The sequence below is a fragment of the Thalassophryne amazonica genome, chromosome 5, assembly GCF_902500255.1.
Source record: "Thalassophryne amazonica chromosome 5, fThaAma1.1, whole genome shotgun sequence".
Classification (NCBI taxonomy): Eukaryota; Metazoa; Chordata; class Actinopteri; order Batrachoidiformes; family Batrachoididae; genus Thalassophryne; species Thalassophryne amazonica.
The window spans coordinates 125,009,562-125,133,355 of NC_047107.1; the positions used below are offsets into that span (position 1 = coordinate 125,009,562).

Sequence of the window (123,794 nt, forward strand, 5' to 3'; positions counted from 1 at the left end):
TTAAACAATCTGTCCATCCAATGATTTCTCAAAGTACAGGTGTAACGACAACAGCTCAGTTGAGGGTTAGTCATAGTTTGTATGATGGAATTTTCAGATTCCTCCAACTGCTGCATGAATTTCAATGTTAAATGTCTCAGCAGAGCTTCACAGGTGGGAATATGTGCATCCACGAACAACTGACTGGCACTGTGCCACCTGGGCATCTTCATCAACAGCCCAAAGGTGTCATTATAGGCCACAATCAGTCTACGGATTGTGCACCGCCTATAGTTCCACCACAAAGGGGTCGTGTACAGTGGGGTACAAAAGGCTTTAAACAAGGCACATTTCACCTTAGGAGAGCACATACAGCATGTTTGCCTGAGCATACAGGTTACAGTATTGTCTTTTAATGTCTCTGTTGTCACACCAGTCAGTAGTTAAAAATGTTCAAGGTATTTGACTTCATTTGAGAGCATGAGCGACTTATCACACAGATAAAACTCAGAGAAGATCACATCTTTAGCCTCCTTACTTCTCACAACCATTATTTTACTCTGAATGTGGTTATATAAAATATCATGTTCATTCCCAAACAGAGAGCATGTTTTTAACAAATGTTGCATCCCTGCACTGTATGGGGATATATCACCAGATCATCTGCATTTGGTTAACAATTGTTGTTCCAATGACACAGCCAGCTTTACAACTTTTAGGACAATTCATCACATTAAATAAGAGTGGAGAGAGAAGTCTTCCTTGCTGCACACCATTACTGACATGAAAAGGCTCCTAGAGAGCACTGTCCCACTTTACATGCATAACCTGACTTGTATACCAGGAAGATAGAACACGAATTAATCATACCTCTGTTGATTAATTTCAGAAATAAATTATGGTTTACTCTGCCAAATGCTTTTGTGGCATCAATAAAGCACAAAAAGACGAATTTAAATTTAGATACTTTCCCACACTTTCTTTAAGTGCATAGATGCACATGTCAGTGTCATGTCGCTTTTTGAAGCCAAACTGATTATCATTTGTCAAAACATACATTTCCAGTCTCGTGTAAAGAATATTCTCTAAAACCTTTGAAAGAACAGATGCAAGAGCAATTTTGCAAGCTATTCAGTTTACAGATGTGATAGAACTGGACAAGAGTCCATGGATTAAAAAAACAAACAAAACAGTCAAGCACATGGACAGCAGGGGACATCATCTAAAACTGGAAATTTTAATTCATTAATTAAATGTAATTCATTAATATCTGTATCAAGGCTTCTGCAGCAGCAAACGTTGTTGATTCAAAGCATACGTATCTTTCCAGGATCCCGACACACAACTTCCCATTATTCTTGCCACACCAATGGTTCCAATTTCAAAACTAGAAAAGCTGTCAGAAGTAAATTGACAATTTCACAGTAGGTAACATTTTTGCAATTAAAGATGTAACATTGGCACATTCTACTCCGTCGCTTGAAGGTTAAAGAGAGTTAAGATCACCTTGTTGTGTGTATATGTATTATTTCATGACAACATTCATAAAATTGCTGAAAAATGCCCTATCTGGCAATATTGTTGTAAGCCGGGGGCGGGGTGAGTTCTAATTGTGGCCCCGACCCCTCCTGTTAAGATTAAATTGTTTATTAAAATTGCAGTGATAATTGTGTTTTTGTTTGTCTAATTTTGCAAAAAAAAAAAAAAAAAAAAAAGATCAAAAAGGGTAGTCTGAACATTTCAGCCGACAGATGCGCTGTTTACTTGACGCACAGCTTCGTGTTGCAACACAACGAACTTTGGTCTGATCAGAGTATAGAAAAAGTGACGGAAGAGGAGCTGTTAAAAAGGGTGTGACGTGAGAATGAGGTGAAAATCAAATCTGCTCCACCGACGAAGGATTTTGGATGAAGGAGAAGCTCCGCGTTTTTCTCTGTTATCCGCATTATTTCAGCCTGTTATCAGTTTTTTTTTGTTGTTTGTTACTGTTTTGCTTATTGAAACCGCATTTTAAAGTGAATCCTCGGTGTTCCCGAAGACAGGGAGGATGTAAATTCCAGCCGTGTAGCTCCACCTCTTCGTGGTGTCGTTGAGGAACCAACAGCAGCAGGAACGCACAGGATCTCCAAAGAGCGCACAGACCGGCAAAGTGCTGTGGGATTTCCTCTGAAGGAGTGAAAACGTTCCAACCCTGGGATCCTGCCGTAAGTTAAGTAAAGGCAACGTATTTGCGAAGCACTTTGTTTTATGTCGTAGTTGCAAAATGAAAGGTGTAAATGAGAGACAGGCTGAGCACTTTTGTGCTCCTGTTGACTGAATGTTGTCCGTCTGAGTGGGAACCATGGTGGAACCGGTGGGATTTATGGATGCGTGGAGAGCCCAGTTCCCTGAGTCCGATCCACCTTGCATGGAGCTGAACTCGCTGGGAGACATTAAGCAGGAGCTGGAGAAAAAATTGCCAAAGCGTCCGTCAGGCACTTGAAAAAGAGGGTCAACAAGGAGCGTTTCCGGATGATCTACCTCCAGACTCTGCTTGCCAAGGAGAGGAAAGTCTTATGATGGGGAGCGATGGGGCTTTAAAACACCAGCTCAGACTGATGATGGGGAATTGATCCCGAGTGGCACAGACCCATCAAAGATCAAGCTCAGGTGAGCACCATTGCCTGAGCAGCAGGAGCGAGGAGCAGGCAGGACGTCCAGTTGGAAACCACATCCCGAAGAAGTTGATGCTGCATCCCCCAAACAGAGGCCGGCGTGATACTGGTCCACCAAGAGGCAGACACATCTGATGTCCCGGTGGGTTTGGGCGTCGTGGCGGCTCTAAGATCAACTTTGAGCGCATCAGGAGGGCCAACTCTCACACAGCTTGGGGATAGCAGAGGGTTACTGGTGACTGGCGCTCCACAGAAACCTTTCTATGGGAACATGGAGTACCATCATGAGCGGGGTTGGTCAAAGTTAATGACAGGGAAGTCTCGGACAAGATCAGCACCCTTGGGTGTCAGGCCATACAGATGGAGCGAAAACGGTCCCTGCACTCCCTGCCGGGGAACCTGTCAGTTGCCACAGGGGACCTCAGCAAGTCTGTGCAGAGAGGACGAGCCACAGAGGGTAACTACAGCCACAATGGGTCATATGAAGACACAGAGGTCATCCCACCCTTCTTGAAAGAGAGCAGTGGGACCCAATCCACTGGGACAAAGTCTGAGCGACAGCTGGTAGAGTGCCAGCCGTACACCAGTGTGTATGTTGGGGGAATGATGGCAGAAGGAGATACCCGAATCATCCACATTAAAGACCACAGCATCGAAGAGGATCCACACCTCACCTGGCCAGGCGCTCCTACTCACCTGGCAGCTTTGATGACATAGGAGGTGGCTACACTCCAGATTGTAGCTCTAATGAGAACCTGACATCCAGCGAAGATGACTTCTCCTCGAGCCAGTCCAGCCATGTGTCTCCCAGTCCCACCACCTGCCAGATGTACAGGGAGAAAAGCCGCTCACCCTCTCAGCATTCCCAGCAGTCCTTTGAGAGCAGCAGCCCTCCCACACCCCTATCCCAAAACACCTGAAGCAGCAGGTGATGGTTTCTGAGGCCTCTGTGATCACGGCCCATAAATCAGGCCAGATTTGCCCAGTGAATGGGGACTCCACCACATCCTGCAGGACCTCTCAGGACAACAGCGTTCAAGGAGATCTGGGTAGGTCTGCAAGACACAGTGCAATTAAAGGAATATTGTTTCACTCACAGCTTCAAAAAGAGAAGAAGGTTTTGATGTATAAAACCATTTAATAGCACTTTAAGGACTCCTACTAATCACGGACTGAAAGATGTGTGAGCAAGAGCCGACCTCAATACACAATTAGGCGCTGACCTGTAAAATGCACTTGCAATCTTTTTAAGCCCCAGTTTTTGTTTTTTTTTTTGACCTGATCTGCTTAATCAATCCAGAAATGGCTTTTGGAGCACTTTATTAGATACATAAAGGAGGTCACATTTTTGCCTCAGACTGACTGTTAGCAGGAGCCAACTTATTTGTTTGTTTTAGTGAAACTTGGTGGAAATCTTTCCTGTTACTCAAGAAAGAATAAAGCATTTTGGTGAGCCTCAGGATGTAGATCCAGCAGTGAAAATTCTGGAGTTCTGTGATCATGTTGCCCATATCTGTCCTTGGAAAGACACTTCATCTACATTGTCCCAGTTCACCCAGTTGTAAATGGGTACCAGCCTCGGCTGGGAAAGTGACATGTGATGGGTTGGCAACCTGTCCAGGGGGGCTCATAGACTCTCATTGGCTTCATGTCTGGTCCCAGTGGTCCCCCTGCCAGTGGGCCTCAGGGCTGGTATAGAACTCACTATTATCATTATTATTATTTTATTATTATTTTCAAAATTAAACCTCAGTTTCTTTTTTTAATAATTATCTTTTTATTTGGAAATACATGTTATAACCCAAGTACAAATACATTCACACTTTTAACTATTATGTTATACAGAACCAAGTATCTTGTAAATGCGATGGAATTTCTTGTTCCAAAGGTTTTTAATGGCCATATGGCTGGTCCATTTCCTTTTTATTTTAGCACCGTAAGACAGGGTGAGAGAGAGAAAGAAGGGAGAAAAGAAAGAAAGAAGAGGCAGAAGAACATATACAGTTGAACTTTTTACATCCAGAGGGTTATGAAACAACAGTCAAAAACACATGAAAATACATTTTAAAGAGTGTTTACAGCATTCTAGTTTCAGTTTCTTCTTTAATAATGTTTGCATGAGTTGATTTGTGATGCTCCATCTTTGAATGAGATACGTTGTCAAAAACTGGTAAAACATTTTGTTTAAATGCACCATCAAGTCTGGGAGCATGCACTCGCTACGTGTAATCAAGAGACCCGTTGAGCCGTCTTTTCAGGAGCTGAAACAAGAAGTCGACGGGTAATTTTCTGCAATGATGCAGCACAGCATCCAACCAGAGTCAATTTTATTGACATAAATGATCACGAGTGTGTGTCAGTCGCACTTTGCTTAATAGGCTCAGTGCAGATGCAGTGATAACAGCCACATCTGTTCTCACTCAGCATCAGTGCTGCACGCAGAATGTTTTAAAAACATATTTTGCTCTCCTTTGCTTCAAATATGTACACAGTGCGTTTCTGATGCAGGGAGCATGTGATATACCCTTCTTTCTGGCCAATCAGGTAGCAATCGCCACATAAATAATCATGTTTTTCTCCTCGTGTCTATTTTTCCTCCTGGTAGCAGAGACAGTATAGATGTGTAGTCAGATGTGCAAGGGGATGAAAGCCCCCCCTTTACAGTAAAGGTCCACTTTTAAGAAGTTTTAAATATATTTTTGCATAATAATAACAAAGTGGCTACTGCCACAGTACTGTGTCAATAGGAAATCCATTTGTCTATTGACACAGTCAATCATATTCCACATTACATCGGGCGTAGACTGTAACCAATCCCAATACGGTTACTCTATTGCCACAGTACTGTGCCAATAAGTAGCGTGTGCCACACTGTGTCAAATCCGAAAATGGATTTATGAATGAATATTAATAAATGGAACCTATTCCCTGTTTTCAACCTATTCTCAAACTTTACATGGGTAAGAAGTCAATAACAGACAGAACAGGCAGAACAATTTATGTAACAGAGTCACTCATTGGCACAGAAGGAATGGCGTCATCTGATTGGTGCTGTGTCAATAGTAGTTTGTGACAAAGTACTGTGGCAGTAGGTACTTCTTAATAATAATAATGATGAGAATTAATGTATTTTTAACAACCTTAACATTCAATAAATGTTACTCCGAGTGTCCTAGTTTTACTATTGCAGTGCTGCACTAAGTGTAATGATTAAATATTAAAAAAATCTGTTTACTGATTAAATATAAAAAAATTTGTTTACTTAAATTTGTAAAAATAAATAAAAGTAATAAAAATATGGATTGCCCAATAGATCCCCAAATTTGCATTAGTAATTCAGGTGCACATTTTGAATCTCTCCCTCGGCTATATGACATCCATTTCTCATGCTCTGGATAGCACCCTAGGTGTCGCACTTCAAGGCATCCACAGCACCACAGAACCGCCTTGAGTCTTGGTTGGCAAACGCTCAGGCAAAAAACCATTCCCGCCTCTCAAAAGTACCCATCTATCTGCCACCGCCATGTGAAGTCTGGACTTCTCATTGGCATTTGCAGCCACGGGGGGCCCTCAACACTCAGGCACTTATGCGCGGGATCATGCAAAGACAAAATACACCGCATGGTGGAAATGTCAAAGCTGATACTCCCTCATAACGCAAAGTGATATTCCTCATCTTAGTCTCCCTAAGTAACTGCTCATTTGATTCAAAGTCATTCCATTGGCATCCAAGAATCCTCCAAAGAGACTCAGTACCAAACACATCCAGTCATCACCTGAGGCCACTGGATGCATCATCCCAAAGAGAAATATTCCTTTTCGTCCCATCTTTGTGTGTTTGATGAAGACATTGTGCCCCAGTGTCAGGCAGGATTTTGTGGGTTTTTGACATCCAGCCAAAATTGGGTATTGAACCCACACATCCTTCTGTTCTTGGACTGTCTACTTTACCATGTCCTGGAAATGATATTTATCTTAACCACCCTCAATGTTTAGTTTTTTTTTTTAATGTTTTTGTTTGTTTTAGTCATGTAGATGCCACCTAACCAGTAATCTGAGGTGATGACTGGGTGCCTTTGGTATTAGGTCTCTTTGGAATGATTTTGTGTGAAACGGTTACTGAGAGAGACTTAGATGAAATGTACTAAGGCTGAATGTATCTGGCGGCGCCAATACCTTTTGCAGATGAATGAAAAATCTAAATGGTAAATGGATTGCATTTATAATCCATTTACCAAAATCTAAGACTTTAGAGTGCTGCTGACCTAATAGTTGTGGGAGTTGGATGCAAACGATAGTCCCAAGGTTATGACTGGATGCGTTTGATACTAGGTTTGTTTGAAGGATCCTTGAGTGCGGCTGGAATGACTTTGTGTTCAACAAAGGGTTACTTAGCAAGACTTTGAGGCATATCAGTTGCGTTGTGAGGGAGTGTTGGCTATGACATTTTGGTCATGTGGAGCATTTCTCTGTGCATGATCCATCATGCAGGTGCTTCAGGGTTGACTACCCCAGCAAGTGGAGAAGGCCAAGGGGAAATGCACCTTTTACATGGGTCCAACCAACAGATGGATTGGTAATCTGCTTGAATGGGTGCCATTCAGAACTCTGGCCGGTTCTGTAGTAGTGTGGTGGAATCAGTGACCTGCAGCATCAGTAAATGCTGACAGACCTGACCTGATCTAGATGTGTATCCTAAAGCCACAGGTGGTCAGGTATGTGCTCCAGTGTGAAAACATTGACCCACTTCAAAATGAGGATGGAAACTGGTACGGTGCTAAGATATCATTGGGATGTGGAAACTTGACTATGCGATCCTGAATGTGATTTGATTTGATAAGATGGATGCAGCAAAAAAAAAAAAAAAGAAAAAAAAAAGTGGCCTACTTGGCAGACTTAGATGTTGTGTTAAGTCATTCCAAGGAAGCGCGGTTGCACGTCGCACAGGTAGGAGGATACTTTCCCTGGGTCATGTTGGACGTCTTTGCCATCTTTAGGTTTTGATGGGCATGGTGCAGCGCTGCAGTTTTCTTCGCTTACCATAAATGCGCCTGACCTCCGGGTTTCACCTCTCTGCTCTTTGACTGTGTGCTGCTCTGACAGCGGCTGCCCCTGGGCTCTGCAGTCACTTGGCGCCATGCATCCTGAGTGTTTCTGTGTCAGCGCAGATGAGCGTTGTTGTCCGTGGTGCACAGTAATTAAGTTAAAGGGGTTTGCCTGTGTGATACATTTAGGGAGGCTCTTTGTTAAAACCCTGACACTCACTCCAAAAAAAAAAAAAGAGGATCGAGGGGCTTAAAGTGTGTCACATGGCTTCCAATCAAAGTGCGGTCCATTAGTGTTTCCTGTTGTTATGCGTGAACACAATGGCAGAATCGCTCATCAAGAACATGTATGGACATGTGAACAATATAACAATGTTAAGTGGATAAGGCAGTTTGGGCAACCTGATAGTGCCAAGGACAGGAGTGAGTGTTTCTGTGCGAGAAATGTTTTCAAAATGAATGATGTGCATTGTTGCTTCTTAAGCAGCGTTTCTGAGGCCAGACGTTGGGAGACACGGCGTGCAGTTAGAGTGGGGCCAGAAATCCACCCAAAATAAATCGTCCCTGTGCTGCAGCAGATGAAGCAGATGAACAGAATAGTGTGGTGATGGTGGTGTTTTGTTAATATAAAGTGATCGAAGCCAGAGGTCTTTGACACACAAAACATGTGACAAACAGAGACAGTCTGTGACGTAATCGGCATGTGCTGGAGATGAGTATGCTGCTCATGTGACTGAAACATAGATTCATTTTGATGTGTTTCCTCCACATTCCTGCTTAGGAGTTGACACTCCGTTATAGACATATTATAGTTGTTGGTTGTCTCATTTTCACGCATTAAGCTGCTTCTTGTATCTATATTATCTTGTATCTATGGCGCCTCTACTGGTGGTTGGCTCTCACTGCAGTATTGTATCACTTCCTGTTCCGGAGCACAGCGGTGTTTTTCTGTATCTGTTAGCTGTTTAATCTGCGTAGTTAGATTGATCTAGATAACTGCAGGATTGTCTTACAGACATAAAGACATGGATGACCTCTAATTTCCTGCTTTTAAACTCAGATAAAACTGAAGTTATTGTACTTGGCCCCACAAATCTTAGAAGCATGGTGTCTAACCAGATCGTTACTCTGGATGGCATTACCCTGATCTCTAGTAATACTGTGAGAAATCTTGGAGTTATTTTTGATCAGGATATGTCATTCAAAGCGCATATTAAACAAATATGTAGGACTGCCTTTTGCATTTACGCAATATCTCTAAAATCAGAAAGGTCTTGTCTCAGAGTGATGCTGAAAAACTAATTCATGCATTTGTTTCCTCTAGGCTGGACTATTGTAATTCATTATTATCAGGTTGTCCTAAAAGTTCCCTAAAAAGCCTTCAGTTGGTTCAGAATGCTGCAGCTAGAGTACTGACGGGGACTAGCAGGAGAGAGCATATCTCACCCGTGTTGGCCTCCCTTCATTGGCTTCCTGTTAATGCTAGAATAGAATTAAAATTCTTCTTCTTACTTATAAGGTTTTGAATAATCAGGTCCCATCTTATCTTAGGGACCTCGTAGTACCATATTACCCCATTAGAGCGCTTCGCTCTCAGACTGCGGGCTTACTTGTAGTTCCTAGGGTTTGTAAGAGTAGAATGGGAGGCAGAGCCTTCAGCTTTCAGGCTCCTCTCCTGTGGAACCAGCTCCCAATTCAGATCAGGGAGACAGATACCCTCTCTACTTTTAAGATTAGGCTTAAAACTTTCCTTTTCGCTAAGGCTTATAGTTAGGGCTGGATCGGGTGACCCTGAACCATCCCTTGGTTATGTTGCTTTAGACGTAGACTGTGTTTCATAATTATTGTATGGCCTTGCCTTGCAATGTGGAGTGCCTTGGGGCAACTGTTTGTTGTGATTTGGCGCTATACAAGAAAAAAGTTGATTGATTGATTGATAACTAGATACCGATTTATTTCACAGTGTAATCTTCACGTGCCTTAATTAAAGCACTCTCTCTGCTGAATCACCTCTAAATTATTCACACATGATTCACATTGTGTGTTTTTAGGAATCTGCTTGCTTAGCACAGCTACTAGCTCTTAGCCGGTTTAGCATGGTGGCTTCTCCTGTCTCTCCTGCACTTTTCTGCGCTGGGTGTGAAATGTTTAGTTATTCCTCGGCCTCCTTTAGCAGTAACGGTACTTGTAATAAGTGTAGCTTGTTTGTAGCTTTGGAGGCCAGGCTGGGCGAATTGGAGACTCGGCTCCGCACCTTGGAAAATCCTACAGCTAGCCAGGCCCCTGTAGTTGGTGCAGACCAAGGTAGCTTAGCTGCCGTTAGCTGTCCCCCAGCAGATCCCGAGCAGCTGGGAAAGCAGGCCGGCTGGGTGACTGTGAGGAAGAAGCATAGTCCTAAACAGAAGCCCCCTGTACACCACCAACCCGTTCACATCTCTAACCATTTTTCCCCACTCGGCGACACACCCGCCGAAGAACAAATTCTGGTTATTGGCGACTCTGTTTTGAAAAATGTGAAGTTAGCGACACCAGCAACCATAGTCAAATGTCTTCCGGGGGCCCAGAGCAGGCGACATTGAAGGAAATTTGAAACTGCTGGCTAAGGCTAAGCAGAAATTTGGTAAGATTCGGCAGTAATGACACCCGGTTACGCCAATCGGAGGTCACTAAAATTAATATTGAATCGGTGTGTAACTTTGCAAAAACAATGTCAGACTCTGTAGTTTTCTCTGGGCCCCTCCCCAATCAGACCGGGAGTGACATGTTTAGCCGCATGTTCTCCTTGAATTGCTGGCTGTCTGAGTGGTGTCCAAAAAAATGAGGTGGGCTTCATAGATAATTGGCAAAGCTTCTGGGGAAAACCTGGTCTTGTTAGGAGAGACGGCATCCATCGAACTTTGGATGGAGCAGCTCTCATTTCTAGAAATCTGGCCAATTTTATTAAAGCCTCCAAATCGTGACTATCCAGGGTTGGGACCAGGAAGCAGAGTTGTAGTTGTCGGCAGGCAGCCGGCGCGCCGCCACAGGAAAAACACCTCCGTTGGAAGCCTTAAGGACAAGTTGGAACATGTCCAGCTGTTAAACAATTTCTCAGATACTCACTCAGCTGAAAGCCATCAAAAGCCTCCTGGTTTTTACAAATGGTTATCAACACGGAGGTGTTTTTCCTGTGGCGGCGCGCCGCTCTGGCTGCCTGCCGACGCGCCAATCCATCCGCACGTCTTTCATTACAAAATCTCCTTTAACAGTGGAATGTCCGGATAAACTGCTGATCCCGACCTCTTCTGAAAGTTCTCTGTTCTCTCACGACATCCTGAGTCAACAGAGGCTTAAATTTGGAGGTTTTCAGCTCGAAACAGGCTGACAGTGGCGCCTCGGAGCGCTGCGCGACGTCCCTCTCCGTGGGAAGTCCTTAAAGCGACAGTAACACTCCATAATCTCTCATTAGCCGTTAAAATTTTCACCGAAAACCAGCTGAATTTCTCGAATGGTGTCCACTTCGATGTGCCTCACAGGTTCTGAAAAAATTTTGATAAAGCAAAGCGCCAGTCTCTCAGGAAGTTTTCAGACAAAGGAATTCCGACGGGAGGGGTGGACCACTCCTCACTCAAAGCCTGCCCACAGGCGAATGACGTAACCGACAGGCGTGAAAAAAGTCATGCATGCGCACGAGGGTTCAAGGTTGGCTGATGTAATTGCACGTGATTCAAATCCATATATTTTTTGAAAAAAATAAAAAGGTCGGATACTTTTCTAATAGACCTTGTATTTATTATCTATCGTCCACCTGGTCGTTACTGTGAGTTTCTCTGTGAATTTTCAGACCATTTGTCTGACTTAGTGCTTAGCTCAGATAAGATAATTATAGTGGGTGATTTTAACATCCACATAGATGCTGAGAATGACGGCCTCAACACTGCATTTAATCTATTGTTAGACTCAATTGGCTTCACTCAAAATGTAAATGAGTCCACCCACCACTTTAATCATACTTTAGATCTTGTTCTGACATATGGCATAGAAATTGAAGACTTAACAGTATTCCCTGAAAACCCCCTGTTGTCTGATCATTTCTTAATAACATTTACATTAATGGACTACCCAGCAGTGGGGAATAAGTTTCATTACAGTAGAAGTCTTTCTGAAAGCGCTGTAGCTAGGTTTAAGGATATGATTCCTTCTTTATGTTCTTCAATGCCATATACCAACACAGTGCAGAGTAGCTACCTAAACTCTGTGAGTGAGATAGATTATCTCGTTAATAGCTTTACATCCTCATTGAGCACAACTTTGGATGCTGTAGCTCCTCTGAAAAAGAGAGCCTTAAATCAGAAGTGCCTGACTCCGTGGTATAACCCACAAACTCGCAGCTTAAAGCAGATAACCCATAAGCTGGAGAGGAAATGGCGTCTCAGTAATTTAGAAGATCTTCATTTAGCCTGGAAAAAGTCTGTTGCTCTATAAAAAAAGTCCTCCGTAAAGCTAGGACATCTTACTACTCATCACTAATTGAAGAAAATAAGAACAACCCCAGGTTTCTTTTCAGCACTGTAGCCAGGCTGACAAAGTCAGAGCTCTGTTGAGCTGAGTATTCCTTTAACTTTAACTAGTAATGACTTCATGACTTTCTTTGCAAATACAATTTTAACTATTAGAGAAAAAGTTATTCATAACCATCCCAAAGACATATCTTTATGTTCGGCTGCCTTCAGTAATGCTGGTATTTGGCTAGACTCTTTCTCTCCGATTGTTCTGAGTTATTTTCATTAGTTACTTCCTCCAAACCATCAACATGTCTATTAGACCCCATTCCTACCAGGCTGCTCAAGGAAGCCCTACCATTAGTTAATGCTTCGATCTTAAATATGATCAATCTATCTTTATTAGTTGGCTATATACCACAGGCTTTTAAGGTGGCAGTAATTAAACCATTACTTAAAAAGCCATTACTTGACCCAGCTATCTTAGCTAATTATAGGCCAATCTCCAACCATCCTTTTCTCTCAAAAATTCTTGAAAGGGTAGTTGTAAAACAGCTAACTGATCATCTGCAGAGGAATGGTGTATTTGAAGAGATTCAGTCAGGTTTCAGAATTCATCATAGTACAGAAACAGCATTAGTGAAGGTTACAAATGATCTTCTTATGGTCTCAGACAATGGACTCATCTCTGTGCTTGTCCTGTTAGACCTCAGTGCAGCTTTTGATACGGTTGACCATAAAACTTTATTACAGAGATTAGAGTATGCCATAGGTATTAAAGGCACTGCTCTGCAGTGGTTTGAATCATATTTATCTAATAGATTACAATTTGTTCATGTAAATGGGGAGTCTTCTTCACAGACTAAGGTTAATTATGGAGGTCCACAAGGTTCTGTGCTAGGACCAATTTTACTCACTTTATACATGCTTCCCTTAGGCAGTGTTATTAGAAAGCATTGCTTAAATTTTCATTGTTACGCAGATGATACCCAGCTTTATCTATCCATGAAGCCAGAGGACACACACCAATTAGTTAAACTGCAGGATTGTCTTTCAGACATAAAGACATGGATGACCTAATTTCCTGCTTTTAAATTCAGATAAAACTGAAGTTATTGTACTTGGCCCCACAAATCTTAGAAACATGGTGTCTAACCAGATCCTCTGGATGGCATTACCCTGACCTCCAGTAATACTGTGAGAAATCTTGGAGTCATTTTTGATCAGGATATGTCCTTCAATGCACATATTAAGCAAATATGTAGGACTGCTTTTTTGCATTTGCGCAATATCTCTAAAATTAGAAAGGTCTTGTCTCAGAGTGATGCTGAAAAAACTAATTCATGCAATTATTTCCTCTAGGCTGGACTATTGTAATTCATTATTATCAGGTTGTCCTAAAAGTTCCCTGAAAAGCCTTCAGTTAATTCAAAATGCTGCAGCTAGAGTGCTGACAGGGACTAGAAGGAGAGAGCATATTTCACCCATATTGGCTTCTCTTCATTGGCTCCCTGTTAATTCCAGATTAGAATTTAAAATTCTTCTTCTTACTTATAAGGTTTTGAATAATCAGGTCCCATCTTATCTTAGGGACCTCTTAGTACCATATCACCCCAATAGAGCGCTTCGCTCTCAGACTGCAGGCTTACTTGTAGTTCCTAGGGTTTGTAAGAGTAGAATGGGAGGCAGAGCCTTCAGCTTTCAGGCTCCTCTCCTGTGGAACCAGCTCCCAATTCAGATCAGGGAGACAGACACCCTCTCTCCTTTTAAGATTAGGCTTAAAACTTTCCTTTTTGAAAAAGCTTATAGTTAGGGCTGGATCGGGTGAGCCTGAACCATCCCTTAGTTATGCTGCTATAGACTTAGACTGCTGGAGGGTTTCCCATGATGCACCCAGTTTTTCTTTTTATTCACCTCTTTTTGCTCTGTATGCACCACTCTGCTTTTAATCATTGGTGATTGATCTCTGCTCTCTTCCACTGCTTGTCTTTTTCCTGATTCTCTTCCCTCAGCCCCAACCAGTCCCAGCAGAAGACTGCCCCTCCCTGAGCCTGGTTCTGCTGGAGGTTTCTTCCTGTTAAAAGGGAGTTTTCCTTCCCTACTGTCGCCAAGTGCTTGCTCATAGGGGTCATTTGACCGTTGGGGTTTTTCTGTAATTATTGTATGGCTTTTGCCTTACAATATAAAGCGCCTTGGGGCAACTGTTTGTTGTGATTTGGCGCTATATAAATAAAATTGATTTGATTTGATATTATAATAGCCAGTTGGCCTCTGTGTGCATGTGTTTGGCTTCGATCACGGAGAAACTGGGGAGAACTGACATTTGCCATTTGGTATGCTTATGTATTTTGGGTGAAGGACGAACACAGCAAAAACTGAAAGTTAATAGGACATAAGCTACACACAAAGCTAGCTTAAACAGGTGGGTTTTGAGTTCTTTCTTGAAGGAGGGAAGGTCGGGGCAAGCACGGAGTGGTTGGGGCAGAGAGTTCCAGAGGGTAGGGGCGGCAATGGAGAAGGCTCTGTCTCCCCAGGTTTGGAGCCTGGTCCTATAGGGAAAGGACAAAAGGTTTGTGTCGGAGGAGCGGAGAGAGCGTGATGGAGTGTGGCAGTGGAGGAGGTCAGTGAGGTATGTGGGGGCTAGGTTATGGAGGGCTTTGAAAGTGATCAGGAGGATTTTGAAGTGGATGCGTTGAGTGATGGGGAGCCAATGGAGGTTTTGTAGGATGGGGGTGATGTGTTCTCGAGTGTGGGTGTGGATGAGGAGACGGGCAGCAGAGTTTTGTATATACTGTAGTTTGAGTATTTTAGAAGGTGAACCATAGAGGATGCTATTGCAGTAGTCGATTCTGGATGTGATAAAAGCATGTATGAGGGTTTCAGCAGCGGAGAAAGTGAGGGATGAACGGAGACGTGCGATATTTTTCAGATGGAAAAATGCAATCCGGGTTATTTGTTTAATGTGTGGATCAAATGAGAGGGTCGAGTCGAGAAGAATTCCAAGATTACGGACAAGGGGGGGATGGGTCGAGCGTAGTGTTGTCAAAACAGAGTGAAAAATGGGTTGATTTTGTGATGTTTTTAGGGCCGATGATGATGATGTCTGTTTTGTCAGTGTTTAATTTCAAGAAATTGTGTTGCATCCAGGTTTTTAAGTCAGACAGGCAGTGGGTGAGGATGGAGTGAATGTTTATGGATGTGGTGGAAATGTAAAGCTGTATGTCATCAGCATAACAGTGGAAGTGGAGACCATGATGACGGATGATACGTCCGAGAGGGAGAATGTAGAGAATGAAGAGGAGAGGACCAAGCACCGAACCTTGGGGAACGCCTTGAGATAGGGGGGCTATGGAGGAAGAGCAATGGTTAACATAGATCAACTATTGCCGGTTTGTGAGGTATGATTGAAGCCAGGAGAAGGCGCAGCCAGTGATGTTGAGGGAGGTCTTGAGGCGAGACAGGAGGATGGAGTGGCTGATGGTGTCAAAGGCAGCGGTGAGATCCAGGAGAATGAGAATGTTGAGATGGCCGGAGTCAGAGGAGAGGAGGAGATCATTGGTGACTTTAAGAAGAGCTGTTTCAGTACTGTGTTTTGGACGGAAGCCGGATTGGAAGGGTTCAAATAGACTGATGGAATTGAGGTAGGTTTGGAGCTGATCAGCAATGACCCGTTCTAGGATTTTAGACAGAAAGGGGAGGTTGGATGTGGCCTACTGTGCGTGCTAAGCTCTATGTGCGTATCTGCCTTTGATCACAGGCAATCTGGGGAGAATTGAAATTTGCTGTTTGGTATACTGCTGTATTTTGGGTCCAGGATGAATGCCGCCAAAATGGAAACTTAATAGGACTTTATTTTTGGAGAAACTACAGATAGTAGCTAGATTCGCATGCTATTCCAGCAGAGGGCAGTAAATCATCTACGTATATATTCAAAGTGTGCATGCGTGCCTGATTTTATTTAGTAAGTACATAATCTAATTGTAAATACGTTAAAAATACATGTATGACACGAGTCACAAGAAAGTGAAAACAGTTATTTCATTGTGGTCCATTTAATGACAACATAGAAGTAATAATAAAATAATGATGATGATAATAATAGGATGTACATAATAACAAGAACCTAAACAATTTATAAATACATTAGGACAGTAAATTAACATTAAAAATTACATAATTAACAGGAAATAGGTTGTGTTCTTCTTCTAAAAACTATTGAGGTCTAAGGTTCTAAAAACATTCTGGACTCACACGTCATTCCAATTTATTATAGAAACTTTGCATCATTTATTACCACCCTTGAAAAATGTCAGCTACCTATTTTATAAAAGCTACCCAATCTAGAGTCCGTGGATCCTTAGGGGCAACGCGCTAGGTTTATATATTTGAGTCGAGAACAAATATGGATCCATGGGATATATTAGTGCCTGTCGTAGGTTTTGCCAAAAACTTAGTGCCACCAGACCAGCACTTCTTGTGCTTGTTTTCCAAAGCCTAGCAGTGGCCACCCGACCTTTTGCTTTGTAAAGGAAAGACACTGGCAAACAAAATCAATTCAAGCTTCATGTAACTTCATGTGACACAGAGTTAAAGAGCTGCAGCTGCATAAATCAGGCTTTACATTAATTAAATAAATCATCATAAATTCTAAATGTATGTAAATTTGATAGCTTAACTATTTTTATATTTATTTTGATAGCACCTGTACCTGGATGTGTTGCTGTCTGTGGTTAAATGAGTTAAAAAAAAAATGTTGAAAACATAAAAGGTTCATTCAGTAGTTCAGCGCAGTTGGAACCAAAATGGCGCCATGTTCTGAGTTGGTGCCACTCTAGTTCCGCCGTGCACAGGTGAAGAATGGTGGCACTTTGAGGATGATTTACGTGAAACATAAAAATGTAAATGTTGACTAGAAGCTTAAATTAGCACAATGAACAAACTGAACAAGTGCGACTCAATTTTTTAGGCTGAACTGTCGCATGGTTTTACAAGAACATCATGTTAATCAGTTTATGAACGGATTAATTCCATCCGATTGTTATCTGAGTGGAATCATGCATTGTGCTGTAAACCTACTACATAATCAGGTTTTATTCATCTTGAAAAAGCCTGAAATTCACCACATTCTTTAATAAAACAGACAAAAATCTGTCATTTATTCATTGACATTAACATATGAATGAATGAATGGGTTAGCAGAGAATCCTTTTTATCACATGAATAATCTGCCTCTCTTGTGCCCTTTGACCTCTGATACCCTCTGTCATGCTGTTGCTGTGTAACCTTTGTTCAGAGGAGGCGGAGCTAAGAGTGCAGCAACTTCATGTGCTTCATGGATTAGCAGAAGTCTGGATTTATTTTCTGAGGTAATAAGGCGGCATGCTGCTGGATTAGGTTTTGGGCAGGGACGTCTTCTAATAAACTCTCTTTGTTGTGGTCGGTGAGTTTAAGGGAGCAGTTGGAGGGTTTTTTGCTTTCTTTCCGGGCTTGTATAAAACACTGCATCATTCAGTGAAATCCATTAAATCAGCCTGGCAAAGCGACCGTAATCCCCCTGTAAAAGAAGCCTTGTGCACCCGTTAGATTAAGCATTCTGTAACAGTGTGTACCGGGAGATTCATTGTACCTAAATGGGACTTTCTGGACTTATTTTCAGCTCTTTGCCACAGAATATGTGACTGCTGAAGCAGACAGAAAAATGACGAGTCCCCGCTGACGTCTCTGAGCATTTTTATCTCGACCAGCGAGGTCACATGAACGTCGATCCACTATGAAGAAGCCTTTATGTGCCTCTCTGTACTTCACATGTGCCAGGTATCAGCCTCTAATGAACCACGACTGACCTGCCATTTGAGACCCATCCAGCCTCAAATGGCTCATGTCGCCGCATATGATCCATGTCAAGCCACATATGATCCACGTAACGCGACGATGGTGTACACTTAGGCATGGGTTTGGTCCAACCCTCCACTCCTCCCACACTTGTTCCCTTTAAAGTGTGGGTTTTCAATTGACAGCATCCATTCAAGATGTTGTCACATTTTTTTAAACACAGTCCAAAAAAAGATGCTCCCGCAGAGCCCCGCCGCTGTGCGCATAAGTGCGTCAGGCTGCAGTTCACGTGTTCCAGAGTCATTAAATGTAGGAGTTCTGTGTGTTCAACCAGCTCTGTGACAAAAAAAAAAAAAACACCACAGTGAGGTGGCTGCTTTAATCAATCAATCAATCAATTTTTTTTATATAGTGCCAAATCACAACAAACAGTTGCCCCAAGGCGCTTTATATTGTAAGGCAAGGCCATACAATAATTATGTAAAACCCCAACGGTCAAAACGACCCCCTGTGAGCAAGCACTTGGCTACAGTGGGAAGGAAAAACTCCCTTTTAACAGGAAGAAACCTCCAGCAGAACCAGGCTCAGGGAGGGGCAGTCTTCTGCTGGGACTGGTTGGGGCTGAGGGAGAGAACCAGGAAAAAGACATGCTGTGGAGGGGAGCAGAGATCGATCACTAATGATTAAATGCAGAGTGGTGCATACAGAGCAAAAAGAAAAAGAAACAGTGCATCATGGGAACCCCCCAGCAGTCTACGTCTATAGCAGCATAACTAAGGGATGGTTCAGGGTCACCTGATCCAGCCCTAACTATAAGCTTTAGCAAAAAGGAAAGTTTTAAGCCTAATCTTAAAAGTAGAGAGGGTGTCTGTCTCCCTGATCTGAATTGGGAGCTGGTTCCACAGGAGAGGAGCCTGAAAGCTGAAGGCTCTGCCTCCCATTCTACTCTTACAAACCCTAGGAACTACAAGTAAGCCTGCAGTCTGAGAGCGAAGCGCTCTATTGGGGTAATATGGTACTACGAGGTCCCTAAGATAAGATGGGACCTGATTATTCAAAACCTTATAAGTAAGAAGAAGAATTTTAAATTCTATTCTAGAATTAACAGGAAGCCAATGAAGAGAGGCCAATATGGGTGAGATATGCTCTCTCCTTCTAGTCCCCGTCAGTACTCTAGCTGCAGCATTTTGAATTAACTGAAGGCTTTTTAGGGAACTTTTAGGACAACCTGATAATAATGAATTACAATAGTCCAGCCTAGAGGAAATAAATGCATGAATTAGTTTTTCAGCATCACTCTGAGACAAGACCTTTCTGATTTTAGAGATATTGCGTAAATGCAAAAAAGCAGTCCTACATATTTGTTTAATATGCACTTTGAATGACATATCCTGATCAAAAATGACTCCAAGATTTCTCACAGTATTACTAGAGGTCAGGGTAATGCCATCCAGAGTAAGGATCTGGTTAGACACCATGTTTCTAAGATTTGTGGGGCCAAGTACAATAACTTCAGTTTTATCTGAGTTTAAAAGCAGGAAATTAGAGGTCATCCATGTCTTTATGTCTGTAAGACAATCCTGCAGTTTAGCTAATTGGTGTGTGTCCTCTGGCTTCATGGATAGATAAAGCTGGGTATCATCTGCGTAACAATGAAAATTTAAGCAATACCGTCTAATAATACTGCCTAAGGGAAGCATGTATAAAGTGAATAAAATTGGTCCTAGCACAGAACCTTGTGGAACTCCATAATTAACTTTAGTCTGTGAAGAAGATTCCCCATTTACATGAACAAATTGTAATCTATTAGACAAATATGATTCAAACCACCGCAGCGCAGTGCCTTTAATACCTATGGCATGCTCTAATCTCTGTAATAAAATTTTATGGTCAACAGTATCAAAAGCAGCACTGAGATCTAACAGAACAAGCACAGAGATGAGTCCACTGTCCGAGGCCATAAGAAGATCATTTGTAACCTTCACTAATGCTGTTTCTGTACTATGATGAATTCTAAAACCTGACTGAAACTCTTCAAATAGACCATTCCTCTGCAGATGATCAGTTAGCTGTTTTACAACTACCCTTTCAAGAATTTTTGAGAGAAAAGGAAGGTTGGAGATTGGCCTATAATTAGCTAAGATAGCTGGGTCAAGTGATGGCTTTTTAAGTAATGGTTTAATTACTGCCACCTTAAAAGCCTGTGGTACATAGCCAACTAACAAAGATAGATTGATCATATTTAAGATCGAAGCATTAAATAATGGTAGGGCTTCCTTGAGCAGCCTGGTAGGAATGGGGTCTAATAAACATGTTGATGGTTTGGATGAAGTAACTAATGAGAATAACTCAGACAGAACAATCGGAGAGAAAGAGTCTAACCAAATACCGGCATCACTGAAAGCAGCCAAAGATAACGATACGTCTTTGGGATGGTTATGAGTAATTTTTTCTCTAATAGTTAAAATTTTGTTAGCAAAGAAAGTCATGAAGTCATTACTAGTTAAAGTTAATGGAATACTCAGCTCAATAGAGCTCTGACTCTTTGTCAGCCTGGCTACAGTGCTGAAAAGAAACCTGGGGTTGTTCTTATTTTCTTCAATTAGTGATGAGTAGAAAGATGTCCTAGCTTTACGAAGGGCTTTTTTATAGAGCAACAGACTCTTTTTCCAGGCTAAGTGAAGATCTTCTAAATTAGTGAGACGCCATTTCCTCTCCAACTTACGGGTTATCTGCTTTAAGCTACGAGTTTGTGAGTTATACCACGGAGTCAGACACTTCTGATTTAAAGCTCTCTTTTTCAGAGGAGCTACAGCATCCAAAGTTGTCTTCAATGAGGATGTAAAACTATTGACGAGATACTCTATCTCCCTTACAGAGTTTAGGTAGCTACTCTGCACTGTGTTGGTATATGGCATTAGAGAACATAAAGAAGGAATCATATCCTTAAACCTAGTTACAGCGCTTTCTGAAAGACTTCTAGTGTAATGAAACTTATTCCCCACTGCTGGGTAGTCCATCAGAGTAAATGTAAATGTTATTAAGAAATGATCAGACAGAAGGGAGTTATCAGGGAATACTGTTAAGTCTTCTATTTCCATACCATAAGTCAGAACAAGATCTAAGATATGATTAAAGTGGTGGGTGGACTCATTTACTTTTTGAGCAAAGCCAATAGAGTCTAATAATAGATTAAATGCAGTGTTGAGGCTGTCATTCTCAACATCTGTGTGGATGTTAAAATCGCCCACTATAATTATCTTATCTGAGCTAAGCACTAAGTCAGACAAAAGGTCTGAAAATTCACAGAGAAACTCACAGTAACGACCAGGTGGACGATAGATAATAACAAATAAAACTGGTTTTTGGGACTTCCAATTTGGATGGACAAGACTAAGAGACAAGCTTTCAAATGAATTAAAGCTCTGTCTGGGTTTTGGATTAATTAATAAGCTGGAATGGAAGATTGCTGCTAATCCTCCACCCCGGCCCGTGCTACGAGCATTCTGACAGTTAGTGTGACTCGGGGGTGTTGACTCATTTAAACTAACATATTCATCCTGCTGTAACCAGGTTTCTGTTAGGCAGAATAAATCAATATGTTGATCAATTATTATATCATTTACCAACAGGGACTTAGAAGAGAGAGACCTAATGTTTAATAGACCACATTTAACTGTTTTAGTCTGTGGTGCAGTTGAAGGTGCTATATTATTTTTTCTTTTTGAATTTTTATGCTTAAATAGATTTTTGCTGGTTAGTGGTAGTCTGGGAGCAGGCACCGTCTCTACGGGGATGGGGTAATGAGGGGATGGCAGGGGGAGAGAAGCTGCAGAGAGGTGTGTAAGACTACAACTCTGCTTCCTGGTCCCAACCCTGGATAGTCACGGTTTGGAGGATTTAAGAAAATTGGCCAGATTTCTAGAAATGAGAGCTGCTCCATCCAAAGTGGGATGGCTGCCGTCTCTCCTAACAAGACCAGGTTTTCCCCAGAAGCTTTGCCAATTATCTATGAAGCCCACCTCATTTTTTGGACACCACTCAGACAGCCAGCAATTCAAGGAGAACATGCGGCTAAACATGTCACTCCCGGTCTGATTGGGGAGGGGCCCAGAGAAAACTACAGAGTCCGACATTGTTTTACACACCCGCAACTGTGTGGATCATATCCCCCCCCCCCCCCAAAAAAAACCCACAACACAAAACACATCCATAACCAGAGGAGCTAGAACCGAACCACATGTTCCTGAACAGTTGCCTCTGCGCTTCTTCTCACCGGTTTTATTTCTTCTGCGGCTTACAGTCATTTTGACACCAAACACAAACTTTGTGTTCATCTATTATTGTCTGCAAAATCACTCTTTTGTGAGCTCGCATTCGCAAATCTATCATAAACATACTTTTACAGCTGCTTATGAAGAAGGAATGAACATGCAACTGTTTTACCAAGCTATTACAAAATAAACTTTACAAATAATTACCTTTTAGGCTCTTCCAAATATGTTCTCCACCTCAGCGCATGAGACAGAGACAGGAAAAAGCTTCAAATGTCCTCTGTGATTCCAGAAGTGATTACAGGTGTTTTCAACATCCAAACTCTGACAGAAAATGATTAATCTGTTACAAAATAATTATTTTATATATACAGCGTCCGGCGCACAAAGCAGGTGGGATTGTAGTGCGCAAGAGGGCGGAGACAAAATAGCCTGTCCAGTCCTCGTAGCTGCCAGGTGCTCAGATAATGGGTTTTTAACAGCCTTGCCCTCACTACATGCCTCTAAAATCCATGTTTGTCCCCGTAGAACCTCAAACACAAACTGCCCCACGCTGCTGTTGCTAAATTTTGAACTTCTTGAAATTGTCGCCACGCTCAGAGATGAGCCTTGTTAGCCAAATATTCTGCCTCTCAGAGCCACTATTCTCCCACGATTGTTGAATCACTGGACTTGTACCAAAATAAAAACATGCTATGTGGCTCATTATTCATCCTTCATTATTTGGTGGGACCAGGGCTTAATGAGGAAGAACCCGTTACAGTTTGGTGGTGATTGGGATCTAATTCTGAACAATTTCTTTACTGTTTTGCACATTGTAGTTTTGATCAGTTTCTTGTCACATTTTCACCTGATCTTAAGGAAACCTTGTGGAATGGGTGATCTTTTCAGGAGGAAGGACCCGATCAATGTAGATTTTTTTTTTTTTTAGGGGTTGATACTGATACTGGGAAGTAAATAAAATCACAATACTGATACGAGGTCTGTCCAAAAAGTATCGGACCTTTTTATTTTTTGCAAAAACCATATGGATTTGAATCACGTGTGATTGCATCAGCCAAGCTTGAACCTTCGTGCGCATGCGTGAGTTTTTTCACACCTGTCGGTTGCGTCACAAAGCCTGTGAGCAGGCTTTGTGTGAGCAGTGGTCCACCCCTCTCGTCGTTTGGATCTTTGCTGCATCAATTTTTTTCCAGAAACTGTGAGAGACCTCCAGGTGGACACCGTTCGGAAAATTAATATGAATAGGAATAGGAATTCCAAACTGGACGCTGTGTTTTATCCGGGATGTCCTCTGACTAGCACAGCAATTGCAGAAGACGTGCACTTTTTCGGCACATTGAGACCGACGTGCGGAGGAATTCCACTTCTGTGTTGGCCCCATCTAGCTGGCAGCATAATGACCTCTCGTCACTGTAAAATGCCAACCTTGACTGAAAATGAATGGCAGCTGCTTGTCACTTTGTCTCTGTCTTTTGTAGCTAATCTGTGGCCAAGGGGTGACGGGGGTCTAAGTCGTGCTCAACAGCATTGTGAACAATGCCACCAGACCACCCTCTACTGGACAAACAATGCAATGACACCATTTTCAACAGCCAAAAAGATTTTTGGCATTGTTTATTTGGTAAAATAAAAGCAATGGGTTTAGTCCCCAAGGACAAGACTTTGGCCCTTAAGGCTCAGGCCAAGACTTTGGCTCAGTCAAGGCTAAGATGTTAAAAAACAAGAAAAAAGGGGGGGGGGGGGGGGGGGGGAATCATACAAAGATGGTAAATCATACAAAATATGGACTTTTTGTTATGTTAGCTGTCACAGTTATGAATTGAACCCAATATTCAGGCAGCCAAGACGGGAAGTATGTGTTGTGAAAGTGTAGTGACACGGACCCACAACAGGGGGCGCAAATGAACGGCCAATAGATGAGCCAAAAGGTAACAATTTAATGTTGTGAAATGTGCACAACGAATATACAGACAATCTCAGAATATAATTACAGTCAATCACAAAGGTGACGTGTGAGCAGGCTCGAGGATAGAAGACGTCCGTCCTGAGAAGAGCCGGAACCACACGATTTCCGCCACCACAGAACCTGGTGAATACTGGAGCCGCCAAGTCCCGAATTCCCAGGTGATCACCGTCCCCGACTGTCGGATCTGGTACTGCTGGCGAGAACAAAGACAGTCAAGTGTGGGTGTGTGTACACCCAGTAACAACAGCGGTGGGAATGCCACCTCCACCTCTCACTCAATAACTTGCAGAGTACTGAAGATTCCTCAGGGGAAAAGAGTGCCTTCTAGCGCTCTCTCAGCTTCCACTGACAGCGGTACCGGTACTCCTGCAAACACTCACAATATACAAACAATATTGTAAAACGGCTGAGGATATTACCTCCAATGAAGTATGATATCTCAGCAACGAGGTGGAGATGACGTCTGGTCTTTATGGAGTGAGATGATGTTGAGTTGATGGGTGACAGCTGTCAAGAGGTAATGAGTGACAGCTGTCACCCCCGGCTGTGTCCGTGGCGGCAGCGCCCTCTCGTGCCTGAAGCCCGCACTTCAGGCAGGGTGCCCACTGGTGGTGGGCCAGCAGTACCTCCTCTTCTGGCGGCCCACACACAACAGTATGATTTAATACCGGTGATTTATTCTCCAAATACCAAAACACCAACCAGCAATAGCATGAATGCAAAAAGTCCAAAATACTTGTAAACAAAGTCCAATAATTGAACAGAGAATCCGGAGGGAAAAAATAGAATCCAGACCTGCAAACTATAATGACTGGTAACATTATAGTTATAAGGAAAAATAAGACGGACTATACAACACAAACAAAGTAACAATCACTGACATATCACAAAACCTGAGTATTTACACAAAGTATGCGACAGGTGCAGAACGTGACATTACCAAAAACTGGAACTAAAGAAAAAAAACGTGAATAAACAGACAGAACTAACACATACAAAGTGATACAGAACTAAACCAAAGTCTGGGGTAGTGGAACCAAAAGACACAAACTAATAATACACACTCAGACATAATTACCAACCAAGAAGGCGAATGCAGAAAACCAATATGGAAACTCAACAGTGAACATAGTACCAAACAGGGAAACAAAACATGATAAACCAAAGAACACATAGTGAAGACAAAAAATGACAAAACACACAAAGACGAGGACAGGTGATGAGGACCAGGACCAAAAAACTACAGAGACTGGCAGAAGACAGACCAGCAGGGTGACAAATACAGAGAACAGACCAGGACAGGGGAGTGAACACAGACAGAAACTAACCACACACAAAGGACACACCACAAAATAGGACCAAGACACCGACCAAGGGACAACCCACAACACGTTTACAGCTAAAACATGTATATATGAAATTAACTTCAAAAATGTTAGTTGCTCCCAGTAGGAGTAGTGTTCTGTCTTGTGCGGTTTTTTAGTTATGTAAATTATACTTAAAATCTACACATTTCCATATGCCTTGAAAATGTCTATTAGTATTCTTGAGATAACAAAGGCTTTGAAGCCTCAAGATGAAAGCATCCAGCAACAAGGCCAAGGCCTGTTTTATTTTTTATTTTTTTATTTTTTTTTTTGGGTAGGGGGCCTTAGGGCCGAGGCTGAGCTTCAAAGCAGTACATACAGCGCTGCTCTTCGCGAACGCATCTTTACACGATATGCGCAGATCCTTTCACTTACCAGAAAACATCTGGCATTCACTGAGCGGCACCGTGCCCGTTTCTAATGAGTTTTTTTCAAGTTCTACCCCAAACATGCCCATGACTAATTGACTAAATACAACCCTTTTGTGTTCTACGTCCTACTTTGCGCTCAGATTACATGCTGTGTAAAAGGAAAAGTGGAGTTTGACACGCCCCGAAGGTAGTCGCACTGTGCGCTGTAGACCGTGAAGACTTTGGTCTTGATTGGGATTTTGAGATGGATTTTCTTTTGTCTTCTTCTTCCTCTCCTATGTGGCAAGATTGGGGCAGTTTCAACTTTTGATCGATTTCTCAAACCTTAATTCCTCCAAAGCCTGTCCGTCATGCATAGCTCCTTACACACAATCCACAAGTGTAATTCTGTGCAGATCCAGACCTGTTGCAGTGAAACTTGACTTTCAGATGGTGAAGAAATCATCACCTGAGTACCTGCCTTGTAGTTTTGCGGCCTGTCTGACTCAGCGTTAGATGCACACTGGCCCAAAGCAGACTTTACTGTGCAAACTTTGCTCTCCAGCTGGATTGTTTTGTGCAAAAACAGTCTAAAATCAACACACCTCAAGGGACTATTAGCCATGAATAGAAAAGTGAGAATAGTCTCAGTATTTGTGGTTATGTGGGTCAGTTGTGGAGCGTGGCTGTGGACGGTGCTGCTGACTCTCTGATGGTCTACTTTGCTATTGTTAATTATCGTCATGTGGCTGGTGTGCCTGTGGCCAGCTGTCTGCTGTGGCTGGAGAAAGGTCTGGGTGTGGACGAGTTCATGCTTTATTTATTATGCTGGGAGCGACCTGGAGGAGCAGGTCAGCCAGAACGGAAGAAATAAATCCCCCGCTACTTTAATCATAATCCTTCTGTAAAAACTGGGGGATTGTCTTTCAGGATGCATTTAGCTGAGCTTGCCATGGCCAGGATGTTGCACAGTAGCACAGTTTTTGTAGGTTGACAGACAAATCTGTCTGGGATGGTTTCAGTAAAGAGTTTTTTAGGTGTGTAAGCTATGAAACTTATGAATCCTTTTGATATTAAAGCGACAGTGTGCAGGATTTACTGTCATCCAGTGGTGAGGTCGCAGAGTGTATTTTTCCGTCGCCTGTTACGATTTTGTTTCCCTTCATGTTTCCACTTCTTTGGCGACAGGGATTCATGCTCTATTGGCTTTTTTATTATAAACAACATGTATGAGCCTCCTTTTCACAAAAAATATGGGTTCTCAAACGTGTTAGCCTGCACTAGCAACTGTAGATGATGTATAACAGGACAGCCAGTGATTCCTCTAGCGGTCAGTAACCCTACATCGTGGTACGGTGTCCGTTGTAGTCATTGGCATCCATTTACTGTGATCTCTCAAGAAATGTCTGATAATCTTTTTCTAATTTGGCAAGGGGCGTAATATGGGTCATTGACATTGTTCCCGTCTAACAAGTCATATTTGTAGATTTTTCTGCTGAAAATAGGCATTTTGAGCAATTAAAGGCAATTTCCTCAATAACTGTCTAACGTTTCTCTAATCTGTCACGGGCATAATATGGGTTGTTGAATATTTCATGTCAAACAATTATAGTCATAGATTCATTTGTTTGGAAATGGTGGCCATCTTTATGCCAAAAATAGCCAATTTGGGTATTTGGGCTTATTTTTCTCAAAAACTGTCCAATAACGTTTCTTTTAATTTAACAAGGGCACAGTATTGGTCATTGACATTTGTTCCCATCCCAAATTATTTGCATAGGTTTGTTCGTTTGGAAATGGCAGCCATCTTTATGCTGAAAATGGCCATTTTGCCTTGGGTAATTGAGCCAGTAACCCACAGGGCCCTTTGCACTGTAGTTTCTTCAGTCATTTTGCTGTGCTGCAAAAATGCCAAAGGAAGAGAAAGTGCGTCCCTTTTAAGCATGGCGGCGCAACATGGCAGCCTCCATGAGGGGCCCGCTCCCACGTAGATATGAAGGGCTCATTCTAAGCTTATGAAAATGCATTGATTCATAGTTGCTGGTAATTATACACTAATGAACAGATGGTTGTTGATGCAAGTTTCCATTTATGCTCAAACACCCCTAAACCCTACACACTGTAGCTTTAAACTAACTTTCTCTCTTTAATCCTTGTATCATGTTTCATTTTTGGGACCCTCTGGTTTCTTTGGGTCAAACTCACCCGGGAGATATTTGGGCTTCATAAACCATTAACATATGTTGTCTTTATCTCAGTTTCAAACAATAGAGACAGCATATATGTTTAATGATTGCAGTTGTCTCTACTAGAACACAATTATCAATGGGCACTAGGTCTCCTATTAATGGCGTACAAGGACTAAACAGGCATGGACCACATGTAAGTGCAGGCACGAGTACAATCCATACCCTCATTTGTGGGTTACTCACATAAAAAGTTGACCTTTTACATGTTTAGCTGTTAATGCTCAGGGTTTATCTTTACTATAAAGAACTCATAGTTCCTTATTGTCCCATTAGACTTTGCTCCCTGATCACCGGTGTACCACACGTGTGCATTGGAACTCCCTCAGTGTTTGGAGCAAAATTCTGTCTAAAGGAGGGGTGGGCAGACGCACAAAGAGAGTGGGCATTCATCAGAACACCCACCTCCCCGAACACTTCAATAAAATGTCTGATTTCATCACAAATAAAAACAAAATCACATATAACTCTGACATTTAGTCCCAGATCTCTTCTGCCTTGTGTGCAACTCTCAAATTGACGGCATTGTCATGTGATTACCACTGATTTAAATAAAAATAAATAAATTCAACATTGCAAAACAAAAGGCTATTGTGGGTCACCCAGAACATTTACGGATCTCTGGGAAAGATCAACATCGCTGATGACAACGTCACAGGTGAGACGAGGAAACAACAAGAAAAAATATCCTGAAAAATCTTGTTTTTTTGTTTTTTTTTGCTTTTGCTTTTTTGTGGGGGGGGGGGGGGGGGTGTCACAAAATTAATTAATTTTACAGTTTTAACCATTTAATCAACGTTAATAGTAAATTAATTAAATGTGTTTCACAAATTTTTCATTAAAAAAAGTGGTGGACGGATATTTGGGGGGGGGGGGGGGGGCACTGTTCCAGCATGTGGATATGGTACTTGTAATTCCTAAAGTTTCCCAAAGTAGAATGAAGAATGAATACCTTCAGATATCAGGATGCTCTGTTGTGGAATAGTATTTCACTTGACGTTTGGCGATGGCAGTCACTTTAACAGAAGTCTTAAAACTGTCCCTTTTGAAGCTTCCAGTTTTGGGCTTCCTGTCCTTTTGTTTTACTGCTGTATGCCGAGATTGGCGCTCGATTTATGATGATTGGCCGGGGAACTTTATCTCACTTCCTTTTTAATAATAATAAATACTGCTGCAAGGTCACACCTCAGGTTCCACAAAGTGTTATATTTGTCCCTCATGTCTGATATATGCCTATTTTCAAAAGCTTTTTTGTTTAGTTTACATTAAGCCCTATTGTTTTGTTGCCAGATAGTGGCACTATACCACACAGTCAGTTGGGCGTGTGCGTGTCACCGTAGTCATCATCACACAGAACCTTTTATGTTTAAACTGTATCGAGCAGAGTGCTGCAAATTGTGACACAAGGTGTGAGGTGTTGTTTCACCGTTTCAACACCTCAAACGGTATCCAAGTGTCTTCATAATTAGGGATGGGTATTGATAAGATTTATTTATCGATACCATTATTGATTCCGCTTATCAATCCGATTCCCTTATTGATACCTCTTGTGAATTTTCTGTGTACTAAAAGTAGCTTTTACAGGTTTTCTATGTCAACAACTTTTTATTGAGTCTTAAAGTAAATAAATGTGAAATTGGTCACTGGAGCCTTAAACTGTGGACATAATAAACTCTACATGGTGGATCCTTGATCTCTGGACACAAATAGAAATAAACAAAATCTGTAGTTTTTGTCAAAAGCATTTCCTTTCAGACATTATTGGCATGAATGTCTTTCTAATACCTCTGAGCTGAGCTCTTGCAGCTGGCTGTGCTGCACATCAGGATGTAATTCATATAGGATGCAGGACGTCTCATTTTGGGAGGAAAAAAAATGTTCGTCGATTGTAGTTTATTGTCTGTATTACAGCATTTGGAAAGAGGTGTCATTTTATTTAAAGCGGCAATTCGTTTTGAAATTATTAATTCTGATCGGACTCTGTCTCAGCAGAGAGCCGCGCAATGTTTGAAGCTGTGTAAACAGAACAGAAGACGATTCTCGTTTCTTGACTGCAACAAGACAAGAGTCCCAGTTAGTGACTTTAATCCACACAAAAGTGACTCACGATTGACATATTTTAATGGCTTTCTGATGGGTTAAGAAGCGGACTTGCCGCTTCTGAAGAGCAGCGAATCAAAGAACCGACGGGCCAGCAGATCAAAGTATTGCTTCATTGGTTCATGTTTCAAAGTGGAGTCGCACTGCAGAAACGGTTGATTAGAGCCGCTGCAGGGTCTGTATTCAAACGTAGAGGAATGATCATTTTCCTGACAAACACCCTCAAAAACAACACCCACTCTGAAGGACCGATAAGGGAATCATTAAGCAAAAAGACTATTGGTGTCTGTGGATCGAATCATTTCTTAACGATACCCGAAAAGAACCGGTTCTCGATACCCAACCGTATTCATAATTAAAAGTTATCAACATGTTGGCACCATACTGAGCAAATCGGACATTAATCTGACATTAGCCAAGTTCAGCCGGCTGTAAACGGGCACCAGCCTTGGAGAAGTAACTGGCGATGGACTGGAGTCCTGTCTGGGAGAGTTGCAGACTCTTATCTGGTGATACCAGCATCAGCTGGCCTAGGGGACTATTTAGGACCACGTATAATTACAACAAGCCTTTAGGGTGTTTGTGGAGTTCTGCACTATCGGACTACTTTTGAAACGTGACACACAGTAGAGTTAACTTGGGACATAGCGTACCCGTGAGAAAGGTGATGAAGGTTTACACTGTTTGCTGGAGTGGTTGAGCTTCCAGCGGGAGTGTAATGGTGTTGTTCCACGTTCATGGGTAACTGCTGACTTGTGACTACTTCAGGTTGGTTCAGGAAGCCCGGTCAGGGCGCCCATTGTACCTGTATATCAACACCTGAGGTTTAGTGTTTGAGGAAGCCAAGGAATGCAACCTCTCCATCTCAGAGTCGGTGTAGGACCACAAGAAAAGGAAGTAGCGGCTCCAAGCGATTGGCGTGCATGTCGGTCCACCTGTTGGCCTGTGCAGTGTGGTGCTGGCACGCCGTCCGTGCCCCAGGCCAGGCACTGCCAGCTGCTTTCATACTAAGAGGCATGAATAGAGTTTTTGTTCTGTAAATGGAATAAAAACACGTGTTTAGCAGTTAAGTGAGGTTTTTCCCCTGCGCTTCGCTCCATTAGCAGAGCTCTCGTCCTCACACAGATGGTCCTATATCTGTCCTTGTCCACAAACTTTAATAGGAATTTAAAAAAACACTCTTTGGCATGTTTGAGTGTGCAGCCCGCCCCGGTCCAGTGATCCTCCCTCGGTCCGCTCCCCGCTTCGCTCAAAGGCCTCTCTGTGCTGATGGCTGGCAGGCTAAGTGTTTGTGGAATGTCTCAGCTGCTGGAGGGGTGTGGAGGGAAACTGCTAATGAAACGTAAGATTTCACCTCCGCTGGAAGCCTGACCGGAGCAGCTCGCCGTGTCACTGCTCAGCAGAATTTGTTTTAGACAAGTGTTCTGTTGGCAAACTCACACGGGCCGTCTGAGGACCTGATGAGAGAAATGGTTTTATTTTTACCTGGACCAAATCATATATATATATGAAAAATTTATGTCAAACACAAATTGGAAGGACTCTTTGACCCCATTCAGACTGGATTTGGCAAACCAGCTTGAGCTGGATGTCTTTCTAGCCAGATAGTGTTCAGACCTGTTTTTCAAATGCGGATCATCTGACACACACATCCAAACTCGATCCTGCTCAGTCCTAATTCAAGCCATGCATGTGTTTGGATCTGGACGTCAGAGTGTGTGTGTGTGTGTGGACGTCGGGGCACACCTGGTGGATTTTCTTGGACAGAAGATGGCGCTGCAGCGTTAAGAGTGCTGTTTGGTGTCCTTGCCGTTGCAGCTGCACTGAGCACCCCCCACAGAGTCGTCGACCCGTGGACGTAGCGAGGACGTTTGACATCATGATCCCCAAGCTAGCCAGATTCTAGCCACATTTGTATTCAGATCTTGGCAGATCCCACTCAAAACGGCCTCTTGGAGGTGGACGGGACAGAAAACGATCCATCTTAAGTCCGATTTGTGATGTTCAGATTAAGTAAACAAAACCTGTCCGGTTTGAGCCTGATTGCTAACTGCATTCTGAACAGGATCTTTGACACCAGTGTGCCTCTGGACAGATTGGATTTATTTTTTCTTTGACACCGATTTCCTCGCTGAGGCTGAACAATCCTGGAATTTTTATTTTGAAAGTAGTAACATTGCTGTTTTCCTTCAGACTTGATGAGAAAATTACTTGGATAGATATCTAGAGGTGATTAGACTTTGGAGTAGTTTGGCCAAAGGTCAAGGAAAAGCATAGTGTGAAAAACGCTGTTTTGTATATCTCAACAAATAAGAAGCCTAGATGGTACCGTATTTTCCAGAGTATAACTCACCCATTTTTCTGTATTATCGGCTCATTAATTTGGGATTTTTAAAATATTTGTTTCAGATATGTTTATTGGGAAACTCGACACACAACAGAGAAATTGACACTCGATAGTCATGTTTCCCTGCAAAATATTTGTGAGTGATTGGTATGAATGACTTCATAATTAAGTCAAAAGACACATTTTTCCTTAAATTCTGGATAAGGGTTTGGGCCACCCCAGATGTAGACCTTCTGCATTGTCTCCATCCTTCTAGCTAGTAGAGAAGCTTGAATCTTCGCCCAGACTGGGTTGCTTGACATGAGGACATTTCGCTTCTAATCGCAAAAGCTTCCTCAGCTAAATTTCTTGCTCTGGTAGTCTGACTTCTGTCTTGACTCTTGTAGACAAGAATAACAGAAGCCAGCAAATGCTGGAGTTTTTAACCAGCCTTAATTGGCTAGGGACTAACAATTGCTCTAATTAGCACCTATTGTGCTCTAGTAAGCAGGGGAGGTGACAGGGCAGCTGTCCCTCCTAACGACGGGACTGACACCTCTCCTGACGACGTGAATGACTCATTACCATGAACAAAAGACTGAAACTGCTTTGACCTGAGTACCCCATTGCAAACAGGGGACAAAGTGTGTCTCAGACCCCCTCCCCGGTTAAGGCTGGGTTTCAACTATTACACATACAATGCTTCCTTCACCCCTCTCTCAAACCATTTCTTTTCTCTGGCTAAGATTTTAATTTCCTTGTCCTCAAACGTGTGGTTAGTGTCTTTAAGATGGCGATGAACTGCAGACGTCCACCGGTGCCCTCTCTCACACACCTATGTAGTGTTCGTTACACCACATTGCTCTGTTTGTAACTAGGGATCCTGTCCTTAGGGTGAACTAATTTCTGTCTCAAGGTGTTAAAAGGTTTAAAGTAAACTGGGATTTTGTACTGTCTGAAGATCCTCTGTAGTTTTCCCCTACTCCTGCTAAATAAGGGAGATACACTCCTCTTCTTCTTGTCTCTGTCTCCTGTCTGTCTGGTCTCTTTGTTCTCTGGGACTTCTGCACTTTGTCCAGGGACCAACGTGGGTACCCACATACTGTGAGGGCTTTCCGGACAAGTTGTTGTTCTTTAGCCCTTCCCTCTGCAGTTGTGGGCACCTGTAGGGCTCTGTGTTGAAGAGTCCTGATCACCCCGAGATTGTGATCAAGGGGGTGGTTTGAGCCAAAGAGCAGATATTGGTTAGTGTGAGTGGGTTTTCTGTAAACCCCTGCCTGGAGCTGCCTGTTCTTTCCCATTCCAGCTGTCACTGGGTACTGGCCTTGGCTGGGGATGTAACCTGTGATGGACTGGCGTCTCATCCACTTCAGGCTGCGGTTTCTGGGGATTTGCACCTGCACCATCGTGCCTCAGGTCCTCTGTTGAATCTGTGTCTTCTCAGAGAAAGTCCCAAAACCATATCATACACAGAAAAACTGATTCCTCTGCGTACAGGTTCGGCAAATTAAAAAAAAAACCTGCAAATGTGATGGTTTAATAGAAACAGACTGCTGCTCTGGTTAATTTTCTTTAATGATCATTAAATATGTGAGCTGCTCTTTGTGTCTGTTTTATGTGTTTATGTCTGTTTATATTCTTTTTATTTTCAGTTGAATACATTTATGTGTATTTTCTTTTCCTTCCAGCAGGTCACAGACTGGAACAGTTATTGAGCTTTTTTTATTCCACTTTCATTCGCCCTCTTGTGCAGCACATTACAGGCCGTCGTCTGACCGCTGTCAGCTATTTAAACGCTCACTGATTAGCGGGTGTGCTTGGCCGAGCCGCTCACTTCTGACCCAAATTGAATGGTACTAATTTTCAAGTACCCCACCAGCACATATCAGAGCTGCTGGGCCTCATGGCGACTGGCAGCTGTGTGTTTTAACGTGCTCTCCAACCAGTTGAGGTCAGTTGTTAAGGGTGACATATTGGGTGGGTGGAGTGGAGAGAGTGTAAAGATGGTTCTAGGGGCCATGGCTAAGAGGGACCCTAAAAGTTAAATATTAAATCTCTCTCTGTCATATATATATATATATATATATATATATCTTCTTCTTCTTTGTCTTTCGGCTGTTCCCGTTAGGGGTCGCAACAGCAGATCAATCGTTTCCATCTCACCCTGTCCTCTGTATCTTCCTCTGTCACACCAACCACCTGCATGTCCTCTCTCAGCACATCCATGAACCTCCTCTTTGGTCTCCCTCTTCGCCTCCTGCCTGGTGGCTCCATCCTCAGCATCCTTCTCCCTATATACCCTGGGTCCCTCCTCTGCACATGTCCAAACCATCTCAATCGCACCTCTCTGACTTTGTCTCCAAACCGTCCCACCTGAGCTGTCCCTCTGATATGTTCATTCCTAATCTTGTCCATTCTTGTCACTCCCAAAGAGAATCTCAACATCTCCAGCTCTGCCTCCTGTCTTTTTGTTAGTGCCACTGTCTCTATACTATACAACATAGCTGGTCTCACTACTGTTTTGTAAACTTTCCCCTTCACTCTTGCTGATATTCTTCGGTCACAAATCACTCCTGCCACCTTTCTCCACCCTGCCTGCACTCTCTTCTTCACCTCTCTACCACACTCTCCATTACTTTGAACAGTTGACCCCAAATATTTAAACTCATCTACTTTCACCACTTCTACTCCTTGTAACTGCACTATTCCACTGGGCTCCCTCTCATTCACACACATGTACTCAGTCTTGCTTCTACTGACTTTCATTCCCCTTCTCTCCAAAGCATATCTCCACTTCACTTTACATAATTATTGTATGGCCTTGCCTTACAATATAAAGCGCCTTGGGGCAACTGTTTGTTGTGATTTGGCGCTATATAAAAAAATTGATTGATTGATTGACTTCTCCAGACTAGACTCAACTTGCTCTCTACTCTCACTACAGATCACAATGTCATCTGCAAACATCATAGTCCATGGGGACTCCTGTCTGATCTCATCTGTCAACCTGTCCATCACCACTGCAAACAAGAAAGGACTCAGAGCTGATCCTTGGTGTAATCCCACCTCCACCTTGAATGAGTCTGTCATTCCGACTGCGCATCTCACCGCTGTCACACTATTCTTGTACATGTCCTGCACTACCCTAACATACTTCTCTGCCACTCCAGACTTCCTCATACAATACCACAGCTCTTCTCTTGGCACCCTATCATATGCTTTTTCTAAGTCCACAGACACACAATGTAACTCTTTCTGTCCTTCTCTGTACTTTTCCAACAGTATTCTCAGAGCAAACATTGCATCTGTAGTGCTCTTTGTCGGCATGAAGCCATATTGCTGCTCACAGATCTTCACCTGTTTTTTAAGCCTAGCTTCTACTACTCTTTCCCATAACTTCATGCTGTGGCTGATCAGCTTTATGCCTCTGTAGTTACTGCAGCTCTGCACATCACCATTGTTCTTGAAAATAGGAACCAGCACACTTCGTCTCCACTCCTCAGGCATCGTCTCACTTTCCAAGATTTTATTAAACAATCTGGTTAGAAACTCTACTGCCATCTCTCCTAGACATTTCCATGCCTCCATTGGAATGTCATCTGGACCAACTGCCTTTCCACTCTTCATCCTCTTCATAGCACCCTCACTTCTTCCTTGCTAATCTCTTTTACTTCCTGATTTACTCTCACCACATCATCCAGCCTTTTCTCTCGCTCATTTTCTTTATTCATCAACTCTTCAAAATATTCCCTCCACCTTCTCAGCACACACTCCTCACTTGTCAGCACATTACCATGTGCATCTTTTACCACCCTAACCTGCTGCACATCCTTTCCAGCTCTGTCCCTTTGTCTGGCCAATTGGTACAAGTCTTTTTCTCCTTCCTTACTATTCAACTTCTTGTACAGCTCGCAATATGCCTTTTCCTTTGCTTTTGCCACTTCTCTTCTCGCCTTACACCGCATCTCCTTGTACTTCTGTCTACTTTCTTCATCTCTCCGACTATCCCAAAACTTTTTTGCCAACCTCTTTCTCCTTATGCTTTCCTGGACCTCTTCATTCCACCACCAAGTCTCCTTGTCTTCCTTCCACTGTCCAGATGTCATACCCAGTACTGCCCTAGCTGTCTCCCTCACCACAGCTGCAGTACTTTTCCAGTTGTCCAAAATTGCTTCCCCTCCAACTAGTGCTACTCTCACCTGCTCGCTAAATTTCACACAACAGTCTTCCTCCTTCAGCTTCCACCATCTGATCCTTTGTTGAGCTCACTCTCTTCTTCTTCTTTACCTCTAAAGTCATCCTAGAAAACAACCATCCTATGCTGTCCAGTGACACTCTCTCCTGCTAACACCTTACAGTCTGTGATTTCTTTTAGCTTGCATCTCCTATAAAGAATGTAGTCCACCTGTGTGCACCTTCCTCCACTCTTATATGTTACCCTGTGCTCCTCCCTTTTCTTAAAGTAGGTATTCACCACAGCCATTTCCATCCTTTTTGCAAAATCAACTACCATCTGTCCTTCCCCATTCCTATCCTTGATACCATATCTACCCATTACTTCCTCATCACCTCTGTTCCCTTCACCAACATGCCCATTGAAGTCTGCTCCTATCACCACTCTTTCATGCTTGGGTTCACTCTCCACCACCTCATCTAACACACTCCAGAAATCTTCTTTCTCCTTCATCTCACAACCTACCTGTGGGGCATATGCACTGATGATATTCATCATCACCCCTTCAATTTCCAACTTCACACTCATCACCCTGTCAGACACTCGCTTAACCTCCAACACACTTTTAACATACTCTTCCTTTAAAATGACCCCAACACCATTTCTCTTCCTGTCCTCACCATGGTACAACAACTTGTACCCATCGCGGATGCTCTTGCTTCCCTTCCATTTGGTCTCTTGCACACACAATGTCTACCTTTCTCCTCTCCATCATATCAGCCAGCTCTCTCCCTTTACCAGTCATACTACCAACATTCAAAGTCCCCACTCTCATTTCCACCCTTCTAGTTTTCTTCTTCTCCCGCTGTTCGTGGCAACGTTTTCCTCCTCTTCTTCGTCGTCTTATATATATATATAACCCCTATTCCAATGACGTTAGGACGTTGTGTGAAATGTAAATAAAAACAGAATACAGTGATTTGCATATCCTCTTCAACCTATATCCAGTTGAATACACCACAAAGACAAGATATTTAATGTTAAAACTGATGGACTTTTTTGTTTTTGTGCAAATATTTGCTCATTTTAAAATGGATGCCTGCAACACATTCAAAAAAGCTGGGACAGGGACAACAAAAGACTGGGAAAGTTGATGAATGCTCAGAGAACATGTGGAACATTCCATAGGTGAACAGGTTAATTGGAAACAGGTGAGTGTCATGATTGGGTATAAAAGGAGCATCCCCAAAAGGCTCAGCCATTCACAAGCAAAGATGGGGCGAGGATCACCACTTTGTGAACAACTGCATGAAAAAATAGTCCAACATTTTAAGAACAATGTTTCTCACTGTTAAATTGCAATAATTTAGGGATTCCATCATCTACAGTCCATAATATAATCAGAAGATTAAGAGAATCTGGAGAACTTTCTACACGTAAACGGCAAGGCCGAAAACCAACATTGAATGCCCGTGACCTTCGATCCCTCACGTGGCACTGCATTAAAAACCAACATCATTGTGTAAAGGATCTTACCGTGTGGGCTCAGGAACACTTCAGAAAACCATTGTAAGTTAACACAGTTCGTCTCTACATCAAGTGCAAGTTAAAACTCTACCATGCAAAGCGAAAGCCGTACATCAACAACATCCAGAAACGCCGCCGCCTTCTCTGGGCCCGAGCTCATTTGGAATGGACAGATGCAAAGTGGAAAAGTGTGCTGTGGTCTGAGTCCATATTTCAAATAGTTTTTGGAAATCATGGACGTCGTGTCCTCCAGCTAAACGAGGATAAAAGACCTCCAAGTTGTTACCAACGCAAAGTTTAAAATCCAGCAACTGTGATGGTATGGGGGTGTGTTAGTGCACATGGCATGGGCAACTTACACATCTGTGATGGCACCATCAATGCTGAAAGGTACATCCAGGTTTTGGAGCAGAGGATTTGCAAATCATTCTATTCTGTTTTTAATTTACATTTTACGCAACGTCCCAGCTTCATTGGAATTGCGGTTTGTGTGTGTGTGTGTGTGTGTGTGTGTGTATATATGTATGTATGTATGTATGTGTGTATATATATATATATATATATATATATATATATATATATAATGATTATTAGTAGAGTATGTCATTTACAAACAACTAAGATGCTTAATTTTTCTCTTGTTCTTGGAAAAACAAACATCTGGATAGCCTCTGCCCTCCTCCATTATTCTTCTTTTGACCATCGTTTCCCCGGCGACCTCAGCCGGCAGGAGAATCCGTTTGCTGGAGTCCTAAAGTCCTGCTTTCTCCAAAGGTGCTGCTTCTGTCCAGATCTGTAGGACCATGAGTGAGGCGATGGGAGGGCTGTCTTTTTTTTAATAATGTATTTATTTTTATTTTTAAACAGTGAAGTGCTCAATTCTGCCTGCTGCAAACTCAATTCAACCTTTTCTCCTGTGGATCAATCCGCACATTTGCTGAGCAGCGTTTATTTTTAGGTCTCTGTGATCTAAATTGTGTTTGGTCGATCCGCTGACAGCTAGGAGCAGTGATTGGGTTTGAATTTTCTCTTTGTCAGAGTATTAACAAGGACCCTGACCACCCATCAGGCACTGCAGCATCGCGCCTATTTCCAGGACTGAAATAATATTAATAATGCGCTGTATTTATACAGAGCACTTTTCATAAATCTGTTTAATGTAGCGGCTCGTCTGTGGACAGGAAAAAAAGGTTCGGCTCTTTTTGAGCCAACCTGATGAACTGCTTCAACTTTGTGACCTTTGGGGGCAAAACTAAATAAATGTTTTTTAAAGGCCAAAACGACAGCTGGGAAAAATGAAAGGCAGCAGTGTCCTCACAGTCTATCAGACCTCTGAAACCGAAAGAAAACGGACAAACACGCTGCACGTAACATCAAACACACCTGCTCCTAATCTCCATGATGCATGTGCTAAGCTTTTTTTTTTCTTCCTGCAACAAGCCCAGACGTGTGGCAGTGTATTCTGTTGTATGTTACATCTGCAAAAATCTTTCCTTTTGTATTAGAAAGGTCTTGTCTCAGAGTGATGCTGAAAAACTAATTCATGCATTTATTTCCTCTAGGCTGGACTATTGTAATTCATTATTATCAGGTTGTCCTAAAAGTTCCCTGAAAAGCCTTCAGTTAATTCAAAATGCTGCAGCTAGAGTACTGACGGGGACTAGAAGGAGAGAGCATATCTCACCCATATTGGCCTCTCTTCATTGGCTTCCTGTTAATTCTAGAATAGAATTTAAAATTCTTCTTCTTGCTTATAAGGTTTTGAATAATCAGGTCCCATCTTATCTTAGGGACCTCATAGTACCATATCACCCCAATAGAGCGCTTCGCTCTGAGACTGCAGGCTTACTTGTAGTTCCTAGGGTTTGTAAGAGTAGAATGGGAGGCAGAGCCTTCAGCTTTCAGGCTCCTCTCCTGTGGAACCAGCTCCCAATTCAGATCAGGGAGACAGACACCCTCTCTACTTTTAAGATTAGGCTTAAAACTTTCCTTTTTGCTAAAGCTTATAGTTAGGGCTGGATCAGGTGACCCTGAACCATCCCTTAGTTATGCTGCTATAGACTTAGACTGCTGGGGGGTTCCCATGATGCACTGAGTGTTTCTTTCTTTTTTGGTTCTGCTGGAGGTTTCTTCCTGTTAAAAGGGAGTTTTTCCTTCCCACTGTAGCCAAGTGCTTGCTCACAGGGGGTCGTTTTGACCGTTGGGGTTTTTCCGTAATTATTGTATGGCCTTGCCTTACAATATAAAGCGCCTTGGGGCAACTGTTTGTTGTGATTTGGCGCTATATAAATAAAATTGATTTGATTTTTGCTCTGTATGCACCACTCTGCATTTAATCATTAGTGATTGATCTCTGCTCCCCTCCACAGCATGTCTTTTTCCTGGTTCTCTCCCTCAGCCCAAACCAGTCCCAGCAGAAGACTGCCCCTCCCTGAGCCTGGTTCTGCTGGAGGTTTCTTCCTGTTAAAAGGGAGTTTTTCCTTCCCACTTTCACCAAGTGCTTGCTCACAGGGGGTCATTTTGACCGTTGGAGTTTTTCCATAATTATTGTATGGCCTTGCCTTACAATATAAAGCGCCTTGGGGCAACTGTTTGTTGTGATTTGGCGCTATATAAATAAAATTGATTTGATTGATCTGGGGCATTTAAACATTTATTATTTTATTCTCATTATATGAACTTTCTATATGGAGACTTGGAAGACGAGAGCATTTATTGTTTTGAATTATCATATGAAACTGGAGAGGTTCTGACTGTGAGTGGTGACCAGATGTCACCCACAGCAGGACTCGGTGCCACCGTGCAATCGTCCACCGGCCGGCTCGAGAGACAAAGAGAGGAAAGTGCAAAGGAAGATGGGGGTGGATAGGATTTAGAGAAGGACATAGGAAGAAAAAACAAAACCTTTAAGTAAAAGGTCTTTAAAAATATAATACTCTCATGGTTAGGAGAGTCCTATGTTTTACAGATAACACTGTAACACTGTGTCTGAATGGACATTAATGCACAACAGCGAATTAAAAGTTAACTAGAATAGATGAGTTTTAAATCCAATTTTCCAGAGCCCAAAGCGGCATCTTCCGTTTACATTAACAGCGACATAAAACTAAAATGAGCAAACTCTCTTACACAAGAAGCTGGATACAGTTTGACCCCCCCCCCCCCCCCCCCCCCGTAGCCATCCCGATTATTAACTTAAATGATTGTCAAAGTTTTTGTCAAAGATTTTTTATTATTTTTTTTATGTTTATCTAATTGATTCCTCAACAGTCTTACAATGGCCATATCTGGCTTATTTTCATTCATTTTCTGCTTCTTGTCCAGGTCCAGTGTCGCAGACCGAACGGTCCCCCTAAAAATTGGTCCACCCTGCCTTCACTGTGCATGTGTCATTTCACAGCGTCAGCAGCAATTCACGGATTATCGCCTCGTTTTGGCTTCAAACTGTAGTCGGTGCGGACCAAGGTAGCTTAGCCGCCGTTAGTTCCCCCCTGGCAGATCCCGTGCAGTCGGGAAAGCAGGCTGACTGGGTGACTGTGAGGAGGACGCGTAGCCCTAAACAGAAGCCCCGTGTACACCGTCAACCCGTTCACATCTCTAACTGTTTTTCCCCACTCGACGATACACTCGCCGAGGATCAAACTCTGGTTATTGGCGACTCTGTTTTGAGAAATGTGAAGTTAGCGACACCAGCAACCATTGTCAATTGTCTTCCGGGGGCCAGAGCAGGCGACATCGAAGGACATTTGAAATTGCTGGCTAAGGCTAAGCGTAAATTTGGTAAGATTGTAATTCACGTCGGCAGTAATGACACTCGGTTACGCCAATCGGAGGTCACTAAAATTAACATTAAATCGGTGTGTAACTTTGCAAAAACAATGTCGGACTCTGTAGTTTTCTCTGGGCCCCTCCCCAATCAGACCGGGAGTGACATGTTTAGCCGCATGTTCTCCTTGAATTGCTGGCTGTCTGAGTGGTGTCCAAAAAATGAGGTGGGCTTCATTGATAATTGGCAAAGCTTCTGGGGAAAACCTGGTCTTGTTAGGAGAGACGGCATCCATCCCACTTTAGAGGGAGCAGCTCTCATTTCTAGAAATCTGGCCAATTTTTTTGGATCCTCCAAACTGTGACTGTCTAGCGTTGGGACCAGGAGGCAGAGCTGTGGTCTTACACACCTCTCTGCAGCTTCTCTCCCCCTGCCATCCCCTCATTACCCCATCCCTGTAGAGACGGTGCCTGCTCCCAGACCACCAATAACCAGCAAAAATCTATTTAAGCATAAAAATTCAAAAAGAAAAAATAATATAGCACCTTCAACTGCACCACAGACTAAAACAGTTAAATGTGGTCTATTAAACATTAGGTCTCTCTCTTCTAAGTCCCTGTTGGTAAATGATATAATAATTGATCAACGTATTGATTTATTCTGCCTAACAGAAACCTGGTTACAGCAGGATGAATATGTTAGTTTAAATGAGTCAACACCCCCGAGTCACACTAACTGTCAGAATGCTCGTAGCACGGGCCGGGGCGGTGGATTAGCAGCAATCTTCCATTCCAGCCTATTAATTAATCAAAAACCTAGACAGAGCTTTAATTCATTTGAAAGCTTGTCTCTTAGTCTTGTCCATCCAAATTGGAAGTCCCAAAAACCAGTTTTATTTGTTATTATCTATCGTCCACCTGGTCGTTACTGTGAGTTTCTCTGTGAATTTTCAGACCTTTTGTCTGACTTAGTGCTTAGCTCAGATAAGATAATTATAGTGGGCGATTTTAACATCCACACAGATGCTGAGAATGACAGCCTCAACACTGCATTTAATCTATTATTAGACTCTATCGGCTTTGCTCAAAAAGTAAATGAGTCCACCCACCACTTTAATCATATTTTAGATCTTGTTCTGACTTATGGTATGGAAATAGAAGACTTAACAGTATTCCCTGAAAACTCCCTTCTGTCTGATCATTTCTTAATAACATTTACATTTACTCTGATGGACTACCCTGCAGTGGGGAATAAGTTTCATTACACTAGAAGTCTTTCAGAAAGTGCTGTAACTAGGTTTAAGGATATGATTCCTTCTTTATGTTCTCCAATGTCATATACCAACACAGAGCAGAGTAGCTACCTAAACTCTGTAAGGGAGTTAGAGTATCTCGTCAATAGTGTTACATCCTCATTGAAGACAACTTTGGATGCTGTAGCTCCTCTGAAAAAGAGAGCTTTAAATCAGAAGTGTCTGACTCCGTGGTATAACTCACAAACTCGTAGCTTAAAGCAGATAACCCGTAAGTTGGAGAGGAAATGGCGTCTCACTAATTTAGAAGATCTTCACTTAGCCTGGAAAAAGAGTTTGTTGCTCTATAAAAAAGCTCTCCGTAAAGCTAGGACATCTTTCTACTCATCACTAATTGAAGAAAATAAGAACAACCCCAGGTTTCTTTTCAGCACTGTAGCCAGGCTGACAAAGAGTCAGAGCTCTATTGAGCTGAGTATTCCATTAACTTTAACTAGTAATGACTTCATGACTTTCTTTGCTAACAAAATTTTGACTATTAGAGAAAAAATTACTCATAACCATCCCAAAGATGTATCGTTATCTTTGGCTGCTTTCAGTGATGCCGGTATTTGGTTAGACTCTTTCTCTCCGATTGTTCTGTCTGAGTTATTTTCATTAGTTACTTCATCCAAACCATCAACATGTTTATTAGACCCCATTCCTGCCAGGCTGCTCAAGGAAGTCCTACCATTATTTAATGCTTCAATCTTAAATATGATCAATCTATCTTTGTTAGTTGGTTATGTACCACAGGCCTTTAAGGTGGCAGTAATTAAACCATTACTTAAAAAGCCATCACTTGACCCAGCTATCTTAGCTAATTATAGGCCAATCTCCAACCTTCCTTTTCTCTCAAAGATTCTTGAGAGGGTAGTTGTAAAACAGCTAACTGATCACCTGCAGAGGAATGGTCTATTTGAAGAGTTTTAGTCAGGTTTTAGAATTCATCATAGTACAGAAACAGCATTAGTGAAGGTTACAAATGATCTTCTTATGGCTTCGGACAGTGGACTTATCTCTGTGCTTGTTCTGTTGGACCTCAGTGCTGCTTTTGATACTGTTGACCATAAAATTTTATTACAGAGATTAGAGCATGTCATAGGTATTAAGGGCACTGCGCTGCGGTGGTTTGAATCATATTTGTCTAATAGATTACAGTTTGTTCATGTAAATGGGGAATCTTCTTCACAGACTGAAGTTAATTATGGAGTTCCACAAGGTTCTGTGCTAGGACCAATTTTGTTCACTTTGTACATGCTTCCCTTAGGCAGTATTATTAGACGGTATTGCTTAAATTTTCATTGTTACGCAGATGATACCCAGCTTTATCTATCCATGAAGCCAGAGGATACACACCAATTAGCTAAACTGCAGGATTGTCTTACAGACATAAAGACATGGATGACCTCTAATTTCCTGCTTTTAAACTCAGATAAAACTGAAGTTATTGTACTTGGCCCCACAAATCTTAGAAGCATGGTGTCTAACCAGATTGTTACTCTGGATGGCATTTCCCTGATCTCTAGTAATACTGTGAGAAATCTTGGAGTCATTTTTGATCAGGATATGTCATTCAAAGCGCATATTAAACAAATATGTAGGACTGCCTTTTTGCATTTACGCAATATCTCTAAAATCAGAAAGGTCTTGTCTCAGAGTGATGCTGAAAAACTAATTCATGCATTTATTTCCTCTAGGCTGGACTATTGTAATTCATTATTATCAGGTTGTCCTAAAAGTTCCCTAAAAAGCCTTCAGTTGGTTCAGAATGCTGCAGCTAGAGTACTGACGGGGACTAGCAGGAGAGAGCATATCTCACCCGTGTTGGCCTCTCTTCATTGGCTTACTGTTAATTCTAGAATAGAATTTAAAATTCTTCTTTTTACTTATAAGGTTTTGAATAATCAGGTCCCATCTTATCTTAGGGACCTCGTAGTACCATATTACCCCATTAGAGCGCTTCGCTCTCAGACTGCAGGCTTACTTGTGGTTCCTAGGGTTAGTAAGAGTAGAATGGGAGGCAGAGCCTTCAGCTTTCAGGCTCCTCTCCTGTGGAACCAGCTTCCAATTCAGATCAGGGAGACAGATACCCTCTCTACTTTTAAGATTAGGCTTAAAACTTTCCTTTTCGCTAAGGCTTATAGTTAGGGCTGGATCGGGTGACCCTGGACCATCCCTTGGTTATGTTGCTTTAGACGTAGACTATGGGGGGGTTCCCATGATGCACTGTTTCTTTCTCTTTTTGCTCCGTATGCATCACTCTGCATTTAATCATTAGTGATCGATCTCTGCCCCCCTTCTCGGCATGTCTTTTTCCTGGTTCTTTCCCTCAGCCCCAACCAGTCTCAGCAGAAGACTGCCCCTCCCTGAGCCTGGTTCTGCTGGAGGTTTCTTCCTGTTAAAAGGGAGTTTTTCCTTCCCACTGTGGCCAAGTGCTTGCTCATAGGGGGTCGTTTTGACCGTTGGGGTTTTTCATAATTATTGTATGGCCTTGCCTTACAATGTGGAGCGCCTTGGGGCAACTGTTTGTTGTGATTTGGCGCTATATAAGAAAAAAGTTGATTGATTGATTGATTGATTGATTGATTGAAACTGCCTCCAGTCATCATCTATCTCAGCGACAGATATCTGAAGCTTTTGTACAACAAAAATTTCCACATAAATTCAGCATTATTTCATAATTAAAGATGTGGAAGCGATCAGAGCGCAACAGCAGCACGTCTGAGTCTGACTCTGAGTCTGAGTCTCTTCACCCAAACCGATCAAAGGGAAAAATGTGATTATTAAAACCTCTTAAATCACTCTAAAGTCAGTTTTAAACAGAAACAAAGCGATAATCTGTGAATCGCTGCTGACACTCCGAAATGACACGTGCATTGAAGACAGGGGAGGGGAAATTTGTAGGGGGGGACTGTTTGGTCTGCGGGTTGCAGTGGCAGAAATCCAAGCAGCTCATATACACTTCCCTATCTTCGACCAAGTCCTGTACATCTTCGCAGGGGATACCGATGCGTTACCGAGCCATCTGGGAAATATAATCCCTCCAGCATATTCTGGGTCTTATATCAGATTTCTTTACCAAAAAAGTTTTTTTTTTTTTTTAATTCTCCCACTTCACGAAGTTTGAGGGTGTTTTGTTTTAACCCCATCAAGTCATCTGTCTGCAAATCTGTCATTTTGTCACAATAACTACAGAACGTGTTGTCTGAGTGAAATCATTTCTTGGTGGTGTATTGGTGAGAGGCGAGAGGACGGATCCTTTCCTAAATGGCTAGATGTCATCGAGATTCTTGGCAGTGACTTGATGGAGGCAAGTTGAAGGATCCTTTCAAAAATTGGAGGCGTCTGTCATCCAGTATTACCACCCCTGGCACTGTCTTGATTTTGGTTTCTGCACAATAACTAAAACTACCTCATCTGATTGAAACCTTTTCTTGGTGGTGTATTGATGGCGACTAGAAGAAGTATCCTAAAAATGTAGGTCAGTACACAAAATACCATGTGTAAAGCAGTAATCTTGCAATGTACAAATGCACCATTTACCATCTTTAAACCACTGCCATCTTTTGCGATGAATGTAATTGCCAGATTGCATCTTCACTTATACTGTAAAACTGTACACCAGTTTAACACACAAGCTGTGATCACTAACGCAGATATTTAACAAATTTGTGAACAAAATTCAAGAAAATAAACTTTTGGCGTAAACGTTTTGTGAGATCACACATCACGACTCTTTCTGTGACTTGTCTCGGATGCACATCTGTCAATCCCTCTGTGCCGGTTTATCTCCCGGGATTAGGATTACAGCGTCACGCTGTGACTTTGCTTTGTCATCAGTAGGATGTGCTGTGTGGTGCACGGCTCTGACGGTCGCCTCAACACGAGGAAGGAAAAGAGTTTCATGATGACGGACTCTGATCCAGCCCTGGTAGAGCTGCTGGTTCTATTTTTAGGATGTGCCTTCATTGTGTCCATGTGGGAAAACAAACACACGGTGTGTTGAATGTTTGAAAATGATGACAATAAATAGTCGTGCTTGGCTGGTGATTGTGGTTTTTCTGATGTGTGGGGAAAACAGTCAAATGGAATTCTTGGAAAAACATGAAATTACAGAGTTGAGAATCTGATGATCCTCGGCTCCTGCCAGCTGTTGGGCTCAACTTATGTAATGTCATTAGAATGTATTTATTACAGTTGTGTTGTCAGATACAGGCAGATATGTGATACGTTTGTGTTTACCACATTCCAACAGTGTGGGAAGGCTGATGCCGTCTCCTCACTTTGAGGTGTAATGTCTGGTGTCAGTATTCAGTGTAACACCTACGCTCAGTTGTCCCAGTGTTACTTTGCTTCCTTCAATTTATTTAATTAATTTCCATTTATATAGCACCAAATCACAATAAAGTTGTCTCAAGGTGCTTCACACACGTCAGGTCTAACCATAACATACCCCCAGAGCAAGAACACAGGTGATGATGGTAAGGGGCAACCCTGTGCTTGGGCCATGATTAACTGATTCCATCTGCTCAAAGTGATATTAATCAGTAAAATCACCTGGTGGAGTCAGTGGCTGCAAAGAAAACCTGCACCCTCATGGCTCTTTCTGGAACAGGTTGCCTACCCCTGCCTTAGGGTGAACTAATTTCTGTCTCAAGGTGTTAATCGATTTAATTTAAACTGGGATTTTGTGCTTTCTGAAGATCCTCTGTAGTTTTTCCCCTACTCCTGCTAAATAAGGGAGAGACACTCCTCTTCTTCTTCTCTCTGTCTCCTGTCTGTCTGGTCTCTTTGTTCTCTGGGACTTCTGCACTTTGTCCAGGGACCATCGTGGGTACCTACATACTGTGATGGCTTTCCGGACACGTTGTTCTTTAGCCCTTCCCTCTGCAGTTGTGGGCACCTGTAGGGCTCTGTGTTGAAGAGTCCTGATCACCCCCAGCTTGTGTTCAAGGGGGTGGTTTGAGCCAAAGAGCAGATATTGATCAGTGTGAGTGGGTTTTCTGTAAACCCCTGTCTGGAGCTGCCTGTTCTCTCCAATCGTAACATCACAGTCCAAGAAGGCTAAATGGTTGTTTCTGGCATCCTCACGTGTGAACTTGATGTTGGAGTCCACCGAGTTGATGTGTTCTGTAAAGTCTTCAACTTCCTGTTGCTTGATTTTAACCCATGTGTCATCATCATATCTGAACCAGTGACTGGGAGGGATGCCTGTGAAAGACGTCAAAGCTGTCTTCTCCACTCGCTCCATGTACAGATTGGCCACAATGGGGGATACCTGGAGACCCCATCGCACAACCATGGATCTGCCTGTAGTAATTCTCCCTAAACAGGAAATACGTGGTGTTAAGACAGCTCTCCAAGAGTTGGCAGATGTGGTCTGGTGTGAGTTTGGTCCTTTCAAGTAGCGACACATCCTCCAGCAGTCTCTGCCTCACAGCTGAGACGGCCTCAGTGGTGGGGATGCAGGTGAACAATGATGTCACATCAAATGACACCATAGTTTCATCTGCCTCCAGCTGCAGGTCCTTGATCTTGTTCACAAAATCTTGTGTGTTCTTCACATGGTGGTCTGAGTTACCCACTAGAGGAGCCAAAATCCACTTGAGGTGCTTGGCCAAATTGTACGTGATGGAATCTGTGCTACATACAATAGGCCTGAGTGGCACATCCTGTTTGTGGATTTTGGGCAGTCCATAGATGCATGGAGTGGCGTCCCCAGGGTACAGTCTGTAGTATGTCTGCCTGTCGATGAGTCCCTCTTTCCCCAGGTTTTGGAGGTAGTTAATGATTTTCTTCTTATAGCCACTTGTGGAGTCTCTCTTCAGACGTTCGTATGTGTTGGAGTCACTGAGCAAGTTGTTGATCTTGGCCTCGTAGTCCGATGTGTTCAGGACCACCGTGCATCTGCCTTTATCTGCTGGCAGGATAAGGATGCTTTGGTCCTTTTGCAGTGGATCTGGATGTGGGAGTTGTGTTAATTTTGTCCACTTTAAAAACTGTCCCTCTCACAATAAGACAAATAATCCAAAATCTACCAAATCGTCTTGTATTAAGCAAAAAAAAAAAAAAAAACAAAAAAAAAAAAAAATCTGCCAAACGGAATAAGAAAATTTACTTGGTTAGAATTCTAAAAGCAAATGTCTGGGCACTGAATAATCAAAATGTGTCTTCAAACTAGACAGAATTCTTATTTTAAGATTAGCCAAGGAAAACAATCTTGTTCCTTTGCTTGGATGATTTGAAATCATTGCCTTTCCTTGTTACTGGTTGAATACAGCTTGAATGAGCTGGAAAAACATATTAAGAAAAAGTGAGATATATTTTCCCAAAATAAGACATTTATTTCTTATGTATAAAATGCTTGACAAGGTTATTTTGCTATTTAGACAGAAAAATTAAGTCAAATTTCGTTAAACAAGTCTTTTTTTTTACTTTCTTCGATATCAGTTTTTGCAGTGTCAGATGAGTCTGTGTCATGGTTCTAAAACACTGACTAAGACAATATTAACATGCATTATTGTTGACGAAATGAGTTCCATTCAGCAGGGTTTCACACTGACGCCGTCCTGATGCAAAATCAGCAAGGCTCAATGTGATATGTAAAATGTAGCGCATTCTCAAATGCGTATGACGCTCCAAGCATTCAGTACTCTCAAAAATTCAGCCCTCTATCCAGAAATTCCAGAATTGGGAGAATAAATGCAATGGGTTAACTTACGTTTTTCTTACAAACTAGGAACCTAAATGCCAAAAATGATCGAACCAGATTTGTTTAATGACTGTGCATTTAAGAAGACCACGACACTTATTACATTACCCGCCGTGCAAATGTTCAAAAACAATAAATTAAATGTGCTGCAGAGTAAATTCATCCAATGCAAATGACAAAAAAAGGGTGGCATTTGCACTCTGTCTCACGGTGTTAAAGTGTCTGATTAGCTCTCTGAGGATCAGATTAAAGATACTGTGTGTAGAATTTTGAACACAGCAGCATCTATTCAATATTAATTTGGTTTTTAACATTATTTATGACTAATATTTAACAAAATAATAATAATGAAATATTAAGTGTGCATCATATTTAAATTAAATTGGCTCAAGTTGTGGCTCTTAAAATAGATAAAAACATTACAAATCTTGAATTATTTATTTAATTCTGCTTTGCTTTTAACAAATTTCCATCCAATTCTGAATGTGCAAACTATAGAATAACTAGATCCAAGAAATGTTTCATTTCAAAGCTTTGTGGATTTAAAATATTGGAGGAAAAACACCACAAACCTTCAATAAGTCAACAAGTGTATTTTGTCAGATAATAACATTCAGTATTTGATATATATACGAACTGAAATGGTAATCAGAAATGTTTTTTTTTTTTCCAAAAAGAGTCAAATGTCTTGACTGAAACAAAAGTAAAATACTTTGTATTCTGTTTGGACTAAAACTAGACTAATATTAACAGACTTTTAGTCGACTAAAACCTGACTAATAAAAATGGTGAATGATTAAATGAATAAAACTTAAAAGGACATTTGAGAAAAAACTAAATGAAAAACAGGTAACAAAATGACATGAGTGTGGCGTGCGGTCTGTGGGGTGAACCCGTTTCTGTCTGATGGTGTTGCTGGGCTTGAAAAATACGCTACAGGATTGTTGTGTTTGTTGAAAACCCTCCTCAGTTCTCAGAAATTCCTGCTACATATGAAATTACAATGTTATTCCTTTTGTTATCAGACCAGATTGAAGTATGGGGGGATATAGCGATCAGCATGTCTGTCCGTCCGTCCGTCCGTCTGTCTGTCCGTTTTTGCTTGTTAGTGAGATATCTCAAGAACCAGTTGACCAACCTCATTCATATTTAGCATAAGCGTGTACTTGAGTGATCCCCTGACACCAGTTGATTATGGTGACGTTTGGGTCAGTTTCAAACACTGACATATTAAAGACAGGTCATTGCTAGCCAAGATATGGTCTTGCTAGCGCCATATCTCAAGAACCACTTGACCAGTATTACTGATTACTGGGAATGGGGGGGAATATGTCATCTCCTGATGACTCTTGTTCACTCAGTGTTGATGTTCCTTCTGGGTCTTGTATCTGTCTTCCTAAAGGTCCAATTAGCATATTTGCAAACTTTAAGTGCCACCTTCAGCTGTTGGTGTTCCTTTTCTTGGGCCTGGGCACTTCATTGGTTGGTAAGGTTAGACCTTACTTGTGTGAAGCACCTTGCGGCAGCTTTGTTGTAATTTGGTGCTATATAAATGAAATAAATTAAAATTAAATGACATTTCTTGGGATGTTTTTAGCCCTGTGTGGCAGGGTTCTCATAACTCCCAGCCTGTGTTCCAGTGGGTGTTGGGAATCAAAAAGATGGTATTACTTTCTGTATGTGGACTTCCTGTAGACCTACATGTGCACTCCTGTCCTCAGCTATGTGAAGATCACAGTCCAGAAAAGGTAAATGGGTATTCTCCACCATACTCTCATGTGAAGGTGACGTTGTTCTCCACCAAGCTGGCGTGTTCAGTGACGCTTGCACATCAAGGTTTTAATTTTTTTTTTTTAACAGTTTTGGAGGCCTCGAGGCCAGTTATTTTATTTTTTTATGCCGAGGTAACAACTCAATATTGGCCTTAGTCTCAGTATCATCTGGAAAAGGTGAGGGCCAATTCAAGGCTGCTCATTTCTACCTATTTTTTTTGTGCTGTTTACTTCCTACCAAACAAAAAACTGCCCTTCACTGTAACTTCATGCATACGATAGTCTACGTTTGTCAATGTTTGAATGCATTGTTTTCTTGTCACCACAGTACTACACGCACACATAGACATGTGCTACGCTACTTGTGCAAGTACTAAGATGAAAAATCTTCCGTAACAGCCTTGTCACTACCCAAGCATTTATTATATTCCTCCAGCCGGGCAACGTACTAAAAGTCTGTAATAGCAACACATTACATCATGACAGTGTGCTAAAGATTATATATGTAAGGCCACGTTTGACTCACTTGGCTGTGTCTTAAGATGACGCACGACTTTATGGAAACAGGCCGCAGCAACTACGTTAGACTTTGTATAATCCTTGGCCTTGGATGCTTTGGTCTTGAGTTGTTGGGTTCGGTGTTGGCCTTGGCCTGGGAAACCTGGGGCTTGAACTCAGCCTTGGCCTCCGGGGAGGTGGACTTGACTACATCTACTTGACTACATTTTTTTTCCCCCACCCATGTGTCGTCCACATTTGTGAACCAGAGTAAATTTAAGTCACTGCAATTTCTGGTTTGCCGTTGTAACTAAATGTAATTGCATTATTAGGAAAACTTATTTAAACCTAACAAATGCATGTATTTTAAATGAAATGAACTGAAAACAACAAGTTGATGTAAAGAGCACAAACCACATAATTCACATTATTGAGCGAGTGCCTCTGCATGACCTGGAACATAATCCCAGAGTCATGCGACTGTTGGTTTTAAAAGCGGTCCAGGTTTGCTGTTGGTAGAAGCGTGACCTTGTGCCCAAAGCCGGGTTCCTTCTGGATGAATCCTGGACGAACGCTTCCTCGGTAGCGGTTCTGCTGACGGGCAGACCGGCTGGCTCAGGGTTCTATTGTGATGGAGCGAGAAATATGTTTATGTATGGAAAATAATTCTCCAGATTCCCGGCTGTGTGCTCTGCTGTGTTTCGGACACTTTGTCTAAGAGGATGTTATTCCAGCAGTGATGTATAATCTCGGCGGAGCACAGCGTGGCCTTTCACACGGACTTCCCCTGTGCTGTGAAGCTGTCTGGCCTCTTCCTCAAACAGCTCACTTTCTCTCTCTTTATACGCCACGTAGCCGGCGGACACAGTGTGTTTGTTCGAACCCTTTGTCGTGTCAGTGTGACCGTCTCTGTCTTTCTCTCTCTCAGGCCACTCCAGCTCCACTCTGCTTCATCTTCCCACAGCTTCTGGAATTCCCTCTTTCCTGTTTTCAGGCACAGTTGAAGCTGTTTCTTAACCGAGCCGAGTTCATGTTACTCCAGAAACATGTTTGCTTTCTTTTCTGTCACTGCTGCATCGAGCAGCTGCTATTTTACTGCCGCAGTAATCACGATGACCACTGATGAGTCAGGGGTGTCTGATGGTAATGACAGGATGTCTGTTCATCCTCACCCACAGGGCGTCCAACCCGTCTGGCGAGTGATAAACGCCAGCCTTCTGCTTGGTAGTTTCACTCTGATTTCAGACTCTTTTGTGCACTGGAATTCTGCAAAGCGCCTCCTGCAGGCAGGTGAAGGAAACACTCTGAAAAACAAAGTTAGCCTGATCGCACGACACGTGTGTTGCCTCGGCAGTTCCTCAGGCTTATCCACGCTGGCTGTGTGGCAGATTTGGGCTGCTCATGGGTTTTTGAAGGTTAAAATGGATTTGATATTACAGCAGCAAAACATCAGCTCATCAGTTGTTTCTATATGACATACAAAGTGTCATTTTTCTTACAACCGGAATCCACCCGAATCACAACTATCATGGGCGCAATTTGGTGGGGGATAGGGGGGACATGTCTCCCCCACCTTTTCAACCATGGGGGACAGAATATGTTATGTCCCCCCACCTTCTGACATATATGTGTGTACTTGAAACATGCTATGCCAGTCTTATGTGCAAACCATGTCAGAATAGTATCCTAGTTTGTATTTTTAGCAGCATTGACTTGTTTCCAACACCTGTTTCTTGTTTGTCACATTCGGAATTTTCTGGGACTGCATTAGCCCAGATTTGAAACCAAAAATAGTTGCCTCTAGGGACTAGTGTCTACACATAAGTATCAATGGACCATATGCTAATTTACTAAATTCTGAAAGTTCAATCAATCAATTCAATCAATCAATTTTTTTATATAGCGCCAAATCACAAGAAACAGTTGCCCCAAGGCGCTTTATATTATAAGGCAAGGCCATACAATAATTACGTAAAAACCCCAACGGTCAAAACGACCCCCTGTGAGCAAGCACTTGGCGACAGTGGGAAGGAAAAATTCCCTTTTAACAGGAAGAAACCTCCAGCAGAACCAGGCCCAGGGAGGGGCAGTCTTCTGCTGGGACTGGTTGGGGCTGAGGGAGAGAACCAGGAAAAAGACATGCTGTGGAGGGGAGCAGAGATCAATCACTAATGATTAAATGCAGAGTGGTGCATACAGAGCAAAAAGAGAAAGAAACACTCATGGGAACCCCCCCAGCAGTCTAAGTCTATAGCAGCATAACTAAGGGATGGTTCAGGGTCACCTGATCCAGCCCTAACTATAAGCTTTAGCAAAAAGGAAAGTTTTAAGCCTAATCTTAAAAGTAGAGAGGGTGTCTGTCTCCCTGATCTGAATTGGGAGCTGGTTCCACAGGAGAGGAGCCTGAAAGCTGAAGGCTCTGCCTCCCATTCTACTCTTACAAACCCTAGGAACTACAAGTAAGCCTGCAGTCTGAGAGCGAAGTGCTCTATTGGGGTGATATGGTACTATGAGGTCCCTAAGATAAGATGGGACCTGATGATTCAAAACCTTATAAGTAAGAAGAAGAATTTTAAATTCTATTCTAGAATTAACAGGAAGCCAATGAAGAGAGGCCAATATGGGTGAGATATGCTCTCTCCTTCTAGTCCCCGTTAGTACTCTAGCTGCAGCATTTTGAATTAACTGAAGGCTTTTCAGGGAACTTTTAGGACAACCTGATAATAATGAATTACAATAGTCCAGCCTAGAGGAAATAAATGCATGAATTAGTTTTTCAGCATCACTCTGAGACAAGACCTTTCTAATTTTAGAGATAATGCGTAAATGCAAAAAAGCAGTCCTACATATTTGTTTAATATGCACTTTAAATGACATATCCTGATCAAAAATGACTCCCAAGATTTCTCACAGTATTACTAGAGGTCAGGGTAATGCCATCCAGAGTAAGGTTCTGGTTAGACACCATGTTTCTAAGATTTGTGGGGCCAAGTACAATAACTTTAGTTTTATCTGAGTTTAAAAGCAGGAAATTAGAGGTCATCCATATCTTTATGTCTGTAAGACAATCCTGCAGTTTAGCTAATTGGTGTGTGTCCTCTGGCTTCATGGATAGATAAAGCTGGGTATCATCTGCGTAACAATGAAAATTTAAGCAATGCCGTCTAATAATACTGCCTAAGGGAAGCATGTATAAAGTGAATAAAATTGGTCCTAGCACAGAACCTTGTGGAACTCCATAATTAACCTTAGTCTGTGAAGAAGATTCCCCATTTACATGAACAAATTGTAATCTATTAGATAAATATGATTCAAACCACCGCAGCGCAGTGCCTTTAATACCTATGGCATGCTCTAATCTCTGTAATAAAATTTTATGGTCAACAGTATCAAAAGCAGCACTGAGGTCTAACAGAACAAGCACAGAGATGAGTCCACTGTCTGAGGCCATAAGAAGATAATTTGTAACCTTCACTAATGCTGTTTCTGTACTATGATGAATTCTAAAACCTGACTGAAACTCTTCAAATAGACCATTCCTCTGCAAATGATCAGTTAGCTGTTTTACAACTACCCTTTCAAGAATTTTTGAGAGAAAAGGAAGGTTGGAGATTGGCCTATAATTAGCTAAGATAGCTGGGTCAAGTGATGGCTTTTTAAGTAATGGTTTAATTACTGCCACCTTAAAAGCCTGTGGTACATAGCCAACTAACAAAGATAGATTGATCATATTTAAGATCGAAGCATTAAATAATGGTAGGGCTTCCTTGAGCAGCCTGGTAGGAATGGGGTCTAATAGACATGTTGATGGTTTGGATGAAGTAACTAATGAAAATAACTCAGAACAATCTGAGAGAAAGAGTCTAACCAAATACTGGCATCACTGAAAGCAGCCAAAGATAACGATATGTCTTTGGGATGGTTATGAGTAATTTTTTCTCTAATAGTTAAAATTTTATTAGCAAAGAAAGTCATGAAGTCATTACTAGTTAAAGTTAAAGTAATACTCGGCTCAATAGAGCTCTGACTCTTTGTCAGCCTGGCTACAGTGCTGAAAAGAAACCTGGGGTTGTTCTTATTTTCTTCAATTAGTGATGAGTAGTAAGATGTCCTAGCTTTACGGAGGGCTTTTTTTATAGAGCAACAGACACTTTTTCCAGGCTAAGTGACGATCTTCTAAATTAGTGAGACGCCATTTCCTCTCCAACTTACGGGTTATCTGCTTTAAGCTGCGAGTTTGTGAGTTATACCACGGAGTCAGGCACTTCTGATTTAAAGCTCTCTTTTTCAGAGGAGCTACAGCATCCAAAGTTGTCTTCAATGAGGATGTAAAACTATTGACGAGATACTCTATCTCACTTACAGAGTTTAGGTAGCTACTCTGCACTGTGTTGGTATATGGCATTAGAGAACATAAAGAAGGAATCATATCCTTAAACCTAGTTACAGCGCTTTCTGAAAGACTTCTACTGTAATGAAACTTATTCCCCACTGCTGGGTAGTCCATCAGAGTAAATGTAAATGTTATTAAGAAATGATCAGACAGAAGGGGGTTTTCAGGGAATACTGTTAAGTCTTCAATTTCCATACCATAAGTCAGAACAAGATCTAAGATATGATTAAAGTGGTGGGTGGACTCATTTACATTTTGAGCAAAGCCAGTTGAGTCTATTAATAGATTAAATGCAGTGTTGAGGCTGTCATTCTCAGCATCTGTGTGGATGTTAAAATCGCCCACTATAATTATCTTATCTGAGCTAAGCACTAAGTCAGACAAAAGGTCTGAAAATTCACAGAGAAACTCACAGTAACGACCAGGTGGACGATAGATAATAACAAATAAAACTGGTTTTTGGGACTTCCAATTTGGATGGACAAGACTAAGAATCAAGCTTTCAAATGAATTAAAGCTCTGTCTGGGTTTTTGATTAATTAATAAGCTGGAATGGAAGATTGCTGCTAATCCTCCGCCCCGGCCCGTGCTACGAGCATTCTGAAGTTAGTGTGACTCGGGGGTGTTGACTCATTTAAACTAACATATTCATCCTGCTGTAACCAGGTTTCTGTAAGGCAGAATAAATCAATATGTTGATCAATTATTATATTATTTACTAACAGGGACTTAGAAGAGAGAGACCTAATGTTTAATAGACCACATTTAACTGTTTTAGTCTGTGGTGCAGTTGAAGGTGCTATATTATTTTTTCTTTTTGAATTTTTATGCTTAAATAGATTTTTGCTGGTTATTGGTAGTCTGGGAGCAGACACCGTCTCTACGGGGATGGGGTAATGAGGGGATGGCAGGGGGAGAGAAGCTGCAAAGAGGTGTGTAAGACTACAACTCTGCTTCCTGGTCCCAACCCTGGATAGTCACGGTTTGGAGGATTTAAGAAAATTGGTCAGATTTCTAGAAATGAGAGCTGCTCCATCCAATGTGGGATGGATGCCGTCTCTCCTAACAAGACCAGGTTTTCCCCAGAAGTAAAGGAAATCAGAAAAGCTATCTGGGACCTCAGAAAGCCCATCTGCAATTATTGCTTGATCTCCAAAATCAGTCCATGCAAGTGAAATTATGTTCAGTATGAGTGTTGTCATTAGTGCCACTTCGAAAATTAAATTCATGATAAGTAATTTATCCTAAACTTATGATTTGTTGTTTTTTCAAACTTATGCAAAAACAAATCTTGAGAAAAGAAATACAGTATGCGATAGTTAATAATTATTAAGAACCTGTTCTTTCATATTTATGAATACATTTTACCACATTGCAGTTTTTTTTAATGAGAACTCAACCTATCATTCTTTTTGAGTTCTACACATGTGGTGATACCTTATTTAACCAGGATGTTAATAAAATCAGTGGTGGCTATTCTCAGAATAAAGTACTTATAGCCACAGTTTCAAATTGTATAAGTCAAATGGTGTCCACTTAATGGTCTTCTCAAAACATTAAAATTACTGTTCTGGATGCTCAGAATGCATCTGAGCTTATCTAGAAACTGTTGGCTTCTGGGGGCCTAAAGCGGCCCCCAGACCCCCGGCCTATGGGCTTCAGCCCTGCAGGCCTTGCACTTTGTCCCCCCCAATTTCTAGTTCTAAATTGTGCCCTTGACAACTATATTGATTTTAAAAGAAACTGTCAGTATTACCTCAGTGGTTTTTGTGATACAGTCCCTAGAAAGTGCAAAGTACAAACTATTTATCATATTACATTTATTAAAAATCACGGTGAGAAACAGGCCTGGATTCTGGAGAACTTCTCTCTCACAGGAGGTCCATCCGTCCAGAACACGGAACAAAGAAACTGAAACAGTTAATATGGGCGTGACAAAAGGCAGACCTTATTTCGTGAACCCTTCTCTTACTGGTCTCCCGTAGGCCTAGAGGGCGGTCCGGACCCCTGCCCAAAACCCACGCAAGGACAAAACCTATGGTATCTTGATTCCCTTTGTTGTAAGCACTAAAACCAGTTAAATCCAGTTCCACATGCACTTTTAAGCAGATAAAAGACTCATAGTAAAAATATATGATCCTTTGAGTAAAGTGATTACTTGCTACCAAAAAATAATAATAAAAAACAAAATAGTATATAAACCCACAGATATACCTAACAAAACTGACAAGTGTGTGTGTCATGATATTTAATTTTTAAAACATATATCACACAATGTCCATGCAAAATTTGGTGCTTTTACCTTAAACGCACAATCATAGTTATGTTTTGCACGTATCTGCCCGACACAAAATCACCTCTTTATGACCTCAGACAAGTTTGACATTGGAGGTATTTGAGTGAATGAATTTTATTCGACATGCACACGCACACATACTTAACAACAAAAAATGTCTCTCATTAAAGAAAAACAAAACAAAAACAAAACTCGTAGCCAGTTTCCAGCTTTGGTTTTTTTTTTTTTCAGGTTTTTTTTTAGTTTGTTTTTTTTAGTTTCCAGCTTTGTGCAGCCAAAATGGTGTAAGGTGAAGCAAAAGCTTATAAACACCTGCCCCTTTTACCATTTGTTATATATGTGTGTGTGTATATATATATATATATATATATATATATATATATATATATATATACACTTATAACAACAAAAGCAAACAAAAAAACAAGCAGAGACGATGTAGAGTAATCGGTGAACTAAAATATAAAAAGCCGAAAAAGATGGCGCCAGTGTGCATGGCATGCCGTCTGTTTCTCTCGCTCTTTTGTGCGTTTTTGGTGTTTCTCAGTTTTAACACTTCACAAATCGACTCTCTGCTGGTATATGATCACCAGTCCTTCTTGGATCTACAACAAATTTGGAGTTTTAAGTGTTTTTAACCATTATGGATCGAAACCTCTACCTCCGCTCCTATCGGAAATACCATCTCACCTGCTCCGGGCCCCAGCTCTGTCTTCCCGGCAGAGGCGTCATCGGCGCTGTGGTAAATGCAGCGGCCAGATGGTAACGCTAAGGATTCTTCTGGCACACTCATTTCATGGATTACATCGCGCTCCCTTACGGTGCCCTGGTGTTTCCTCGACCCTATTGACAGCTGTCTGGTAGCTGTTACCGCCGTGGATGACATCAATTTCATGTTACGCAATTCAGTGTCCCCACGGCTCCGCCGGCGTGGGAGAAATCTCCGTAACCTGAGGATGCCGCTCCGTGTTCAGCGATCCGCCGGGCCACAAGCTCCAGCTCCTACCAGAATTTGCCTTGTGAATGTCAGATCGCTGGCAAACAAAATTTTTATTCTCAGGGACTTCTTTGATACCCGTGATCTGGATTTCCTTTGTGTTACGGAGACGTGGATGAAAGCCGGTGAGTGCAACCCTGTCATGGAACTTTTACCGGCCGATTGCTCCTTTTTTAACTCTCCACGGACACTGGGCCGGGGTAGAGGAACATTGACTGTTTTTAAAAGTTCTTTTACCTGCAAACAGTGTCCCGTCTGCTTACACCTGTCCTGGCCTCCCTCCACTGGCTGCCTGTGTATTTTAGAATTCATTTTAAGATTCTGTTATTTGTTTTTAAATCTTTAAATGGCCTGGCCTCACCCTACCTCTCTGAGCTGCTTCATCTTTACACCCCTGTTCGCCACCTCCAGTCAGTTGATCAGCTCCTCCTGGAGGTACCGAGGTGCAAGTGTATGCTCAGAGGGGACCGAGCTTTTTCTGTTGTGGTTCCAAAGATCAGGCAGGCCGCTTCACTTTCTGTTTTTAAAACCCACTTTTATGCACGGGCTTTTAACCCAAAATGAGATCTCGATCTGTTTTGGTTGTTTTAACTGATTTTACTTGTTTTAGTTTTCATTTTTTTGGGCTTCTTTTTATTTTTACTTGGTGGTTTGTTGCTTTTTATGTCCCATGTACAGCACTTTGTTTCAGCTGCAGCTGTTTTTTTTTTAAGTGCTTTATAAAAAAAGTTGATCTGATTTGAATATCTCACCACAACAGAACAAACAATAGTACAACACACAATAAAAAAGTAACAAACTCAGTTAACCTGATTCATCATACTATAATAAGCAGTTATATTGTTTTTATAAAGTGTTTTCAAGCCATCTAAAGTAATGGATGATTGAATGCTATCAGAACAGTTATTCCAAATTTTGACACCTTTTACAGAAACACAATGACTTTTAAGTTTCAATTTTATCTGTGGCCTCCAGGGTACAGAGTCTGTGAAACATTGAGTACATGATATCTTGACAAAGACTTTGTATATAATGGTGAAACTTGGTACAAAAGATCACCCCAATAAAACCTTTGCAGAGTTTCACATTGGGTGTATTTTGATTTTATCTATGGCCAAAACACATCTCTCTAGCTGCTATATCTTCTGAGATATGGGCATTTAAAATCTCAAGGGTGCGCTAACTAGCTGACACTTAGTTAGCATGTATCTCACTTGTTGAGAGGACATGACCAAAAATAAGAGAGTTCTGGGTGTTACTAACGAATCCCAGTAATCCCACAAAGACTTAGAGATTTATCAGATTCTTTGTTGATTTGACACAGAATAACCAATCTGTAAAACTATGAGCTTTTTTAAAGTAATCTATAAGATGATGTAATGAAGGGAGTTTGTTGTTATAAAAATAAATGGTTTGTTTTTTTGCCCTCCCTAGAATGCCAGTAGATTAGTATTACTGCCAGTTTGCACAGGAATGTACTCACATGAGTACAGCTCAGGTTTTATTGTAGGACTGACATAAAGCAAAGCCAACAAACACTCCAAAACCTAAAATATGTTAAGTCTAGTATGATTTAAAACCCAATAATGAGCAATTCAATACAATTGAAAAGAAGCGAGAAGCAGAGAACATGTCATGTCCCGGCCGTTTCCAGGCTTCAGCCCGTATGGCCCTTCTTCCTTTAGTTCTGTTCCTTTGGCATCAGCCTCGTTTTGTTAATTACCTTTTTCTTCATGTGGGGGTTTTTTTCCATGTTCTGATTTTTGCTTAGTCACTTTCTTCCTTTGTTACTTTTCACCTCAGTTATGTCTTAGTCTTGTTTTGTTATTGCCTCTTTCTTCACGTTTATTCAATGTTCTCATATTGCTTTGTCACTTTCTTTCTTTGTTACTTTACAGCTATGTTTTAGTTCCATTCTAGTTTATCCACAATCTGTTTTTATGTTTCAGCATTTAGTGTTTGTTTGCTTATGTTACTGTTCTCTCTTCTGTTAAGTATTTGGGAATTTCTGGTTTTGGTTTTCAGTTTTGTTTTCTTGTAGTTCTTCTGTCTGTTCTAAGTAGGTTTATTGTATTAATTCCCATGATTCACTTATCACGTTCCTGTATGCTTTTCAGTTTTGTTCAAGTTAGGGTGGTTTTCTTTGTACTATCTCTTATTGTCATGTTTGTATCTGATCACCTTTCTCTTGCTCCTGCTTGTCAGTCTCTCATTGTTTCCACAGTCTTTTCCGGATCAGTGCACTCTCTGTTCCGCACCTGCACTTTGTCCTCTCAGTCAGCCACGCCCCTTCATCTGTCATTCTCTTGCCCATTTGTCACCGCCCGTCTGCATCATTGGCCTCTTAGCTGTCACCTGACCACGCCCCCCTTCCCAGGCCTTTCCTCCTCCACGTGCACCTCATTTCCTGATTAACACCTGTCCCTATTTAACCTGTGTCTGTTCACTTCTTCCCCGCTCGTTCGTTGACTCCCTCACTTACCAGCCTCTTGTTTCGTTCTTGTTTTGCCTAGCCTTGTTTTTGAACTCTGATTTGTGTTCTGGATCCTGTTTTTTGCCTCTGCTCTGACATACCTGTTTGCTCGTGTTTTGACCTTGCTTGTTCTTTGGACCACGTCTTTTGCTTAATCCTTGTCAAGTACTTTTGCTCCGTGGACTGCCTTGCTGTTAACGATCCCTAGCCTGAATAAACCACCCTTTAAGTATATTTCCTTTTGTCGAGCCTGCATTTGTGTCCTGCCCTCGTCCAGTCCTGACAGAACATTTGGCATTTGTTTGATAATTTAATTAAATATTAGTAAATTACTCATTTTACAAAGAGACAGTAGTTTTAAATGTTTCTTAGTTTCCAACTGTTTTTCTCTGTTTAATAATTTGAAGACACCACATGGTCTTTGTCTCTTTTTTTTTGTCACAGATGAGACTCTTCAATCATACGGTTTTGACCTGGAACATTCAGAAGAGCACCAGCAGCGCTGCCGTCCTCTAACCTTCAGCGGATCTCCATCTTCCTCGCCTCAGCTCCGCTCCAAGAGCTGCAGCAGACGGGACACCCAGTCCTCTGGATCTCTGGAGTCCACTCTGTCGGTAATGTCACGAGATCGATTCCTGGCACTGTACACTGGCTCTTCTAAAATGAACTAAACCAAAGACAGAGAGGATCTTCATTTATTTATTTATGTTTTTATTATTATTATTATTGTTGTTGTTGTTGTATTTTGCTTTGTGATGTTGCCAATAGCAGAAAATTCAGTTTTGTTGAAACCTCAGTGATTCTCCAAATATCATAGGCGGCGCCTGTAAATTTGACAAAACGCCTATTTGGTACTAATGTTGAAAAAAAATTTAACTTGCTGAGTGACAGATAAAATACTGCTTTAGCAGTTTTTTTTATTTTATTTTATTTTTATCAGAGGCCATCAAATATGGCCATCAGGTATTGTGAAGGCTTTGCGTTTGTCCGTCCGTCTGTCTGTGCTCAGCATAAGTCCAGTCCTCTTACTGCCGGAGGCTTCAAATTCACAGGGAACATTCTTGGGACACAGACTTGGGGCAAGTTCAAAGATGGCTAACCTTGACCTATTTTAAGAGGTTAAAAAGTCAAATTCTGTTTTTAATTTTGTTTTTGAGTGGTGGGGGTGAGAGCCAATCAGAGTAGAGCAGCACCGTGACATCAGTGGCTGCTCTTTCCCAGACCACTTAATTTTGTGTGTTTATATACATATATCTCACATATTATGTAAAAGCTAGCGAGAAATAAACACTTCTAGAACCCAGTAACACCTCAGAACTTATTTACAAGACATTTAGTGGACACTAGCGTGGTGATGTTACAGGCTGGTAGCTAGGTGCAAAACTCCCATTTCGTTTGTGCATAAATATAACCTCTGTGTCGTCATATATTATGTAAAAGCTAGCAAGTAATAAACACTTCTAAAATTTAAAATGCTGTTTTTGGAAACAGATAACACCTCTGCAGTCATTTGCAAGACATTTTGTGGACATTAACATGCATGCTAACGTCCGCTAACTCAAAGCTAACTTCCTATGGAGTTAAATTTGTCTCATTAAAAACTGCAAATGCAGAGAGGGTGATCTACAAATATTCCTTGATTTCTACAACATGAACAAATGATGATTTGATTTGAACATGTAAGACAATAGAATCTTAATAATTAATTGAACATCTGCAAATCATGAAAAACACAATGCTCATACGGCCAAGGGTATTTTAGCGTTATATTTAAATATTTTATCAACAAAAAAACTTCTGTCTAAACTCCAAATAAATTGTTTAAACTGGATTTAATGGTAAAATGGAATGTGAGTTAACCTGCTTGTAACAATTCTCCACTAAAAAAAAGACTAGTTAAACATTAGAAACCACTTGAAATGACATTTATACGGATTCAAACAAAATATCAGTTTATAACTGATTTTAAATGCTGCTGAGCCAGTGATAAATGGTTTAAACCGCTTGGGATCCTGATGGACCTTTTTTTTTGTTTGTTTTAATTATCTTGTAACGTTGTATAGACCACATGATTAACCCATTAATTCATGAGGTATCACGTAGATCGGAAATAGAACTTTGCTGGTTTGAATCCTCCTGCTGATTCAATTCTAAGCTAACAGGAAAAGTCAACATTTCAGGTCGCTTCCCTCTCGAGCAAGGCATTTGTACATCAGTATCACACGTTCAGCAAACCTGTTATCCTGAGTCCAAACGCACGACTGAAAGAGCTTGTGGTCCGTTTCTCAGCTGGATTGAGTTGAATGATTGATGTCTTTGACCTGCTTGGAATAACAGCTCCTTGGTTAGAAACACATTTGTCTTCTTTACGATGTCAGGAGCCTTTGGATCACGCATCATGGAATCTAAACTCCCACAAAGTTTAATCAGACCGGATCAGCCTGCATTCCCCAGCAATGTCAGTGTCTCCAGGACCCGGGTACAGGATTGCAAACAGAACAGACCCCAGGAGCCGGGTGCAGGGTGCAGGGTGCAGGGCCGTGACCGCAGGCCGTTAACCTAAAGTGTTTCTTCTTCTGTCTCTTATGATGCTTCTGTCAGGTGGAGCTGGATCATGAGAAGGGTCTGGAGATGAGGAAGTGGGTTCTGTCAGGAATCCTGGCCAGTGAGGAGACTTACCTCAGCCACCTGGAGGCCCTTTTGATAGTACGGACTACTTAACACACACACACACACACACTGACGGAGACACAGACGCAGTGCACACAGCCATTTACAACCTTTGTCTTTGGGACAAAATGCAATTAATTGGCAGCTTCGTCAACTCATCCAGTGAAGGCATTCTGCGCCCCACCGCCTTTGACCCTTGACCCTGCTAGCAATTATCTGACACTTGCTGTAATGTAGGCCTTCACCAAGGAGCAAAACTGCCATAACAGTCTTAAATAATAATTGCACAACACGTGTACTGACACGGGCAGCACGGTGACTTAGTGGTTAGCACTGTTGCCTCACAGCGAGAAGGTCATGGGTTCAATTCCCGCCTGTGGCCTTTCTGTGTGGAGTTTGCATGTTCTCCCCGTGTTTGCGTGGGTTTCCTCCGGGTGCTCCGGCTTCCTCCCACATCCAAAGACATGCGGGTTAGGTGGATTGGAATCTTTAAATTGTCCGTAGGTGTGCGAGTGGGTGTGAATGTGTCTGTTTGTCTGTTTGTGGCCCTGTGACAGACTGGTGTCCTGTTCAGGGTGAACCCGCCTCACGCTCTATGACTCCAGCCCCACGTGACCCTTAATTGGACTAAGCGGTTGAAGATGAATGAGTGAGTGAGTGTACTGACACGGAGCCACCCACCTCCACCCCCCGGTGTGTTTTATTGTTTTATTTTTTTGTAGGGTTTATGTTTCTTTAAGCTGGGGGAGGTGATGGTCTAGTAATTAAAGCATTGGGTTTGAGACCAGAAGATCCTTTGTTCAAATCCCAGTCTGACTGGAAAATCACTAAGGGCACTTGTGGATGGTCCTTAATCCCCTACATCTTGTATGGCAGCACCCTGACATCGGGGTGAATGTGAGGCATTATTTGTGAAGCGCTTTGTGCGTCTGATGCAGATGGAAAAAGCACTATATAAATGCAGTCCATTTATTTACCATTTAACCTCCAGTGGAACATTAATTCATTTAGTCGTTCATTCATTCATTTGCTAAAGCCACTTATTGTAATTAAGGGTCACAGCAGGGCCTAGAGCACTTTGTCCAGATTTGAAAAGTTACCATGGTAATGGGCAAAAACAACAAAATGCACCCACTACTAGTTTCTGTTTTATCCAGTCCTGCTTTGACCTTTAACCCCGAAAAAACTGACTCCTCACTGGATTTAAGGAAGAAGTCATCAATGTTCTGCCATTGCCTGTGAGAAATCTTGGAGTCATTTTTGATCAGGATATGTCATTCAAAGCGCATATTAAACAAATATGTAGGACTGCTTTTTTGCATTTACGCAATATCTCTAAAATCAGAAAGGTCTTGTCTCAGAGTGATGCTGAAAAACTAATTCATGCATTTATTTCCTCTAGGCTGGACTATTGTAATTCATTATTATCAGGTTGTCCTAAAAGTTCCCTAAAAAGCCTTCAGTTAATTCAAAATGCTGCAGCTAGAGTACTGACGGGGACTAGAAGGAGAGAGCATATCTCACCCATATTGGCCTCTCTTCATTGGCTTCCTGTTAATTCTAGAATAGAATTTAAAATTCTTCTTCTTACTTATAAGGTTTTGAATAATCAGGTCCCATCTTATCTTAGGGACCTCGTAGTACCATATCACCCCAATAGAGCGCTTCGCTCTCAGACTGCAGGCTTACTTGTAGTTCCTAGGGTTTGTAAGAGTAGAATGGGAGGCAGAGCCTTCAGCTTTCAGGCTCCTCTCCTGTGGAACCAGCTCCCAATTCAGATCAGGGAGACAGACACCCTCTCTACTTTTAAGATTAGGCTTAAAACTTTCCTTTTTGCTAAAGCTTATAGTTAGGGCTGGATCAGGTGACCCTGAACCATCCCTTAGTTATGCTGCTATAGACGTAGACTGCTGGGGGGTTCCCATGATGCACTGTTTCTTTCTCTTTTTGCTCTGTATGCACCACTCTGCATTTAATCATTAGTGATCGATCTCTGCTCCCCTCCACAGCATGTCTTTTTCCTGGTTCTCTCCCTCAGCCCCAACCAGTCCCAGCAGAAGACTGCCCCTCCCTGAGCCTGGTTCTGCTGGAGGTTTCTTCCTGTTAAAAGGGAGTTTTTCCTTCCCACTGTCGCCAAGTGCTTGCTCACAGGGGGTCGTTTTGACCGTTGGGGTTTTACATAATTATTGTATGGCCTTGCCTTACAATATAAAGCGCCTTGGGGCAACTGTTTGTTGTGATTTGGCGCTATATAAAAAAATTGATTGATTGATTGATTGAATACACGATCTTTACATTTGAAGACTGAATGATCAGTTTGTCTTTTTTTTGTGTTTTTGTCTTGATAAAGGATTATTGGCTGAAATGTTGGTTTTATATATCAGCAGAACGGCAAAAAACACACAGCATTTTCCAAACTCTACTATAACCTTTCCAAGTGATCAGTTTTGTTCAACCAACACTGTAAAACTCAAAGTTAATAAAACATTGTTGTCTTGTTCGAGTTTTTTCACAAAATTGTCAAAACTGACAAAATTTGCTTCCTTTTGAAATCTAATTATTACAAAGTACCTTCATAATAACTAAACCCTGGAGCTATAAAGTACCTTCATAGTAACTAAGTGTTGCTAAAACGTACCTTTACAGTACCTAAATACTGTAGCAATATAGTACCTTTATATTAACTCAATGCAATAGTTATAAAGTACCTTTATAATAACTCAACATGATACTCAAACTCTGGATTATACAGTTGATGGAAAAAAAAAAGACAAAATGTGGTGAGACTACTATGAATTTAACCTTCTGGAGCCCAGTGTATAATTGGCCATTTTTAACTACTTTTGGTTTTACCTTCAGTGCGTACAGGTTTTCTTTCATTATGACATACTATATTAACACAATGAACCTAAATTCACACAAAAACATAAAATCCAAATAGAAAAAGTATTTTTTTTGTTACTTTGAAAACCACAAACATGTTTAACAAACCATTTTTATTATTTAGAATGCAAATATAAATTGTAAATTTTGAAAACAAATGTATAAATGTAGCAAACAAAGTTATATACAACTGTTTACATTAAAATGCAGGAAATGCTTCAGGTGTTTTTTGTACAACTATTTACCAAACAATAAGATGCCACATAAATTATTTGTGCTACTCACAGGTACAAGGGACTAAAATGGGTTTTCTCAGGAGGGTGGCTGGTGTCTCCATTAGAGATAGTGTGAGAAGCTCAGTCATCCATGAGGAGCTTGGAGTCGAGCCACTGATCCTTCACATTGAAAGGAGCCAGCTGAGGTGGTTCGGGCATCTAGGGAGGTGTTCCAGGCACATCCAGCTGAGAGGAGACCCCGGGGAAGACCCAGGACTAGGTAGAGAGATTATATCTCCACACTGGCCTGGGAATGAATTGGGATCTCCTAGTCAGAGGTGGTTAATGTGTCCCAGGAAAGAGAAGTTTTGAGTCCCCTGCTGGAGCTGTTGCCCCCCCAACCCAATCCTGGGTAAACGGTTTGAACGTGGGTGAGTGAGTGAGTGTGAAACGTGATAGCTAAAAAGTACCTTTATAATAACTAATAAGGTACATTTATGTCTGTGGTATGTCACAAAATTACAGCTAATTTTATTCCTGGTAAAGTATTTATTTTGAGGGGAAATACAGAGTTTGCTTAAGAGATCTTGCAGACGACATGAAGGGGGAAGTGTGTACACAAGATTCAAAGTTCATGCTGCACTTGATGGAAAATGGGAACTCGGAATTTCCTGCTTACAAATAGTAAAATACTTTTAATAAAGTTATAATAAAAAGTGTTCATGTCCCAAGTAACTTATTTTGGCAAACGACGCAAAAACTTTGTAAGTTGTATTGACAATTGATACATCAGCCTTGTGTGAGTGTTATCTTACCTGTCCAGCAGATGTTCAACAAAACTTTATCTGGACTTCTTTTCAACATCTCAGTGGCGAGATGGAGGGCTTGATTTCTTTCTTTCTTTTTTTTGCACAGCCCATGAAGCCCCTGAGGGCGGCCGCGACCACCTCTCAGCCGATGCTGACTGTTCAACAGATAGAGACGATCTTCTTCAAGGTGCCAGAGCTTCATGAGATCCACAAAGATTTCTTTGACGCTCTGCTGCCGAGAGTCCAGGACTGGAGCCAGCAGCAGTGTGTGGGCGACCTCTTCCAGAAACTGGTACAATGTGGATCATTTAAATTTAAGAAAGTTAATGTAAAACATCCCAGGAAATGAGAAAGCTTACACCTGGCAATTTTAATGATTGAATTTCGGGATAGAAATCATACCGCTGTTTATATTGGACATTGTAGATGTTGTTGTTACTGTTATGGCATGTTTGAGGACTGACAGGTTGTATTTTCACAGATAACCCTGAACCACAGCTAGCATTAGCATGTGAGTCATGTATCATTGTTAGTGTTAACCACAGTTAGCGTGACCGTGGTTAATACTAACCATTAGTATTTAAAGCAGTTAGCATGACCCCCTATGCTAAGACACGAATGCGTATCTCAATACAAGCTGGGGTCAAAATTAGTAGTCAGTTTAAAATTATTGGTTGAGCTGATAAGATTTAAGAAATGGAATAGTTTTGACTGTGTTGGGTACTTGGTCTCCAAAGTACAAACAAGGTCAACGTCCGTTAGATTCTGTGACATCTATAGTGTGATAACTAAGCATGACAGATGGTGTAACCAATAATTTGCATAATATTTTCTTAAAATTGGAGCAACTCTAACGATTGATCCCTGTACAAACTGAAACTGACCTTTGTCACCATTCTTGCTGTTTTTGGCCCCATAACTCCAGAACATTCAGTCACAGATTGTCCAAACTATACCTTTTTGGAATGGTTATGTTCAGGCAAATAATGTGGTGTAGTTTTCAATGATTGGCCCATTGTTCAATTTTTGACACTGTGCAGTTCTACAATGACTATTAGCTGGCTACAGCTACCACCCTGGGAGGCCAGCATACATTTTTGTGTCGGCCGTGGTACACTGAGGCTGGATTGATTAGCCCCCTTAAGTGGTACTGAAAACCTGCTTGGCCCGTGGACTACTGTGGCTGAAATGTGAACTCCCTTTCTGGACCTCTAGGCTTTCTTCTTAAGAAAATCCCCCTCTATACCTCCTCATCGTGAAGCTCTATAACTGGTGATACAAAATGCAAAACATGCACTATAAACAATTTCTCCAATCACCCCCCCCCCCCCCCCCAGAAGCCTATAACATCTTCTGGGTTGTCTGAGTGTCTTGGTGGCTTTCCTCACTCTTCTCCTTCTTGCACAGTCACTCAGGTTTGAGAACTGTCCACTCCACACAGATTTACCATAGAGTGCCATACTGTTTGTATTTCTTCATAATCGATATACTGTAAATAAAGTCCAAGATATATTCAGTGACTTGGAAATGTACATGTATCCATCCCCTGACTTGTCTGAAGAAAACTGGCAATAAAACTGGTTATTTACAGGTATTATATTTTTAATTAATTTAGATCACGTTGTAGAGATTTGCTTTCAGTTTGACTTTAAGGAAGATAATTTTAGAAAATTAATTTTTTTGTGTTTGAAATGGCATAAACAAATTAAAATGTGTGAAATACCAACTGTTCCAATACTTTTGGAGGGCACAAGTGCAAAGACAGTCATACTACAGAATAAGAACATCACACGCATACATGCAAACAGAGAAACACGTTCATGCTTTAATCTGTTAAGCAATTCGATGTGTGGGGTACATGTGTGACGTCACCACGCTAACATTCATAAAATGTCTTGTAAATCACTTCAGAGGTGTTATCGGGTTCCAAACACAGCATTTTCAGTTTTAGAAGTGTTTTTCTCACTGACGTTTACATAATGTATGACAAAGAGGTTATATTTACACAGATTCAATTCGATTTATCTAGTGCCAAATCACAACAAAGTTGCCTCAAGGTGCTTCACACAAGTAAGCCCTAACCTTACCAACCCCAAGGGCAAGCACACAGGTGACAGTAGTAAGGAAAAACTCTTTCTGATGACTTGAGGAAGAAACCTCAAGCAGACCAGACTCAAAGTGGTGACCCTCTGCTTATGCCATTCTAACAGTTACAAGGTTTTGCAAAGTTTTACAGAGCTGAAGAAACAGAAAATACAAAATCAAACAACATAATAATAATAATATGAAGAAGATGAGAAGTCCACACAGGCGTCAGGAGTCGTCCACGCTGTCAGTGGGCCTGTCCCCGCGACAGGGTCACTTTCAAATGACACACAAACGAAACAGTTTGCAGCTAGCTCAACCAGCCACTGATGTCACTGTGCTGCTCTACTCTGATTGGCTGTCACCTCCGCAAAAAACAATCAAACAAAGAAACACTTTTTAACCTCTTAAAATAGGTTAAGGCTAAAAATCTCTGAACTTGTCCAAGGTCTGTGTCCCAAGAATGTTCCCTGTGAATTTGAAGACTCTGGCAGTAAGAGGACTGGACTTATACTGAGCACAGACAAACAGACAGACGGACACAGTCTTCACAATACCTGATGGCCATATTTAATGGCCATCAGGTAAAAACTAAACCTGCCTGTTTCTTCTTCTATATCAAGTATTTTTAAAACGATAAAAAGAACAAGTCAGCGTTGCAACAAGTATTTATGAATTGAAGCCACAAAAACCTGTTCCTCCACGTCTGCTGTCCAGACATGAACAGCGGAACGAGGCAGCAAAGAAAACAAGGAAACCTACAAACCAGAACATATCAGATGGAACTGTTCCAGCTGAAATATGATAATCATCTGTGATGAGTTTATATATATTGTGCGGCTTTACTGGATTTATTTTTTTCTTTCACTTTTAGTCAAACATGTGACGTAACTCTGTTGATCCGCTTTAAGTCCACCGTTGGGTAACAAAACGAAGCATTACAATACGAAGGATTTTTTTTTTTTTGTGAAACAATCTTCCTGACTACAGAGGAATCAGTCAGCAGTTTGTTGTAACGCTGCCCTGCTCAGAGGCGCAGCAGTTAAAAACCACTCATTCTCTGCTGGTTTCACTTCAAACAAACCGCTGTTCGTCAAGTCAGTAACTTTGAGAGAGTAATTTTAGCCCTCCTCAAATACCCTGCCTTGATCATTAATGATGATGAAATGGAGCGGCTTTAAAGACAGAAGGTGGGAGTCTGCAGTCGTTCACTAGCGCGTCATGAAAAGCGCGGCGCACATGTGAGCAGACTGCCTGGAGTCGTATCCTGGCGGGATAAAAGCTTCACTTCACCACATGAGACCTGTAAAGGAGAACAAAAGAGCTACCTCACTACTTCACCGATGAACAGAGATGAAAAACACATGCGTTTAGACATCGTGGACACATGCGCAAACGGCTGCAACAGCACTGACCAGAAAAATAGACACACAAAGTTACAACAAACTGTTTAATAGCTGAAAAAGTATTAAGGAGAATGATCTCCCTGCGTCCAGACGTAAGATGTATTTATTCTCCCTCTTGTATGGCTAGCATACTGGCATAGTGTGGTACTATGCTTCCTATCCTTTTAAATTCATTTTATTTGCAAAGGAGCAGGTCTCGGCCTCAACTTTATCTAAATTCTGGGACTGTTAGTGAAGCTTAGGGCTAGCGGCCGGCGATCACCTTAGTATTTTCTCTATTTTCCTGTTGATTTACTACTGATGAATTATACCTTAGGTGTAGTTTTTTCCGACTGACTGATTCTGCTCTTTTTCTCTCTGTCCGAGGTACAAACGACGGACAGAGAGAAAAAGGGCCGAACTGAAGGGCCCGGATGGACTGTGAGGTGGAAGGCCTGAGGCAGGCTCTGCATGCTGCAGTCTGCATTTGCGTGGATGACTCCTGCCTGTGTGGACTTCTCATCTTCTTTATATTATTATTATGTTGTTTGATTTTGTATTTTCTGTTTCTTCAGCTTTGTAAAACTTTGCAAAATCTTGTAACTGTTAGAATGGCCCAAGCAGAGGGTCACCCCTTTGAGTCTGGTCTGCTTGAGGTTTCTTCAAGTCATCACAGGAGGTTTTTCTTTACCACTGCTCTAGGGGTTGGTAAGGTTAGACCTTACTTGTGTGCGGGGCCTTGAGGCAACTTGTTGTAATTTAAATGAAAGAAAAGAAAGAAAAACCTAACCCTGACTTTCTTTTTAGATTAAAAAATTCGATTTTTTTTGTCAGTAAATAGTTATGTTTAACAATTATTTATGACTCGTTCTTGTTTTTATGTATAGCACAGTAACTATATACGTGAAAGAGCAAAAATATTACAAATCAAAAAAAAAACTTCAATGCAGGTTAATCAACACCTCTAGCAAAATTTAAATTACAATAATAAATTATTACAGATGATAATTAATGGTTGTTATTTCAATGATTTCAGAGACTTTCACTGACTTTAAAATGCAAAAAATAATTTGTCTAAAGAAAGTGATGATTTAGGTGTGTTGTTTAAAAGAGGGTGCATGCTTAATGTGTGCAATTTGATTATTTTTTGATATTTTCATTCAATTCTTGTCAAATTGCAGGGATTTGTAGCAATATGAGATTCAAGTGGATCATTTTATTAAAATTGTTTATTTTAAATGTTTAAATGACACTTAAATGCAGGTTTTTAAACATTTGGCATAAAACTATATATAAATGTGTAAAAACGCTTGAGTTTGTAATAGGGCCTAAAATGTCACAGTATAAATCGTAGCATAGACAGTAATTTATATATAATATATAAATTTATTTTTCCACAAAATAAATGCTTCAGACTGGGTAAAGCATTACTATGGCAGCTACATGACTGTTGGTAGAACGTATTTTACATAGTACAGATTTATGTGCAAGACTGTAATAAATACAAAATAATAATAAAATACTGCAACTGCAAAAAAAATATAAGACACAAAACCTCTTGTCTCAATATAAACTTTTTCCCAACCCACATGCACACTCAATCATAATGCAAAATTACAAATTAAATAGCTACTATGAATAGCAAGTGCTCTGTGAACGGGTGCTGGATGCTGTGGCTACATTTCTTTCCAGGAGTCTTTGAAATGATGATCATCTTCTCTTCCACAGTATAAATCTCAGTACTTCATTCAGTAGCAGGATCACGTTTTCATGCATGTAGATGATGCCATCTTGTGGCAGTAGATGATAATGCAGTGTTTTTTCATATACGTTGCTTTCAAATGTAAGTTGCAGGACCTCCCAATCAGGGTTGGGTAGGATTACTTTGAAATGTAATCAGATTACAAGTAATCCAAATGTATGTACATACATACATGTAATCCACATGTATTCTTTCAAAGTAATCCTACCCAACCTTGCTCCCAATCTAGTTAACATAAAAAAACATGGTTTATGATATGGAAAATACAGCATATTAAAAAGTCAAAGGCATGTTCCTGTCACACATTGATTACCTACAAACACAGAACCAGATTTATTTGATTGTTAAACCTGGCAGGATGAATTCTTCTTTATTTTCCTTCTATGGTGCTGCAGTATGCTGACATTCTGCTGCACGGCTCTGCTAAAATCTCCCGTTTGTCTGACAGAAAGAATCTAATCTGTACTCTAATCTGTGCTCTGTAGGCCAGCCAGCTTGGAGTGTACCGGGCCTTTGTGGATAACTATAAAGTTGCTGTGGCGACGGCGGACAAGTGCTGCCAAGCAAACACACAGTTTGCAGAGATATCTGAGGTATGTGATCGCGCTGCACGCAGCAGGAGTGTTTGATGTTGTCCAGCTGCCCGGGCGCAGTGATGACAGGACATTTTAATCAGGCAAAGAGCCGTCGCTGATAGTTTAACTGCACCCAATCTTCTGATTTAATGACCATAGCTGCTTGCATCTGTCTCTCTTGTTCTTCTGTCAGAATCTCAAGGTCAGAAGCACAAAGGACTGCAAAGATCAGTCAGCTAAAAATTCACTGGAAAGTAAGTGCAGAGTAAAACTATTGTCCAGCCTCCACATTAATCAATATGACTAGATAGTGAGCTGGAACCCTGTGACTCCGCCTCCACAGCTCTTCTGTACAAACCCGTGGACAGAGTGACGCGCAGCACGCTTGTTCTGCATGTAAGTCCGCCTGACCTTTTTTTTGCCTCTTGTCTGAAATTAGTTGATTTGGGAGTGTCTCCATTGTGTAATCTTAATTTGTTAATTGTGGTTTCCTCTGGATTACCGCTACACTGTCATGTCTGTCAGACCGACTTTGTGTCTGTCTCTCCGTCTCTAGTTGTCTTTGTATCTCTGTGTCTCTCTGAGTCTCATAGAGACGGAAATCAAGGACCAGTTCCACTTGAAAACCACTTTGGAAATCGATTCAGTATCAAGGTGTTCAGGCTCAGTCTTGGAATTCCGAATAGGTCAGGACACATGTGGCGTCTTATCTTATCACAGTTTGGAACCACCCTGGGTCCTGGATGTCAACTCCCCCTGGCATTCATCTGGTCTGTCTTCAATGCTTATAAGTAACCATCTATCTCTTCCAGCCAGGTGATGAGTTAGCATCACCTCCGCCTCTTTCTAGTTCTTGGGGTCCTCAACCCTGAGACATCTGCATGCTGGTCATGCCCAGAGAAATGTGCTACACGGCCAAAAAGTAGCTGATGTTCCCTAAAGACTTGGACCCGTTTTCTCCTGCAAAGGTACCAACATCATCAAAGACCTCTGTCCAGCAACCTCGTGACTTCACAGGTTCTTCCCTCTCAGTCTCAAAGGATGAGGACCCAGAGATATGAATGTCACTGCAGAGATAAGAGAATGTCTCCACACGTTCAACACTTTCACCACATACAGATACACTTCTGATGGCTGAGTCCAGGAAACTAGTGAAAGCCTGGATCTTAGTCTTGATCCAGGGCAATTGCAAACCCAGACACTTAAACTCCTCGCTGAGATGTTAAAGTGCTGCAATAAGGGCCTCCATTGATTCTGCAAAGGTCGCTGGAGTTTTGAGCATCTTCAAAACCCCAGAGTGGTCGTGGAGCTCAGGTTTTTTTTTTTTTTCTTTTGTTTTGTTTTTTGTTTTGGTTTGTGTTTTTCACAAGGAAATGGAAGACGTCCAAAATATAATGAAGATCATGTACAACCCCTGGCAAAAATTATGGAATCACCGGCCTCGGAGGATGATCATTCAGTTGTTTAATTTTGTAGAAAAAAAGCAGATCACAGACATGACACAAAACTAAAGTCATTTCAAATGACAACTTTCTGGCTTTAAGAAACACTATAAGAAATCAAGAAAAAAAAATTGTGGCAGTCAGTAACGGTTACTTTTTTAGACCAACCAGAGGAAAAAAATATGGAATCACTCAATTCTGAGGAAAAAATTATGGAATCATGAAAACAAAAGAACGCTCCAACACATCACTAGTATTTTTTTGCACCACCTCTGGCTTTTATAACAGCTTGCAGTCTCTGAGGCATGGACTTAATGAGTGACAAACAGTACTCTTCATCAATCTGGCTCCAACTTTCTCTGATTGCTGTTGCCAGATCAGCTTTGCAGGTTGGAGCCTTGTCATGGACCATTTTCTTCAACTTCCACCAAAGATTTTCAGTTGGATTAAGATCCGGACTATTTGCAGGCCATGACATTGACCCTATGTGTCTTTTTGCAAGGAATGTTTTCACAGTTTTTGCTCTATGGCAAGATGCATTATCATCTTGAAAAATGATTTCATCATCCCCAAACATCCTTTCAATTGATGGGATAAGAAAAGTGTCCAAAATATCAATGTAAACTTGTGCATTTATTGATGATGTAATGACAGCCATCTCCCCAGTGCCTTTACCTGACATGCAGCCCCGTATCATCAATGACTGTGGAAATTTACATGTTCTCTTCAGGCAGTCATCTTTATAAATCTCATTGGAATGGCACCAAACAAAAGTTCCAGCATCATCATCTTGCCCAATGCAGATTCGAGATTCATCACTGAATATGACTTTCATCCAGTCATCCACAGTCCACGATTGCTTTTCCTTAGCCCATTGTAACCTTGTTTTTTTTCTGTTTAGGTGTTAATGATGGCTTTCGTTTAGCTTTTCTGTATGTAAATCCCATTTCCTTTAGGCGGTTTCTTACAGTTCGGTCACAGACGTTGACTCCAGTTTCCTCCCATTCGTTCCTCATTTGTTTTGTTGTGCATTTTCGATTTTTGAGACATATTGCTTTAAGTTTTCTGTCTTGACGCTTTGATGTCTTCCTTGGTCTACCAGTATGTTTGCCTTTAACAACCTTCCCATGTTGTTTGTATTTGGTCCAGAGTTTAGACACAGCTGACTGTGAACAACCAACATCTTTTGCAACATTGCGTGATGATTTACCCTCTTTTAAGAGTTTGATAATCCTCTCCTTTGTTTCAACTGACATCTCTCGTGTTGGAGCCATGATTCATGTCAGTCCACTTGGTGCAACAGCTCTCCAAGGTGTGATCACTCCTTTTTTAGATGCAGACTAACAAGCAGATGTGATGTGATGCAGGTGTTAGTTTTGGGGATGAAAATTTACAGGGTGATTCCATAATTTATTCCTCAGAATTGAGTGAGTCTGTATTTTTTTCCTCTGCTTGGTCTAAAAAAGTAACCTTTACTGATTGCCACAATTATTTTTCCTGATTTCTTATAGTGTTTCTTAAAGCCAGAAAGTTTCCATTTGAAATGACTTTAGTTTTGTGTCATGTCTGTGTTCTGCTTTTTTTTATACAAAATTAAACAACTGAATGAACATCCTCCGAGGCCGGTGATTCCATAATTATTGCCAGGGGTTGTAGCTTGGAAAGGTTTCTGTTATCGATGAGCCTAGGCTCCTAGAAATCCATGGTTGGTCCATATATTTTTTTTGTTTTGTTTTTGCAGTTGTCTATGATGATGAAGGCCAAAAGCTACTATGGATAGTTTCCAAAGCACAAAGCGACCACTAGCTGCATCCATGCCAGTGATCTCCATGTTGTGCGCGTAAAAACCAGACACTTGTAATGTTGTATTAAGCCACCTGTTAGTGCACATTATCGTGTCTGCTGCTGACATGTCCCAGAAATATACGACAGGAAAAGACGCATCCTGATCATGACGTGGCTTTTCCTGTTGGGTTGTCCCATGTGACCCTGGCTTAAGAGATCCAGACATGGAGAGACAGCAATTTGAAAAGTATAAATACTAACAGTTTGGAAGGAAAATGCTAATCGTAGCTAATGGAACCATATGCCATCACACTAACACCCTGAACCGCAGCTAATGCCAACTGTGGTTAACGTTTCCTTTAATAAAATCTGTTATTGGTCAAATTCACCATGTAATAACAGTGTCTGGTTATAAATAGGGTTACATTCCACAACCAGAAAGCTTTAATCATGGGGCAGACACACTGAGATACTGATACAGTGACAAAAAAGAAAAAAAAAAAATGCTGTCAGAATCCTCCATCACCTCCTGTAGGATAGTGCTTGTAGCACTCGGAATATACTTCTAACACTATTTGCCTGATCATAAAGATTCCAAAAAGGTATAGTTTGGAATATTTATGACTTAATGTTAAGGAGTTATGGGGTAAAAACACAACAAATGGTGACAAAAGTAAGTTTAAATTTGTACAGGGGTCAAAATTTAAAAATGCTCCAATCATATTGACAAGTATACCACATTATTTGTCTGATCATAGAGATTCCAAAAAGGTATAGTTTAGAATATTTATGACTTAATGTTAAGGAGTTATGGGGTAAAAACACAACAAATGGTGACAAAAGTAAGTTTAAATTTATACAGGGGTCAAAATTTAAAGGTGCTTCAGTTTTGGTTGAATGAGATGCAGTTATTCTTTGAACTAATAGGATTAATAAATGGAATAGTTTAGATTTGATAGAACTGTATTGATCCCTTGGGAAGACTCCCTCAGGGAAATTGAGGTTCCAGCAGCATTGTATAGTAGCACACAGGGTAAGAAGCACACAGAGTATTAAAATTAAAAGTAAAAAAAAATTGCAAACCTAAATACCAGAAATACTGCTCGCTACTCGTTTAATGGCTACTACTGTTCCTCTCCTTGCCGTCCTTTGTCTTCCTGTTCTTTTGACTATGTTGAATTTTTGTCCCTAAAATAATGGTCAAACAAGGTTGACATCCCTGACAGATTGTGCAAACGATTCCTTTTTAGAGCCAACCAATAATTTGTATCACTTTTTTTTTTTTTTAGCAAAATTGGAGAACTGAAAACCTGCTTGGCCCATGGACTCTGTCTAATAGGCTTAAATGTATGGATATACTAAGACATCAATTACATTAATACAGATGTGGTTGAGATGAACATTTTCCAAACATGGAAGACAGACTCATTTGTGGAGACAGTTCTAGTGTGACTTTTGGAAATCTGCTGTCTAAATTCAGATTTTAAGGGGTTGTGCAAAAAATCATGTTTGTAGTACATGTGCAGATTTTCTCAGTCATAAGTGTGAATTCAAAATAGAAGCATATCTCTTCTACATATATGCATTTATTTTATTTTTTCAATTGTAGGACCTGCTGAAGCACACACCTTCCAGCCACCCAGATTATCTGCTGTTACAGGATGCACTGCGCATCTCTCACAACTTCCTGTCCAGTATCAATGAGGAGATTACCCCCCGCCGACAGTCCATGACTGTGAAGAAGGGAGAGGTCAGTGCAGAAAGCTGAGTCACTGCATTATTTCTTGTTCATTCGGGTGAGTTTGTGACCCCACGCTGATATTTGCGGTATTAGATTAGATTAGACAGAACTTTATTAATCCCTTGGGAAGACTCTCTCAGGGAAATTGAGGTTCCAGCATTGTATAATAGCACACAGGGTAAGAAGCACACAGTGCATCAAAAGTAAAAGTACAAAAAAGATTTTTATTTTTTGCAAATATAAATAAATACTAGACATACTGATCAGTGCTGGTTTACTGGCTACTACTGTTCCTCTCTTTCCTGTCCTCTGTCTTCCTGTTACTCCTCCTCCCCCTGAAGTATTAGTTTTCAACTGGTTTCAACGGAATGCTGCTGCTAGAGTTCTGACCAGAGGAAGAAAATCTGACCGTATTACCCCGTTTTATCCTCCTTGCATTGGTTTTATGTTCATGTACAGCAAGATTTTAAAGCGTTACTGTTAACATGCAAAATTTTTATGGATAAGCACCCACCAATTTGACGTATCTTTTCGTGCCTTATGTACCGGCCCTTGCTGTGTTCTCAAATTGCAGGATTACTATCAATTCCATTCAGTTAATTTATATAGCAACAAATCACAACACATGGGTAAGGTCTAACCTCACCAACCCAGGCACCAAAGTTAAATAAGAGGTTTGCAGGCCTCACTCTTAGTGTCAGTCATTTTTCTATGAGATAGTTTGCCTGCTAGGATATGTCTGATTCTGTTGTCTTTTAATTCCGCACTTAAGACACATCTGTTCTGTGTGATGTATAATGTACGAGTAGTACATGTGTGTATAAAGTATTACTGTATTTTGTAGTTTCGTGCTGTTTCTATTATTGTACTGTTTTTGTTAATTGTAATTCGTATGTGTAGCTGTTGATGTAAAACCACTTTGAAATGTGTGACATGCACCACAAGGCGCTGTACAAACAGTCATTATTATTATTATTATGAGTGTACCGATGAGTGCACGTACTCTTGTTACTTACACAATGTGGCTGCAGGTCGATAAAATGACAACTGCATTAGTCAGAAATTAGTAATAACACTTTTACTATGCAATGTGCCGTGTGCAAGATAGGGCCCTGTAGTCTCTAGGTTCTGTGGCTGTTCTATATGACTGTGTTGGATATTTACTAAGGTCTACAGAGCGATGTGTACTCTGTGCTGAGGTTTTATCCTCTCAGTCAGATGGCAGCGTTTGTCAGGATTACACACACACACACACACACACACGCACACATACGTGTGCCACATTTCCGTCCCGTCTTATCTCCTGACACTAAAATCCTATGCTGAAGGTGTCTGGCAGTGGCGTGTGAATGAGGTTCTTGCTGACTCATCTCTGCCTGTCTGCTTCATGACGGAAGCAGAGCAGAAAGGAAACTTGTGGAAAATCAGTCCAAACACTGCAGGGAACCATGTCCGTGTTGAAATCCAGGAAAACCTGTTGATTGCTGTCCTCTCACTCCCATCCTTCCCTACCGCGGCACTGACTCCACTTCCCAGAAATGACCTCTGTTTAAAGAAAACTCTTCTGTAGCCGGGTGCGGTTTGACAGTGCATCCTGACCTCTTCGTGGCATCTTGGTGCTGTGATTCAGCGAACCTGACCGGCAACTTCCTCTGTGATTACATCACAGAAAAGTCTTTGAAATATTCCCCTGCATAAATGATAGGAAGTCTGAACAAAGAGAGGCAACGGCAAACCAGTGATGGGATCTCTTCTGTATTAACATCGATTGTTGACATTGTCAACTGTCACTGCCAGTAATGAACATGAGCATTTAAAGCTGAATGTTTGTTCAGTTTGGTCTCATTATAGGTGCTAAAAATAAATAAAAAATACCAGAGTCCAGTGTCTGTATGTGAGCATAATTACAGTTCAGTTTTCTTGTATATCACCAATACATATAAAAAATCTAATTGATGTTAATTAAATGGTAAACTATGGCACTTTTCAACCTGATGCAGACACTCAAAGTATTTCACACACAGCAGTGTCAGGGTGCCGCCACGCAACGTGTTCAACTGCACAGTGGGACCTACTTAGGGATTAAGGACCTTGCTCTCAGGCAGCTTAGTCGATCAGAAGATCCTCTGCTCACAAACCCAGTTCTCTAACCTCGAGGCCCTAACTTGTAATCAAATTCCTTATGGTCTGTGAAGTTGCCACTGCTTTGACATTAAAATGCTTTTATTGTGATGCCATTCAGGAAGTTGAGTTACTGGCAGTAGGTGTCTTGACACTTACCATTGACTGCAGTGAAACTGGTCCAACTCCTTAATGCTTTAAAGCTACTGTGTGTAGGAATTAGACCTTTTTAGCAACATAAATGGAATATAGCCTTCATAACATTGGTTTATTAGTGTATAATTACCTGAAACAACTAATCGGTGTGTTTTCATGAGCTTATCATGAGCCCTTCATATGTACATGTGAGCAGGGCCCCTCATGGAGGCCGCCATGTTGGTACTGTAAGGTTAAAATACAAGTTGTGGGGAGCGAACTCAGAAGACTCAAAGATTGACAGGAGACGTACAGTAGTGTTCAGAATAACAGTAGTGCTATGTGTCTAAAAAGATGAATCCAGGTTTTGAGTATATTTCTTATTGTTACCTTGGAAACAAGATACCAGTAGATTCAGTAGATTCTCACAAATCCAACAAGACCAAGCATTCATGATATGCACACTCTTAAGGCTATGAAACTGGGCTATTAGTAAAAAAAAAAGTAGAAAAGGGGGTGTTCACAATAATAGTAGTGTGGCATTCAGTCAGTGAGTTTGTCAATTTTGTGGAACAAACGGGTGTGAATCAGGTGTCTCCTATATAAGGATGAAGCCAGCACCTGTTGAACCTGCTTTTCTCTTTGAAAGCCTGAGGAAAATGGGACGTTCAAGACATTGTTCAGAAGAACAGTGTAGTTTGATTAAAAATTTGATTGGAGAGGGGAAAACTTATACGCAGGTGCAAAAAATTATAGGCTGTTCATCTACAATGATCTCCAATGCTTTAAAATGGACAAAAAAAGAGACGCGTGTAAGAAAACGGAAAACAACCATCAAAATGGATAGAAGAATAACCAGAATGGCAAAGGCTCACCCACTGATCAGCTCCAGGATGATCAAAGACAGACTGGAGTTACCTGTAAGTGCTGTGATTCTGAAATTCTACAGCTAGCCAGGCCCCTGTAGTCAGTGCGGACCAAGGTAGCTTAGCCGCCGTTAGCTTCCCTCTGGCAGATCCCGAGCAGCCGGGAAAGCAGGCCGACTGGGTGACTGTGAGGAGGAAGCGTAGTCCTAAACAGAAGCCCCGTGTACACCGCCAACCCGTTCACATTTCTAACCGTTTTTCCCCACTCGGCGACACACCCGCCGAGGATCAAACTCTGGTTATTGGCGACTCTGTTTTGAGAAATGTGAAGTTAGCGACACCAGCAACCATAGTCAGTTATCTTCCGGGGGCCAGAGCAGGCGACATTGAAGGAAATTTGAAACTGCTGGCTAAGGCTAAGCGTAAATTTGGTAAGATTGTAATTCACGTCGGCAGTAATGACACCCGGTTACGCCAATCGGAGGTCACTAAAATTAACATTGAATCGGTGTGTAACTTTGCAAAAACAATGTCGGACTCTGTAGTTTTCTCTGGGCCCCTCCCCAATCAGACCGGGAGTGACATGTTTAGCCGCATGTTCTCCTTGAATTGCTGTCTGTCTGAGTGGTGTCCAAAAAATGAGGTGGGCTTCACAGATAATTGGCAAAGCTTCTGGGGAAAACCTGGTCTTGTTAGGAGAGACGGCATCCATCCCACTTTGGATGGAGCAGCTCTCATTTCTAGAAATCTGGCCAATTTTCTTAAATCCTCCAAACCGTGACTATCCAGGGTTGGGACCAGGAAGCAGAGTTGTAGTCTTACACACCTCTTTGCAGCTTCTCTCCCCCTGCCATCCCTTCATTACCCCATCCCCGTAGAGACGGTGCCTGCTCCCAGACCACCAATAACCAGCAAAAATCTAAGATAAGATAATTATAGTGGGCGATTTTAACATCCACACAGATGCTGAGAATGACAGCCTCAACACTGCATTTAATCTATTATTAGACTCAATTGGCTTTGCTCAAAATGTAAATGAGTCCACCCACCACTTTAATCATATCTTAGATCTTGTTCTGACTTATGGTATGGAAATTGAAGACTTAACAGTATTCCCTGAAAACTCCCTTCTGTCTGATCATTTCTTAATAACATTTACATTTACTCTGATGGACTACCCAGCAGTGGGGAATAAGTTTCATTACACTAGAAGTCTTTCAGAAAGCGCTGTAACTAGGTTTAAGGATATGATTCCTTCTTTATGTTCTCTAATGCCATATACCAACACAGTGCAGAGTAGCTACCTAAACTCTGTAAGTGAGATAGAGTATCTCTTCAATAGTTTTACATCCTCATTGAAGACAACTTTGGATGCTGTAGCTCCTCTGAAAAAGAGATCTTTAAATCAGAAGTGCCTGACTCCGTGGTATAACTCACAAACTTGCAGCTTAAAGCAGATAACCCGTAAGTTGGAGAGGAAATGGCGTCTCACTAATTTAGAAGATCTTCACTTAGCCTAGAAAAAGAGTCTGTTGCTCTATAAAAAAGCCCTCCGTAAAGCTAGGACATCTTACTACTCATCACTAATTGAAGAAAATAAGAACAACCCCAGGTTTCTTTTCAGCACTGTAGCCAGACTGACAAAGAGTCAGAGCTCTATTGAGCTGAGTATTCCTTTAACTTTAACTAGTAATGACTTCATGACTTTCTTTGCTAATAAAATTTTAACTCTTAGAGAAAAAATTACTCATAACCATCCCAAAGACGTATCGTTACCTTTGGCTGCTTTCAGTGATGCCGGTATTTGGTTAGACTCTTTCTCTGATTGTTCTGTCTGAGTTATTTTCATTAGTTACTTCATCCAAACCATCAACATGTCTATTAGACCCCATTCCTACCAGGCTGCTCAAGGAAGCCCTACCATTATTTAATGCTTCAATCTTAAATATGATCAATCTATCTTTATTAGTTGGCTATGTACCACAGGCTTTTAAGGTGGGAGTAATTATACCATTACTTAAAAAGCCATCACTTGACCCAGCTATCTTAGCTAATTATAGGCCAATCTCCAACCTTCCTTTTCTCTCAAAAATTCTTGAAAGGGTAGTTGTAAAACAGCTAACTGATCATCTGCAGAGGAATGGTCTATTTGAAGAGTTTCAGTCAGGTTTTAGAATTCATCATAGTACAGAAACGGCATTAGTGAAGGTTACAAATGATCTTCTTATGGCCTCAGACAGTGGACTCATCTCTGTGCTTGTTCTGTTAGACCTCAGTGCTGCTTTTGATACTGTTGACCATAAAATTTTATTACAGAGATTAGAGCATGCCATAGGTATTAAAGGCACTGCGCTGCGGTGGTTTGAATCATATTTATCTAATAGATTACAATTTGTTCATGTAAATGGGGAATCTTCTTCACAGACTAAGGTTAATTATGGAGTTCCACAAGGTTCTGTGCTAGGACCAATTTTATTCACTTTATACATGCTTCCCTTAGGCAGTATTATTAGACGGCATTGCTTAAATTTTCGTTGTTACGCAGATGATACCCAGCTTTATCTATCTATGAAGCCAGAGGACACACACCAATTAGCTAAACTGTAGGATTGTCTTACAGACATAAAGACATGGATGACCTCTAATTTCCTGCTTTTAAACTCAGATAAAACTGAAGTTATTGTACTTGGCCCCACAAATCTTAGAAACATGGTGTCTAACCAGATCCTTACTCTGGATGGCATTACCCTGACCTCTAGTAATACTGTGAGAAATCTTGGAGTCATTTTTGATCAGGATATGTCATTCAAAGCGCATATTAAACAAATATGTAGGACTGCTTTTTTGCATTAACGCAATATCTCTAAAATTAGAAAGGTCTTAGAGTGATGCTGAAAAACTAATTCATGCATTTATTTCCTCTAGGCTGGACTATTGTAATTCATTATTATCAGGTTGTCCTAAAAGTTCCCTGAAAAGCCTTCAGTTAATTCAAAATGCTGCAGCTAGAGTACTAACGGGGACTAGAAGGAGAGAGCATATCTCACCCATATTGGCCTCTCTTCATTGGCTTCTTGTTAATTCTAGAATAGAATTTAAAATTCTTCTTCTTACTTATAAGGTTTTGAATAATCAGGTCCCATCTTATCTTAGGGACCTCATAGTACCATATCACCCCAACAGAGCGCTTTGCTCTCAGACTGCAGGCTTACTTGTAGTTCCTAGGGTTTGTAAGAGTAGAATGGGAGGCAGAGCACTTCAGCTTTCAGGCTCCTCTCCTGTGGAACCAGCTCCCAATTCGGATCAGGGAGACAGACACCCTCTCTACTTTTAAGATTAGGCTTAAAACTTTCCTTTTTGCTAAAGCTTATAGTTAGGGCTGGATCAGGTGACCCTGAACCATCCCTTAGTTATGCTGCTATAGACGTAGACTGCTGGGGGGTTCCCATGATGCACTGAGTGTTTCTTTCTGTTTTTGCTTAGTATGCACCACTCTGCATTTAATCATTAGTGACTGATCTCTGCTCCCCTCCACAGCATGTCTTTTTCCTGGTTCTCTCCCTCAGCCCCAACCAGTCCCAGCAGAAGACTGCCCCTCCCTGAGCCTGGTTCTGCTGGAGGTTTCTTCCTGTTAAAAAGGAGTTTTTCCTTTCCACTGTCGCCAAGTGCTTGCTCACAGGGGGTCGTTTTGACCGTTGGGGTTTTTACGTAATTATTGTATGGCCTTGCCTTACAATATAAATGAATGAATGAAAACTGTTTATTTCGAACATTTGATACAACAACAATTACAAGATAGATCAGTAAAGACAACAACAAAAAAGTTCCTACTGTGTACCCAACATGTCCGAAAAGGGGTAGGGTGAAGCATCAGCTTATTTATCCCTACCCCTTCTTCCCCACAACCAGTAATACCCTTTGCCACATATACACATAGATTCCTACACACCTAAACCAATATCAATATATATATATATATACACATACACACATCAACATACATACACATATACACACATATACATATATACACAAACATAAATATACACCTACACATACCTACTTACATACAAAATACTATATATTTACAAGCCGAAGCAAAAAACAAAAACACCCTAACCCTCATTACCCTTCCTCCTCCCTATACCTAGAAAAAAACATATTTTTGTACCGCTGTTTGAACTGGTTCATGCTTGGACATTGCTTGAGCCCCACTCCCAATCTGTTCCACATCCTCACCCCACAGACAGAAATACAGAAACCTTTTAATGTTGTTCGTATAATATAAAGCGCCTTGGGGTAACTGTTTGTTGTGATTTGGCGCTATATAAATAAAATTGATTGATTGATTGACTGTGACAGTTAGAAGATGCCTGTGTGAAGCTAATTTATTTGCAAGAATCCCCTGCAAAGTCTCTCTGTTAAATAAAAGACGTGCAGAAGAGGTTACAATTTGCCAAAGAACACATCAACTGGCCTAAAGAGAAATGGAGGAATATTTTGTGGACTGATGACAGTAAAATTGTTCTTTTTGGGTCCAAGGGCCGCAAACAGTTTGTGAGATGACCCCCAGACTCTGAATTCAAGCCACAGTTCACAGTGAAGACAGTGAAGCATGGTGGTGCAAGCATCATGATATGGGCATGTTTCTCCTACTATGGTGTTGGGCCTATATATTGCATATCAGGTATCATGGATCAGTTTGCATATGTCAAAAAAATTGAAGAGGTCATGCTGCCTTATGCTGAAGAGGACATGCCCTTGAAATGGGTGTTTCAACAAGACAATGACCCCAAGCACACTAGTAAACAAGCAAAATCTTGGTTCCAAACCAACAAAATGAATGCCTCGCAGATGTGAAGAAATCATGAAAAACTGTTGTTATACAACTAAATACTAGTTTAGTGATTCACAGGATTGCTAAAAAAGCAGTTTGAACATAATAGTTTTGAGTTTGTAGCGTCAACAGCAGATGCTACTATTATTGTGAACACCCCCTTTTCTACTTTTTTTTTTACTAATAGCCCAATTTCATAGCCTGAAGAGTGTGCATATCATGAATGCTTGGTCTTGTTGGATTTGTGAGAATCTACTGAATCTACTGGTACCTTGTTTCCCATGTAACAATAAGAAAGACTGGAGAAAAAAGAAGGAATCAGTGGTTGCTCCACTATACGCTGGCTACTGGTTGCGAGTGTAGGCTAACAAGTTTGAAATCCACTTTATCACAAGAAAAGTCAAGAGAGCATGAATCCCCATCGCCAAAGAAGCGAAAATGTGAAGGGAACCAAACGTGACACCCAATGGCATAATTCAGTCTGCAGCCTCACGTCGACATGACACTAAATCCTAAACAGTGTAGCTTTAACTTGTAATAGCCAGGAGTGCATATGTTAGCTCAACTATTAGCTTAGCCTCCGGATAACAGTGGACGGAGCCACCAAATAACTGAATTGAGCTTTAGTAACAAACTAGCAGGGTACCTGAGTGATGGCTGTTGGTGAAAGGCAACTTTAATCCTCCTCACTGAACACTGATCTTGATTTAGCAGTATTTTTATCTATTTAACATTGGGAGCTAATGTTTGCCAAATAGTTGGACATTGCGGGAAGGAAGGAAGTGGGACTTCTAATTTAGAAGGTCCATAATTATTTGGACATCTACTGTCCCATCCCTGTCTTCATAATGAATCCATTGTTGTGGTTACTGTTTCTTTGCAACAGGCCAGTCATCATTTGGATAGGTGGGCATATGTACCCACATACATACATCTGACTTTTTTATGAATATAAGATAAAATGGCAGAGCATCAGCAAATAATTGTAGTCAGGAGCTAATACAAAGTGGGTGCCATCACTGGCCCAGTGTGGTACTATGCACCAGCCAGCACAGGAAACTTGGTGATGGTTCCAGTTTTCATGATTTCGGTGGTGATTTCTTGCTTCTGTTAGAACCGTCAGTTGCTGAGGGATCGATTCATGGTGGAACTGGTCGAAGGTTCCAGGAAACTTCGTCACGTCTTCCTCTTCACTGACCTGCTGCTCTGCACCAAGCTGAAGAAACAGGCTGCTGGGTGAGTCACAGTGGAGACTGCTTTAAAACCCTGGAATCTTATGAAACCAGGTGGACCTCTGACCTTCTCACATAGTCATCTTGTAGCCCGTCTTAAGCAGCACAGAACACAGCAGCCAGAATTCTTCACTGTAAATAAAGTTGATGTTCTCGAGGTTTCCAGGCTGGGGTTAGGGATGGAGGTCATCAGTTTTTCTCAAACGTATTGTTTTACACTCTTAGTATTCTGTTAAACCTGCAGGACGTCAGTTATGAACCTGATATTTGTCCTTTGACAGGAAAGCGCAGCAGTATGACTGTAAGTGGTACATCCCATTGGCTGAACTGACCTTCCAGACCATCGAGGACTCTGAGTCCACGCCCATCCCTCTGGTCCAAGATGAGGAGATAGACGCCATGAAGATCAAAATCTCTCAGATCAAGAATGACATCCAAAGAGAGAAGGTGTGAACACATGTTTGATATGGGCTGTGAATCAGAATCTTACTGTTGTAAATGTATGAGGGCAATGATCAAGTTAAAGGACAATGTCCAGGTTCTGCTCCTTAATTTGGATCCACATCAGAATCTAACCACAACCAAACTCAGCATTTACAAAACTGTGTTTTCTTCCAATCTTTTGAAAGTTTTGCATTTCTGTTTTTGTCTCTCTGAGGATCCGCCCAAAAGGTTAATGGGTTTACTTTCAGATTAGACTATTCAAAATGAATGAAAACTGGATAATTATTGTCAGCAATAATCTAATTGGTACTGATTAGAGTGCATTCTCCAAACTGTTTGCATCATAGATCATTGATAAAAATGGATAATAGCCCAAACTTCTTTACCTCCACCAACCAGAGGAGGCCAGAGCCCTATCAATTTTTTCCACATGAACCCCCAAATTTATGACGTACATTCCAAGGCAGTGTTCACCTCTTCACCAAATTTTACAGCAGTGGGTTCACAGGTTTTGAGTGATCTTTCTAACGAACTAACAGACAGAAGTTTCATTTGCTGTGACAGTTATGTGAACTTGAATCATCATTCTGGTTGTATTTCACTTGGTAATAGCTCTTCTAAGGACTAAGGCAATCAGACATTTGGCCCCAGTGACCTTGACCTTCACCCAAGTGTTTGACCTCTTGCCGGCTTTCAAAGGGCAGGTTTTAAATCCACCCAAGCATGTGTCCCATTTGGACCAAATTGGATTTAAAATCAAATCCCTTGACCTTTTCCAAAGTTAATTCTTTATAAGCAGTGTCAGGACCAACCTTCACTGAAATACCAAGTTTGGTCAAAATCAGCCAAAGGACCTTGGAGGAGTAGGTGAAGAAAGACAAACACTCATGATCATCATAATTTCATACATGTGGAAAGACGATTTTTGTCTTTGTTGACGTCTGGCATTTTGTTTTTTATTTTCCGAGCGGTGTTAATCGCTGTATTTGAAAGCTGTGTGAAAACATTGCAGTATTCAGCGTACAGTTTGATTGTCAGAGTGTCCGTATGAGCTACAGTGTGGAAACATCAGAACGATGACAGTCAGGTGACCAAACATAACTCCGTTACTGCAGAGAACCACCAAAGGATCCAAAGTGATGGAACGACTGAGGAAGAAGTTATCGGAACAGGAATCACTGCTGCTCCTCATGTCACCCAACATGGCCTTTAGAGTCGCCAACAGAAACGGAAAGGTGAGTCAGTGCACGTTTAATGGGATAGGAGCGGGTCACGGGTGGATACAAGGTCACCTAAGTAACAGGAAAAAGAAACAAATGTAAAAACTGTCAAGTTTGCCAGAAAACACGTGGCTGTTTTTTTCCATGTGTCTCGCTGCACGATGACTAGCAAAGCATCAAAACGTTGTTGTGTTGAGTCTCTCCAGTCACAGCCACTGAAGCTTCGACCTCCAGAGTTCTCATGGTGGTTGCTTCCCTACAAACTGTCTACTGATTGCGAATGCAGGCTAACAAGTTTGAGTACTAATTTGTTATGCACCAGCTGAACAAAGTTGGGGGGCGTTATGTTTTCTTGTCTGTCTAGGCGTTTATCTGTAAATATTTCAATAACTTCAAATGCCATGTGTACTGAAAGTATTTCTTGGTGGTGCATTGAGGAGGCTGGAGGAAGATTCCTTTCAAATATGGCCATCGTCTGGTATCCAGTATGGCAGCTACAGATGCTATGTGGATTTTTCTGTCCACACTATAACTAAAAAAACGCCTTGTTTGACATCCATCATCTAGTATGGCCTCTACGGGCACCATCTTGATGTTTGTTTCCATGCAAAATGGAAAAGAGCATCTCTTCTGATTAAGAACATTTCTTGATAGTGTACTGGGAGAGGCTCAAAGAAAGTTATTTTCAAAGGCTGTCGTCCGTTATCCAATACAGCCGCTACAGATGTTATCTTGATTTTTGTTCCTGGAAAAGAACTAAACATTATCTCATCTGCTTGAAACTATTTCTTGGTGGTGAATTGAGGGAGAGGAGTTGAATGTTCCTTTAAAAAAAAATGGGGGATTCTGTCATCCAGTATAACTTCCACGAGTGCCATCTTGATTTTTTTTTTTTTTTTTTTTATGTGCAGTAGCTACAGAATACTTCATCTGATTGAAACCATTTCTTGGTGAAGGTGAGAGAGAGGTTCCTTTTAAAAGGGCCCATTGTCCATTATCCAGTATGGTCACTTTGGGCGCTATCTTGATTTTCGTTGCTGCCCATTGCCTAAAGAACACTTTGTCTGATTGAAAACATTTCTTTGCAGTGTACGGGGGATGCTAGTGGAACTGTTCTTTTTTTAAAATGGGGTCAGTACACCACATGCTAATTGTAAAGCACCAGTCTTTCACTATACAAGTAGATCATATACCATCTTTAAAGGACCAGACTTTCACTGTAGTAGTTTTCCATTCCTGATTGGGGCCCCATACCACTGCATGTTTTGCATTTGTTCATGAACTACTCAGACCAGATCAACTCATCAGGTATGTTCAGCCAGTCAGCAGCTGGTGGACATGTCTGATTTGGCTCATTATGTGCAATTAGACCAGTGAGGAATGCAGTACATGCAGTACTTTGGGTCCTGAGGACTAGGACTGGGCAACAGTGCACTACAGAAATACTTCACTTCTACTGTGAAAACATACACCAACTTGACATACATGTGGGGACATAAGTCACACTTTGTGTTGCTCTTGTTGTCAATTGCAAGGTCATACATATAAATACAAGAGAAGGCGAGGAACGTGAATCTCCGTTGCCAAAGAAGCAAAAACTTGAAGGGAAACAAAATTGTGACCAGTGAAATAGCAGAATGCAAATTCTACCTTCACCACTAGATGGCAGTAATCCTACGCACATTTTTATATTTCTTTTTTTATGACCTGGTGAATGTTTCACATTTAGAAAGTAATGCAGCTCATTTTGGTTTCTGCTGCCATCTATAGGTGTGTTGCTGCATTGCTGTTGACATAAAGCAGTAATGTACAGTAACGTATGTCTTTCAGGGTTTCACATTCCTGATTTCGTCAGATTATGAGCGTGCTGAGTGGAGAGAGATCATCCGGGAGCAGCAGAAGAAATGTAAGAAGGAGAGAGAGAAAAAAACTGCAGTATCAGATGGTAATATTATCCATATATTTAACTGTGATTGTGTACTGCTGCAGGTTTCAAAAGCTTCTCTCTGAGCTCCGTGGAGCTGCAGATGCTCACTAACTCCTGTGTGAAGCTCCAAACGGTCCACAACATTCCAGTGACCATGAATAAAGAAGGTGAGATTCAAGAAGTGTTACCATGGTAACAGCCAGAAATCAGTGTTCTCCCACTACGTATATATATATTTCAGTAAGCACTATGACTAAAGAACAGATTCTGGACTTCAGTCCGGCATCCCGTGTTTCATGTTGATTCAGTTGTAGGTTTTCCTACAACTTTCCTAGATCCTTGTCATTTGATATTTTATTAATTTCTAAAAAACAGAAAAAGGACTTACATTTTGTTGTTCCACTGCTGCTAAAGTCCAACACAAACTTTAAATAGGAGTCCAAATTTTGAGGTGTAGTCTGGTGATGCTGTGCACTGACTTTGTACTTCCATAAAAATAAAAAAAAGACTTTGTGAACTCTAAATTGCACTCTAAATGCAATGCAACATACGAAGCACCAGTCAAATGACAAGTATCCACTCAGCCGTTATATAAAATCTGCTTGGTAGAGGTCATGATTCACATGATTCCTCTGAGACCTTCTGTTGCTCTCTCTGTCCTCTCGGGCTCAGTGGTTCAGTCGGACCTCACAGGCCGAAGCCTCCTCTCCTTAACAGGTTCAGATCTGTCTCAATCAGGACCTCTTTCAGGTCTTGGCCTGTTTGAAAACCCCCACCTGCCACATGTTTGAAAGATCCTGAATAACTGTGTAATTGCTTGGGTGCACATGCTGATTGCACTGCACCACAACTGGGTGTGGTCGAAGCCACGTCCCCTCCACAAATACATATCCTACAACTTGTGAACGTGGCATGCCGTTGTAGCCCTCGTGATTCTCTCACAAGCAGGTTTTGTTTAATTTGAAATTAAATGTCTATAAAGAGCTAATGAGCTGATGTCTTTGTTTTGTAGATGATGAATCTCCTGGTTTGTATGGCTTTCTGCATGTCATTGTTCACTCTGCATCAGGACTCAAGCAGAGTTTAAGTAAGTGGCTTCTGTCTACAAATCATATTTGTGATTGCTCTGGAATCGTACAATCTGATTAGCTGTTCTCACCCCCTTTCTGCAGCTGTCAGCAGGGATTAGTTCTGGACACGGTGCATGAGACGTGTCACTAGTCGATGCAAACTGTGGTCGGCAGTGTTGGCCGCCTCTTTCTGCATGACCATAGTGGTAGCATAGGACAGGAATGACATCGTGATGCTTCAGAACATATTATTTTTATCCAGTAACTGATCTCATCACCCAATAAAACTCTCTGCTTTTGCCTGCTAGATCTTTACTGCTCTTTGGAGGTTGACTCCTTTGGCTATTTCGTCAACAAAGCCAAAACACGTGTTTACAGAGACTCCACTGAGCCCAGCTGGAACGAGGTGACAATCCACATAACACACACACACACACACACACACACACACACACACACACACACACACACACACACACACACACACACACACACACACACACACACACACACACACAACAGAAACCCCCAACCTCATCCCTATTTTAAAATCAAAATTTTTTTGTTTTGTTCCACATCAATGAGATATATGACTCAACAATGACATACAGTGAAGTTGAAAAAGAGAGACATTTTTAGAATACATGATTTATTTATTTATTTTTAATGGGGTGAAACCACTGATCTGTATATATTAATGGATCACTCATTGGCCCACACACACTCCGTACAATCTGCTGAAGCAAACTGACAGCTATCTTACCACTCCCAACTAGACCGCACATAGACAGCTTATTAGAACATTAACAATTTCAAGTCATAACTGCGCTGATTCTGTCATTTACATATTTTAGTTCTTCGGATAATGTAAGATTGATCCCTCCTAATCCATGCCTGTCATGATTAGCTATTTGATTTATTTTCTATTCAATTCTAAAAATTATTATTCTTTAATCAAAGTTTATACAAGTGTTGTGGAATCATCAGCAAGCTTTTAATTATATACTCGTATATGTGTATATATATATCTGTGTGTGTGTGTGTATATATATATCTGTGTGTGTGTGTATATATATATCTGTGTGTGTGTGTATATATATCTGTGTGTGTGTGTGTGTGTATATATATATCATGAACAAAAGTGGATGGATAACAAAAGTCATGATGGATAACACAGACATAGTGTTTTTTTTTTAATAGTTGCACTAAAAGAATAAAACACCACTTAACTAGCTACAGAACAGTTAGTTTTCCCTGCAATGACATTTATTGCACACAACTCTATGAGCTTCAGCCTAATATAAGTAATAAAGCTCGTAGCAACAAAGCCTAAAACTCCAAAATTATGTACAAGTAGACCTAATAAATGTCTTAAAATAGTTCGTCCAACACAAAATGCAACATGTGGCTACACATGTTGAGTTAATAAGCCACTTATTATTATTATTATTATTATCTTTGTCTATATGCTGGAATAAGGGATAGAACACTTCATTACCTCCCATTTCAATCATACTCACAGGTGAAATGTTCATCTACAGCCTTTGATCTGGCGATTTGCGCAGTTTATAGCTGCACATGAAGGTATTTTTTTTAACAAAATTACAAAGAATAAAGTTGCGTGCGCATCATTAAAGATCAATATAAACGAGCATTCAGGAGCGGGACATCAGAGTGGTAATATGGCGGCTGGTTTGCTTCAAAAATATTGGCCAGTGAGCGATCCAGTAATATATAGAGATCAGTGGGCGAAACCCCCAGTGAGTATCTTTATTGTGTCATGGGAGCTTGTAGAGTCTGCTTGTGTCTGCTTGTAGAGTCCTTCTAAGGGTTCTCATGCATCCTGTCTTAGTGTATAGTTGAGTGGTCTGTATGCTAGCCAGTGACCTAAGGCAATGTCCATTTGATACTAGTTCTCTTCAGAGCATCATTTGGGGTACTGCTAGAATAACTTTATTCCAAATGAATGGTTACTTCAAATTGCTGCTCCTCCTCGGGTTCTGATTCTGATCAGGCTGAATTTTCTGCTGTTATTCGGATTTCTCATGTAATTTTGTTATAATTTTATGGAGATTAGTAAAGTTATATGCTTTTGGAAACTACATGCAATACCCAAACAGAAAATGGAGGATTTCATTTTCCTGGAAGCCACCATGAAGGTTATGTTGGATTTGGATCCTGTTAATTCTAGAATAGAATTTAAAATTCTTCTTCTTACTTATAAGGTTTTGAATAATCAGGTCCCATCTTATCTTAGGGACCTCGTAGTACCATATCACCCCAATAGAGCGCTTCGCTCTCAGACTGCAGGCTTACTTGTAGTTCCTAGGGTTTGTAAGAGTAGAATGGGAGGCAGAGCCTTCAGCTTTCAGGCTCCTCTCCTGTGGAACCAGCTCCCAATTCAGATCAGGGAGACAGACACCCTCTCTACTTTTAAGATTAGGCTTAAAACTTTCCTTTTTGCTAAAGCTTATAGTTAGGGCTGGATCAGGTGACCCTGAACCATCCCTTAGTTATGCTGCTATAGACGTAGACTGCTGGGGGGTTCCCATGATGCACTGTTTCTTTCTCTTTTTGCTCTGTATGCACCACTCTGCATTTAATCATTAGTGATTGATCTCTGCTCCCCTCCACAGCATGTCTTTTTCCTGGTTCTCTCCCTCAGCCCCAACCAGTCCCAGCAGAAGACTGCCCCTCTCTGAGCCTGGTTCTGCTGGAGGTTTCTTCCTGTTAAAAGGGAGTTTTTCCTTCCCACTGTAGCCAAGTGCTTGCTCACAGGGGGTCGTTTTGACCGTTGGGGTTTTACATCATTATTGTATGGCCTTGCCTTACAATATAAAGCACCTTGGGGCAACTGTTTGTTGTGATTTGGCGCTATATAAAAAAAAAAATTGAATTGATTGATTGATTTGTGGAAATGACAGCTTAACATGAGAGTTTCTCAATACCTCTGCTTGTAGATGGACTAGGATCCTGATTCCAGTGGTTAAGTACACATTTTTATAGCCAAGGAATCCAAAGAATCCAATGCTGCTAATTTTTAAAAAGACATAATTTTAGACATCCACACTCAAAAATCCAAGATGGCCAGCCATAAATGTGGCATTGCCCCAACCCCCCCCCCCCCCCCCCCCCCCCCCATACACACACACACACGTGCACGGGTGCCATTTTTGTTATTGGCACCATTGGATTCCGCAACATCTTTGAAAATGCGTATTTATCCACTGGAATCGAGATCCTATAGAAGCCAAAGTACTGAAAAAAAAAAAACTATTTTAAGCTGCATTTTTACAAGTCCATGATGGCCACCATGACAGCTTTTGGGAAAATGGAATAATCCATTTTCTGATTGGCCATCGTATGCACTTTTCAAAACTCTATACTTTTGCAAATATCAACAAAATTCCAATGAAAGCCAGTACCTGAACATAGTGAACCTGACGACATGGAAAATGAGCCCATAAAGCCAAAAAACAACGGAGCTGGAATTTTGAATTTCTGTAGGGAGTGAACATTGAGCCAAAAGTGCAAACACTCTTCCTCCTATGGTAACTATACTAGACTGACTTTTTAATCCGTCTTACTCCTCTCACCCCACAGGGCCACAAAGTGATGGAGCCAGAATTTTTAATTTCTATCCACAGTTGTAGAAACTGTCAAAACTTCATATTTCTTTTGGTTTAGGAGAGCTTTCTGGCCAACAGGTCAGCTTGTCATAATTTAACAGATACATATTGTTCTATCTCATCAATAAAGTATTTAGAGAGCAAAAATGACAAATAAAACAAAACATTGTGGGATTTGACTGAAATCATGCCTTTTTGTTGTTTATGTTCAAGGAGTTTGAGATTGAATTAGAAGGTTCTCAGACTCTGAGGCTTCTCTGCTATGACAAGTGTTACAGCAAAACCAAGCAGAACAAAGAGGATGGAGAGATCAGTGACAAGATCATGGCCAAAGGACAGATAAAGGTATGGATGCACAAAGCACATTAGATTAACAGCCTGTAATTGTATGATGCACTTAATGCAAAAAACTCAAGAGTCAGATTCTGTTCAGCTGCCAGTGTGAACGTTTTGATCTCAGTAATAAATGACTCTTATTGCCATTCTAAGGGTCAAAATAATGACTTTTAATAACCCGTCTCGCCCACACTGCTGACCACAGTGTCTTGTTGGACTAATCCTGTCCTGTGGGACGTGTTGCTGTTGGCGAGCCACAAGGTCACTGTGACTCACTTCAGCTTGACCCAGGATGAGGTGCTGTGACAGAAGGCAGGTTAGACTTTGGGCTGACAAAACGTGTCCCTCGACGCTCTTCCAAGCTGAGACGGCGGGCGGCAGAGAGGGAGACAGAGGCGTCTTTGATCAAAGAGTGAAGGGATTTCCCTGCATGACAGGTGGCTGAAAACACTACTGAGCCTTAGAGAAAAGGCTCATGGGGCTTCTGGCCTCCTCACAGCGTCTGAGGGTGGAACACCTGTCGGCTCATTGAGTCACTTTCTTCACCTGTGGTGTCATTTTATCAATGGTTTTGTAGACCCTGAAATGCTGTTAAAGACAAACCAAAGTTTTATAAATTAAACATTTAATTTCCATTATTTTTTTACAGGATATTAAGGATAAAATGAGTTTATTTTAGTAACTAGAGCAGCGTGTAATAAAATCAATGCGTAATTGCTCAAGACAACAGATAAAGAAAAGATAACATAAAATCATTTTTGTGGGAAGTGATGTTATACAGATGGGTGACAAATTAAAGCAAAAAATCAATATGAAGTAAAGTCTTTGGCCTCCATTTGTCACCTGGACAGCTTCAGTGCACCTTGGGATTGGTTCTGAAAGTTTCTGAAATGCTACTGGAGGAATTGACCGCATGACTCCACTCAGATTCCATCCAGTCATGCATTGTTTACTTTTTTAAGGCGATACTCAGGGGTGAAAGTGAGTTAGAACGCAGCAGTACGTGGTGCAGAGAAGTGATATACATTCCTCTACAGCCAGTGTCGCAGACCGAATGGTCCACCCCTAAAAATTGGTCTGCCTTTTGCATCTGCGCATGCATCATTTCGGACCACAGCAGCACGAGACAGAGTCTCTTCACCCAAAGCAATCAAATGGATTAATGGGATTTTTAACCAGCAGATGATGAAGGTTATAAAGTCAGTTTTAAGCAGAAACGAGGCCGTTTTAAGCAGAAACTCTGCGAAATTCCATGATGCACTGAAATGTCCAATGTGCAGTGAATGCATCAGCTAGCAGCTCGTTTAGCCGCAGTGCTCTGGTCACTTCCGCCACCTTTTCTGATGAAATAATGCTGAATTTATGTGGAAATGATTGTTGTACAAAAGCTTCAGATATCTGTCGCTGAGATAGATGATAACTGGAGGCAGTTTGAAGCAGAAACGAGGTGATAATCCGTGAACCGCGTCATCGAGGGGGCTGATTTCTAGGGGGACCGTTCGGCCGACGATACCGGTACAAAGGGGTACACCTCGGAAGAGCAACTTTAACCCCTGCACACAACACGAGCCCTTTCAGTTTTCAAGTGAATTTCTCAGAAATAAATGTAAATTTGATGAATACATGAAAGTCATCAACAGAATGTGGCACTCGTGACCTGCTGAAGAAGTAGATTTTAGTGCGCTGGCTGCAGGACCATAAAAGCAATCAAAAAGCCTGCACTAGCATTACTCTGTGCCACCAGCAGGTGGCAGTGCATTTTCCGTTTCTCTGTTTTTTTTTGTTGTTTTTTTTAAAAAGAACAGATTGTTGCATTGTTAATGATGTTGAAGTTGTTCTGATGTTATTTCCCAAAAAATGTTTGCACTTTACCTGAAAATAAATGTTTTGCCATAAATTACATTATGTGTCTAACATCATACATCATGCACTCAAGGAAGTGCACAGAATTTAAGAATCTCAAAGTCAGAAAAGAGCCGTCTTTAATATCTTTAATATGATGCGAGAGCTCAGTTTGTGAGCAAAACATTTTTTTGAGTAGCACAGTTCCTGCAAGAATCTAATCTTACTTTCACCCCTGACGATACTAAAAACAGCCTAAACTACATTAACTGTATCACCTGGTGGATGGTCAGTGGGTTAAAGCGGTGGACTTGTTACAACTTTAATTCTGTTCATATCATTTTCACACTGGAAAATCACTAAAGGGCCTTTGGCAAGTTTCTTAATCCCAAGTTACTCCTGTTGTGCATTTGGTTGCCATGCAAGGTGAATTTTTTCCTTATGTCATTGGTTTAAGCTATTTTAAGTCGTAAAGTTGTGAATAATTCCAGGTGTGGTCGCACTGAATGGCAGCGTTATGCCACAGTCGACCCCGCTAGCAGAGGCTGCACGCTCTTGAATCGATTGTTTGTCATTTCTAAGCATTTTATTGCAGATATCTGAGATAATATGGCTTACTGTGCAGTTAAATGTACTAACGGATCATCAAAGATATACGTGCACAAATAGTTCCATGAAGTGACATTTAATTTACGTTAGCGGCAGGTTAGCGCTAATTAGCAGGTAGCTTGAGGACACTGGGTCCACTGATAGTGTGACAGTTACGAAGGCAATATTCCGACAATACCTTTTTAATACTAACAATTATGAAAACAACCACCAAATCCACAAAAATATCCCTTAAATAAACACCTGAACCAAAGTTAGCCCGCTGCTGTAGCTTTGTTTGAGTTAAGCAGAGTTGAGCGCTGCCAAGATGGCAACTTCCAGTCCCGCACTATTTAATTTCATTATTACCACAATATGATAATTATGTGGCATCTGAAGAAGACTAATGATGTTCCTGGTGCCTGTCAGTAATCAGCCTCAGAGGATTGTGAGATTGTACCGGTGCAGCGGCAGCACGTTTGGCTGGCGGGGGGGGGGGGGTATTCTCCACAGTTAATCCCCAAATCCATCTGGGAAGTAGAACAACACAGGCACAGTGCAACCAACAGGTTTTCCTCCTCTTCTGGTTCCTCGTAGACTGAAATCATGGATTTGAATTCTCTGAAGATATGCGGCTTAAAGTTAAAGGTTCTCCCGGGCTGCTTTGATGACTCTTCAAGGAAGCGTGACGTGCTGCTCATGTAGATGTTGAGGAAGCAGGTTTATCTGAGAGCTGTGGAGTGGTTTCTTTACCCAGTGAAATATTAGTGACACACGTTGACAAAGGATGATCGAGAGTAATCCCAGTGAGAAAAGTCTAGATCAGACCGGCCAAGTTCTGGAGGACGAGGGGGACGCGGGTCTCAGGAAGCCACTGGCCACAGGGTCGCGTCTGTGGGGACGAGTCCGCAGCGGTCTCCTCAGGTCAAAGGTAAACTTTTGGAGCCTACATAGTAAATCCCTTCGGCTGCTCCCTTGTTTGCACTCGGGGTCGACCACAGCAAATCCAAGGTGGATCTGCAAGTTGATTTGGCACAGGTTTTACGCCGGATGCCCTTCCTGACACAACTCCACCTTACATGGAGAAATGTGGCAGGGGTGGGATTTGAACCCGGAACCTTCTGCACTGAAACCAAGCGCATTAACCACTTGGCCACCACTTTGTTTGCTCAAACACTTTCTGCAGATTTTTAAAATTTTGTTGGAGTGGATTTATCTCTTAAACGTAAGAGCCCACATTGCAGTACCTGTGATTTATTTGTCATATTGATAATTTCACTACAGAAAGGCTTATCTGAATGTCATCCTGTGGGTTTAACATCTGACATGTTGCATAAAGCTCAACACCGGGAACTTATCACGTTAGTCATGCCCAATCACTGCAAATAAAAGCTGGCAGTTGGTTTTAGTCAGCTGACTAAAGCAGATCAACTGCACACGACCATATGGGCTTCACGTTTATGTCAGGTTGACTGAGGCAATGGAGTTCTAATCATCAGCTAACTGGAAGCAGAGGTTTTTAATTCACAAGGAAAACTGTTTTTTTTACTTTCAATAAATTGATTTAAAGGGTTCTCATCAATATTGATGTTGCAATGTAAAGAAAATATAGGGCAAAGTTGTTATGCAGTGCACAACTCTTGATCACAAGTATATATGCGTGTGTGTGTGTATGTATGTATATATATATATATATATATATGTATGTATAAAAAATTTTGTATCATGATTCTGATATTAAATTGTTGCTACAACCCCTGGCAATAATTATGGATTCACCGGCCTCGGCGGATGTTCATTCAGTTGTTTAATTTTGTAGAAAAAAAGCAGATCACAGACATGACACAAAACTAAAGTCATTTCAAATGGCAACTTTCTGGCTTTAAGAAACACTATAAGAAATCAGGAAAAAAAAATTGTGGCAGTCAGTAACGGTTACTTTTTTAGACCAAGCAGAGGGAAAAAATTATGGAATCATGAAAAACAAAAGAACGTTTCAACACATCACTAGTATTTTGTTGTACCACCTCTGGCTTTTATAACAGCTTGCAGTCTCTGAGGCATGGACTTAATGAGTGACAAACAGTACTCTTCATCAATCTGGCTCCAACTTTCTCTGATTGCTGTTGCCAGATCAGCTTTGCAGGTTGGAGCCTTGTCATGGACCATTTTCTTCAACTTCCACCAAAGATTTTCAATTGGATTAAGATCCGGACTATTTGCAGGCCATGACATTGACCCTATATGTCTTTTTGCAAGGAATGTTTTCACAGTTTTTGCTCTATGGCAAGATGCATTATCATCTTGAAAAATGATTTCATCATCCCCAAACATCCTTTCAATTGATGGGATAAGAAAAATGTCCAAAATATCAACAAAAACTTGTGCATTTATTGATGATGTAATGACAGCCATCTCCCCAGTGCCTTTACCTGACATGCAGCCCCATATCATCAATGACTGTGGAAATTTACTTGTTCTCTTCAGGCAGTCATCTTTATAAATCTCATCGGAACAGCACCAAACAAAAGTTCCAGCATCATCACCTTGCCCAATGCAGATTCGAGATTCATCACTGAATATGACTTTCATCCAGTCATCCACAGTCCACAATTGCTTTTCCTTAGCTCAATGTAACCTTGTTTTTTTTCTGTTTAGGTGTTAATGATGGCTTTCATTTAGCTTTTCTGTATGTAAATCCCATTTCCTTTAGGCAGTTTCTTACAGTTCGGTCACAGACGTTGACTCCAGTTTCCTCCCATTCGTTCCTCATTTGTTTTGTTGTGCATTTTCGATTTTTGAGACATATTGCTTTAAGTTTTCTGTCTTGACGGTTTGATGTCTTCCTTGGTCTACCAGTATGTTTGCCTTTAACAACCTTCCCATGTTGTTTGTATTTGGTCCAGAGTTTAGACACAGCTGACTGCTGTGAACAACCAACATCTTTTGCAACATTGCGTGATGATTTATCCTCTTTTAAGAGTTTGATAATCCTCTCCTTTGTTTCAATTGACATCTCTCGTTGTGGAGCCATGATTCATGTCAGTCCACTTGGTGCAACAGCTCTCCAAGGTGTGATCACTCCTTTCTTCCTCCGAGGCCGGTGATTCCATAATTTTTGCCAGGGGTTGTACAACTACTACTCTAAGCAACAGCTTGGTGTCCCAAGGTTCTTGAAATGGAGCAATATTTCCTGGTGGACATTTACTATTAATGCAGGTACAATAGAATTAATGCAAGTACAATAAAATGTTGCCAAGAGCTCCAGTATCAAAATATTTCTCTTCTGCATTAAGAACATCAGAAGATATTAAATTGTGTTCAGTTGTAATTAGTGTTCTTCTTTCGGCTGCTTCTACTATGGGACGTTGTGCAAAGGTTTTGAAATTGGTCCATTAATTGTTGAGTAATATGTCTCATATTAAGGAATTCATTGAGAGTTTCTTTAATTTTTTTTCACAGCTGGATGCACAGACATTACAAAACAAAGACTGGCAAAGAACAGTCATTGCTGTCAATGGGGTAAGAGTTTTGAACATGCAGAAAGATGAAGAAATAAAGTTTAATCCTCCTCTGGTTGTAAATGATGTTCTGAGATTTGGATAAATAAATGCATGAAAAAATTCCAGCTTGCTTTCACTGATATTATGGCTGTTTTAGACTGAAGTGAAGCTTTCCATGAAGTTCACAAGTCGAGAGTTCAGTTTGAAGCGAATGCCTTCACGGAAGCAGTCAGGCGTCTTTGGAGTGAAAATTAACACCGTAACGAAGTGAGTTGATTATACTCATGTGGCATTTCAATGGTACCAGTGAATCAGGGCCCCCTCCCACTGTTGATGTTTGGTACCCAATTGTGTATGTTTTTGGTGCAAAAAAACTCTCATACCTAATCAGGGCCTGAAATTGTGTAAAGGTAGCATAGTAGAATATTGTGAGCAATCAGGACATTAAACATTAAACTTTTAACATTAAAAAACTAGTGATGTCAGGATAAATTGTGATCCACATAAGGTAAATAGTTGGTGCATCTGTAACTGCTATAGATCAGGGGTCCTCTTGTGTAAATGGAGTGGGAAGTGGAATATGTAGTAATCGGAATCTACCATTCTCTAAGCAGAAGGCTCCTTCTGATCCTCTGCAAATGATCCCATGAAAAGCATGTTGCACTGTTAAGCAGAAGACAGTTTTGAGATGTTAGCAGAGACATTTTAGCTTTTTGGAAAAGTGTGGGGAAAACGCAGTAATTTTTTCAGAATTGTGTGGGGCAATTGTATGTACTCTGGTGTATTCTGCAATATTTGGTGACACTTGTATGTAAGTGGGTATAAAACAGTAGGGAATATGAATTTTGCCTACCATTTATATTAAATAATAATAATAATCGGGTCTGATTTTCTCATAAATCAGCAATGGGAGACTGGTGACTTCTCACTGAGATTTAAGTTTGTGCCAAAAAAAATACCACAAGGCCCATTACCAACTAACCCCCCAACCACGTATCCCCACTACCAATGAAAATGGATGAAATTACAAAAGTAAACTGATGACCTTATAAGCCATTTGTTGTGAAATTTGGAAAAACTGACCAAGTCAAACAGCTATTTTTGGTGTGTGGCAAACACACATTATGCGCTAAAAACCAAGTAATAAGCAGAAACACCTATTCACTTTATTTTACATTTTGATTTAAAGTAATATTAAACAATATTTAGCTACATGAAGTCGCTGGTTCCTGGATTTGAGGTGTTATATGTGTTAAAGTAGCATATTTCTCACAGTGTCATATACACACATCACCTGTGATTGGTTTTACACCTGACCTGACCAGTGATACTTAAGTTCTTCATCTCACTTACAAAATGCATACATATTCCATATCAGCTTCCTATGGCAGCCCTCAGCACGATTGGCTAGTTAGACTTTACACTTAAGTCCACTGATATGCACAGTCATCTATTTGTATTAATATTGTGCAGATGTTTGTGTATAAGGCCCCATTTAAAAAAAAAAAGAAAAAAAAAAAAAAGCATTATTTATCATCCCTGCCACACGCCAAAATCAGCCTTCATCAATTTATTTTTAATTTATTATTTTGGCAAATTTCATTGGCTGCGGTACAGCTGGTGCAAGAACCGGCACGTCTGCTAGATGGCGAATATGCTTTGGCCAAAGACAACCACACAGTCAGTTGCTCCGTGTCACTCACACACAGCATGATGTTTATCACACTACTAGTGTGCAGCACACTGAAACAAGATTTATTTTAAAAATATCTGATATTTTCAGTCCTCATTTGATATGCAGGTACTGTATGTGTCATTTTTCAGGTTTGAAATGACGTATGTACCTGTTTCAAATAAAAAATCTCCCCCACCCTCACCACTTTTTCTGACATCAAGGATGATAATTTTTTTATGGGCCCTAATTGATACCTGTCATATACGGTAGGGGATACTTGGTGGCCGTCTAGTTGTTGATGGGTAGAGCTTGTTTGGGACTCGTTGGTGTTGTTGTTGGTGGAACTAGCTGGCAATGGGGCTAGTTGACTGTCAATCTATAGTAGACTGGAACAGACAAATGTATTTAAAAAGAAAATTCATGATGGAAAATTGTGTACTGATGGTAAATGCAGCATTTCTTTGGACAAACTAGCGCTGGCACACTGAGGTTTCACTGTTAATTTGTTTCTGATCTGTGGATTTGTGAGGATGCCCGACCTTTAAGCACCGCTGATGTCAATGTGACCTCCAGGCGCGAGCGTTCCAAAGTTCCCCTCATTGTGAGGCAGTGTGTGGAGGAGATCGAGCGACGAGGGATAGATGAGGTTGGAATCTACAGAGTGTCGGGCGTGGCAACTGACATCCAGGCGCTGAAGGCTGCTTTTGATTCAAGTAAGATTCAGTTTGAAAGTATCGCTCTCTTTTGCTGTTTGATCCCCAGGGTGCACAACTTTGGACTTGTAAAGACTTCTGTCACAATTAGAATGATTTATATGAGGATAATTACACATGACTACAATAACAACAGTTTATACTTTGGTCGAGCAGAAATGTATTTAATTCTATAGTATGGCTTGCTAATATGATAGTCACCTTCATATTGGACATTGCTGCTGTTGTTATCTTCTAGTTTGATGCTAAATTTGTTGTTGTTTGTCAAGTTGTAGCACCAGTAGGAAAGAAATGTAATATGAAATAATGCTGTGTGAAATATGGCAGGCAGGAACATGCAAAAAGCTGTTTATTTTTGTGGGAATGAAGGTAAATTGAGGAAACCTTCAGCCTCCTTTGGAGGCTTCATAATTAAACAGGCTTTTATGGACTTCTGTGGATCAGAAACACACTGGTCAGTCGTCCGTTCTAAAGCCGATTGTTGGTCTTGTCTGTAGTCGTCTTTGGTAATTGCTGTCTATTGTCTGAATCACCCGGCAGACAACAAAGACGTGTCTGTGATGATGAGGGAGATGGACGTCAATGCCATTGCTGGAACACTAAAGCTGTATTTCCGTGAGCTGCCAGAGCCGCTATTCACAGATGAATTGTATCCCAATTTTGCTGGAGGCATCGGTCAGTCACAGTCTCTTCATCTGTAAACGGCTGCCAGTGGACATGAGTAGATTTTAAACACACTCTGGCCTCTTCCTTTTGTTTGGCAGCTCTCTCTGACACTGTGGCCAAGGAGAGCTGTATGCTCAACTTACTGCTGTCTCTCCCAGAACCCAACCTGGTCACCTTCCTTTTTCTTCTCGATCATCTGAAAAGGTAACACGGGTCACAGTTACAGTTAAATCCACCAAGGAGGCTTTCACCTGCATAAATTTGTTGGTTGAATGGATTATTGGAAATCTACAAAACACTTGTTGATATGACAGAGGCATAGTACGTTAATATCACAACATAAATCACCCCAAAGGTAAGGTATAACCTTACCCACCCCCCTGAGGAAGCACATTGGCAATATTAGGAAGGGAAAACTCCCTCAGGTGTTTTTTGATTGTAGGAAAAAATCTCAAGCAGACCAGACTCAGGGGGGACCATCTGCTCTGGCCATACTATCAATAACAAATAAAACAGAGTACAACAAAGAGGTATCAATCATGTAAGAAGATGATCAGTCTGCAAACTGCTACTACTATTACTAATACCATTATTACTACTCCTACTGCCACTACTACTACTACTTTTGAGAGATGTCAATTGGCTGGTTGTCTGTTTCAAAGGTCGCAATCCAGAACCTGGGGCAGTTCTGTGTTGTGGCACATCGGGTGACATGCAGCATTGACACGTGATCGCTGACCTACCTGACCTGCAAGATTAAATAATCTTTAGACTGCATACCATACAAAGGCATAAAAATGTACTGACCCCACCTCTTGTTGCAGATCCACCCCAACATTTATTGTATTTGAAGATCAATCAATCAATCAATCAATTTTTTTATATAGCGCCAAATCACAACAAACAGTTGCCCCAAGGCGCTTTATATTGTAAGGCAAGGCCATACAATAATTATGTAAAACCACCATGCTTCACTGTCTTCACTGTGAACTGTGGCTTGAATTCAGAGTCTGGGGGTCGTCTCACAAACTGTTTGCGGCCCTTGGACCCAAAAAGAACAATTTTACTGTCATCAGTCCACAAAATATTCCTCCATTTCTCTTTAGGCCAGTTGATGTGTTCTTTGGCAAATTGTAACCTCTTCTGCATGTCTTTTATTTAACAGAGACTTTGCAGGGGATTCTTGCAAATAAATTAGCTTCACACAGGCATCTTCTAACTGTCACAGTCAATCAATCAATCAATCAATCAATCAATCAATTTTATTTATATAGCGCCAAATCACAACAAACAGTTACCCCAAGGCGCTTTATATTGTAAGGCAAGGCCATACAATAATTACGTAAAAACCCCAACGGTCAAAACGACCCCCTGTGAGCAAGCACTTGGCTACAGTGGGAAGGAAAAACTCCCTTTTAACAGGAAGAATCCTCCAGCAGAACCAGGCTCAGGGAGGGGCAGTCTTCTGCTGGGACTGGTTGGGGCTGAGGGAGAGAACCAGGAAAAAGACATGCTGTGGAGGGGAGCAGAGATTGATCACTAATGATTAAATGCAGAGTGGTGCATACAGAGCAAAAAGAGAAAGAAACAGTGCATCATGGGAACCCCCCAGCAGTCTACGTCTATAGCAGCATAACTAAGGGATGGTTCAGGGTCACCTGATCCAGCCCTAACTATAAGCTTTAGCAAAAAGGAAAGTTTTAAGCCTAATCTTAAAAGTAGAGAGGGTGTCTGTCTCCCTGATCTGAATTGGGAGCTGGTTCCACAGGAGAGGAGCCTGAAAGCTGAAGGCTCTGCCTCCCATTCTACTCTTACAAACCCTTTGAAGATGAGGTTTATAAAACTTGTTCAAAGATTTGAAGTAATCCTGCTCCCTATCAAAGAGCACAGTTTAAAAGCGGGCATCATTCATCACCAAGATCAAAACAAGAACGGTCTGGAAACTTGTCTTTGCAGACAATCAGGCGATTGAGTTTTATTAATGTGCCAACATTATGTAAAATGCCTTAACTCCTGGATCCACAGTTGGATCAAAATGTAGTCGTGTCTTCCTGTAACATTATAAAAATTCAGAGTATGAAACTGTGAGTCCAAACTGAGGGAATAATGTTGACCTCTCACTGTATGTACAGTAGTGTTCAGAATAATAGTAGTGCTATGTGACTAAAAGATTAATCCAGGTTTTGAGTATATTTCTTATTGTTACATGGGAAACAAGGTACCAGTAGATTCGGTAGATTCTCACAAATCCAACAAGACCAAGCATTCATGATATGCACACTCTTAAGGCTATGAAATTGGGCTATTAGTAAAAATAAAGCAGAAAAGGGGGTGTTCACAATAATAGTAGCATCTGCTGTTGACGCTACAAACTCAAAACTATTATGTTCAAACTGCTTTTTTAGCAATCCTGTGAATCACTAAACTAGTATTTAGTTGTATAACCACAGTTTTTCATGATTTCTTCACATCTGCAAGGCATTAATTTTGTTGGTTTGGAACCACGATTTACTAGTGTGCTTGGGGTCATTGTCTTGTTGAAACACCCATTTCAAGGGCATGTCCTCTTCAGCATAAGGCAACATGACCTCTTCAAGTTTTTTGACATATCCAAACTGATCCATGATACCTGGTATGCGATATATAGGGCCAACACCATAGTAGGAGAAACATGCCCATATCATGATGCTTGCACCACCATGCTTCACTGTCTTCACTGTGAACTGTGGCTTGAGTTTGGGGGTCGTCTCACAAACTGTCTGCGGCCCTTGCACCCAAAAAGAACAATTTTACTCTGATCAGTCCACAAAATATTCCTCCATTTCTCTTTAGGCCAGTTGATGTGTTCTTTGGCAAATTGTAACCTCTTCTGCACATGTCTTTTATTTAACAGAGGGACTTTGCGGGGGATTCTTGCAAATAAATTAGCTTCACACAGGCGTCTTCTAACTGTCACAGCACTTACAGGTAACTCCAGACTGTCTTTGATCATCCTGGAGCTGATCAGTGGGTGAGCCTTTGCCATTCTGGTTATTCTTCTATCCATTTTGATGGTTGTTTTCCATGCGTCTCTGGTTTTCTGTCCATTTTAAAGCATTGGAGATCATTGTAGATAGATAGATAGATAGATAGATAGACCTTTATTGTCCCCAGGGGTAAATTTGTTTTCACAGCAACTGTCACATTAAAAACACATATAGACACAGGACACACATGCAAATGACAAGTGATCAGGACATGTTATAAACTGTTTAGAGCTGCTATGGCAAAAGGGACAAAGCTTTTACTAAAGCGCGCCCGCTTCCACTTCAAAGTTCTGTACCTGCGACCAGAGGGCAGCAGGCAAAAGTGTCAGTGGAGAGGATGATTAGAGTCTGTGCTGGTTGTCCGGGCCATGCGTATGACTGCCTTATTGTTGAGTTGTGAGAGGTCCGTGGTGGGCAAGCTGATGATTCTAGATGCTGTGTGAGTGACCTTAATAAGTTTATTTCTATTAGTGATGGAGAGCATATTGAATAACAGGGTGAGCAGTACAGAAGGATGGGTTGGATGATACTGGAGTATAGCAATAACAGGAGTTTTGGGGTGACAGAAAGGGCACGGAGCTTACGAAGGATATGAAGTCTTTGCTGGGAGCGTTTATGAATGTTAATGACATTTTGATCAAAGGTGAGCTTATTGTCCAATATGAGTCCAAGATATTTGAAATGATTGACACGCTCAACTGTTTTGTTGTGAATGTTAATGAAGGCCAAGTCCGGAGTATGTGATTGAGTATGAATCAGTAGCTCCTTAGTCTTGTCCACATTGAGCTCCAGTAAATTATCCGAGCCCCACTTAGTGAAGTGGGTGACAGACTGATGGAAGGCGGTTATGGAGTTACTGTCCTTGAGAAGAGCGAGAATGGCTGTATCATCAGAGTATTTAAAATATGTAGTTATGGGTGAGGGGCTGGTGCAGTCGTTGGTGTAGAGGGTGTACAAGAAAGGGCTGAGTACACACCCCTGGGGGGTACCGGTATTGGTGATAATGGTTGGTGAAGTGACTGAGCCAAGTCTAATAGACTGTAGTCTGTTGCTGAGGAAGTTATGGATCCAATGAATGAAGAGTGGAGTGTTGTATGGCTGGGGGGGCCTGGCTGCCTTTTTGTTTCTGTTTTTTGTCCTGTCTTTTGTTTTTCCTTCCAGGTGGCTTGCATTTGGGACTGAGTGGCTGTGTAGCTGAGTTTATCAGGACCTCACCCTGATCACCTGAGGCTGATCACCTGCGGCTCGTCAGGACTCACAGCTGTGGTGCATCTACATGGATTGGAACATGGTGGCATTTAAGACTGGAGTACACAGTGTGTATTTGCCAGAGACTCGACCTTGTGACCAGACGGGTGAGATCGTCGTCTCGGGAGCCATCTCATCATCAGTGGATGCAGAGAACGTCCAGGTTTGATGCATGGTCTGTGAAAGAGGAGGGGGTGAGGTCTCACGCTCGTCAGCACACTTCCTGAGGTACGTTAGATTTTGTGACTAACATTTATACAGTCAGTAAATGTGGTGTCCCTCACACCTTATTATATTGAGCTGTATGTTGGTCGTGTAATCAGCTTCCTCTGCAGTGGAGTTTTGTGAACTGGATGTTCCATGCCTGCAGGGTGGGAAGCTGATTAGTAATTAAGCCAGGAAGTGTTTGCTGTTTGTGCACCTTTGAGCGTTCTCTCTGTGTGTTGAGTGTGGACTCACATAATGATTCCTTCTTTCACAGACTCGGTTTGTCGCGGCCACCTGGGGGGTGTCGGCGGGGTCCTTGGGTCCGAATTGGTTCTGGCTCCGGACCGTTAGCGCTGCTGGGAGCGCACCGCAATCCACCACGCCAGACCGCGCACTTTTATATTTTTTCACATCACTGTTATGTTTATTAAACTCTGTTATCCTTTGTACCGTGCTCTGCTTATTTTATACTGGGTCCTTCAAACGCTGGTCGGTTCTCCGGGCTGCGTCCGACACATAACAGTAGTCTCTGGCCAAACATCACGGACCCAGCGGTAGCAGAGAAGGTAACGCGCCGTGAAGGCGGCAGCAGACGTTCAGAAGTTATCCGGATCAGTTGCGGGTGCTCTCCGCCCGGATGGTGCGTGTTGGAGAACCCATTACTGAATACTGATTTGAGCGCTCGTGCAGCCGTGTTCCTGTGTTTGTGCCTTATCTGTGGGTCGTGGTGGAGTGTGACTGGCGACGGCTTCGCGTCACACTTCGACCGGATAAGAGGTTTAAATGGGAGCTGCAGGAGTGGGTCTGTAATGGGTGAACGCGCACGGCGGAGCTCTGTGGCACGGGTTGCGGTGCTTCCTGTGTTACAGTCGTAGCCCCGTTTCCCCGGGTAATGATAGCTACTGCGTCTGTTGTGTCAGCTCCGGTGTTATTTAGTTGAATCACATTTTTGGTTGTGTGTAGCACACAGCTGTGCACAAAAAAGCAGCTCGTTTGTTTTCTGTCACCAAAGGGGGTTTTTCATTTTTAGCACTCTGGCTCCCTCTGTTGGTGACTGAGTCACATTACCATCAAGCTCCTAAGTTGGAACAGGTGTGTTCCATTTGTTTGAGCTTGACGGTATAAATCACTTATTTGTTTTGTGTTAGTTCATTTTGTGTGGGTGTTTTTTGAGTTGGTTTTTGTGTGGGATTTTATTTTTTGTTTTCCACTATTAGGGTCTGGGGTTGTGACCCTGCAGCCTGTTTGGAGCAGCAAAAAAGGACCCAAGCAACTTTATGTTAGTCTTTTAGTCTTTCTTTATATTTCTTTTAGTTTCACCTCCCCAGGGTTTGATGGGATGGTCCCCTGGGGGGTGATGGGGGGTAATTGGGTTGTTTTTTCTTTTTTTTTGTTTTGTTTTTTGTTATGCCCTCTCTTCTCCTCTGACTCCAGCCGGGTGAGCCGTAGAGTCGGCGTTGCTGGAGTGGTGCAGTTTGGTTATGCTGGGCGTTTCCCAGGTAACCTCTGCACCTGGGAGGGGAGGGGGGGGGGTTTGGGGTATTTTCTTTTTGTTCCCTCTCTTCTCCTCTGGCTCCAGCCGTGTGAGCCGTAGTGTCGGCGTTGCTGGAGTGGTGCAGTTTGGTTATGCTGGGCGTTTCCCAGGTAACCTCTGCACCTGGGGGGGGGTTTGTTTGTTGATTCCCTGTTCCACCTCCGGCTTCAGTGCGCCTTTGAGCCGTCTGCCATCGGTGTGGCTGAGGTTTGGGGCAGTGGGATATACCCGTGGCTGGTTTGGAAGTCGGAGGAGTGGCGCCGTTTTGTGCCGTCTGCCATAACCGCTGTTCCACTCCTCCCGGTTGGCTTCTGGGGTATAGTCACGGTTGGTGACGCTGGACGTGCTTCCAGTTTCCACTGCGCCAAGGGGGTGGGGTTGGGGTTGTTTTGTTTGTATGTTTTTTTTTTTTTTCTCTCCTTTTGTTTTTCCCCCCAGTTTCCGCCCTCAGGGTTTGACTGTGGTGTCCTCTGGGGGGGAAAGGGCTGTGGGTCCATTTAGCCATAGACGGCCGGGGCTGGGTCCGTTGGTCATGAGGGGAGGCGTCTCCTGGGGTTGATGGAATGGTCCTCTGGGAGGCGCTGGGAGTCCCCGTGGGTGACATTGGATCCCAGAGGGACCTCGGCTGTGGTTATTACTCCTGGAGCTGGCGGGATGTCCTCTGGGGGATGTTGGTCCCTACATGTCATTGGGGGGGGGGTGTTAGTGTTTTTATTTGTTAGCTTAAGTTTGGGTTGTTTTTCGTTTCTCCCCTTCCCGGGGTTTGATGGAACGGTCCTCTGGGGACGGGGGGGGGGGGGGGGTGTTAGCATTTTTATTCGTAAGCTTAAGTTCGGGTTGTGTTTTTCTTTTCTCCTCTTCCCGGGGTTTGATGGGACGGTCCCCTGGGGAGGGGGGGGGGGGTGTTTTGGTTGTTTGTGTTCGTCTTTTTTGTTTTATGACTAATCAGACTGTGAACATGGTTGGACAAAGGCTGACCGCACAGGTTCAAGAACTCCTGGCCACACCTGTGCTAATTGACTGATAGAAACAGGGGCAAAGATGCAGCCAGAGGAGAAGACATCAACCGTTCTGTTAGATGAAGATTCTGTTGGAAGATGAATGCGGATACGGTTTCCAGCCATGGTCCCTGGAGGGGGGTGTTTCTCCTGGGCCAGGTTTCGCCGGGAGGCTTCCCGTGAGGGTGGGGTACTGTTGTATGGCTGGGGGGGCCTGGCTGCCTTTTTGTTTCTGTTTTTTGTCCTGTCTTTTGTTTTTCCTTCCAGGTGGCTTGCATTTGGGACTGAGTGGCTGTGTAGCTGAGTTTATCAGGACCTCACCCTGATCACCTGAGGCTCATCAGGACTCACAGCTGTGGTGCATCTACATGGATTGGAACATGGTGGCATTTAAGACTGGAGTACACAGTGTGTATTTGCCAGAGACTCGACCTTGTGACCAGACGGGTGAGATCGTCGTCTCGGGAGCCATCTCATCATCAGTGGATGCAGAGAACGTCCAGGTTTGATGCATGGTCTGTGAAAGAGGAGGGGGTGAGGTCTCACGCTCGTCAGCACACTTCCTGAGGTACGTTAGATTTTGTGACTAACATTTATACAGTCAGTAAATGTGGTGTCCCTCACACCTTATTATATTGAGCTGTATGTTGGTCGTGTAATCAGCTTCCTCTGCAGTGGAGTTTTGTGAACTGGATGTTCCATGCCTGCAGGGTGGGAAGCTGATTAGTAATTAAGCCAGGAAGTGTTTGCTGTTTGTGCACCTTTGAGCGTTCTCTCTGTGTGTTGAGTGTGGACTCACATAATGATTCCTTCTTTCACAGACTCGGTTTGTCGCGGCCACCTGGGGGGTGTCGGCGGGGTCCTTGGGTCCGAATTGGTTCTGGCTCCGGACCGTTAGCGCTGCTGGGAGCGCACCGCAATCCACCACGCCAGACCGCGCACTTTTATATTTTTTCACATCACTGTTATGTTTATTAAACTCTGTTATCCTTTGTACCGTGCTCTGCTTATTTTATACTGGGTCCTTCAAACGCTGGTCGGTTCTCCGGGCTGCGTCCGACACATAACATGGAGACAGATTAAGAGTTTGGAGCTTCTTAATCATTTGGGGCTCTTGTATTGTATAAAATGCCGAGCTAAAATCACTGAATAGTATGGATGCAAAGGTACCAGGTGACTGAAGATGTTGCAACAAGGGGTGGAGGAAGCATGCCACAGCATCCTCGGTTCCCCGCCTGGCCCTGTAAGCAAACTGATATGGGTCCAGCAGTGGTCTGACAGCGGGGAGAATGGTGTGGAGAATAAGTTTTTCCAGACACTTCATGATAACGAAGGTAAGAGCGATTGGCCTGTAATGATTTGGCTCGGATGGATGTGGCTTTTTGGGAACCGGGGTGATTATGGACGTTTTCCAGGCTGTGGGAATGTGTGCTAATCTGAGGGAGTCCCAGAAGATGGAGTACAGGACTGGGGACAACTCCATAGCACATAATTTCAGCACCCTGGCCGGGATGCCTTCGCCACCTTACATCTACTTAGCTGCAAACGTACATCATCCTCCGTAAATGGTGGGTGGGATGGAATGTCCAGGGGCAGGGCACCAAGAAGTACCTCACAGATGGCAGAGTTATCAATACTATCAAAACGTGTGTAGAATGTATTGAGGGTATCAGCAGAGATGGTAGGGTCAGGTATTGTGTTGTGACCAGATGTTTGACCAGTGAGGACCTTGATTTTCTTGTAGGCCTGCCTAGTGTCCATGCTGCTGAACTCTTGTTCAGTTTTGTCCTTGTATCTGAGTTTGACCTTAGTTATGTCATGTTTTATCTCTGTTCAGTGTATTAACTGTGTTCCAGTCCCCACGCTGGAAAGCTTTGAATCTGTCTCTCATACTGCTCTTAATGTGAGATGTAATCCAAGGATTAGAATTTGGGTATTTCTTAAATGTTCTTATTGGTGTAGTGGATGATATACAGAATTTAATGTAATCTGTGATTACTGAAACTCTGTGCTCCAAATCTCCTTCAAAGATCTCCCAGTCCGTACACGCAGTGGAGCCCTGCAGCTGTGCAATTGCATCCTCTGACCAAATGGGGGCGCTGTAGATGGAAGGCTTAGAACAGCCTATAATTTTTTGCACCTGTGTATAGGTTTTTCCCTCTCCAATCAACTTTTTAATCAAACTACACTGTTCTTCTGAACAATGTCTTGAACGTCCCATTTTCCTCAGGCTTTCAAAGAGAAAAGCATGTTCAACAGGTGCTGGCTTCATCCTTAAATAGGGGACACCTGATTCACACCTGTTTGTTCCACAAAATTGACGAACTCACTGACTGAATGCCACACTACTATTATTGTGAACACCCCCTTTTCTACTTTTTTTTACTAATAGCCCAGTTTCATAGCCTTAAGAGTGTGCATATAATGAATGCTTGGTCTTGTTACATTTGTGAGAATCTACTGAATCTACTGGTACCTTGTTTCCCATGTAACAATAAGAAATATACTCAAAACCTGGATTAATCTTTTTAGTCACATAGCACTACTGTTATTCTGAACACTACTGTATGTTTTCGGGTCGAGATAGTTTCTTATGGACAGTTATTTTGTGTGACACTTCATGAGATGAATGTTTTTTTTTCTTCATTGTGTTCCTTTAGGGTGGCTGAAAATGAGAGCATCAACAAAATGTCTTTGCACAACCTGGCCACAGTTTTTGGCCCCACGCTGCTCCGGCCCTCGGAGAAAGACAGTAAAATCTCCGGCAGCGTGCAGCCCATCTCCATGAATGACAGCTGGTCTCTGGAGGTCATGGCTCAGGTATGAGTCTGGGACCAGATAGCGGTGCTGGGATGATGCATGTAACCCGTAGACCTGATCACCTCTCCTGTATCTCCACAGGTGCAAGTTCTACTTTATTTCCTCCAGCTGGAAAGCATCCCAGCTCCAGACAGCAAACGTCAAAGCCTTCTCTTCTCCACTGAAGTATAACACCGAGCGCGGGCAGAATAACGGACGGCGGTTATCGTTCTGTGTGGAAGAATGCTGCTGAATGTGGTGAACGCTGCCCAGCCGTGGTCTGCGTTTGGCCACCAGGGGGTGCACGTTGTACATGTGGAAACGCTGCTCGCTTCCAGCCGCACCTGCAACACTTTTGACGAAATGCACCGTATTTCTACAAGCATTTTATTTGCTTTATTCCAGTATTTACCCTGATCCGTGTTACTGCTGTGCACACGTGCTGCATACTTACTGACGGGATTTCCTGCTGTTTATTCAGATTATTCCTGAGGACGTGTGATGATGATGATGATGAGCGGTGTGATGGATGGATCCCACCCCAGAAATGTTCGAGTTGGTTGAAGGTTCACTGTGCCATTTTTATTTTCTCCCTGCTGATGACCAATAGGAGTATTTTATTTAGCCAGATATTTACACACTCTCTTAACTTTGTACAAACTTTAAAAGTATGAGACTGAAAAGTGTAGTTATAACGCACAACATGCAGGCATGTTGACTGAACTGTTTGAAGTGTTTCTTTTGTCTTATACCAGTTGTGTAGTTTTACTTTGGTGGCGTGTGAGGCTGTAGGAGCTTTCCCTAGGACCTTCGTTAGTGGTGATCCACAACACACAGGGACCATCGTGCAGGGCTTGCCATCTTGTGTGCACAACATACTTACTGTGTGGGAACAAGTTATTACCTTCTCTGTACAAGCTTAGCATTGCTTATTGTCAGTGCATGTTATAATGTGTGCACAAGATGATTATCTTGCAGTGACACGTTTTGTATGTGCACAAGATACTGTATGTGGGATCATGTAATCATTTGCATGCAAACAAATTATGAATGAGCAAGTTACCATCTTGTAGCTTGTGTGCACAAGGTAACTACTGAAACAAGATACCGTCTCTGCACATCTGCACACAACCTTACGTTTTGCAAACTATCATGTATGTGCATGCGTAAGATACTGCTTTTCTACGAACATGCTGCCACGTTATAACTGCGCGCAAGATAGCTATATTGTGTGAATAACATTTACAGACAACATAGTTGTCAGAAAACATTATAACCTTGTTTGTATAAAATATATTGAGCAAACTAATTTTGATATACACAAATATATGACTGGAATGAGATTTTGTTTGTACAAGATAATTATCTTGCATGGACAAGTTACACATCTGTCCACAAGATTCTGTATGTATGAACATGTAATAGCCTGTGTGCACAGTTGTTATCAAGGAGAAATATACCTTTTGTATCTTAATTCCACAAGATAACATCTTGTGGAATCAAGATGTCATTACTGCTCAAGATCTTATCTTTTGGGAACCATCGTATTCTCAGTAGATACTTCCCTGAACAAGTTATTATCTTGTATGAAAAATGATTGTAGGGACATGTTATCATTTGTGCACAAGATCATTAGCATGTTCTGGATGTGCACATGAGATACTGAGTCTTGTGCACATATAACTTTTTTATTATTCTTTTCATACAAGATATCTAAAGCACACACAATTATTCCCAGAAGATATGATCTTGTGTAGACATGACACCTCATTTCCACAATGTAGTTATCTTATGTGTACAATCTCCAAGATGGTATGTTTCTGCTTGATAATTAATCTGTACAGAAATGATTACTGTTCACACATACAGTATCTTGTGGACAGATACGTTGAACCTATAAACTAATTATCTTGTCCGCACATGAAAATATGCACCACAGGATACACAAACTAGCTGATTTGCACAAGATAACATAGTGGAAACATGTTGTCATGTTACGATAATGATGGTCAAATAGCAACAGATTACTAGAATGTGTAATTTTATTGCTTCTCGTGTACACACAAGATATGTGTATTGCCAGAACAATATAAGAACAATGGAATCTTGTACAAAATACAGATGTTGTGGGAACAAATTTTTATATGCACAAATATTTGGCAGTTAGACATTGTCTAGTGTGTACATTGCACAAGATAAATTGTGTTGTGGGAACACGATATCATGTGTGGGTGTGTGTTTTTCATGTGTGAGCAAGACCATTATCTTGAAGGACCAAATTATGTGTCCACAAGATACTGCAGTATGCACAGACTAATTATCTTCAAACATCAAGTTACCATTTTGTAGCAAGAGAACTATGATTTTTTTTTTTTTTTAATGCTCTTGTACATGCTTGATACTTGCGGGAAGCTGTTATCTTGTGTGGAAAAAAGTAGCTTGTACAAACAAGTTGTGTGCACACATTACTTGTATTATAGGAATTAATTATTTAGTGAGCTTGAAATAATTGAGGTTAGAAAGCTATCTTGTGCAACACAATGTAATGTGTGCACAGGATCTTTTTTTAGTATTGTGTCCACACAGATAGTCATCTTGTGGGAACAAGTTTGCACTGTATATGATAATTACATTTACATGTTTATAATATAAATCAGTTTATTATATTTGGCTTAGACTGTATTCTGTAGTTCCCACAGGATATTTATGTTGTGCAGGCAAGATAGAAAACAAGCCACCTGTTGGCAGTTTGTGTGACAAATCATTCCAGGAAAGGTGTGGGCTCGGGGTAGTTCACAGAATGTATACTGTGTTTTGTGGCATTTTAATTCCATATCTTGTAAGTCACATGTCTCGTGTCAACACTGTTTTTTTTTTTTTTTCCGTTTCTGGTTTGGTTTGTTCGTTTGTGGTTCATGTTGTGTTTCAATGACATTGTTTACATGTAGTTTTCTCCACTTGTAGGTCAAAAACTCAGATTGTAGAAATTATTCTAAAGATAGTAGTCAGTGAGCCAGTGGAAAGTTTTGATCTAATCAGTACCACTTAAGGGGACTAAACAACACTTAAAATCCAGCCTCAGTGTACCGAAATGTACGGTGGCCATCCCAGGGTGGTAGCTGCAGTCAATGAAGAATTACACATGGGTCAAAAGTGATAAATACTCCAATCATATTGAAAAATATACCACCGTATTCATCTGATCATAAAGATTCCAAAAAGGTATAGTTTGGACTGTCTGTGGCTGAACCTTTTGGAGTTATGGGATAAAAACAGCACAAATGGTTACATAGGTCGATTTCTCTTTGTACAGGGGTCAAAAGTTAAAGTTGCTCCAGTTTTGATTAAAAAAGTGACGAAAAACATTGATTTAGCTAATAAGGAGAATACATGGAATAGTTTTGACCTCGTTACAGATCAGTAAACATGTTTGTTCCCACAAGTACAGGTCAAACAAGGCTGATGTCCATTGGATTCTGGGGTATGTGTTACCCTATATCTTGTAACTCAGCATGATAAAATGTGTGGACTATTCCTTTTTAAAACTATTAACTCAACTAGTAATGTTTATCCTGACCAAAATTGGAGGAATTTTAACTTTTGACCCCTGTACAAACTGAAATTGGCTTTTGCCAGCATTTTTGCTGTTTTTACCCCATAACTCCAGAGAATTCAGTCATAGATGGTCCAAATTATACTTTTGGGGAGTTTTTATTATCAGACAAATAATGTGGTATAGTTTTCAATATGATTGGCGCATTTTCCTATTTTGACCTCTGTGTAATTCTTCATTGACCCTTACCTGGTTACAGCTACCACACTGGGATGGCCACCATACTTTTGGGTAGGACATGGCACACTGTGACTGGATTGTAAGTGTTGTATAGTCCCCTTAAATGGCACCAAAAACCTACTTGCCCCATGGACTATAGCTGATCTGACACCCAAATATTCCCAGGTGCACATCTTCAAGAACAAAGATTTGTTTTTGTCTCCTGGATTATAAACACGTTTTATCACTGGAGAGTGAGCACGTAGTTAAAAACCTGCAAAAACCCAGAGCACGCCGAACATTCTTAGAAAGCTGATCTGAAACTGTTTGAAAAATCAATCAATCCACAGAAAATATACCTCGCAAATTGATAGTTTTGATAATTAACGGTTTAAGAAATTTATTGTTACAGCAAAGATAAACTACTTTTGATTTGTGATTCAACTCCAACTGCTCAAAACTGATATCTTGTTTTCCATTTGAAAGCTCTCTAAATCAACAATCATATCTTTTTTTAAACTGAAATGTGTCTGAACAAATTAGAGATAACCTACAGTAGTTTGGTTTAATTAGTTTTAAACAGTTTTACATCACTGGTTGACTGGTTTAGAGTGATTTTAAGACATTTTAAGTTGGTTTTAAACCATATTTTAGCAGGTTTTAAAGTGGTTTGAACTGATCTAAATTGATGTCAAGATGGATTTATGTAGGCCAAAGTTGAGGCAGTATTTTTGACTTAACTAGTTGTTAAATCAACCTTCTGTGGGTTTGGTTAAATGAAGACGCGTATTTGAGTTCTAAAAAACACAGTGATGGCTTCTCTTTTTTTAACATTGACTTTTTTCAGGCTAAATGTTTCATAAGGAAGCAAAACCAGCAGGTTGATCATAATAATACTAATAGTAAGAAAAAAGCCTCAGTTCCAGCCCTGCGACCACCTCGTATAATTCCAAATGCTTGTGATTCAAATAAAGTGAGCAATAACTTTGTTGTTGTTCGGCAGAGCAATGACCAGTATGTGTGATTTTATGTCGATAAACAACTTGAGTGTATGGCTGGTGCACTGTGTCCTTTGTGGGGATGAGATTGTGGACACACTCGGATGTTATCGTCTGCATTCTTCGGAGTGCGCTGTGACGTCAGCGTGTTTCCAGCCAAACTGTTTTTCTGGTTACATACAAAACAAAGACGTTGAGGCTTGAGGTCACACTGTTTTTATCGACCTGTCCCACCCCCACTGTTGTTCCAACCTTCTAAGAAATGTCAGACTGCTGGTTGACCTGTCTTTTTTCTAGGTCAAAGGTCACACAGAATGGCATCGCTCCTATTTAGGCATCTCTGTATACATCAGGAGACAAATTGTGTCACACAAGGTCAAGGTTTTTGACCTGAGGTCACAAAGTTGTTTTCTGAGATCTATAAGATCGCAACACAACACTGTGGTGGACACTTTGTTCACCATACTACAGCAGTAATGTATTTTCATCTTCTGTGTATTTGTAGTCAATGCATATAGTGCAGCAGATAACTGAATATTTACAGAGCAATCCTTCAAATGGTGATGCAAGCACCACATTTGGCACAAATATTCCTTAGACGTGTTGAAAAAGCAGCATGTCCACTTGAATTTTCAACAGGTAGCCAGGTAGGGGTCAATTGAACAATTACACAGGGGTCAAAAAATGAAAAATGGTCCAATCATACTGAAGGATATTCCATATTATTTGTCTGATCATAAAGATGTCAAAAAGGTATAGTTTGGACTATCTGTGACTGAATGTTAAGGAGTTATGGGGTAAAAAATGGCTAAAATGGAGAGAGAGAGAGAGAGAGAGAGAGAGAGAGAGGTTAATTTCAGTTTGTACAGGGGTCAAAAGTTACAGTTGCTCCAATTTTGGCAAAATGTGCAGATTATTGATTGAACTAATAGAATTAATAAATGTAATAGTTTGACTGTATTGAGTGTTTGGTCTGCAAAGTAACAGTTAAACAATGTCCATGTTCATTGGATTCTATGACGTATGACATGTTACCCCATAACATAACTAAGCATGACACGTGATGCAAACTATTACTTTTTAAAACCCTATTAACTGTCACCAATAATTTGCATTACAGCAACTTTAATTTTTGATCCCTGTACAAACTGAAATTGACCTTTCTCATCATTCTTGCTGTTTTTACCCCATAAGATTCAGTCATAGATAGTCCAAAATATACCCTTTTGGAATCTCTGTGATCAGACAAATAATGTGGTATAGTTTTTTGTGTGTGTGTGATTGGAGCATCCTTTAATTTTGACCCCTGTGTAATTCTTCAATTGACCCCTACCTGGCCACCTATTGAAAATTTAAATGAACATTGTGCCTTTTCAAAAGAGTAATGTCTAAGGAGTATTTGTGCCAAATTTAGTGCTTGCATTGAAGGATTTTCTTTCAGTTATCCGCTGCACTAATATTTAAATGTAACACATTTTTCATGCATTTCTTCTATGCATGCAAAAGACTTATTGCTGTCATATTTTGCTCACAAATAAGTTAAAATTAGCAAATTATCCCTGTGCGCAGGTTATGATAATCTGATATTTGACCTTGACTGACGTGGCTGACTGGGTCAGGCAGGTCTTGAATCAACCTAAGCGTGTGCCACAAACATGGATTCTTCCAAGGGCAATTTCGGGATCAACTTTCATTGGCATACCAACTTGGGAGAAATGGACAAAAGAACCTGAGAGGTGCGGGGTGAACAAACAGACAGTAATCCAGCAATTCCAGAACCCACCTCCATACGTGCACCAAGATTGCTAGACATCATCTGTTTTCATGCTTGACCCCAATGCCCTTAACCTTTGACAAAACAAACCCTTTTAGGGCAATTCTGGGATTGACAGTCACCCACATATCCAAGTAAAATCAGCAAAAGGACCTGGGAGGAGCAGGTTGAACAAATAGACAAGAACACTTCACCTTTGCCAGGTCAATCCATCCATTTGGCAGGTGTAGCAAATCACGATGCTGATTAAACACCATGACTAATGCACAGGTGTGCCTCAGTCTGATTACAATCATTGACCCCTCTTAAAATATGCAGTTTGTCACGCAGACTGCAGCAATGTCCACCAGACTTGTTCTACGTGAACTGAAAGTTCATTTCACCACCGTGCAGTGCCTTCATCAACATTTCCAACCAGTCTCACAACTGCAGAACACGTTTCTCCGTGCCCGCCCAGGACCACCACGTCCAGCTTTTTCAACTAATAAAGATCTCTTTTCAAGATCAGCTGCACTTTTTAGTGTGGGTTTGCAGAGACACTCCGACTCTCTTTCAGCTTCTCCAGTGCTGCAATCAGGACATCTGTTGATTCTGCAAAAATCACATCATCATCTGCAAAGACGAGGTCAGTAAACCTTTTCTCACTGGGGATACTGGGACGGCATGGGGATGATGTAGACTTCATGACCAGGTCAGTGGTTGCATTGAAGTTTATCACCTCTCACTGGTGGTGGTGGTGGGGCTCTTCGATAGAAAA

At 41.5% G+C, this 123,794-nt stretch overlaps 1 protein-coding gene across 1 annotated transcript; it reads left to right on the forward strand.

Annotated features, from left to right (window-relative positions):
- The first annotated feature begins 2,303 nt into the window (after positions 1 to 2,303).
- Positions 2,304 to 119,578, forward strand: si:dkey-91m11.5 (PH_BCR_vertebrate and RhoGAP_Bcr domain-containing protein). The gene is given in 31 exon segments (XM_034171280.1): positions 2,304 to 2,431; positions 2,434 to 2,526; positions 2,528 to 2,714; positions 2,717 to 2,803; positions 2,806 to 2,846; positions 2,848 to 2,926; positions 2,929 to 3,312; positions 3,315 to 3,539; positions 3,542 to 3,682; positions 62,970 to 63,139; positions 65,127 to 65,231; positions 69,209 to 69,394; positions 74,820 to 74,927; positions 75,103 to 75,163; positions 75,253 to 75,305; positions 79,746 to 79,886; positions 88,951 to 89,072; positions 89,350 to 89,515; positions 90,628 to 90,747; positions 92,563 to 92,638; positions 92,722 to 92,826; positions 93,672 to 93,746; positions 94,038 to 94,135; positions 97,572 to 97,703; positions 103,587 to 103,646; positions 103,785 to 103,894; positions 105,876 to 106,015; positions 106,556 to 106,690; positions 106,780 to 106,885; positions 116,355 to 116,514; positions 116,596 to 119,578. Coding segments are annotated over 31 exon segments (3,867 nt in total). The 5' UTR covers positions 2,304 to 2,320; the 3' UTR covers positions 116,686 to 119,578.
- Positions 119,579 to 123,794: the final 4,216 nt, after the last annotated feature.